Consider the following 135,512-nt stretch of genomic DNA (forward strand, 5'->3'; position numbering starts at 1 on the left):
CTGACAATCGTCTGATGAAGCCATTCTGATTCTGAGGGACACTTAGCAGAGCAACAAAACACTTATCACAGCGTGGAGCTACTTCTGCAGAACTGCCTGACATTCGACCTGCTAACTGGATAACACGCATCACTGAATGGAAATAAAACGTCGAGGCAACGTTAAATTGAAGGAATACTTGCCAGGTCTATTGTTGGAATGTATTTAAAGGAGAAAGGAGAATTGCACCTCTTCAGCTGCCATTGCTTGACTCTGTATGGACATATCATCAATACACTACAAGTAGTCTGCTGGTTTAAATGATTTTTTGCACTGCAGAGTAAACAAACGTACTCAGTAAAGTAGCAGAGCCAGCATAAAACTTTGTCAGACAGGGCTTGATTTCGCAGGATTTAAAGTAGTCACTTGTTAGAACTCTGCATCAATTTTTTGCCTTTACGGAGGAAAGTAGACATGAAGAGATACTTCAGTTGTTTTTTTGTTTTTCATATGATAAATTGTGAGTTGAGTAGGTCTACTATTTAAAGCTCTAATATTTTCCATCAAACAATGCATTTTCTTCTGCTTTTTCAGAGCTGGGTTGCAGGGGCAACAGCCTAAACAGTGAAGTCCAGACCTTGCTATCTCCAGCCACCTCCTCCAGTTTATCTCGGGGAACTGCAAGGCATGCCCTGGCCAGCCCAGAGATCTCTCCAGCGTTTTCTGTGTCTCCTCCGGCACCTCCTCCAAGCTAGACATGCCCAGAACAGCTCACACAGGAGGTGCCAAAGAGGCATTCTAGTCAGATGTCCAAATGACCTCCACTGGTTCCTTTCGATGGGGAGTAGCAGCGACTAATGACTAAACTCCTGACCCTATCTCTAAGGGAGAGGCCAGCTACCCTCTAGAGAAAGCTAAGTTCTGCCACTTGTATCCGCAACCTTGTTCTTTTGGTCACTACCCATCACTCATGCCCATAGTTCACAGCAGGGAAGTAGCTTAATTGGTAAGATAAGATAAGATAAGATAAGATAAGATAAGATAAGATAAGATAAGATATGATAAGATAAGATAAGATAAGATAAGATATGATAAGATAAGATGAACTTTATTTATCCCGGGGGAAATTCTTTTGTCATACACATGCTCAATGCAGCAAGAGAGACAGAGGAGCAGAGGAATAAGATATACAATATGTACAATAGAATACAAGTATACAGTAATATACAGTAGGATAGTGCAAAATATAATATCAAATAACTGTAACAAGTAACAATATAACTATAGATCGACAGCTCTGTTCTCCCCTAGGTTTTGTAGATTTGGAGGTGCTGATTCTCATTAATCCTGCGTCACACTCGACTCCAAACCACTTCAGTGTGAGCTGGAAGCCACCCCCTGATGAAACCAACAGAACCACATCATCTGCAAAAAGCAGAGATGAGATTGTGAGGATACCAGTGTAGAAGCCTTCCACCACCTGGCTATGCCTGGAAATACTGTCCAAAAAAGTTTACGAACAGAATCAGTGACAAAGGCCGGCCTTTGTCACTTGCGGAGTCCAACACTCACCAGGCACACAGTCCAACTTATTGGTTTTCATCTTGGTGGTTGAAGGGAGGATGCCCAACCAGTCTACATGTGTTTTGTGGACTGGAGAAGGCATTTGACTGTGTCCCTCAGGGTGTCCTGTGGAGGGTGTTTCAGGAGGATGGAGTCTCTGAGCCATTCTGTCCATGTACAACCATTGCAAGAGTTTTGCCTGCATTGCCAGGAATAAGTAGAACTCTATTGTAAAAATGCATTAAAAAAAAAGCTCCAGTGTGTACAAAAAAAGAGGAAAAAATAGTTAATACTACTACTACTACCTCTTCAAATGGCTTCCTAAATTTCAAAAACCTGCTAGAATAAATTTCATTAAACTAATAACTGTTGAGTTAACAATTTGCAATGCGCCCTTTACCGCCTGCTTTATCCCAGGTCAGCCTTAGACAAGTGTAAAGCAAAAAGTATGCCCAAATGAGCAACTGCTTTGCAGTCCGCCAGTTTTATTTCCCCTTTAGAACAACTAAAAGTGTCATTAATTCTAAGATGGCTCAGCTATGAGCAAAGCAAATGTCTTGCACTCCTGAGGAACATCTGGGGAACTTTTATTTATGATTTTTCCACCCATATTCATTCTAATAAACAAGGCTACTGCAGTCCAGTAACAGTCCAACCTTAATCTGCTCTTTAATTACAGTTCCCTGTTCCTTTTATACATTTTTCTTTCATTAGAATAATTACTTAAAGAAGTGATACTTAGATGTTTAAACAGAATCCATTTTGCAAATAGTTTGTTATAACTCAATTTGCTTATAATACTTAAACAATCCAGTTCAATTCGATTCAGTTTAATTAAGTTCAGGTTTATTCATGTAGCACTAAATCACAACAGCAGTTGCCTAAAGTTGCTGTATACTGTAAAGACAGAGACTAAGTTGTTCAGGTGAAAACTGACAGTGGGAGGAAGAACCTCCCTTTTAACAGGAAGAAATCTCAGTTAGAACCAGGCTTAGGCCTTTTACCTTTAACCAAACATTTTTAGTTGTGAAAATGCTTTTTTCCCTCTGACCAACTCTCAGTATGAGGTCCAAATAGATGTCTTGATGCATGCTCAATCATCCAGGTAAGTAAATCCCCAAAAGTTGATTCTGTTCATCTGGACGTAGCGTTTTCAGTGGGAGAAACGTTTCATCACTCATCCAAGTGACTTCTTCAGTCTCAGCTGACTGCAGGTTTCCCTAATCTTATAAATGCTGGTGCAAGTAGAGGAAGCTATCACTAGGAGTGCCTAAATCATTAGTATGGTACAGTCATTAAAAGAATAATGCACCAGCTTAATAACACAAAAGGCCTAAAAAGCTTGAAAAGGGACTTAAATGAATTGTGAGAATTCTTATCTTAGTTAAGAAAGATGCTTTCACAACACCTGACCAAGTCAGAAACACTCTTGAGGAGATAGCTGTGTCGTTATCAAGCATGGCTGCCAGTGGAACCAGGTCAGTACTGCTTATTGATAATGTGACTGTTGATAGAAGCAGCAGGATGAATTCTGTAGTATACAGGGCTATACTCTCTGCTGAGATTTAGCCAAATGCTGATCTGAGAGTGCTTCACAGTGCAAATGGATAATGACCCAAAGCATACAACAAAAGCAGCCCAAGATATTCTTTGCTTTGAGTTTCTCAAAGCAAAGAAGCTCATTCAAAGGATTTTTAAAACAATCCTCATATCTAAAGTCATCTTTGATTGTCCAGTTTCAAAATTGGGCACTATGTAGAAAAATGTCTGAAATTCCTGAAAGGTTATTGCAATAATTCTGTCAAACCTCCTGAATTAAATCTGAAAGTTTGCAGCTTCAATCATATCTTTGATGTGATTGAAGTGCAGATTTTGTTTGATTTAAAATCCACTGAGCTGGTGCACAGAGGCAAAATGACAAATAATGTGTGTGTTAAAAAACTTCAGTTGCTCAGTAAAGCAAAACACAATAAGACAAAGGTATAAGCTAATCTATAATAAATACCATAAAGTAAAAATGAAGATATATTTAAATAAACATCAACAAAGCAAAACAGAATTTAAAACTGTTAGCTGACAACATTAAGTGGTTTATTATATATGTAAAGCATAATGGACGGTGCAGTAAAATAAAGTGACTTACAGTCTGTTGTTGTGAGAGTGCAAAGTTGAAATAAAACTGCAGACAGATAAACCTCTGCTAGACAGGTGTGTTGTAATTCAGAGAGTTATTGCCTGAGGTATGAAAGATGTCCTGTCCTTGTTGCAGTGGAGATCAATAAGTCTGTTAGAGAAAGTGTCTCCCTGCATCACCAGTGTTTTTATATATTAATAAAGGTGTTCTTCATCAGGGACAAACTTCTGCAATCATGCACCAGAGTTGTCTTCTGTGATAAAAAAAAGAAATATGAACCTTATATTGTGAGTTCCCAATTATAAAATCCAAATGCAGAGATTCAAAACTTAAATTGGACATTAAATAAGGAACAATCAGGGCACAACTAACCACAGAACTAGTTATCAGTCAGCTGTCCAGTTACTTTTGTTGCAGTATTTTTTCACAAAGCTCTTTCAGTTGCTTCTTGATTGCTTCATTTGAAATCTATTGCATTGTTGTTCAGTCTGGTAACTGTCATTCTACACAGACTCCCATCTTAAAATGTCCAGCTTTATAGGAAATCTTTATAATTTCCATTTGGATTGTACAAAGACTTGCACCCGTAATTATGTGGGTGCAGTTGCTTTGAGTCTATTCAAAGTACTTGTTTGGTCTACAGTGATGTGACATGGAAATAAATACATATATTTTTAAGTGAGCTTTAGTATTTGAGACAACTGATCCACCACTGATCATTTCAATATATTTTTTATACATAGATATCATTATAAAGTAATATATATAATTTAGAACTTATATTTGTAATTATATAATAATTATATGTGAAAAGTCAAAGTTCAGTGAGACTAGTATCATACACTAATATTAACAAGCTTCTTAGCTCACTAAAGTTCAAATTACTCTTGGCTACAGGGACTGAGCTCATGGCCTTGGTGTTCTCTCAGCCTCTGATACATCAAACACAATTTTTTCAGCAAAAGTAAAACAAATAAAAAGTAAGAAATAAAGTTTTGTCCTCTATTTCTGTCAAACAATGCTATTCACCATTTCTGTAGCTGCTACTGTCATGATTACTCTGTGACAGGAGCGGCGCGTTGTAGCCTAGACTGTCTAGTTTAACAGCCGCTCACTTAAAGCCTTCTTGGTCTTCGCAGGCTTCGACTGACGCAGCCTACGTAGGCCGTGTCCCCTGACTTTGGACACACCTACTGTAATGAATTTTAATGATGTTTTGTTGTTGTTGTTGTTTTTAAGTGAGCTTTCTCTTTGATGTTACAGTACATTACCAATGGGTCCAACCAAACTAACAACACAGCACTCTGGAAACTTCGCTGCTGTACCCTCTCATCTAAATCTGGTGAAAACAAAAACCAACCAAAGAAAAATGACAAAACATGATGCTTCATAGTGGTAATCCACAAACCACTAAGTGGTTGACATCACAGTGGACATCTGCCTTTTATGTAGAGTCTGTGGGATGCACAGAAGCAAAGAATACAAGCATGATTGGCACATGACTATAAAAAATTCAGTATATTAAAAAACGAAAGAAAGGAAGAAAAAGAGGGAGTTCTCTGCAGGTGTACTTTAACCTGAAGGAGCTGAAGTGGTGTACTAATAATGGATTATCAAGTGATGTTTGTACTCTCACCGATGGTTGAATGAACTAAATTAAGTATTGATTTCCCCGGAGCCTGGAGCCCAACAAATGTACACGTGTGAACAAGAAGAAGTTGATAGCAGTAGCTTCTTTTAAGGTTAGCCTTCCTTTCCATTTCCCCTCATTTAGCTGATACTTTACTGCTAAACTGAGTTGAAGCTGTGGAGGCTAGCTATTTGAAAGCCAACAAAAACATTTGTGTTGGTATGTCCCTATAATCACTTTACTGACCTGAAAAAAAATCATCAATCTCCTTGTGATTTGAGAAGCTGGAGAGTAAAAATAATCTGGCCCAACGACCAAGTCTGGTTTAATTTGGCCTTGATCTCATGTGACAAACACATGAAATTTGATCAGGAGCTCAAGGCAAACCCCGACTAGTGTGGTTCTAAATCTACAGTATGGCATCAAAGGGTACAGAGCACACAATCGGTGGGTCAATTGCAGCACTTACTCAAGATCCAATCATCTTCTGCCTCAGAAGCTGGATCCTGCAGCTTCATGTGTGCATTTGATAGAAGCCCCAATAACAGCAAATGGGAATTGGGAACCATAATAGATGCTTTCAATATGTCGACAGCAGGATCCACCCTTACAATTTTTGTGTAATATAGGACCGGCCGCACTGACATACAAACTGAGAACAACCTCATAAAATCTATGGTTAAGTCCCACGATTGTACAACGCTGAAATAACGAGCACGTTAAACAGCGTCTTCGTATCCGCTCCAGGGGAGACTTAGAGCTCATGAGATAATCCATCCACAATACGAGGTTAGTCATTCATATACTGCTGCATGGGCTGGGCTGTAGTTACATCGTAAGGTTTTAAAAACTGAGCTTCAGAACGTGTTGCCGATGGTGGTAATAGAAACTGAGAGCCGGACAGTGATTACAGAATTTTTTTAGGGGCTTGTTCAGATTAAATAGAACAAGATACAAAGCATTAAAACATGTTAAAAACACAACAGCCTTGATAAAGGCAGAGTAGTTTGGAAGCATTCATGACTTAAAGACCGGATAGACCGAAGTCTGTTGATTTTGACCCACTAATGCTCACGGAAAGAAAATTTAAAGTGTAAATTTTATGCAACACATTAAATGTTGCAATGCTTTTTGTGTGGTAATATATATTGAATACTATATAATAATATAATTACTAACTGCTCAATGCTTGTCTTGAGCAAAATCTTTGATTTTACTCTCCTTTTAAATTTTATCTGATTATTCTATTGTACAGTATTTTGGTCAACAGATGTTGTTTTTAAAAGTGCTATATAAATAAAATGGATTTGATTTGATTTGATAAAACAGACCTAATGGGAAGGCACACAGGACATCGTCCGGGGTCGCATCAAACCCAGGCCCCTGCAGCCTTTAACATATGGGTTTCCCGACTTACTTACAGAAAACCTGACTAAGTGGTTGTGTAAAGGCTAATCTATTTAAAGTATACCACAGATTAAGATAGTCCAAGGGACTAAGATGGTTTCACAACCTCAAAAAATAGGATGAGCTCTAACTTTCCAATAAGAACAGATAAGTTAACAGACCTATAAAAATGATCAAAAAGTCTCCAAAAAAATTACATGAGGTGATTCAGAGGCAAAGATGTATTTTGGACCAGGCAGTGAGGGGCTACAGAGGTGGATGTTTTTGACTGATAGTACAGGTTTAAGGTTTAGTGATGACTGAGATTGGTAGCGCTGATCTTTATCTTGACAGAATGGTGGCCAAATGTAGTTTGTAATTTTCTTAGTAAAAAATTCTGGAGCAATCCCAAGGACCGAGATTTTATCTGGTTTGAGATTATTACACTTTTGAAACATCAACTTAGTGAGAGAAGCTAAACAGCCATAAAAGATGCTAAAAGCATTGAGGCTAATGGTAATCAGAGGAGGACGTAGTAAAAGTTCCCCTTCTGTCAACACACACGTCATTTATCAAAGTAAGATAGATGGGGATCTGTCCAAAATCGAAGTGATCATTATTCATTAATTTGTAATAATTTCTACTGTCTATATAGCTTCAACAAACATATATAGTAAATCAAACACAGTGACGATTATGTTAGATTTACAGTGAAAAAACAGAAATCTTACTAGCCCTGCCAGACTAGCCTTGCCAGGTCTTTGATACAGTTTGGGCATTTTGGCAGACGTCTTCAGGAAAATCTTCAATCCTTTCCTACCAAAAAAAAAGAAATACCCCATCGTTTCCCTTATTTCAGGTGCAGCTCTGCTCTTCAACCAGAAAAAAGTCAGTCTTAGGTGACGTATCATTGGCTCTTATCTGTCTGCGTCTGAATAACAGTTGCCACATCACATTTCTATTCCAGACTGTTTTTAGATGTAACAACACAAACATGTTTTTATTCACTGACACTGCGGATGGTAAAAGCCGTCACACTCTATAAGATCATTGGCTGTGTATACTAGCATGTACTGTATGTAAAGCTCTGAGTCAGAAAAATGAAGCCAACATGAAAGCGATTTAAAATCACACCCTTTTAATGGCAGAGTCTCCCCTGCTGGTTTCAAAGTCAGACTGCATAGAATTTTATAAAAAAATGGCACTATTTCTCACTTGATTTTGACCTCATTAAACGCCTTCCTGATGAGTTCATTAATATCGCTCTCTAGTCTCACTTCTTATTAACTAACTAGATGCTCATCAAGTAAGTTATGGTTCCAATTAGAGTAAAAAAACAGTCTAGAGTATGCTTGAGTTTAAGTTGTGACTTGGAAGTTATTTTTGCCACTGCATGATTAGGAGCTCACTGAGAAACCAAAGGAGGAATGGATTGACTCACTTTGCCTCCCTTACACCCCTCACTTGTCAGGTTGAGTTTCAACACCAAGACGGTGATGCTCGAGGCTTCACAGTGGGGCTTCAGTGCCTAATGGTTGACATCATGATGGTGGCTACATCTGTTTTTAACATACAGTCTCTGTGTGGCACTCACAGCCTTTAAACAGGTCTAAGAGATGCATAACATGCTGCACGCATCTGCACAGATGCACACATACTTATTTTCAATTTCACGACACAATTTATAGGATTTATATCTGTAGGTTCCAGTGAGATTCATTTTGCTTCATGCTTAATCAAGTTAACTGCACTGCCGCGAAAACACACTCTGAGCTCTGATTTAAGTTTACATTGTAGATATGTGTGTGTATGGTTGTGCGTGCTTCGTGCATATAAATGTGAGCAAGACGGTGTCAGCATATCAGTTTTTAGTTTTTGTCATTTTGCTTAGTTGGGTTCGTTTTAGTCAGCACTGTTACAGCTGAAAGACAGACAAGAATATGTCAAACCACTGTGTCGGTCTCAAGCATGATAACCTACCTGATTTGCTGAAGTTAATTAATGGAAACCGAATGGATATAAAGCTAAAAAAAAAAGGCATCATGCAGGTTTTTTCCCCCACTCCCTTTTTCTGGGTGACGCAGGGATCACTGCTCACACTGCTGAGAAGAAAAAGAAGCGCATCTTCCACCTCATTTAATGATTGGTGTAATTACACAGTGTCACCTTTGACCCATATTTATTCCCTTTTTTTAATGTATTGCCTCGAATCACAACAGCTAATAAAAGCAATACATCTTCATTCTTTATAAGCTACCTTTTTCCCTCCGAAAGCAAAATAAATAGGGAAGCTTTGCTGAGTGAGCTTACAGGCCAAAATCTCTGTTGTTGCAAACAGACAAATAGAGGGAAGGGTTGATTTATTGACCCTGACAAATTTAACCCACCACTTAACTAGTTATGTTGGAGATTTAATTACACATGCACACATGGCTGGCTCAACAATCAATTGTTTCTCCTGGTAGATGCAGTCAAACAATCTGTGAAAAGGAGCTGCAAACTGTGCTTTTTGACCAGAATGAAGCACAAACCACGGCAATGATACCCCTGCAACTTTACACAATCGTCCGCTAAAATAGTCTTATGCTTGCGTTCTTTTCAGGGTGAGTGTTGGTGTGGACGGATGGTTTCTAACTAATGCTTTGTGGCTTACAACCTGGCAGTGATAAATGGTGCTGGAGGCACCAGCAGTTCCAGGATTATCATAGTACAGTTAGAAAATCGCAGGGATAAAGTGAACTGAGCTGTATTCAAGCACGTGCTCGGCCATTAAACCCCATGCAGTCCTTGAGGCTTGTACTAAGTCCTGTGTGATGTTACGGGCAAACATGGCAGGAAGCCAGGTTATCTTCACATGACTGATTGGTAGTAGGATTCCTGCTCTGTCAGCCAAAGGCAGTTTTATTATCATCAGAGCTCAGAGTGTGTTATGATGCCAGAAGTGACTGACCCAAGTGTCACTAACAGAGTTTTAAGTGTCTTTTAGTGGATAAGACAAAAGGAGCACTTTACAGTTAAGATTTAGTTTAACACAGAGTAAGTCAAAGGTGACTGTGTATCCCTGCCAAGATCCCTCTCAATGTGTGTTGCCAAAGAGTCAGGATGCAAATAACCTTGCACTGTCTCTTCTTTTTATTTTGGCTCATTATCCCGACTTGCCCACTTGTCTTAGGATTTGCAACCATAAGTAGTCCAATTAGAGAATGATCCTTTTTGTTGCAATTCCCATAAACTTCTATATTTGATAGCTGTGCCCCAGAGAAATAGAAAAGGATATCAGCAAAGAAGTAAATGCAATGCAAGGGATATCCTTAGAGGAATCAGTGGTGTAGTATGTGAAGACTTGATGACCTTTCCCAGGAACATTTCCAGGACAGAATCTTGCACCCCCCCACAAACGGAGATAGTGTGTATTTACCCACATTTTGAGCCTGTGAACTCCCTTTTCTTTGACTGTAACTCCTATCCCACTAAGCTTCTTCACTTTGCTAGTATTACCACTTTGTATCTCTGTCATTGGACAGAAGTGAGCTTCACTGACTTGACGATTTGACCCCTTTTTGTTTTAGACAAGGTTGCACACCTTGAATTGATCTGCTGTCAATCTGAGGAATTTTAAAAGAGCAAGTAGAGCAAAACTAGTGAGAACAGGACTTACAAGAAATAACCTAACCATAGCATGAATTCATAGCTAGTCCTACAGTGCTAAACCTCGTATGCTTTTTATGTGTGTAGCTGCTCAACGTTTTCATAACTCCGAATAAATAATGGCGAGGGGATGAGAGTATCTTTACCTGCCTGGCTACTTTCACAGTATTTCACAACCTGTATAGTGCATATATGATAATGATCCAATCATAAATTGGCATTTAAATGCAGGACTGAATAGTTCATCTACCACTGTATCCAGCATACAGCATGCCCACAAGATAAGCCACACTGCATATATTCATTCATCTGACCTTATCTTGTGACAGCCAAAGGTTTCTGTACTGCTACATACAGTATTTGCAGTGTCACTTTGCTGGTAAAACATGTGCATACTTTATAATGATCCCTGAGACTGAGCACAAAGGGCAAGAAAATTTCTTTTCTTTTCTTTTTTTTCTAAAGGAAATAAGGGAGACAGATTCTTACAAATTGACATACATTACAAAACATCAAAGTGGGCACAGATGGAACTACTGTGGTCATCAGAGAAAATGGACTGTCCAGAAACAATGGCGAAATTTACAATAAGGGCGAAACAATGTGAGTCTCTGAAAACAATGGAGTCATTCTCACTGGATTTGGCTCCGAACGCTGTTACACAGGAGGCTGCTTTGTCGATTATCACAATTTCTTTGGGTTAATTATACTCTGAACAGTACAGACATATGTGCAGTTTTATATTTTAAACACCTGTATTTTCTGAACACAACATATTCAAATTTGCTGCCACACAGCATGTCTGCACATTGTGCAAATTGAGCCAAACTGTGGTCTGCATTAAAATACTTCATTTTGTAGGTGCTTTTAATTCAGAGCCAGATGTAATTTGTTCCTAAGAACTGTTGACAGTCCTCTGCAGATTAAGCTATTTTTTATTTAGTCTGAAAATAGCAGCCGACTGCAGCAACAGCAGAAAATGTGCTACACTTTACTCGCACTAACACTTAATTTAATCAGGAAGTCAAATTCATCTCAGTCCCCAATGGTGCATACAGTATGTGCTGATCTTGTACATTCAAATTAGCAGAATCATTTATTAGTGGTGTCTTGGAGTCTTTAGCAATCTCTAACAATCGCATGCAAGTAGACACATACAAGTAGTCACCTTTATGTATATATATTTTTTCGATGTCCGATGAGTACTCTTGTGACAGTATGAATCATGTGGTTGCTTTGTCCACTGCAATGGATGATTTATAACCAGGTAAAAGGTGAGATTAAGCTGTGGATCAGGCTTCATTCATATTGCATTTATAAGGATGCCGATGTACATTAGCAACGAGGGCAAAACTGTATAAGCACTGCCTTATCTATAGCAAATGGACTGACAAGAACTGATGTGGTCATAACAAACGTAACAAACTCTGACTTTCGATATGTCAGGGGAAACCTGTAAGAAGAAGGATGGTGCAGATTCCAGAGGCTTAGATATCAAGCCTGATATGAAGACTTTCTCCTTCTCCTCTGCCATCGCTCTGAAACGTGCTACATTACCTAACAGAAAAGTGTTTAAAGAAAAGCCAACAAATATCACATTTAGGACTTTTTTGGTCACTGTTTCCATTCTTGTGCTCTGGCATCTCTGATGTGGTGATCCGGTTCAGTGTCCTAAATTAAAGTGAGCCAGACAGTGTGCTGAGAACCCTGGAGTTCCTCTGACATGTTGTGTAAGTAGCCAACCCCTTTGATGGATGACTCTTATTTTCTTGTCAGGCTCACACCACTTTTATGTTTATCTTGATATCTTGTTGATGGGCTTTCATTCATAAAGTCCAGACTGGACAGGACATGACAGGACAGGACAGGAAGGGAGGGAGAGCAGGAAAAAAGAGAGAGTCACTCAACAAGAGAGAAATCGTGCTGAGAGACAAACATGAAGCAGGTGGACACTGGAGAATCTGAAATACTTACAGTATACACTTAAAGTGCGATCTTTTGCAGCACCAGTGTGGATTACTTGGCAGAGACACGTGAGTGGTCCCATTGTCTTCAAAAGACTCAACAACTATACCTCACAATTTACCCAATTTGCCTACTGACCTTCATTTGACTCACAAAGTATTCTTTTCACCATTGGTGGAATAGCCACAGGCGAGAAATGTAACTGCCTTTCCCACTATGTAGTCATTACTGGTTCACGTTTGGCCAGTGTACACAGTTGGAGGAGCTCTCATTTTCTCCAAATAATTCCGGGGTATTGCTTTGGCCCAGTCTGGTGGTTAGTTACTCGATGAGCAGCACTCCACCACATCACCCAGGGGAAATTTAACCACATCACACCGATTTTCAAGGCCTAACATCAGCTGACCCTGGAGATATCTTGAGCATCCTCACGAGCACTTTTAAACACTTGGTGTGCACATATGAAATCGCTGGCTAAAGGGGAAGAGCGTTTCTGAAATTTCAATAAAAATGAGCCTTGAATGGACCATCCATCCATCCATCCATTCGCTTCCGCTTATCCTTTTCAGGGTTGCGGGGGGCGCTGGAGCCTATCCCAGCTGTCATAGGGCGAGAGGCGGGGTACGCCCTGGACAGGTCGCCAGTCTGTCGCAGGGCACAGACTGGACCATTTAACATTATTATTATACATCAATCTAACATCCTAACACTTACAGGTTTTCTTCTCAACTTCGCTTCGTTTAGTAAAGATGCAATGGCGTTAAAACGTGATGTTAAACCAAATAAATGTGAGGTAGACTGAGTCCTTGGAGATGGAGATGACTGTCAGACCTTGACAGTTGAAATTGTTTTGTTGTCTGTCATTTGGGATCTTCATTCGGTTGTTTCGTTGTCACTCCAACATCACAGCGTCCTGCACAAATCTCATTACTGCTATCAGAACATTGAAACTGCCAAATTAGGAGGGAGTTTTTTAAATTGAAAAAAAAAAAAACATTACTTTTTCACCACAGTGCTCGTAATCACACAGTTTACAAAAGTCTGAACATGTTAAAAATTCACTCCTGCTGGCCTGTATAGCTGGGAGACTCACATGGGGCACACTGAAAGGAAAAAATTAAAATCCAATTAAAATTCCAGAGTTTTTACTCTTGGTTCAAGCTCAAAATATGCACGATCCTATTATTTCTGTAACAACTCTAGAACCTGCCTCCTAAAGGAGCTCATATTTTAAAACAGAACACTGATGTCTTTTCAGTGTTTAAGGTCTGATTTGCTCTGTTGTAATAAGGCTTTAGTACTCTTGGATAACAGCACATTTCTACTACCCTATGCAGTCCTGTGAAAAGGCATCCACACCTCATGGTAACTTGAGTAGCTTGTAAAACATTTTGTTTCATTCAGAGAGAAGAGGCTTTATTCTGGCAACCCTTCCAAACAAGCCATCTTCTGTCTGTCTTTTTCTAATTGTACTGCCATGATCTTTAACATTTAACATCCTCACTGAGGCCTGTAGAGTCTGACATGCAGCTCTTGGGTTTTCTGCAACTGCTCGGAGCGTTGCACAGCCCGAGCTTGTCTCTGTTTCTGTGTTACTTTATGACAAATTAGGCAGATGTAATATCTAAGTTGATTCAAAGTGTTGAATTTGTATTTTAGAATTTTTAACTGTAGGCCACAACTATAGTGCATGATAGAAATACAGCAGTATGAAAAGTGTTTGCTGTTTCTAAGTGAAGGTGTTTATTATTAAGGGAAAAAAATTGAGTGCCCCCTAAACCTAATAACTGGTTGGGCCACCCTTAGCAGCAACAACTGCAATCAAGCATTTGTGATAACTGGCAATGAGTCTTTTCTATTTAAAGAGGAAATTTGATTGAGAACATTAAAAAAATTAATAAAGAGCCAAATCTGACCCTCAAGATTTTACAAAACATGTTAATGAGCTAATAAGGGACTACCACTTGTCCCTTATAACAGTTACCCTGAGCATACATCATTGCTAAACTAATTCAACGTGATGCATTTATGTGTATGTGTAGCCCAAGTAAAGAACTGTACAGAAAAGTTGTTTTTCACATCTACTTCAAAGGCTTGGAAAAGTGAACATCCTTCCTTTGCTCTTCATGAAGTGGTGTTGAAAAACTACATGACCGAGTAGGGTATTTTAGTTCCTGACAAAAGGCAGCTTTGGTGTGATGTACAAGGTTGCTACACACAAGAGACTGTTAGGAGCTGTATTGTGAATAAAGCTGACTTTATGACTGATGCTTCTGTCAAAAAAAATGTCAAATGATGAAATCATCAACGTTTCAAACACAAAGACTTGCTCTGAAATCACTATATCACCTAAAGTCACACTTTACAGGATTAGTGGTTTTATACTGAGCTCACAGTCTGCTGCTCAAATCTGGCATCACATCAGTTTCAGTCCCACAAGATTTTTTCTTTTCTTTTCCAAAATAGTGATAAATTTGGTTTCTAATATAAGTGCACTTAAATTTATCACAGTGCAAGGTGAATATTGTATAAACGGAAGTATAACGCCATTGATGTGTGTTATCTACTGAATTAATGTGATGTGATTATATACACATGCTGAATATTGTGTTATCGAAGCACGTTGAGACAATTGTTGTTGATGTTACTTAAAAAATCTAATAAGCTGAATTGAATAATTTTGGTAAATTAGTTGAATGTGCTTAAATGGGAATGGGATCAGTTGAAGATACACTAAATGGACAAACACTGAGCCTTCTTCACATTACACCTACTCGAGCTGCTCGGCCATGCCATGAAGCTCCCAGTGCACAGTTTTTGTGCTGATGTTAATGCCAGAGGATGTTTGGCAGTTATTGAGTTTGGTGAATGTTAGTGATGTTTACACATTATATGCCTCCACACGCAGTAACTTTATGTGGTCTGCCACTTTGCATCTGAGTTGCTGTGGTTCCTAAAACTGACTAATTGCAAATGCAGCATCGCATTGCAGCACTATGCTTGAATTCAGTGAACTCTTTAGAAGGAGCCATTCTTGCACAAATGTTAGTAAATCCATACTGCAAGGCCAGGTGCCTGATTTTACTACACCTACAACAACTGCACTCAAAACACCTGAATTTAAAGATTGAGAGGTATGGCCCAATATTTTGTCCAGATAGTGTAAGATAAACTGAATTTTCAAAGACTTTTATCTCATTTATTCACATTCTGTCTGTACTGCCACCACTTTCACCAGCTTCAAGTTCTAAACACTAGTTGTGCATTACCTGCATTGTGTATTATGTATGACATTGGCAAGAGACCATATAAAAGAGACCATGGCACTAGAAAAAAATCCTCAATCTGCAACTCCATCCATCCATCCATCCGTCCATCCATCCATCCATCCATCCATCCATCCATCCATCCATCCATCCATCCATCCATCCAGTTTAAAGTTGCAAAGGAGTTGGAGCCTATTCCAGCTGGCAAAAGGCAGGCCAGTCTATTGCAGGACTATCACAGAGAGACAGACAACCATTCACACTCACATTAACGCCTAGAATTGTCATTTAATCTAACTCTTGCTTGTGTTTGAACTGTGGGAGGAAGTTGGAGCACCCAGAGAAAACCAACACAAACACAGGGAGAACATGCAAACTGCACACAGAAATCCAACTGGATTTGAATCTACGGATGCTGCGACAGTCCGAACCTCCGCACCACCTCACTGCCCCTAATTGGTTTTGTACTGGACCAGCTGAGTTGGGCCAGAGTTGCTGATCAAGTTAGCATGCTGGGTTTTTACACTATGATGGTAAAAGTATAAGTTCGGGGGGATTTTATTCTTTTTAGATTTGAGATTTTATTTACACTGATGCACACTATTGTTATGCCCTGGTGACCATTGAAATAAATGAAGAGTCTTTCCTCACTCATTTAGATATAGGGTTTCAGAAAAACCCAGCCCAGGGGCATTACCAAAATAACTGCTGAGTGACAAGACTTTGTTCTAGAATGACTGACTTCTGGTAAATTCTCTGAATTATGTTATCATGTTGCAACTGTCCAAACATCTTTGGGTAGCTATAATTTGAAATATAATGTGAAAAGCTGTGTTTGATGTACCTCATTTGTTATCAGAGGTCGTTTGTGTAGAGAAACTAATCAGAATTTTTAGGCGTTAGACAAAGAAAAGCAACAGGGCTTCTTTTTCTTGTGTTAGTTATCAGAGATTGTTTTACTATCTACAGAGATAGAGAAGGGTGTTTGTTCATTATCAAATGAAATGTCAGTGGTTATTTGTTGATGATTTCATGAGGTAAAGATGAAATCACAGAAAAATAATTTGCACTTTAGTATAACCTTTTAATAAATTTGGGTGGCTTCACAGCTCATTCTATCAACCATGAAGTGATTGTAAAAACAGCCCAAGCAGCAAAGAGAGACAAGAAAGTTTAAAAAATGTGTTTGGCATGTCATTGAAATACTGACGTGGTAAAACATGTCACGAAAGCGTATTTTACTGCAGCTGTGTAGCACATGCAAAGTCTCCAAAAAGATAGGAGGTGTATGCATGTGAGAGAATTCGTAGTCTATCAATCTCTGTTTGTGGCAGTCAGCAGAAAGACGTGTAATTCATGTCTTGAACCTGTGAGAACAAACAGGTGTGACATCAGAAACAACAGCCCCATCCTCACCCAGGCTCAGCTAGCCCTCAACTGCCAGGCAGCCGGCATATAAATCCCATGAAACTGCCTTCTCCTGACATCTATGTGCTGATCAGCTGCAGGATCTATGAGCTTCACACATCAAGAGGGGCCTTCACTAACAGCCAATTCCACCTGCGAGGGATGCATTTCAAGGGCAGTGGGGCTCTGATGGGAGCTGGCTGTTGAATCAGACTGTCACTCAGGTTCTTTTGTAGTTTTGTAATGGCCTTAATAGTTAACTTGGCAGAGGCATCTTTTGTTTTGCTCACTTCAATATATGTTCCTTTAGCTGTTCAGTTGTTGTTCAGCCAATAGTCAGTTTCTTGGTCTCCACGACCTCCTTCCTTCCTATCCAAGGGGTTTCTTTTTCACAGATCTTTTTTTCTATCAGATAAGAAATACTAGTCAAGTGAGAGTGGAGCAGAGCTACAGCTCCTACACTATTTCCTCTTTTCTTGTAGCACTTAGTAAGTCAGCCCTCGATCGCTTGGAGCGTTTCAGAATGCTGCTGCCAGACTGCACACAAGGTCAAACAAACAGTCTCATATCACCCTCTGTTTATGTCTTCTCTTTGGCTCCCTGTCGTGTTCAGGATCTGCTTTATAATTCTTAACCTTACATGCCGAGGACTGCATGGTCAGACTTCTGAGGCTGATCTTCTTTACCATCACTTTTCAGCTCACCCACTGGGGTCAAATACATTATATTAACCATATATTCCACGTACCTACCTAAGGACCTGGGGGTATTGAGCGTTTGAGGCTGTAAGACTTTGCCGGCACTCCTAAGTTTTGGCAGGTCTATGTATTCTTTCAAAAATTATCTGAAGATGTGTGTTTATCACATTTCACAAGTGGAAATATGCATGAACTAGTTCTACCTATGTACTGCATTCTACATATTTAAGCTTTAACTTCTTTTAAGTTCTGTGTAGAGGTCATTTTAATCAATAGAGCACGAGGTTGTTGGCTAAAAGACAAATGTACTCTATCTATAATATGTATATACAATATACTGCTCAAAAAAAGATACCCTGAAAGTCCATCCATCCATTCGCTTCCGCTTATCCTTTTCAGCCTATCCCAGCTGTCATAGGGCGAGAGGCGGGGTACACCCTGGACAGGTCGCCAGTCTGTCGCAGGGCCAACACACAGGGACAGACAACCATTCACACTCAGTGACAATTTGGATTATCCAATTAACCTATCGCCAGTTAACTGAAATGTCATTGCAGTGACTCCAAATGGTACTCAGTAGTTTGTATGGCCTCTGCATGCTTGTAAGCATGCCTGAGAGCATTAAGTCATTCTCCTAATGAGCTCATGGATGGTGTCATGAGGTATCTACTCCCATATCTGGACCAGGGCATCACTGAGCTCCTGGACAATCTGAGTTACAACCTGCAGCGTCGGATGGACGAAAACATAACGCCCCTAAGGTGTTCCGTTGGATTTAGGTCAGGGGACCTGGGGCTGGTCAATGGTATCAATTCCTTGATCCTCCAGGATCTGCCTGCATAATTTTACCACATAAGGCCGGGCATTGTCATGTTCCTGGAGGAACCCACTGCACCAGCGTAGAGTCTGACAGTGGGTCCAAGGATTTGGATACCTAATCTAGTCACACGTAGTCAGGGAGCCTGTAGAGGTCTGTGTGTCCATCCATGGTTACGTGAAAGACTATGCTGGGAGACACAGTAAACCTTCTGGTACTTATTGATGAGCCATGCTAGAGGAGCTGGACTACCTGTGCAACCTCTGAAGGGTCCAGGTATCATCTCATGCTACCAGTAGTGACACTGACCCTAGCCAAATGCAAAAACAGTAAAAAAAAACAGTCAGCAAAGATGAGAGGGGAAAAAATGTAAGTGGGCTCCATCTGTAAAACCATCCCTGTTTGCTGGCTGTCTCACTGTGCACCTGTTATTAATTTCATTAACTGAGTAACAGAATTCATTTTTGTGCTTTTAATTCCAAACTGTATTGGATCTTTGACATATGAAAACACCCTGTGACCTTGAGTCTCTTGCCAATTGCGGCCTTCAGTGACTTTTTTGAGAGTAAAAGGACTCCATTAATCTCATGTGTCACCTGTCAGACTCACAGAGGGGAGTTTGTGAAGCAGTCTAGATGAGTAACACGCTCTCCTATTCTCTAAAGATGCACATTGACAGTGTAGCTCCAGCTCGTCCTTTCTGTCACAGAACATGAGCTTTCATATTTCGGCTCAATACTGGCAGTTATGTTCATGCTAAGCTGCTGGGTCCAACATTTACCTCTCTGTTGATTTTCTAATTACTCCAAATCCACCTGAACAAAGAGAAGTTTGAGAAGTAATGTAAAACATGTATTGATGACTAAAGCAGTGACTGATGTTAGGTTAGGTGTTCCCGAATCAGAGGATAGAGAAATAAAATAAAGCATTCTTGACTGCATTGTGAAAACATTCACTGACCATTTAAAATAATGATCGAGCTGAATATTTTGGGTATTCTTACACAAAATCTTTACCTCTCTTTGAACAGAAACACCATTACCTGACAGATATACTGGGAAACATTTTCTTCAGATTCCCAGGGCAATTTGGTCACTTCTGCTTTTGTCTATTTTAGTTCAAAGTTGTTAAGGAATTTGCACGACTAAAACAAAAGAAACAAACTTACATTTTCTGGGCCATGAGTTGAAGGGTTTCTAACAGAATTTATACTATGAAACTTAGTCTTAATATTGTATTGATTTTTATTTAAATGTTCTTAATATTTGTGTATAACTGGAATAAAAGCTTTGTCCCCATTTCTGTCCATAACTTAGGTAAATTCTGAATTGGATTATAGTTAGCTGTGTCACCATTTTTTGTACAGTATTGGTCATTTTGTTTTATCTATATGATGCTAGCATTTGTAAACCAGTGAATACTTTCCTTTGGGATAGGTTGGGGTAAAATCACAAGTCTACTCCGGTTTTGTTTGGAGTGTTGGGAAGAAAATATTGCGTTAAAGAAGAAGCTTCGCCTGTTTCATTCTCTATTTCATTGCCTATCAACCTTCCAGACTTTGAAAATGATCAGTATGCTTGGAAAATGGCTAAGTTATGAGAGTGCACATACTGGTAGTTATTTCTTTCTGAAAGGAGCCCTGGGTGAAAATTCTAATCCTTTGCATCAAATGGAGTCGTGGAGCTGAGGTGATCTGGAATATTTCCATGTTGAAAGTGCTCATCCAATAACTTGTAGGCCACAAGATTGACCACGAAAGAATGAGGAATTACACATCACAGCAGTCCTGGAACCACCTTGAGATGCAGCCCTGGCTGCTTGAGCGTACCTGGGGAAAAGGATATGTTTACGACCATGCCACCAACATGGATTATGATCTCAAAATACTGTATCTTCTCATTGACACAGACTACTAACACAGACTAGTAAACACACAGCAAACCTGTAGGCAGGTAGAAGTCTTGGAGGATTGGTTAGTTTCGTAGCCTTAAGGCAAATTATAATTACAACACCATGTGTAGTATAACTGTATTTGATGGGTGGTAAAGACTGCACAGATAACCAACTGAGATTTGGTAAAATTGTGGGTCATCAGGGGAAAACAGCCTTTTACAATCCATGACTGGGTTAATGCACAACACCCAAACATCCTCTCTTTCTTTTACTTGCTTACATTATGTTCACAGCATCAACACAAGGCCCCAAAGTTTCTCTCAAGGCAAAAAAGAAGCAGAGTCTGACAGCATTGTCCTTTAACAAAATCCACCAAAATATTGTGCAGTCTCGCCAAATAATCATCTCCCTGTACAGGTGTGATTGTGGTCTTCTGAGCTAAGCTGCTGCCAATATTCTGTCTATCAAAACCAGCACATGGGATTCCCTGCAGTTATTGCAGCACACGCCCCTGTGGCTTTGAGTCAAATCCGTGATGCACCGAAGTGACTGATACATCATTTAGAGTGGAGTGCAGAGAGATTACTTCAGAGTTTCACCTTGCACCTCTAATTTATTTATTTATTTTTTTTGCTTTTACTTTTTACAACCATTCTCAGTTGCCTGAATCTGGCAGTGTGAACAAGCAACTGGTCACAGAGCTGTAAGAAAGTGGTAGTGTTGAGCCTGCACATACTGATAATTACCTAGTTAAGGTTACACCATAATTCCAAATGTATTCACTCATCTGCCTTCACAAATATATGAATTTGAATGTCATCCCATTCTTAATAAATCCATTCTAAATACATAGGGTTTAATATAGGCTATGTAGTGTAACTGAAAGTCTTCTTTACACTGTGCAAATACAAATAATACAAAAAACCAACCAAACAAAAACAAAACCAGAGAGATACCTGCAACATGAGTGATGTCCAAAAGAACTTTTTCTTACATTCTGGTAAAACAAAGCAAAACAAACATCACACTGGTGAACTTAGCAACATAACATCACCTAGAGTTGTGGATGATCGCAGGATTGTTTCCATGGAAAGAAAACTTCCACCATGTAAAGTTACATTGTGTTTCCAGTGGCACTGGGTTGCTAGTTACAGAGAAACAACTGTATGAATTCTGACTAAATATAGTTTAAAATTCAGCTCATTTGATACTGAAGGTAAAGAAACTCAGTCACAGAGTCTCAACCTGATCCTTTACGTCACATCCCGAAGACTAAACTAAAGGCAGAAACTAAGTATTAAGTATTTTATAAGTATTTTATTACTATGTTAAATTGTTTATTTATACTGGAGGTTCTAAAAACTGGGAACTGTGCATAAAAATGCCAGTGTTTCTGTTCTTGGTCAGTCTTATTCAGCAGGAAGTCTCATTCTATATTATCAATAGACATTCTACGCTGTAACTGGAATGTGTTTCGATACACACCTAAATGTGTTTTCTATCAGCTCAATAAGAAGATTAGCACATTTATATTGACAATAGGCCTTCATCGCCAAATTGCAAATGCAAATTTGATAGCTCCACAAACATTTTGAAGGTCAATTAACTTACAAAAACATATCCTCCATAGCTTAAATATCTTATGAAAGATTTCACCTGAGGAGAGTTGATGATGTAACTATAGTTAAGTAGTGTTTAACGGCTGTTTTTTTTTTTTAATCATGTTTTTCCAGTCTGAGCAATTACAATTCATTTTGCTGAGTGCATTCTGAATGACCACTTTGAGATATTTAAGTGGTTTAAGTGTCTCCCGATCGCTGCAACCTAACCTTATACACTAAAGTTGCCACAATGATGAATGATTTAAATGTAGCAGAGGTGCAGGGGTGAGCCCAGGACGGATATTTTTTCTTTGAGTCCCTGGGTAGATGCATGATCTATTATACTTTAAAGAGAGGTAGAACCACAGAAATTAAAGGTGAATGAGATCGGGGCTGCACAGACTTGTAGGCTATTGAACTGAAGTACTTCTCCCTTGTCACACCAAGTTGTAGCCTAAAATTGGTGAAATGGCTTGAGGGAGCAACTGAAACATGAAGACAAGAAAGCCTTCAGGTGATCGGCAGATTCCCTTTAAAGTTAAAGTGAGAGAGAAATCAGAGTCAGACTAAAATGTCTCTTGCTAGACGTTGTTGAGATGGCTGGCAAAGATATAAAGTGGAAAAACCGACATAGTTTAACTTCCTGAGGGGAAAAAAAACCCTCCTCTGCAACCACACTGGTACTGAGGTTTCTCATAAGGGGATTAGACTGCCAAATACTAGGAGAAGTCTGCGTTCATGGTTTTTGGAAATCAGTTGAAGAGTGCCAAAGGCATTATGGGAAACACATGATGATGTAAGGGTGGGTCAAGCTTATCTTCCAGAATGATTGTCTTTGTTTTCTAGCAGAACAAACCTCTGCCAAACTTCTAACATCTTTTGCCATTTGGTAATTCTGGTGACATCTCAGCCAAACTTTTTGAGCCAACTCATAGAGAAGAATTTACATTTTCTTTCCAAGCACAAATAGAGGACGCTGTGTAGCTTAATCTGAGCTGTTACCACTGAAACATCAAATAAAAACAGAGTAGAGATTCGACTTTTGCCATCGCTCCCAGGGAAGCTCAAATTGGCTGATGGGAATTATTAAGGGATTCAGAGGAGTCTGAATTGAGCATGTACACATGTGTTTTCTGCATTTGGGTATGTGAGGCTCTTTCTCTGGAGGATGTGTAGGAGAGCTGTCAGTGCAATGATGGATGAAATGTATGCTGATCTAGCAGAAACGGCCAGGATGTACTCATTTCAACTGACTGGTCAGTATTCTGAAGGAGAAACTGAGGTCCAGGAGTTGGGGAAGGAGGAACAGGTAGAGAAAGAGACTGTCAGAAAAATGACAATACACACAGTTTTATTTTTTTGAATTTCCACTCACTCAGCAAAAAATCTATATCCCCACACGAAAAGCCTGAAAGGGATGGAGACTGGCCTAATGATCAAGTGTGTTAAATACTGAGAAGGTGAGTAATGGAAATCCCTTCATAATGTGGGTCCATCTAATTAGATGAGGCCAGGGGGTTAAATGAAGACCAGCAAAAGCTAGTATAATTGTGACATCTATCAAAAACTGGAATGATTCCCTTGAATCCATCATTTCTTTAAACTGACCCCTGGCAAACACCACCACCTGCACTGTCAGAGTCGATGCTTTTTACTGATTTCTTTGACAAACCCAAAGGTCACTTCTGCTGAAGAGCAGAGTCACATCTTTGAGACAAATGTGGATTGAATTTTGAGGGGGGAATCATCTCCAAAGCACAGCCAACGCTCTGAGCTCTTGAAAGGTGACATTTTCAAAAATCGGTATCATTTCCTGTCAGTTATACATACATACATAACTTTCCATCAGTTGTATGCCATGCCTTTTGACAGGTAGCAGGAAGTTTTCTTCCATCACTCCTGTTCTTGCTGGCTTGCACTGGCTTCCAATTAAATACCGTATTCAATTTAAAATATTACTTTTCACCTACAAAACCATTAATAATTTGGTACCGAGCTACCTCAATGAGCTTCTCAGGTTACACACTCCTGTCAGAGCACTTAGATCTGCTACCCAAATTCTTCTGGAGCAACCTCGTTCTCGGCTGAAGTCTCGCGGTGACCGCGCGTTTGCTGTAGCTGCCCCGGTCTTATGGAACAACCTTCCTGCGTCTATCCGGGCGTCTGACTCTCTGCCTCTGTTTAAATCACGGCTGAAGACTTATTTCTTTAATCTTGCCTTTCCACCTAGTTAACACTTGGTGTGCGTTGGTACATTTTTATCCGTTATGCTTGTGAACTACTTTTATATCTTATGATTGTCAAGGTTTTATAATTGATACGTGCCAGGTCCTTTCTCTTTTCCCTCCCATCTCCCTTTTCCTATTTTATTTTTGTCAAGCACCTTGGTATACCCTTGGTTTTTTAGTGTGTTTTATAAATAAAGTTGATTATTATGACCTTTTCCCATCTATGTCTTTTTTGCTTTCCCCCCTCACATGGCTGCACGTACTGAGATTAGAATCACAGAAAAAAAAATCTGATTTTTATTTAATTATTTACTTATTTATATATATATATAAATAATATATATATCTATATATATCTATATCTACATATATATATATATACATACATATTCTCAGTGTAGCTGTAAATAACAGCTTTAATAAAAGTGTTGCTTATATATGAAGTGATGAGAAGAGCATCTTTGCTGTGAGCACATTTTAACACTGCACTGCTACAGGCAGGAGGGCCACGAAGAGAGCAAATGTAATGGTTTAAATCAAATTTACTGAATTAAATTCAAATCGGTCAGTTTAGCCTAAGAGGTAGGTAAAATGATTAAAGTGCTAATAGTAAGATTGTGTGATTGTGGTATCATAACATCGCCTGGGTGATGCAGGAGGGATATAAATCCTGGACTTAAACTTACTTTTCAAGAACTTGGTTCCGTTATGTGGTCCTCCTCGAAAACGTGATGGTATAATGATCACATCTTTAATGTAACAATGTTCAGACTGAGTTTGGAAATTGCAGCTCAGTTTAAGAACCTTCTGCCAGTTTCTTGACCTTTTTGTCTCCAAACTCATGCCCTTCTCATACAGCTTTACTGACTCCCAGTGGTGTTTTGTTTTACAAGCACAGGAGAGACAGGTTAGTGTTTCCAGCCTGCTGAGTATGTGTATGTGTGTGTGTGTGTCTCATGATAGCAACATGTGGTCCTTGAAAAACTTAAAAGAAACTACAACAAAGCATTTTGATTACTTTGGTAGGCATTTACAACCCACTGTTAAAACCTAAAAAGCAAGGCTTTGCAATATATTCACTTCTTCTTCTTCTTCTTCTTCTTCTTCTTCTTCTTATTATTATTATTAGTGTTGTTTTTGAGAAAAAAATACAAGGACAACACAGGAAATACAGAGCTATTAGTATACACAGCACGGGTAACAGGCGCATCTGTGAAGGCATCACAGATGCGCCTGTATTGTGCTGAACGATATAGGCATGCTATGGGGCAACATATGCCACCATATACCATATATCAATTTTATTTTGCAGAGATAACACAGAGCAGAATCTTCCTTTGAGTTAGATGATGAAAGCTAGATGTATTGCTTCATCCATATGTCCAAACAGCAGAGACCAAAGATCATCAAATCAGGTCAGTGAATTTGACCTAAGGGTCAGACTTTCAATGCTAACTTGTATGTGACAGTCATGAGGCATCTCAGGTGGAAACGACCTAATCTGGCATGATGGCAATTGTTTTCTCCATCATGACGACACGGCCGCACTGTGACAGTAATAAAAGTACTTCCCACACACTTGGTGCTCCCTTGCAGCTCCCTCTTCCTGCCGTGTGCCGGAGAAGACCTATTTTTAGTAGTTCATTACTGCTGTACCAGCTGGTGGCATCCTCACATGCTTTTTCAATAACCTGGGTTCTTATATTCAGGCACCACCCAATAATGTCAATCCTGATGCATAGAGACATTTTGGATTTTGCATATTCAGCAAGTGTTCTCAGCTAACGAATGTAATAAATGAGATGCTGCCTTTTTGTGCTTTTGCTGAGCTGACATCCCACTGCCTTAAGGGGAGCACTCATCGTGAACGTCTCCTCCACACTATTCTGTACACCTCCATTTATCCCTTTATCTTGGGTCCATCCCTCCACACGGTGCATGAAGAATGGGAAAGAGTGCGCTGGCTACAGAGGAGGCGAAGAGCGTCCTCCCTCACTCTGTCACTAATGCTTCATTAAATACTTGGTGGGGCCATTCATCGCTGTTATCGCATGGCCACAACGTGCCCCTGTGCCTTCTACTCCTTACGTGCACACACACACACACACACACACACACACATACATACCGCCACAAATGCACATATGGGCACACAATCACAAATTCACGTCATTATTGCCTGTTCAGCACTGCTGACACCCCCATCTGCTCAATAAATCTTGCTTCCTTTAATTCCTGTCTCAACATTTCAACATCCTGTGAAATTCAAAAAGAGTCATTATTCAACCTAAAAACAGTCTCAGGCCAGTAGGCGCAGAAACATACGGATCTTTATCAAAGGAGTAGACAGTTTCCACACATACACAAACATGCACACACACACATGCATGCTAATGCTATCATTGATTCATTGGGCCTCAGCGTTGATTAATCCCTGTGCTGGTTGCACTGGATAGGACTGTTCCATTACCTGATTTCAGTTGCTCAATACATTGATTAAAGCATTACTCTGATGAGTAGATGAATTAGACACACTTAAGGTTCTCCTCTCATCATCCATTTAAATCCCTTCCGTGCTGCCTTGGCTCAGTGCATGCTAAAACTGCAAACAGGCTTCATTATGTGTGTAAATCATGCTTTGATGTTCTCATTAGGATAACATGGAGATTTCTATCAAGTTAATTATTGTAATGGCCACTGGTTCTGCATTACCTGTAGTTTTTGCCTTTACACAAGCAGAACCTATACAAAGCATCCTCTGTGTGGACTGTTATTAGCCAAATGAATAAGGATTTTGTATATGATTGATCTACATTCTTCAATATTCATGGTAGTTAATATTTAGTATAACAGTTTGCTGAGATTAGGGCATCTTTTGGGCAGATTTTGGTGTTTGAAATTGTCAGGATTATTATTTTTTTCTGAAGACCACCCATGATCCGTTGATCAGGTAGGGCTACTTCCTCAGTAGCTCAGTGTATTAGTCTATGTGATCAACACAATATCTGGCATCATTAACAACATCCATGGCCTTTTCTTTGTACGATTTTTCTTACTGCAAAATCACCTGAAATTCTGCATTCATTAAAAAGTGTGAGCATGTCAATAAAGGCAGATGTTGTGTCGGTTTACTGGTTTGGAGCATTCAAGTGTGTATTAACATAATGTCATTGTCTTGGATATTCCAGTTCACCTCAAGGTCAAACTGTGCAATGCTCAAAGAAACTGCAAAAACCCCAAGAGCTCCAACTCAGACCCCACAGGCCTTAGTTAAGATGTTAACTGTTAAAGTTTGTGACAATAATCTACTTTTAGCTGCATCCTTGTCACAAGGGATCGCCACAGCAGGCAGCATCAGATGTTTCATTTAGTAGTTTTACACCAGGTGCTCTTCCTGACAAAGCCCCAAGGGTTAGTTGAGTTCCCATCTGGAATTGAACCAGTGACCTCTCACTTGCCAAGTAAAGGGTTAAAGATTACACTTACAGTAGAGGCACATTAAATACCAGTACACTTTGCATTGTTATTTTGCAGCCACGGGGCTTTGGCACCTTGCTGTCACTGAGCCAAGCATGAACTTCTCTGTATAGTATTCTAGATTCAAATGTGAGGCCATCTGTCTGACAGTCTGACAACAGGATGATGCTCCCAAGCACTGCAGCAAATCTACAACAAATCATATGACTTCAAGTCTTTGTAGACAATATATGAAAACAAAGATTTATTCCGTGCTTTTTCTTATGTGATTTGAAGAGGAAAGGTAAAGTGAACAACTCAGCAGATCCTCTTTTGTTATCATTACCTTGAATGATTACCATACACTACATATCTCTTTGTTTTAACCTCGTATGTTTGAATCTTTCTTTGAATTGCAAGAGACTCAAATAAAGATGGAAAGACTTGAGTTCTGTGTAATGAACATCATTTCCTAGTTTTTTTCTATGCACGTAATGAATGCTGAGTAGTCTTATTTCACTAGCTATGCATGATCTGAAGACATTATGATGATAAAAAGACAAAATTTTTTGATGCACTTGTGGGTTTTTGCTAGAACACTAAGACGTTTGGTGAATTTATTTTAAAAAATTCTTTCCTTTTGTTTTGATTTTTGAGAAGAGGACTGGTTTAGAGAACTGTGTCTTAGGAATAGTAATAGAAAGATAAACAGATTTGTTCTGATGACAAGTTGGTGAAGTTTCTCTGATTGATTTGGTTTTTTTCTTTTAGTGTTTGTGGTCTTTTCCTTTTCTTTAGACCCTGCATTACAATGTTGATGATTCAATGATTGTAAAAAACAGTCAAGTTGCCAAATCTCATTTGATTTTCCTAAGACATTTCTAGCTGCTCATCATCTGGTCTGTGTGAGTCCAAGCATACAGTGGCTCTTGGAAAGAGGAGAAAGTCGAATGTGGGGACATACAGTCACAGTGCATTAATGACAAGTTCAGCTTAAGGTTTAGTTACAATAGAAGCACCACTAATCATATTAACTTTGAGAAAGTCATTAGTTATGGGGTGTAGTCAGTGTTTGGACACTGCATTGCCTCAGTTCTCAGAGCGTGGACAGTCATCCTTGGACCTGTCGATGGAGTGCTGTATAGTGTTACTATCTTTGCTTGTTCTGTCGTGGTGGCTCTTTATTACTGAAAGCGATTAAGGTTCTCTTTTATGCAGGCTGGGAGAGTACCAGTGACATATCAGGCATAAGGTACTCCAAACAAGTCCAGGCACATCTCCACCACACTCCCTGGCTGGGTCACAGTGACCTCTCTTTGCTGCTATGTGCCTCTTCCTGACAGCTCCATATTTCAGCTCTGCAGGCATCCACCTTCCACTCTGCAGGGTTACAGAACAGAGGTATGGCAGGCACACAGCTTTTATTTACTTCCAATTTCTCATCCCATTCATAACACTCTCAGTGCCAGTCATTCAGCCTCCTGCAGGAAACAAGGGAGTACTCCATAAAACTAGATAGATAGCCAGGTAACAGGCAAGACAATTAACCTGCTGCATATCCTCTACAACAAAACCTACATGCTTCCATCATGAGAATGATTCATTATAACAAATAACATTTCAAATCTTTTTATTAACATGTGTTTAGATAACATAGGGAATCAGCATGGTTGTGGCAGGACAACTATGGGTCCTTGCGAGGGAGAATGGCTTACAGCTTTGTGGAAGGAAAAAGCTAGTGCTTATCATTATTTATTGATCTGTATGATCTGTATGGCTTATTGATCTCTGGCCATGTTTTATGATCATATTTTCAGCATTTTCTTCAGACCGCCACATACTTAGTTAGCATTCATGCTTCCAATGTCTAATTAGAAAGACAGTGGACAGCAGTTTCAGTGTCATTATGCCATTACTGTGAGTATGAGTCTAATTCATTTGAAGCCTTTGCACTTAAAGACCTTTACCAAGATTTCAGTTGTATGAGCAACGTGTTAGATGAAAGAAATACAGGAAATAGTGTGAATGAGCTTTACAGCTCAGATGTGAGTTTATATTTTACACTTCTGGTTCCCTCACATTGAAGTCAGTGTTTTTTAACTGTTTTTTTGCCAGATGCCTGAAAAAAATCTGCGGTCAGCTTTAGACATTTTCATCTTTCATCATTCTACAGTGTAAAAAAAAACATGTACCAGTTCTCATCATTTCAACATCATCACTCTGCATACAGGGCCTTAATGGTGCTGCCGAACACGGTAGTTAGTAGAATTTAACTTCTAGCAGTTGATTTTATGCTTCAAAATTTATGAAACTGTTTAAAAAACATCTAAGTGTTGCAAGCTTTTATTTCCCACAGAGTTTACTTTTTACATTCAAAAGCCTGTTGTAAAATCCTGTTGGCTTTTTTTGTTGAGGAATCAAGAGCAACACAAAAGGGAAAAAAGTCTTCCCTTTCCCAGCCATCCACTTCTGAGTTACCACCACCTAATGAGATTATGGTTTTGCTTGTCAGATCACTGGACAGAAATGTTCTTGTTTTCTCAAAAATAGTTCTTGCAAAGAATTGTCACAATCGGCAAGATTACATAACACTGCAAACAAAAAGTTTGCAACTTTACTGTGTAGACAGTTTACACCACGAAATGACCTTTATGACATTAGACCTTTATACAACATTAAAATCAACCAAGGTGCACAGATCAGAAAGATGGACAAGTTTTGTCTTAGCAAAAGTCCCAGCTTCCCAAATAAAACACATCTATCTCTTAAAATCCATGTTATTACATAAATGAGCAGTTCTGTATTTTCTCATATTAACTGGTGTGTAACATCTGCTGATTGACTGCATGCTGTAATTAGTCAACATTGGTAAATTATAGCCACGCAACTTACCAGTGGGGGGCAGGCTTAAGGTGTAATAGCTAAACAAGGCTAGTTTTGTTTCATTGTTTAGCCACTTGGCTCAGTTAGCTCGCATATATGTGTTACACCCCTGAAACAGGGAGAAAAGAATCACGAGAGTGATCTCATTTATTGCAATGAGGAGAGCACACGAAAGCCCCCTAGTGGAGAATAGGGACACTACTAATTGATTGAAAAGGCCTACTAGCCGATTAGTGATGCACAGATCGCAGTTCTCTTGAATAAAATGACAACCATTAATGCAACATGAAAAATAATAACTTTTTAACCATTTTCTTATCGTATTTACGTTTCGTCGTTGTGCTTATGTCAACTAAAATGAATTAGTTTTAACTGTATACCTTTTTATTTTCAGTTGTGAACCTTTTTTTTTTACTGTCATCTCTTGTAGTATGGAATCAACTTATGATTAACAGCTGCATGGAGTCTTTTGGTGGGGGTCTTCCAACCTATCACATATGTTCAGTCTTAATAAGCTGTTTGTCTGTTAACTTTCTGAAAAATCACTTGATTGAACCCTTGAGCACGAACTTCGAAATATCCTTTGGTTTGTGTTTGTGTATGATAGCTATACAATTAAGGGCTGTATCAATGTGCTGTAAAGAACCTTCTTGGTGAGAGTGGAAGAGCACTACACATGTCCATTTAACTCTCCAAAAGGCACTTTGGTGGTTTATACAATTACAGTCGTACCTTAGCTTAGCCTTATTTGTTTTCTTCTAATCAGTTGCTACAAGGAATTTAGTTTTTCTCTATATACATGTTACATGCAAAATTTGTAATAGAGCTATCAGATGTAGGGCATTTAATTAGCTGGCTTATTGGAGTTAATGACTGATAGTGATTCACTTATGTTATCATGATTTTATACAAATACAGTACAGCGATGACAGGAAACAAGAGAAAGAGACAGGAGAACAGTTCTAGAATCAAAACTAAGGTCCATCTAGCAATTTTAGTCTGCTGAGCCTAGTTACTTGTGGGTTAACCGTTCAAAACGTACAGCAGGTGATTGTTTTGAGCTAATCTTGGAACCCAATATGCAAACATTGTTTGATGTATTTTAATTTTGCCCCATTGACGACTGTCTATTTTCACTTTCAAATTGATTGCTTTATTATTATTATGTTTTAAGTGAATTAGACACTCTCTGCAGATGTTGTAATGCACCTAATGACCCGCGTGAAGCATCAAATAAATCTCACCTAAGTACTTGTTCACCTTCCTTCACTCCTTCCCTTTTTCAGAGCCGCCCTTACTCTAAATCCCACAGCCTTCAGCTGTGGGTACATGGGAAATTAATTAAATGTCTGAAAATGACAAGCTCTCCTTCTCCCACTTATGACAGCTCAAGACATTTTTTTCTCAGGGCCCTAGAGACGGCAAATTGATTTCCCTGCTGTCTCATTCTCTCAGTCTTCTTTGGATTCTTTTTCTCAGTGAATTGGGAGGATAAAGTGAAGAAATGAATGGGATGGCACAAGAGGCAGTAGAAATACCAGCAGTGACGGTGGTGCACGTGTGCGCAATCATGTGGGTGGTTTGCTGATCTGTCTAGCAGAGGCATGATTGTGCATCCGTGTGTCTATAAACATCCGCTGTCAGTTGTGAAGGCTGTTCATTAACTTTCTGCTCAGTTCCCTTGGCAGTCCCCTCCTCTTCCTGCTCTGCATTTTGTTAGATGTGTACAGTTCAGAGAGGAAGGTCACTCAGTGGAAAAGCATCCTACAGGGACATCATTAGCATACCAACATGCAGTTTTTACTAGTTCTGTCCTTTTCTGATACTATGCCAGCATTAAAGACTATACATTTTATATAAAATATAAAACACTAATACATATGCAATAAATTATATTGAACTAAATAAACGGATTTAACACAGATATTGATTTAGCCAATCATATGGTGGTAACTCAATGAATTTAGACATGCAGGCATGGTCAACACGACCCAATGAGGTTCAAATCGAGCCTCAGAATGGGGAAGAAAGGTGATTTCAGTGACTTTGAAGATAGTATGGTGGTTGGTGCAAGGTGGGCGGATCTAGCAGAAACCGCTGATCTACTGGGATTCACACATAACCAGAATAAGAAAATAGGGCCAGAGGTTAACGGAGACTGGTCAGATTGCTTTGAGCTGATAGTAACACAAATAACCACTGGTATACAGAAGAGCATCTCTGACCGCGAAACACATTCACCCTTGAAGCAAATGAATGCATCAGGTTGGTGGTGGTGGTGTAATACTGTGGAGGATATTTTATTGGCACACTTTGGGCCTCTTAGTACTGACTGAGCATCGTTTCTGACCATGTCCATCTCTTCGTGGCTACAGTGTAGCCGTCTTCTGATGGTTGCTTCCAGCAGGAAAATGCGCCATATAACAAAGCTCAAATCATCTCAAGCTGTCTTTTTGAACATAACACTCAAATGGCCTCCACAGTCACCAGATCTCAGATTCACATCATGGATATGCAGCCAGCAAATCCTGAGTCCGCAAATATGCAAACATCTGTAATTTTGGTAAATCCCAGACGTTCAAAGTTGTTTCACTCATTTGTGTGGCTTTGTGCCACCAAGTCAACATTGCATGGCATATATGTGAGTTGCAAGCAGGTAGGAAGTTGTATCAAATGAAGGACTTCATTGTTTGTGTTTTTGAGGGAACGTGGAAATTCTACCACATCTATTCTTGATTTTTCAACAACAGTCAATTAAACACTCAGAGCAAATGGCAGAAAAATGGTTACGACACACATTGTTAAACATTTATTAATCTCACCACAGCCATATTTTTAAATCGAAAAAAAAATCAATGGTTACTGTGTTTGACACTGGAATCTCAGTAAATCAGTCTGTATTGATCTATAGCTGGAATGAGGGATTCAAACAGTGCTTGTTCTCCACAGCTGTCTTATGTTGGATAAAAAGTGTGTGCTTGAGCTCACTGAATCCCAATAGCCATTGGAAAGCAGCAAGGTACATATAATATATTGATCAGTCTGCAGTGCTGTGTCAGAGTGCAGCACAGTGCAATCATGCAAACATGTCCACCAAATCATGTGCAAACGAACACAGTTGAATATATCAAACTATTAGGTCACGACTCAGGTGCTTATTTGGGACATGTCAGATTAGTATGCTCTACTAAATTTTGAGTTACTGGATCCTTGCCAACTGTTTATTTTTACTGCATTAGGGTGCCATTGCTGCTGAGTCACATTTTATGGCACATGTGGTGTTTAGTAGCCCACTGCTTCTCTTACTCACTTACTTAGACTTAGGTCCACCTATGCCGTTCAGCGCGTTGGGCGGCAAATGTCCGCCAGCATACTCGATCAGCTGCGGCTGCTTCGGCCTTATGCAATGTCTAAGGTGCGTAAATCATCGATGAAAGTCCTCCGCCATGTTGTACGGGGGCGGCCAGGTTTGCGTCTTCCATGGGTATGTTCCACATGATGGTGTACTTGGGCAGTCAGTGTGGGGGTTGGGGTAGAACGTGGCCTCCAAAGCGCACACACGGCTCAGTCACAATGACATGGAGGGGACGTGTGGCAGTCCGACGGTGTTTCTCTTTCAATGAGTTTAAAGGTTAATATGTTTGATTCTGCAGATGGGAAAAAATTACAACTCCAGCGCATCCAGCTGACTAATCTTTTTTTTCCTCTAACTGGGCTAAGTTGAGTGCCTGTGATCACCACATAGAATATTTTGCAGATCTGTTGCAATTAGGGACAGTTTTAACCATCTGTCACTGCAGCCTGATGGCTGCTTTGCACTTATTAAGCAGCAGAAACGACTCAGCACTTTAGAAGCGAGTAATCATCCTTCTTATATCTACTGCAGACAGTGACTTTCTGTCTGCTGGCATGACACTCGCTGTTGACAGTACGACAAATGTCAGATTAAGAGAAACCTTGAGAAATTGGCAGGAGAATTCAAGTACCCTCTCTCTCTCTCACACACACACACACAGACAGAGGGCTGAGCTCAGATGGGTGAAAGGTTAATATTGCTGGAGCGATTATCTAAACAATGTTTAAATAAAGTTAATTTAAATAGCAAACATCGCCCCTCAGTTAATCGGTGAATTTACTGAAAGAAAATACACCAGCCACACTTCTGTAATTTATCAAAATAAATAGTTCCTTCTGTGCTCTAGAGATAATAATCCTTTTCTTCGTTTTCCTTTTGCCAAAACATGAATATGAATATTTTTTAGTCTGGGACTGCTAGTCAAAATACCTTTTTTTCCCTATTAAATGTTTAATCGTTACTTACAGCATGAATAAGCTTTGGGTTTGAATACGCTGCTAGCAACTTAAAAATTTGTGCACACTTCACTTGAAATTCATTTAATTCCTAATAATTTGTCATTTCGATCTTTTCACACTAAAATAAATGATGAACAACTTGCTGCAGCCCCACAGCAACACACACGTCCCGATTCAGGGGTAAAAAGCCCATTAAAATAACCGTTTGTTTTCCTAATTAACTCACAGTGACCTCAAAAGCACCTTGGAATAATTGAACATACACACGTCCGCCCTTCATTCCTCGTCAGGATGGATGGATCTTTGACCCGGTCTCCTGAGAGACTCACTTCCCTTCTGTCTGCTGCGAGGCATTGGGAGATGGAGGCAAACCTTGTCTGTCTTTCTATTGCTCTTTGCTGTCATGTGTAATGTACCGTGACATGACAGTGGAAGAGCCATGAATATAAATGGTAGCTCACAAATGACAGAAAGGAAAAACAATCAGCAGATTCTGAGTGTATGATCTTAATTGAATGATTGTTTCCACCCTCATTTGTTCTCTATATTGGTTAATATTTAATTAAATCCTTATTTGTACGAGAGTTGTTAATGTTTCTGATAGCATATGATGTTTAAGGAAAATTTCCTTAATTTTCTTTAGTTTTATTTGGTTCTGTCACATAATAACAACACTGTCTTTCATGTAATTCATGCATTTTAAACATTAGTACTCTACCCCACATACAGTATTACAGTAGGAGAAATTAGTAGACAATATCCTCCAGTGGGTATGGGTTAGGTTCTACACTGAAAAAAAGGGACTGGCCGTCTCTTGGATTTATGTAAGCATCTTGCATGTATTTAACACAATTGCCTCATGCTTTAACGTTAAGTGTAACTATATAGTGTAGAAACTACATGATATGCAGAGAGGGTAGATTAAATTGTTCATATCATGTTCGAGTGAAGTAAGTCAATAATATAGCAATGTTAAATCTCGCGATACCGCACGGGATTTCAGTCTCGCGCACTTTGGATCGTGGTTTGAGGAAGGCATCCATCTCACACACCATGTGTATGCTATTGTTATTTCTTGTGGTTTAACCTGTCAAGGACAAAAACGTACAGAAAATGGTGGCATGGTGGCTAGTGCTGTTGCCTCACAGCAAGAAGGTCATGGGTTAAAATCCACAATCTGGCTAGTTTGCAGTGGTTTCTCTCTGGGTATTCTGGTTTCCTCCCACAGTTAAAAGTCATGCAGTCATTAGAGTTAGGTTAGGTTAACTGGTGATTCTAAATTACCCATGAATGTGAGTGCAAATGGTTGTTTGTCTCTATGTGATAGACTGCTGAGCTGTGTCAGGGTTATACCCCAGCCCAACCCATCTAAAGATAGGAGGATGGTAGTCGTTGTAGATCCATTGAAATTTTATGTTAGCCAGACTCTAGACTTTGTTGAACATTATGTAATATGAAGACAACATGTAGTATTTAAGTGACCAAGTAGTTATTGGGGTAAAAGTTATTGAATAGTGTTGAAATAAAATGACAACATTGTGAAGGATTAAAATATCCCAAGAGCTCAACTTACTTCATCTAAACATGTTTCAATCACGTTTTATCAACACAAAATGCACAGGTTTATTGAATATGAATAAGAATAAGTGTTGATTTAACTCAGTTATTTAAGTTTCTGCCAAAGCAAAAAAGTTGCGTGCAACCAATGTCCAGCATTGAATTAAGTAAATCCAACATGTTCTTTTTTTCAGTGTATTTTGTACTATTTCAGTGTACAAACCTAACCCTAATGACTGCATGACTTTTAACTGTGGGAGGAAACCAGAACACCCAGAGAGAAACCACTGCAAACTAGCCAGATTGAACCGATGACCTTCTTGCTGTGAGGCAACAGCACTAACCACCATGCCACAATTTTCTGTACACCTTCGTCCTTGACAGGTTAAACCACAATAAATAGCAATAGCATACACATGGTGTATGTGTAGTTGTCTGCCTCTTATAACTCCAGTGATTTTCCTGCAGTTTGACATCTCGTGCGATCTTGTGAATTTCATGAGTCCAGCAACTAACCACTCTTACTTGATTGTATCATGTCATCTCAACAAGAACAAATTAAATTGTAACATGTAACATGATTTAATTACGTTCAAGATGCTCGACTTGACTGAGATGGATGCCTTCCTCAAACCACGATCCAAAGTGCGCGAGACTGAAATCCCGTGCGGTATCGCGAGATTTAACATTGCTATATTATTGACTTACTTCACTCGAACATGATATGAACAATTTAATCTACCCGCTCTGCATATCATGTAGTTTCTACACTATATAGTTACACTTAACGTTAAAGCATGAGGCAATTGTGTTAAATACATGCTAGATGCTTACATAAATCCAAGAGATGGCCAATCCCTTTTTTTCAGTGTAACTGGTCTGAAATGCAGTCTCTCTTTACTGCTATTATTCAGTAATCTAAATGACTTGCTGGTAAACTTTTTAGATTTAATACACAATCCTTGTATTACTTAAGAAACAATGCTGTACCAAAAGAAAGAATACAACTATAATAATCAGCAGAGGCATCACCATTATCATCATCAAAAGACTGACAACACTTGCTGGTAATGAAATTTCTTGGGTCTCTTCATGAGTATTTATCTCTATTAGCGATTTTCCACTAGTATCTAATCAGCTCTGTTCAGCTCGACTCCAGTCGAGGGTTTTCCTTGTGGTAGTTATTTTTCCCATTTCTCAGTACCTAGTACCAAGTGCTTTTTTAGTACCTGGTACCAGGTACTGGTAGAAACCCAATAATGAGGGAAATGGCTACACAAAAAACAACACACTAGTCCCCTAGTCTGACAAAAAGCCATACACTGAGCAGCAGGTATACCATCGGTTCAGCGTCCTCCACGGTTGATGTTACGGGACTTTCTGCAGCATCTCTATAACGAGCCCATGCACGTTAGGTGTAATGGAAAATCACTGAAAATCAGTCGAGCTGAGTCGAGCTGAGGTGGTACTAGTGGAAAAAAGCTGCAGAGGAGCTCAAGTTCAATGGTCCCCCAAATGCCCTGATCTATTCTGTCAAAAGCCAGAACTTTCATGCTGGAGACAAGAATCTGACCAATAAGGGAATTCTGGGGCTGATAATGACACCATATTGACAGAAAAAGATTGACATTGATATATCTGCTGTTGTTCTTGATTTAAAACTACTGTCTCTTCATCTATGATGCATAATCTGGGGCATGTACAGAAGAGCATTTTGAGAAATGGGGTTTGTGGCTCAAACTGTACAACAAACTGTGATAACACTATGGGATCTGATATTAGTGTAATGGGCCAATATTGTCCTCTGCTGGAAATTTGTACACCTATTTTAGTTAAGAAGTAGGGGTGTGTGGATGAGTCCAGATATTGATAGTATCAATGCCATTGATACTAATGTGATGAACTTTATACTTTGGTTTCACTTACTATAATTTATATTCAGTAGAGACCATTACAGGTCTGTGACTCAGATCATGTGACTCAGTGATGCAGAGCAGAGACAGGCTGCAGTGAGTGAGAAAGAGAAGTGTTATGATAGATGTGGCTGTAAATGACAACATTGCAGACAGTGATGTGTGTTGAAAGGTAATCCACTTTTGTAACAACACCGCCAATTTATAAGAAGCCATGAAAAGCTGAGAAAAAGAGAACTTTTCTCTCAGAATGGAAGAAAAAGAAACACAGGTGACCAGTATGGTGTTACTGATTGCCTTTAGACTATATTCAGACATTCAAATAATATAGTCACCCCTGTGAAACGTGTTAAAGGATTTATTTTATTGGAACTGAAAAACATGAACTACATAAAAGTTTCAATATAATAATCCTTTTGTGTTGTCAAGACTATTTTATTTTTATATCGGATTCAAAGAAAGTTCCCAAATACTTTTCAGACAAGTGCATTTGCATTCAAGGCCTCCATAAAAATCACGTCCGAAAAACATAAAAAAATGTGAAAGGTGTGTTTAGTTAACTAAGGAAAGCAAAAATCACAATGATTTAGTGGCCATGAAAATATATTTAGAACAAGCATATGGATGATGCATTCACCTCATGAATCACGACACACTGCTTTGCCCGGCATAATCTGCTTTTGTAACTTAAAAGTATCACTTGATATCACGATACTGGCTCTGTATTTACTTGGTATTGTCGCAATACCAGATTTTGCAGTGTTGAACACCTCTTGTCAGAAGGATAATGAGGGGTGGAGAGAGAATGGTACCTCTGCTGACAGATGCCACAATCACGGAGCAAAAATTTAAAAAAAAATGGCTGGAAAAAAATTCTACTTAATTACATTAGCAAAGTGTTTACTTTATACCTCTGTATATATTTTATTCACTGTGGGTTTGCTCTATAAAACCTTATTTCTTCGTGTTATCATATCATTGCTGCATAACCTGTTGATATATCCGTGTTACTACCCTTACTAACTCTTCTTGTTCTATGTCAAAGTCAGAGAAGCTTTGAGATTGTAGACATGTTCTCAGCTCTAGCATTATTAGTATTTGTACAGTCTGAGTTTGTATGGTTGACTATATATCTTTCTTATCCTCTATTTTTATTCTTCACTTTCACTATTACTGCTGACATTGCATATGAATGTGCTGCCCATTAAGCAGCTAGAGGTTGGATACTCTTCACTCTTGTATTTATTTTAACGAAATATGGCACACACACACACACACACACACACACACACCCACACACAGCCATGTGTGTCTTAGTGGGGACATGTAATTGACATAATGCTTTCCCTAGCCGCTTACCCTACCCCTAACCATCAAAAATGAATGCCGAACTCTAACCCTTAGCCTAAACATAACCATAGCCTAATTGTAACCCTGACACTAAAACCACATTTTGAGTCTCAAAAATGCTTTCAAACCGGCATTTTGTCCCCATAAGGGCTGTGGGTCCCCACAAGTATAGTAACATTCCAATTTTTGGTCCCCACAAAGATATGTAAACATGGTACACACACACACTCACACACACACACACAAGAAAAATGACATGCAAAATGTAATTTGTGAGTTTCCTCTTTCATGTATGCATTATAGGCATATGGTTAGACGTTCTTCATTATTTGGCTCTATCATACCTGCTGCGTGGAAGGAAAGCAACAACAAAGTGTGTGTGGGATGTGACAAATAATGTGGAGAAGTGGGACTGAGATGAGGAAAAATATAAAATATATATAAAAATGACATTTCAAGGTTTACACAAGAAAAGAAGAGATTGGCTCAATATGCCTGCCTTTTCAATTAAGTCTAGCTGTCACCCAAGCTAGTGATTAATGAAATACAGAATGCCATGCCATTTGTTTTCCCTAGGAAATTCACCTCTCTATGTTCAATTCAGTTCAATTCAATTCAATTTTATTTATATAGCGCCAAATCACAACAGAAGTCGCCTCAAGGCGCTTTATATTGTACAGTAGATCGTACAATAATAGATACAGAGAAAAACCCAACAATCATATGACCCCCTATGAGCAAGCACTTTGGCGACAGTGGGAAGGAAAAACTCCCTTTTAACAGGAAGAAACCTCCGGCAGAACCAGGCTCAGGGAGGGGCGGGGCCATCTGCTGCGACCGGTTGGGGTGAGAGAAGGAAAACAGGATAAAGACATGCTGTGGAAGAGAGACGGAGATTAATAACAGATATGATTCAATGCAGAGAGGTCTATTAACACATAGTGAGTGAGAAAGGTGACTCTAAAGGAAAAACTCAAAGCATCATGGGAATCCCCGGCAGCCTACGTCTATTGCAGCATAGCTAAGGGAGGATTCAGGGTCACCTGGTCCAGCCCTAACTATATGCTTTAGCAAAAAGGAAAGTTTTAAGCCTAATCTTAAAAGTAGAGATAGTGTCTGTCTCCCGAATCCAAACTGGAAGCTGGTTCCACAGAGGAGGGGCCTGAAAACTGAAGGCTCTGCCTCCCATTCTACTTTTAAATACTCTAGGAACAACAAGTAGGCCTGCAGTGCGAGAGCGAAGTGCTCTAATAGGGTGATATGGTACTACAAGGTCATTAAGATAAGATGGCGCCTGATTATTTAAGACCTTGTATGTGAGGAGCAGGATTTTGAATTCAATTCTGGATTTAACAGGAAGCCAATGAAGGGAAGCCAATATAGGAGAAATATGCTCTCTCTTTCTAGTCCCTGTCAGTACTCTTGCTGCAGCATTTTGGATTAATTGAAGGCTTTTCGGGGAGTTTTTAGGACTTCCTGATAATAATGAATTACAGTCGTCCAGCCCAGAAGTAATAAATGCATGAACTAGTTTTCCAGCTCATTCAGAGATTACCCTCCCAATACTTCCATAGCATTTGAGCTTCTTGTATTCCACTGTACCTTTCCCAGAGAATTCACTAATTTGGCGTGGCCCAGTTTAATGCTGACTGGGGATACTGGAGTAAAGTTGTGGCAGCTAATGAGAAAGTGATGGAAATTGGCAGAAAGAGTGGGGTGATAAATATGGACTGAAGTATGCACTGAGGAATACATGGATACTTGATGAACTGTAAGTAAACAAGGTTGAGGGCCATGGCTTAAAAAGAGAAGCTGTTAAGAATGAATGCTGCCATTGGCAAACCCGGGGGATTTTTGGAGCAGTGAACTGGGACACTATAATTTCTATTATTATTTCTATTACTTCTTCACTACACTCCAGTTGGGAGTATTTATTTTGTGGTTTGAAAAGGACAGTAAGTTTGATTTTTTTTAATATAAAAAATAACTACGTTTACTGTGTGCACTGCAACTTTAAGGTCCAGAATCAAGTTTCATTTTTTATTTACACACTATCACCTAAAACCTAAATATTGTCCCAGTTGAGTTTGCTGTGAATCTAGCATTTCAATTGTTCTTTAATAACAAATAACTGTTTTTTATCTTGTGTACATTTCCCAATGTTTAAGTACATTTTTCCTCTGCATTATCTCAAGACAAAACAATACTTGCCTGTACTTGTTTGTGGTGCTGTACATTGTGGCTAATGTTTTGCTGGTAACATTTGGCTCAGTGTTGCGATTTTCTTTCAGTTTTGGAAGCAAGTTCTGCTTTTTTGGACGTTTTGAAACTATAACTTAAGGGTGGTCTCAGTCCTCCAAACTAGCTTAATTTACTGGTCCTCTAATCACACAGTTCTCAGCTTTTTGTGGAAAAGTGATTATTCACCGATCCATTAGCTCTTTCACATGGTAAACCTGAATATGTGATTGGAACAGCAAATGCTGTGATGTTTGCTAAAACGGTTCTCTGTGCACCTGCATGAGCATTCATTAAAAAATCTTGAATAATGATGAATGATTTCATTAATCGTTTAACTGCGATCTACAAAATTTCTCATCAATATAATGAGATTTTAATGAAAAACAAATAACAGTTTGAGCAGTGCTGATTACAGCTTGTGTAGTATACAGCAAGTTTACTCTGCAGTCTGATTCACTCGTCCTTTGTCACTCATTTTACTTCAATCCTTGCTTTGGCATAGGAATGTTGTTCCATTCTTGTCCATTACAGGACTTTAGAAGTTCAACAGTCCTGGATCTTCTTTGTTTTTCATTTTATGATGGGACAAATGTTTTCCATTGGTGAAAAGGTCTGCACTGCAGGTACTCCAGTTCTACTGTTCTACTCTGAAGCCATGCTGTAGTAACAGCTGCAGTATGCGATCTGACCACAGAACACTTTTCCACTTGATCTCAGTTCATTTTAAATAAGCCCATGCAGCGATGTCCATGACAGAATCATACCTGTTTTAATGCCTCTTTGTGCAAGAAACTATTATCACACAGTAAGATTCTACAAATCACTGCACATTGCCTCTGCATGAGGCAGAACAGAGTCAGAGGTAAGCAGAGTCAAGGTAAGAAACACCGCAGACCAATCAGCAGAACATATGTGGGACTAACAGCATGGCTACCCACATTCTGACTTTGCAGGAGACCTGATGGAACCACTAACCACAGTTATTATAGCTGAATGATTAGAAGATTACATAAATTAACTATCTTGAGCTGCATTTCCCATTAAAAGTAATTGCTAGTGTAGAATAGTTCCATGTAATATAAATAGCCTAACTGAAAATATTAAATAGGGTACCTGCAGTTGCCCATCTATTTAATTCTGGGCTCAAATACCCCTGTAAGATCCTGTTAGTGGTTCCATCTGATCTTCTGCAAAGTTTACAGAATGTGTGAAGCCATGCAGTTAGTCCCACATACATTCTCTTGATTGGTCTGCAGTGTTTCTTACTTTGACACTTGTTCCGCCTTGTGCAGAGGCAACATGTATTGATTGGTAGAATGTGACTGTGTGTGTCAGTAGTTTCTCACGCAGAGAGGCAGGGGAGTTTGCACTCACACCAGCTTCACTGATTTTATTGTGGAGGAGTGCACTCTGAGAACAATTTGGATTGCAGACACTGAGTCGCTGCCGGAGGTAATCTCCTAGTGGCATCGTCATCGTCATCAGTGTCATCCAAACAAAATACATACTATATTAGCTATTTTTTATTTTTGCCTAATTCTTTTTACAAGATTTATGGATAAAATGCCAAAGACCTGCTTTTTTGTTGTGTTTGGTGCTTATGTATTCATGCAGTATTAGATCTTATGTCAGGGTCAAACTGAACAATATTTTTGTCTGTCAGACATGCTTGCCATCTTTCACAAAGTGAATGTAGTCATTGGGAAGGAGATGCCAGGTAAATGTAAACAGATAACATCAATCAAGGTGGTGCGTACAGCATCAGAGTTATAGACCTGCTCAATAAAGTCACCCTCAGCTGAATTCTACTCATATAATTCAACTATAACTTACATTAATTTACTACAGTTTTGTTATGAAAACTGTAAACACCCATATCACTGACTAGTTACTGCAGTGTCCTAGTGTGTGGTGAGCACATTGTACATCTTTTTTTGTACATCTTTCAATTGTACAACTTGAGAAATTGTCTCTCCTTTTTGTCGCTTGCTTTGCATCTAAGTCTAAGAAAGATATGACTTTTATAAATGTGGTTACATTTCTGAGGCTACTATTTCTGTATTTTTTGTTCATACGCAACGCATGATGTTTTTTGTAAGGTATCCAAGATATAGTTGTTTTTATTCACGATTGCTATTTGATTGACTGTCGTGTGTGATAGGCAGGTGGAAAGGCCCTGCAAGTGTTAAAGAAAGAAAATTCACATATATAACAAAAAATAAAAGCAATTTTAATTGATGGCCTTACTTGAAATGCAAGTGGTCTCCTTCATAATCTTACCTTCCGGCAAGAACTCACAGTTTAAACAGGGTACGGCTAGACTCAGATTTCCTCACAGGTTGATATTGTGACACTGAAGACATCGAGGTCTTCATACCTCTATCAGACTGTTTCATCAACTTCAGTCATGGAAAGTGTAATGATTCTTCAGAAGCACTGCGTTCAATGCTTCTGATCTCACCAGCTGACATGTGAACCGAAGGCACTCTGCTCACCCCGCCTGTATATACTTTGCACAAGCTGATGCTCCTGTTTCGGTGGATCTGAGGTTTTCAAGGTTGCGTTCTATCTTTCATCCTGTTTCCTTTATTTCTGTATAGCTGACTTAAAGCTTATGTCCAGTATGTACACTGGACATGAGGAGAGAGGAGAGTTTGCAATCCCAATAACATGTTTAAGAAAAACCATGATTACTACTTGAGCTTGAGTGAGCATAGGGTTTATGTGTGACCACACAAGCCAATTAAGAAAGACAGAGCAACCTTTTATTAAGTAGCTCACTTTATGCAAAGAGGAAAACTTATCAGTACTGCTCTATGATACTGCAAATTATGGTAATGACTGAGGCTATGTCCACACGTACACGGGTATTTTTGAAAACGGAGATTTTCCGTTTTCGTTTTAAAAAATAATCCCGTCCACACGTAAAGGCAGAAATGAAGGAAAACGCTGCTAGGAACATGCCAAAGCAGCAGGTGGCGCTATATTCCTAACCGTGTAGAAATGTTGGCCAATCAGAAGTCTAGAAGCCTCGGTGGGAAATAGTAAACAAAGCTGGGGCATAGAAGCAGAACCGAGTCGTATGTGTGGAGGGACAGTAACTGTGTGTGTATATGTAAGCATTTAAACACTGCAGAGAGGACAATTAACAGTAACAGTATTGTAGAAATTCATTTCATCGAAACAACAACGTGGCGCACACTGTGACGTCAAAAAAGGCGCACACCTTTGACGCTGCGTTTTCTCCGTTTTTCTCGTCCACACGTAAATGCAAAAACGGAGTTTTAGAAAATATCCACCCTGGCCGGAGTTTTTAGAAATCTCCGTTTTCACTGACCGAAAACGCCGTTTACGTGTGGACGAAAGGTGCAAACGCATAGAAAAATCTGCGTTTTCAAAAATACCCGGGTACGTGTGGACATAGCCTGAATACCAAGTAAATACAGGGCCAGTATTGCTGATACCAGTACTGATCCTGATACGTGTAGGGGAGAGCAGTGACACCTAATTCATGAGATGACTCATCAAAATGTGCAAATTTTAATCACAATTCTAAATCACTGCTATTTTTACTTTCCAAAATAATCAGCTATCACAACAAAACACACCTCTCAGCTTTTCATATATTTTTAAACTGGACCTTTTTTGTGACCTGCAGCGTAAATGTGCCCGTCTCTAAACAAACAGAAACAGGCAATGTGTGTTTAAATGTGAAATAGATGGGACAGTTAACAGTAAAAAGGTTGAAATGGTTTTCATATTGCATGTTTGTGGTATATTTTTTCATTTACCAAAAAAAATCCCAATTAATTTAACACAATTCAGTGGGTCACATACTGAATTTACAACAAAAGACTAAAGTAGTGTGGAGAAGCTGATTAATGCTACTTAAAAATACAAAAAATGTTGGAGCTTAATGACCGACAGTGCATAATATAACTGAAATGTTCAGAAATCACTGCATCCTTTTGGCAAAGAGGAGAGGGACCATTAAGCGTACTATCAAATTGCAGTTGAAGTACAAGCTTTGCAACGGCATGCAGCTGATGTGCATTACATCTGTTTTGCAGAAGGCCTTGTTGTTTCAGCAAGACAATGCCACAACGCACTTTGTATGTATTACATAACAGGTGTTGGGTGTTCCTGTAGTCACATTACATTTTTCAGTAGTGGTAGTAATGCATCTCTTTAATGTACTAGATTCGGTAATTACATTACAATTATGTTGATGGTAAGAAACAAAAAAAACCACACACATGCTTTCTTCTTCTTGTGCAGTTGCGCACAGTCAGCTGATTTCAGTTAGTGTGCGGGAGGTGGGAGATGGTGGAGTTTCTACAACTTTTCGGAAGCCAAGGTATGGAAATAACTTTTTATTGCACAAAAGAACAAAAGAGCAATGATAAAGTGTAGACTATAGGTTTATATTGTTAACTGGTTATTATGTAAGGAGGTGTTTCAGGTCATTTTATAGAGTAACGAGAAGGTAATGTAATGACTAGTGTAACAAATTACTTCCTCTAGTGGGTAATTAAAAAACATACTGCACTACTTTTAAGAAAAGTATGATTACTTTTTTTGAGTAACGACCTGAACAGTGTAACAGGATGGCTTCATAAAGATTGTTTGTAGCTGATCGAGGGTGACTAATGTTTGACAAATCATGAAAAACAAAATGTTTTATTTTTACTTACATGTTTTTAAATGACAACTTTTTTGGAGATGGGATTGCATGTGATTGCTTGAGTCTAACATTTTATTGTTTGTATAATAAAAGCAAAAGAACACAAAAATGGTTGCATTTTAATGAAAGCTCAGATTGGTCGGGTCTGATTTTTGATGTTTAGATGTGTACTCATAAAATTCTAAAAGTCATATCTAAAAATCTGTGGTCAAGGGAAAAAAAACACATTTTCTTACTTTGTGATAAATACATTTTTGTGCTGCTCTAGTCTTTTCTGTCTTCACACTAAGATTTGTGGCTATCTATCTTTCTGGAAATTTTCTCCCCTCATGTTTGGATTTTCTTGTGGATTTCTATAACACAGTATGCATATTTTCAGCAGGGTTATGTGTAATAACCTTACATTGTTGTCACTTTTCCTCAGTTAATTGCTATTAGTCACTGAGTAATTAAATTCAACACCATGCCTGGTCTCCACTTATGGATGATTACAAAGACAGCAACCCTAACATAAATCACTGTGACATGCATAGAAAGACCCCCCCCCCCCCCCCCCCACACACACACACACATTTTTCACTGTTTTCAAGTGCCTGACCAATTGTTTCTCTAGACAAGTTTAGCGTTGTGTGAAAGGAAATGTAAACAATGGCAAGCTCATATGCACAAAAATGTGAAATAAAGCAAATGATCCCTTTAATCAAAGATTTCGAATTCAGACAAACACATGCATTAGTCCAGTCAGTGTGAAACCTCCCCATCTGTTTACATTACAGCAAACAAAACAACAATGTGCATATGCTTCTGTATATACTGAGCAGTTTTTTCACAGCAGAGACCTCAGTGTGGATCTATTTGTAGATGGTCCTCATTGACTTCACTGAAAAGATGACCTGATACTGTCCACTTGGCCTCCTTACTGACTCCCAAGGCTCCAATTAAAACCTTATGATTGGGCTTAAGTGTGTCAAACTAGCAGCATACAGCAGCTCTTTAATGTCAGGTGACTTGTTGAAAGCTATGTGCAGGATGGGAGGCATGCAGTGGGCTCTATGTCATGCTTTTATGCTGAAACAGTAATGTTTCTATCAGTAATTATTATTATTGCAAGCTCATTCTTCTTCTTCTTGTTCTTAGACGCTTCATAAATCTTTCATCCTGTAGGCTCCACCTACTCCCTGCTGCTGTGGCAGAATCCATCCGTCAGTGCAGTTGCTCTAAAAGATTAAACTGCTGAGAGAAAATAAACTTTCCTTTTTGTGTATTTCCTATGCAAAGATAAACTATTTGAAGCCTGTACAACTAGAAAACCTCTGTACATTATTTTTGATTGTATTAAAAGTCTTAAAGATTTGGACTTCAAGCAGGATGAGTGACTGAAATATCATTTTGCATGTTTGGAGTGGAAAATCATCTAATATTGCAGTAAAAGGCATGACTAGCCATCTACATAATTTTCTGTGGTTCTTATACCACCACAGGGGATCAGAGATTTAATATCTAATGTTGTGAGTTCAGCTTTTTCTTGGTTGAGTGCCCATTGTTCAGCAGACGGTTTGTATTTCACCCTTCAGTTAATTACTTTCCCTGGGCAGAAGAGCCAACACAGTGCACCCAAAACATGAATTTTATTCTGACCCCCCCCCCAAAACAAAACATGCATCAAATCAAGGCATCGAATAAATGTAGGCTGTGTTTTTTGACTTAGTCTCATAAAGCAGTTGTCTCTTTTCATAAATATACCCACTATAACTTAGTGAGTGTTTAATAAAGCAGAACTCAACAAAGCGAAAAGAGGATGTTTGCTCATGACCTTGAAGCACAACTGAATGGGAGGCTCCAAAAAGCTTAAATGTTCTCTGAATAAAGCTTTTGGCAAGAAGTGACAGTTTGAAAAGCCATCATGGGAAAATGAATAGGCCCTTATCAATAGCAGCAAGAACCAAAAACTGCTTCGGGTTACACCCACCAGCTATAAAAGGACATGAAAGAAAAATTATTTCTCAAGTTTGCAGGAGATGTAGTGGAAAATGTCTCAGTGATGAATAAGAGAGCAACAGACTCTGTTACTAAGCTTTGCCTTGAGAGCACTTTACAAAGTGGGCGAACAAGATCTGTGGCTAGCAACAGGGTATTAACTATGTGAATAATTATAAAAAATAATCACTGGCTTCCTCAGTTTTTTGTTAGGTGCTTAAAATTTATATAGGCATGTTTGTCATGCCCGCCATTGCAGTGATGCCAACATTTAATAATAATCAGTGTATCTGATGCTCCCAAGATCCCCCAAACAGTCTGTGATCTGCCATGAAGTGTATCAATCCAGCGCCTACCAATGTTTCCTTTAGCACTTTATTGCCAGACGGGCTTCAGTTGTGAGCCACCTTGGCAGAGAAATTCCCCATCGGTTAATATTTTATTGTATTAATAAATCTCATTTCGACCAAACTGTCACACGAGTTTTAAAGCTGAATACACTAATTAACCTTGACAAAGTTGGGTCAAAAATTCTCACCAGGCAGAGTGGTGCATTCAGAGTCCAGCAGACCACCAGATTTTAAAACATGTTTGTAATTTAGCTTATATTGAAATAATTTTCATCTTTAATTAAAAGTGCAGCAAAATGAGATTCCAAAGATTGTCTTTGTGACATGACTGCAAAGGTTTCTATACTACAAAACCCTGTAACTAAATGAACAGGCGCCAGGGAACAAAACCTACATTCACTAAGTATACAGAACCACCAGATGCAATGAATCTTTGCATCCAGAGGTCATGGATCAGCAGGACAAGAACAGCAAACCTATAAGGAACTGTCCTGGGGGCAGTGACGGAAATTAATTGGGAACCTTTTAGAAAGACCAAGGCTGGTTCAGTGAGACTCAGACAGAGGAAGAAGTGGTGCTTATGATTATTTATAGAAACCTGTTGTATTCCTATCATCTTCGAGCCTCAGTCAGTGGCTTGTTGAATACATGACCTGTATAGTCTCCAAATGCAGCATGTACTGAGTATAACCTTGCATTATACAAACTTGCTATTCCAAGGATGATGCACTCGGTAGCACAAGCAATTTGAAGGCAGCAGCCACTGATATATGCAACACATACTGCATTACATTTTTTTGCAAGAGAGCTAAGTCTTTCCTATCGGGGCCACTGCAGCAAGGAAACAATACAGTACAGAACAATGGAATACAATGTAGTACAAACTATTTCATTCATCTCAAGGGCAATTTGTTTGTAGCAGTTTGTTATAGACCAAATGCAGCAGTATATCACAAGATTCAGTAATATGCAAATAACAAAGATAAATGGGAAAAAAATGAAATATGAAATCATCTCTGTAACAATATGTATGTAACTATTGGCAGACTTGGCAGATGCAATGTAACCTATTAACAAATCAAATACAATCAAAGGAGATAAAATCCAAAGCTAAATGGCAATCAAGCTGTAAAAGGAATAAATTATTTAAATAATCATTTACAAGCAGGTAAAACGTAACAAAACCCTCATAGCCACAGCAACAATTTGCAAGGACATTCTTTGATACTGTCTAAATGTTATTGGGTTGAGCTCTAAGCCTGTCCTGTAAGTGGTCAAACATATCATTTGGGAAGCCTGTGAGAAACGTCATGGTGGGTGGTTTCATGTGACAGTGGACTTTATTAATCAATTATCCGTGGAACCCCCTGGGCTGTCTGCACTCATTTACAGTGTGTTTTATCATCAGAGAGCTGGCTGGGCCCACCGGTTACCGGGCAGCCTGCCAGATACTACAACTGCCTTAGTCTGGCTAGTTTGGCAGGACTCAAAGACAAACACTCCATGTGTTTCAGGAACCGTTAGTATCAGCTCTTCCCAAGTACATCCAGACAGTTTACAATATAACAGGCCACTATATGCACATCACACCACAGACATAACTAAGTTTCATACTGAAGCACCATCGGGAATCCCATCGGTGTGCCTGCAGGGAAAATAGGTCATGTGTGCGAAGGAAGAATAAAAAAACTAGCGGCTTCAAGGAAGAGGTACCACACTTTTTTGAGACCTTTTTTCCGACTGGAAAAGCTGGAGTGTGGACTCCAGCTTGTTGGTCTGGTAACTCAAACACTCGTCCACACTGTTCTTATCCATAAAGTGCTTTACAAACCCAAACATTACGGCTAACAGCTGGATTTTCCTGTTTGAGTGCAGCTAGCCAAACAGCGATCAGCTACTTACTGCTAAAGAGACAGACAATAAAAGTGGACAGTATAGCCTCAGTTTCTTAACATAAAACTCATTGTTGCATCCAGGGGCAGAACAAATGTGATCCCTTTAAACTGATTTTTAGTTTTATTGTGGTTATTTTCCTCTGAGTTATCGATTCTGTCATTAGTTAGCTAACATAAACTAATGTAAGTCTATTAGCTGTAATCAACCGACCAACTACATGACATCAGGACATCAGAGCAGGGCTCGATGGCGTATATTAGCCTTTATGTGTGTAGCATTTCATGTCCCCTCTAATAATTTATTTAGCAAGAACAAAGATAAAATGCATCATGGATGTGTAGTCGACAGAGTCCTTTGGTGCAATCTGAACTGTTCGTACAAGGCAGAAAGGATCCATACTTTAACGTTTTGGATGCCAAATTCTGACTGAATCTGTTGCAGCAGAAACTGAGGGGCATTGGACCAGACAGCATTTTTCCAATCTTCTGGTAGTTAGCCAGTGTCCTGTTTTTAGCTGACAGGAAATAGACAAAGACATAGAAAATAGAAAAAAATCCCAAGGCACCTGATGTGGTCTTCTCCATGCCATGTTCAAAGTTACTTAAATCACCTTCCTCCCTCATTCTGATGCTTAATTTGAACTTCACAGCTGTATTTCCTCCTGGTAACTGTAGCACTAACTGGGTCTTTCTTATACTCAAAGCTAAATTGAAAATTGGAGTTTTCTCAGGAAAACATAAGCCTTCTGAATAATGACATGCTCTGTTTTTAATCAGACTGCAATAGTGTTGTTAGCAACAGAGTCACAAAGTCCACTGCAAGTGAGAAAGAGAATAATAACAGACTAAAAGGAAGAACTGCTGTTAGAGCTGCTACTGGCACAGGGTGGACTGGAAATAAGGGGTAACCCATTTTTACTCTCAGTTGCTTGAATAAAAACACAATAAAACATTTTAACTCACAGATTAATACATGTTGACATGTTTATGCTCTATACCAGATGGGGACCCTATTAAGTGAATGCATCAAAATCAACCCGCATCCTATTACTCTCTCATTCATGCTTGCTTTAATAGGCAAATAAGACATACTTTATTTTTGAAGATAAAGCCATATGGTTTTATTACATTAAGGGATAAATCTGTGTTTGAGCAGTGCTAATTATTTTTCCAATCCTGTCTGTTTTCTCTTTGCACTATAACTTAAGGAGCCCTTGGCAAAACACTTGGCTGAGATGCGTGGAGAGGTACTAAAAAAGTAATAAAGAAAAAGATTGAATGCATGGCTTTAGTTGGTGAATGGATACCACCACAGCTCAGTAATAATGTGGTAATTATGGGGTGGTAACAAGAAGATAATATTGTGGAAATAGGAAGGTATTACCACCTAATTACCAAAGTAATATCCAAGTGACTGTCTTTTATGAACAGTTTGTGTAACAAACATGCCCATGAGGCAAAACCAATTAGTAATTGTATAATAATATTTTGGTACTAATATGGTAACCTGCTGGAAGTAAAATGGCAACATTTTGCGTTAGAATTTTACTGATTTGTGGTAGTGACCACAACAGGCATTTTAACAATCATGTAAAATGATTAACACCCATCATCTCATATTTCAAGACTTACCCTAAAATAGGTATATTCATCATACTGTGAATGGGGTACGTGGGATAAAAAGAGGGCACTATTTCCCAGGGAGTGCTCAGTTTTTATTAATAACTTCTTTATTTTTGTCTTACTCAATTTATTAGTGAATTCAGAAATATATTTTAACTTTACAATGTGAAATGCAATCATTTTAATCACTTGTAAGTAACAAACCGTCCTAAAACATCATCTTAGACAGTTATTTTGTCAAATCTGACTTACAATCAGAATAATTAGATGAGACTCCTTGACTCATAGGCAGATATTTGTTTTACATTATTACTCACAGCTTCTAGAACAATGTAATAATACTCAGTTATAATCACTGTTGATATAAGATCAAAGAACAAAGAACAAAGGATACTACTCACCCCATCTTCAGTCTAGCCTTGAGACTATTCAGTTAAATAATCAGACATTATGCCCTGAGACTCAGGTTTAATGAAGTCCATCATCATAATGTCAGAGACAGATTGTGTCCCAACTCTACCCAGATGTGAGATATTAAAGGTCCTTGGAAGTAGTTCCCAGGACCTCAAGTAATGAAAAAACTCTTCTGCTATCTGACACACATAGTCTGAAATTCAGTATTAATAACAGCATGAAAAAAGCAATGCTTTTTAAGATGTACTTTTTGGTCTTTGTGCTTTTGATACTGAGAGCCAAGAAGAGATAAAAAGAGAAGACTCAAACTTGGGCTGTAGTGTAACCACTTGTGTTCATGCACTATGAACATAAGATGCATTGGAAAATACTTTCTACACACTGATCAACATTTTACAGCTTGGAAAGAATAGATAATAATAATTTATTGTAAAAATTGATCTTTCTATGCTTGTCATTTTATAGTTTAAACACTGAAAAACACTTGGAATAGAGATGTTCCAAAAGTGTTGAAGTCTCCATTATAGCTCAGTTTAGAGTTATAATAGAGGTAGATTTGCCAATCAGAAGTCTGAATCACTTTTTAAACACTCAGTAAATGATTCCAGCTGAAAGAGGCCGAAGGTTTTATCAGCTATAATTAACATCTCATGTTAGCTTTTTTCTTTTACAATAAATGTCTATACATTGGTGGCGCTCTAAGAGCTTCACCACAAAATGTATGTAGCATAAATCTCCTCTAGGCTGAGGGTTATGCAGGCAATAAGCTTTTTAGACTGAGAGCTCACAGTCAACATTTTCATTTGAATGTGGGTTTTGAACTAGTAACAAAAAATGACACCAGCCCTAAAACTACATTAAATAGCTCTATATGCACCCATAACATCCCCTGAACAGCTAATGACAAATCATTGCTTAACATATACATACATGAGACATTACTAATGTCCATCTTCTTTAACCCACAAGAGCCCAGACCCATTTTTACTGTCAGGAAAACTATGGGTGAGTCAGTTTTGAAACTTTAACAGAAACTTTCCTCAGTGTGTAAAAGGGCAGTGACACCTGCGTTATTGTTATTTCTTATGGGTTAAACTGCTTATCGTGTTAGGAGCCGGGTTATGGTTGTGTGGTGTTTTGTCTGTGTGTGTTTTTGTGTCTCCTTTTTTGGCATAGGTAGGCGGGGCAGCAATTCACTGAACCTGGCACACCTGTTACTCATCAGACTTTATTTAGGAGCTGCCTGACAGAGGTCTAGTGTCAGAGTATTGTCCTTTCTGGAGTGCCTGTAAACCTGCCCGCCTGCCTACTGGAGCCTGCGGAGACTGTACAGGGTTTTGTTTCCGCCCCAGGATTTCGCCTCTCTGTTTCTTCGGGTCGCCTCGTCTGGTTCGTTTCCTTCTGGAGGTTTTGGCAAACAGTACCAAATCGAGTGCACTACCAGTGTGTGTTTCTTCACCTGCACGTCCTGGCTCCGTGTTTCCATTCACATTCTGTTGTAAATACACACTGTCCCTGAAAATTCGCCCTTCACTGTAAATAAATTTCCTTCATTGCAACTCTGTGCCTCCATGCGTTCTGCTCTCTCACCCGCATTTCCCATAACACATCCAAGTCAAACATCTAGAATTTTTGACCATTCTGCTTCAGAAAGATTTTTTTGCAAAAAAACCAAAAAACCAAAAAACGCACTGCAGGTATATTTAGATGTAAAAAATTTATTGAACAATGCACCTCCAAAATTATTAACATTGTTTTGTTTTGTTTTTACTCAAAACAGCTTTTGTGGTAAAAGTGATTTACAAAAATTGCCAATACAAACTTATACCATTCAGCCACAACAGTGTCTAATTTTGTGCTCCCCTCTTGCTAAAACAGCTCTGAGCAGTCGATGAATGAACGCCACGAGACCTCCTGGGTTGTCAGGCATGAAGACATTAACAGTTGTTTTGGTTTTTTGTTTTACTTTAAACTGGCACATCCCAAATCACAGATCTCATGTGAGTAAAATAAGGGAATTTAATGACCAAATTAAAACCATCAAATTTTTGTTATATTAGTCAACTTTTCTGAACATTGCAGTTGATATTGCAGCATAGTTTGCTGAAAGAGCCCATTGTCATTTCAGAATACCCTGCCATGAAATATACATGGTGTGCAACAATATTTATGTGATACATCTTAATGTGTCACATGACCTCCCAAACCAAAGGTTTCCCAGCAGAACATTTCCCATAGTATTACACTACCTGGGTCTGCCTACTTCCAATAGTGCATCCTGCTGCCATCTCTTCCTCTTGTAAATAATGCACACACACTCAGCTGTCAACATAATGGAAAAGAAAATGTGTTCTTCAGCCTTCAACCCTCTTTCAAGGAATCATCGTGCATCAGTGAGTCTTGGGTGCTCATGACCCTGTTGCTGGTTTACTTGTTTTCGTTCTTTAGCTCGCTTTTGGGAAAAATTCACAACAATCACTATTTTGGAAATGCTAGTAGTCCAGTTGTCCAGCCATTAGAAGCTGACCAAGAAAAATGGGCACACTTACCATTTCTTCTTGTTTGCAAGCTATTTCTAGGTTGGACTTCAAAAAATGTTGATTGTTGCTGCCCAATAATTCCTACACACAGATTGGTAATGAGACAATGTTTTTCACCTCACCTGTCATTGCTGTCATTGTTGTAGCCAACAGGTGTTTGTTGTATGCAGTAGCAAAAATGGCTCCACACCATATACAGCTTAAACAAACTGTAATCTTTGCATTTCAAGAAGGGAGAAATTTTAAATTTCTTAGCAAAAAAAAAAAAATCCAAAAAAGATGCTGACAAATGCATGGAAAACAAAATTCTTTCCATTTAACTTATACGAGTTGCTTGCAGTGGAGTGCTTTGGAGACACTTTGGAGTACTTTCACATTGTCAGATGTGATACTGATTCTTGAACTGCAAAACTCTGCAGAATGACTCTTGAGAAAATAAATATATCAGCTACTGTGAAGATTATGAGCCAAGCTGATTTGTGTCCAAACTTTGCAGACAGCATGCTTATGAACAATAAACTAAACTCGTAGTTATCTGAATCTTCTACTAACATTTTAGGATGTTACCTCTTTCCTCTAAATACACATTTAAAAATCTCTGATAACAAAACACAGCATGAATATATTTTTTTGAGGTATACAAGTGCTAACTATTTAACATTGCCAGATGCTGCATTTCATCAAACTCCTTTATATTAGACTGCACATTCACAGCCATTACTAAATGGGCTGTACAGTGATTTCCAACTTGCAGTTACAGTATTTCTTTCTAAAGTCTATCTCCCTGAAAAAAATCCAAACACCCCCAGCATGCTAGCAATGGTAAATGTACAATTAACTTTTTATTAAACAATTTAATTGTGAATGCTACTCCTCTTTATCCAATTTAACACTTTGACTTCTTCGCATTCGTTTGATTTTTTTCTTGTAACTGTTGTGACCGCTACTATTGCTGGTTTGAAGACTTCAACTCTATAGTTTTCTATAGAGTTTGCCACTCTGTAGTGGTAAAGTTATTACCACTTCCATCTAAGTTTGCACCTCTGTGGTTTCTCAGGTACTTTTATTGCATTACATTTTCTTGTGTTCTTGTGTAATTTTACAACTTTGTTTTATTTGTGCAAGTGCTGCAAAAGCAATCCCCTTGCACAGATTATTAAAGTCATCTCATTCTGAAGGGCTTCAAAAAGCTTGGAGTCATAAGTGGCTGGTGTTCTTCAATTTCACTTCACTTTGTAACTGCTGTCAGTAACAATCAGTACAGACCTATCATAGCCCTTCCCCTGCACTCCTGAACACGCTATTGTTATGACATTTTAAGAGAATGAGATATTGCACAAAATGATCCTTATAATTCCTCTTTTATTACAGTCTGACAGTGCTTTCTCCAGAACTCTGATAAGAGCATCCTTTAAATGTGCTTTCTAAGAAAGGGTCATGAGTGTTTCTTTTCTCCGTAAAAAATACAGACTCCCAGCTTCTGCAGATTTACTGTCATCTCTGATTGTTGCTCACATTTTCCAGAGACAGTCCGAGGCCTTGTCCAGAGACAGACCTTTGTTACTGATCTATCATCTGTACTAGGCAGGCCAGAGTTAATGCTGGAGCCACGTTGAATCCACCTGGACTGGCAGACCGCCGCTTTTTAAGGCTCAGTAACTCACCTGGTTCATTTTCACTGATCTCCTGGATGGGGACCTTAGGGTTTTATGATTATATAACCAATTGTCAGCCATCACGGTGAGCCACTAGTGAGACTACAACAGGTTTATTGTCTGAAGAAGGGGCTTTTGTGATATCGATAGTAGGTTCACATGAGAGCCCCAGTTGGGGGACTGTGGCAGCTGGATGACCCAATGAGGCTACCATAAATAGGAAGTTGTTAGTACGGCGGGGACCAGTTCCTGCTACTCCCCTCATGGCCTTGGTGGGGACCTTGGAGGAACTCTTTAAGCTGGAGCCTCGTCGAGGAGCTTCACACTGCAGCAGGGCTTGGAAGCACCTGTAAAACTGAGGCAAGCATACAGCACAAACGTATGGTCAAGCTTCTTTTAAACTACACAGTTATATGCAAGAGACCACAGAGGACAAAACTTTATGAACTAAACACTTAGTTCTAATGTTTCTAGGCTGCATTTTATACCTTTTTCTAATATTGCTTTAAGGACAATACCAGCTTGATGCATTTTTGAGCAAGGTTACTGCTTCTTCAAGAAGGAAGTTTATAGTGACACATAATCTTTATTTTCTTACTCTCACTCTTCTCTCTGGTAAATTGTGATGGAAAATAGGGTTATTGTTTTCACTTGCCTGCTTATGTAAATGCACCAAATGCAGTTGCTAAGTCAAATAACCAGCTGATGACACTTAATCATCACTGTATTTTCAATGTAATAACTGATTTAGGTTATTTGTGCAAAGGATCATCGGTGTAACTTTGTGCTGAACATTGGGGGGGTCAAGATCTCTGTCTAAATAAATAAATAAATCTGGGTAAATTCCCAGATGATTAAACATGCAACTATTTTGCTGGTAATAACTGAAATGAGTAAAGAAAATCAACAGCCTATTTATGCAAGATAATTCATAATTTTATTGGGGGTGTTATATTGGTTGGGTCTGATTATTGGGGAGGGGGTCATAACCCTCCTAACCCCCCTGGAAATTACGCCCCTGCAAAGGATGGCAAGTGGAGGATGTATCCAGGTTCTACTGTGTTTACTCTGCTGTGCTGTGAAGAATGACTTTGTTGCCGATCAAATGCTCTCCAGATGGCTTTGCATGATGGATCAGAATCTGATGGTATTTTAATTCTGTCAACTTTGACAAGATCCCCAACAAAGCCTCCACTGTGTTTTACAGATGGCTGTAGACGGTCACTGCTGGATCTCTCTCCTGACCTCTGGGTGTTGATTTAAATTAACAATTTCAAATTTGGATTCATCTCTCCATAAGACCTGTTGCCACTGATTCTCACACAAGTTATTGTGTGATTTGGCATACCTCATCCTTCCTTAGGAATGGCTTGACAGCTACCCCTCCACCTGAGACCATTTTCTTTTTTTAGGGCTACCATTTCTTCTTTCACCCCACTTGTTCAATCTCCTCTAATATATAACACTATATTAGATTTATTATATTCTGGCTTTGAAAATTACCTTGTTAGTGCAAGAGCACTATTTTATTCCTGTGAAACTCTATCATCTTTAGCATTTTTCATAGATTAAAAGTTAAATTACTTCTCTAGAAAGCCAGGAGAACTATTACTTGAGCTCTTGGCTTCCAGTCTGGTTGATTGGAAGCAAATTATGAAGAAATAAAAGGGGTGTGTTGTATTTTAAAAGAAAAGTTTCACATTAAATGGGAGTTCAGTGCTTACTGTTCACACACACACAAAAATGCAGGGGTGAGAAAATGGGTTTATTTTGTATATGTATTCTCATACGTGGTTATTCCAAATGTTCCCAATTAGGTTCTCATTGTGTGTTGTGCAGTGCCACAAATAATTTAGCACTTTTAACAACATGAAAGTTGTGCCAGTTAAAACAGAAAGTGCACTCCATGCTGAAGTCAAACCTGCTAAATGGCAAATCCAAAAGGTTTAATCATTTCATTTAAAGTTTGTACAGCAGGGGAAGCAAAAGGTGCTAAAAGACAAAAACAAGAAGAAAAAGAAACCTTTTTTTTCAGCACAAGGCTTCGTTCAAGTAGCCTTTTCAAACCATGGATTTTTTCCTGAAGGCTATGCCCTCTTTTTCAGATTTACACACACACACACACACACACACACACACACACACACACACACACACACACACACACACACACACACACACACACACAAATAATCACATTGTTAAGTTTATTCTGCTTTTACCACTTACATTCATGTTTGTGGTCTAGCCTCCGTTCACCAGCCAGCTTCCCCAGCCTTTGGGGTTTACCCTAAAAACTGTGGCACAGGTCATTGTCTTGCATTTCAGAAGGTGTTGGCTGTTTGATGTTATGAGGAAAATGTGAATGTGAAACAAATAAAATGAATTAGATTTTTTTGTTTGTGTTTTAGGGAAAATAAAATTCTATCATGCTGATCTGAATAATTGACTTTTTGCATTAACCGTATTTGATGTGGGAATAATGTCCCATTAGTTTTGGAGCAGCACTGGCATCCACAATCATTATGTCCATTGTTCTTAATGCTGCAGAGTCAGCTTTGGATAAACATAACAACCCTCTGGAGATGAGAAATTGAGGACCTGTGGTGTCGCTCGGTCTCTGTATAACAAAATAGGCTGTAAAGGAAGAGGACGCTGACTCTGTAACTCTGAACTTGCACTGTATTAAATTAATGAAGCAGGAAACAAAGATAGGGTTCATGCTGCGTTCACTGGGCTATTGGTGAGCTACTGCACTTTAGTCCCAGAAAAAGGCTGACTCGAGGCTGAGACCTGCCCTGCAGATCTACAAACAGAGGTGATCCCCTACTGTGTGCTGCTACAGAAAAACAAGGACTTTAGGCATAGTAGAACATATCCAAGCCCTCCTTGTACCAGGAAAATTACAGTCCCACTGCTGGAGAAATGGTGACTGGTCTTTAGCATTAGGAAGGGGTACAATTATGTACTCATCATGTAGGTGCAAGGCTATTAAAGAAACAAAACAATCATTGGGGAAACGCTGCAAAACCCCCCAACAAACTCTGACATGGTGACGACAGGGTTGTGTCCACCTGGTGGACCCTAAATAACACAAATTTATCACTTTAACTACCAGTTTTTTGGGCCTGCTTTAATCAGCAGTTTCTTCTATTTTGGGACAGAGATGTGTTCGATGTGAACTGTGACAAAATGAAAATGTCTCTGAAGTGGTGGGAGGCAAAGAGCTCAGCACCTTTGCCTCTTAATTTTGCAGCTCCTGCAATACCCTGTTATTACCAGCTCCATTACTGCAACTTCACCGGAAAAGCAGTTTAGATGTTCAGCACCTTGTTTGTGAAGGCTATAAGCATCATTGTTCTTATTACACGAACCTAATATCCTTTGGAATTAAATCCATATTTGGTGATGTATATCATATATTCACTGTCAAACACTCTGCCCCCGAGTAGGAGACAGTAGGAGACAGCGCATTTATATCTTTAGTTTGAGAGGTAATGGAGTGTTACCTTTCTATATGAGTGTGAGAGATCCAGACTTGCACTATTACAAACTGGAATTAACATGCTTATTTTTTTTCACCTGCTGTTATGGTGGATGTTTTAGACATGTACTTCTATTCCTTCTTCTGCATAATGCCAGGAGAAGCCAGTCAGAAGACTTAAAGACTTGATTTAGAGAGGGGAAGACCTTGAAGAAGAACTAAAACAGCTTGATTCAGACTGTGGATGAATTGTAGGACTGCACCAAGGTCTAATATGAGACAAATAAGGTTTATTTTGAACTCTAAATCATTTATATAGTAAAGTCACTTTAAAGGTTGTAACATGGGAAAAATGATACATAAGACATAAGTGAAATATTTTTGCACTGTGTTGTTCAGTCTAATTAATTAACAGATAGTCCTCAATTAGGACATTTTGAAGGACCCCTCAGTTCTTCATTCATTTCCCAGTAACTACTCAGAGTGGGAAATAATACGAAAAGTACTGTTCAACGTAATCATGGATTTTGCACTGTTAGGTTCTGCACTATAGTGTCACTGCTCTTCACAGGTAAATGGGATGATTACAGGGCTTCACCTGAGCTCACGGTTTGGAATTATCACCAGTACGTTCCAGTGCTTCTCAGCATATTAGCTTAATGGACAATGACAGACACGCACTGTGCAAAAAGCTGGATGCATGATTGAAGTTGCAGAAGAGCTTTACAATATAAAAAGCAATCATAACTGCATTTCTTTGTAATCAAAATTAAGACATAAAGCTTTTATTAAATCAGCTGGTCTGTAAACATCACTTGGTGGATCCAATCAAATAAGCAGGAAATAAATCAGCTATAACTTAAATGGATAAAAGCATTTTAATCTTACAGTTGATCATGGCCTCTTCATCAACAGTTACATCATGCAGTAAATTGTATTATTTGCAAGATCAATACAAAAATGAATAAAGATAAATTTAGGTTAAGTACTTTTGGACCGAATTCTGTAAGACTGGCTTTAAACTAACAAACAGCAAACTGCCCTAAACAGAACTCCTCTAACTGATAACATTATCTCTCTGAACCATTACAGGTCTACACTTCCACAAATACTGTATTCTCAGCGGCACCAAGAGTCAGAATACATCACAGTTTGTGAAAAGAAAGGACAGGCTGTCTCCAAGGTACAGAGGGAAAGCATTGAAATGTATACACCTTCTGTCAGGATATAATAAATAGTGAATGGACCCCTGGATACATTTTTAAATCCAAGAAACAGAACTGGAAGTCTCGAGATTGTGATTTCATGCAGATTTAGGTGTTTTATATCAACCTCTTAACAAAAAAATAAATAAATAAAAATAAAGAGTTCCTGTGTTATCCAGCGTAAACCTGGGTATTTCTTGCACATTGACAGATAGAAAGATCCTGAATAATTAAAGGCCTCAGCAGCAAGTTAAAAATGTAACAATGCATTCAAGGTATACGGGTTTATTTTCAGTTCTACGCATTTCTATCCACATCTGTAACATATTCTCAACATGAAGCCTGGCATTAAACTCCAATTTAGTCCTCCTCCTGAGTTCGTGTTAATGACTCTGAAGATGCCACTCTTGAGTAAACGTAGTATACTTAGTATACTTTCTGAGTTTCATGTATACTTATAGTCTACTACATTTTCTCATGGGTGCAAAATACAGTGAAACTTTTTCTCAGCATGTGCTTAGATTTAAGGCATCACAACAGTGAAATCACACATGTGGCATGTGGAATGAGACACACACATAATTAGTTCAAAAGGCATTTATTGATTTAATTAGATTCACGACAGTAGCATGTTATGTGACCCAGACATGTGTTAGTGTAATTGCTGATACAGAATATCACAGATTGTATCTTGACCATTTTTTAACCACTGATTATTAGAGACCGAATACAGGCTTCTAGTAAGTGTTATTTGTGGAGCCAAAGCCCAATGACTTATTCCACTACACCTCTATTGCTCAAACTCAAAATAAGGTCAGTACTTCCACACTTTAAACGCTGCATGCTACACTCTGTCCCGCACTTGGTCACACTCGATGATCTGCAGACAGCTGTTGTCACGAACGTCGCACTCGCTTACGTCACTGTCATGAGACGTTCTCGCAAAAAATCACGGTTTTAGTAACGCAGTAACGCAGCGTTCCTACGTGAAAGTAACGGTAATCTAATTACCGTTTTTGCAATAGTAATCCCTTACATTACTCGTTACTTGAAAAAAGTAATCAGATTACAGTAACGCGTTACAAGTAACGCGTTACTGCCCATCTCTGGTTGTTGGTACTTTCAAATAAGGGCGGGACAATATATTAATATCACGTGACTTTCTCTTGTGAGACAGTCATTCTTATATGGATGCTCTAAGAAGATTCCCCTCACTAATCTGATTACTTTATGTCTCCTTATATATTTGCTTTTTCAAATGAGACGACAGCGAATTAATCTTTACAACTATTTTACAGAATAGAAGAAGAAATTCAGACACAGGGGAAACGGTGAACGAATGAGTGAAAGCTTACTCAAGGGCAGCTAAGATGAACTGCCACAATAGTGTAACTGAATCATACACAGACACAACTACCAATCAAAGTTTGGACACACCTTCTCATTCCTTTATTTTCATGACTATTTTTACATTGTAGATTCTCACTGAAGGCATCAAAATTATGAATGAACACATATGTAGTAAACAAAAAAAGTGTGAAATAAATCCAAATATGTTTTATATTTTACATTCTTCAAAATAGCCACCCTTTGCTTTGATGACTGCATTGCACACTCTTGGCATTCTCTCAACGACCTTCATGAGGTTGTCACTTGAAACGGTTTTCCAACAGTCTTGAAGGAGTTCCCAGAGATGCTGAGCACTTGTTGGCCCTTTTGCCTTCACTCTGTGGTCCAGCTCATCCCAAACCATCTTGATTTGGTTTAGGTCAGGTGACTGTGAGCCAGTTTTGTCGTAGCGCTTGATGGTTTTTGCAACTGCACATTACTATTGACTGACTGACCTTCAGTTCTTAAAGTAATGATGTACTGTTGTTTCTCTTTACTTAGCTGATTGGTTCTTGCCATAATATGAATTCTAACAGTTGTCAAATAGTGCTGTCAGCTGTGTACCAACCTGACTTCTGCACAACACAACTGATGATCCCAAACCCATTAAGAAGGCAAGAAACTCCACAAATGAACCCCGATAAGGCACACCTGTGAATTGAAAACCATCTCAGGTGACTAAATCATGAAGCCCATTGATAGAAGGCCAAGGGTTTGTCAACAAAGCAAAAGGTGGCTACTTTGAAGAATCTAAAATATAAGACATATTTAGAGTTATTTATCATTTTTTCTTAGCTTCATAATTCCACATATCTTGCTTCATCTCTTTGATGCTTTCAGTTTGTATCTACAATGTAGAAAGTAGTAAAAATAAAAAAAAAAACATTAAATATGTAGGTTTGTCCAAATTATAGACTGTATATATGTAAGTGTGTGTGTGTGTGTGTGTGTGTGTGTGTGTGTGTGTGTGGTATATATAAAACCACACATATAAAATTAAAAAGTAGCTATTTTGTGTGGATAATAGAATAATATTAATATAAGAGAATAGAAACTTTATTTCAAATTAAATTCTAATTCTAATGAATGGACTCAACTTGAACATCTGTTTTGTAGAATACAAGCAGAGGAAAACAAAGTAAATGTAAAAAAATATCTGTTTCCTGTTACTTACATTGTAGGTGTAGATGAGTGACTGTCTCCACTCACAGTCATGGGTTAAAGTGGGATTCAGCAGGTGTTGCAACCCTGAGACTGGTTGTAGTGGTGGAGCTTTGGGAGAAGAGTCACTCTGAAAAATGTCACAATAATTTCTGTTGCTCTAGTTTTAGTTAAATTGTGGCCAGGTTAACATCCATGATAACTGTTAAAAACCTCAGTGTTGAAACTGGAGCTGGCCTCTCTTCAGTGATGTTAACATTCACTTGTGTCGATGTATTCAGCTGCTGAGTGCCGGTGTTCTGAGAAACCATCCTACTCTGACAAAATGTCCTACCCGTATTATGATTTGACGGTGACTTGCGACTAAACCTAACCCTACCCCTAACCCTAACCCTAACCATAACCATAACCTTAAGAAGTATTGCGGATGGGTGAGAGAAAAAGAAGTTAATTCGGTGTTGGTTTTGTGCGCAGGCGCCGCGTCTGTGCAGAAACATTGGGTAGGATGTTTTTTCAGGTAGGATGGATTCCCAGAACACCGGCCTGTCAACAGAGGTGCTGTGCAAAGTTATGTGTAAGGCTGCAGTCACACTAGAGAAAAGAGTTGGGGGAGACTGCTGTGCTACCGAAAGTTGGCACTTACATGCCATCTGTTTGCAATAACATCACAATTAACTGTGATTAATCTCAAATCTGTTGCAAATCCGTACCTTAGAGCGGGACTCGCCACCTGTGTGCAGAATTCACACATCAAGCACGATACCCTCAGCCATAAATCTGAATGATTTATAAGCAACCAAAGTAGTTTATTTCATTAATAACCTGCATTCTTTTAAGAGCATTGCAAATTTGCAGCTCAAAAATGACAATGCCAGTAATGCACTAACAAAATAACACAGTGAAAGTGCAGGTTTAATGCTGTGCATCTCTCTGACAAGAGCATGGCAGTTTAGATAAAGATTCTGAAGGATGCTGAAGAAGAATCAATATGTTTATGATACAAGGGTGAACTTTTCTCTTAAGATTTACTGAGGAGTGTGTGTGGTTCTTACAACTGAGCAAAGAATGAAGGAGTGGATTTATCCAGAGTTGCTGTATCAAAAACTATTATTTCATGCAACCCTGAAAGCTTCATTTTGTAGCAGCTGACATGTGTGATGTGCAGAAGAAAACAAAACATTATATACTGTCAGACATTTGCAGCTCAGGTTTGTGTGGTTCAGTATTTGATGGAGCAGATCTTTTGCGCCGATCAGCGCAGACTGACTCTGATTAGAACATGTTGGCAGTCTGTCTGTATTTATAAACTAGATGGTGAATGTACTCCGTCTGTAAACCTTCACCAATCTGACTGAGATTGAGATTGGACCGAGACAAGTTGCTTCCCACCAATCGTATTGTGACAAAAGTGGTCACCGAGGCTGAGGGTGCTGCATGCTCGTTGGTTGCCGTGACTACTTGCAATCTACCCCAGACAGGAAAAATCTGAATGACTCACCAACTACTGGCTTTTCTTCACCAGATGGAAATTGCCATCCTATTTATACTCTAGTGTGGCTGAAGCCTAAGCTGGAGGAGGCACTGTTGACGGCACTGTTATATCAATAGGCTACCACTGCATGTGAATATCTAATCTGACAGTAATTTTTAATATTGATTAATATTGTTACTTTGTGGAACTATCATGATAGCATTACACTGTGTGTTACTCAATGATTTCCACCACTATTTCCAACCAAATGTCTACTTTAGTTTGGAGAAACATCTCTAACTGCAGCACGTAGATGGCTGTTTTTCTTAAATATCACAGTTTTGAGTTTTGTGGGTTTCTTTTGGTTTGGAGACCAGATTCTATTCCTAAATTTGGTTTATAGTGTTTTGTGTTTCCATGTGTTCGTGATTTTTATTATTATATTTTATTAATATCTGACCCCTGTTATTGGTTTCCAATTTTATTATTTTTGTCTTTTATCTTTGGTTAGTTATTGGTGAACATAGGTTTATAAGTTCTGCTTTGTATTTCCTTCCTTTTCCCTCAGGCTCGTCTTTGTGTTAGTCTCAATGATTGTCTTTCTGTGTCAAGTTCATATGTTTGAGTCCTTGTCTCTGCTTTAGTGTTTCCTGTTTTATTTTGCTAATCCTTGTCCCGTGTGTTTAGTGTTCAGTTTTAATTTTCCCAGTCTTGTTTTCCCCCAGTGAGTTTTCCTGGTTTGTCTAATCTCCCTGATTACTGGGTGTGCGTTTATAGTCCTTGTCTCATTGTAGCCTTGGTTATATCATCCTATTCAGTGGGAGTTCAGAATTCAGGGTCATGTAGCCTTCAAATTGTTCCAGCAAGCGCTTAGTGGGCAGTTGGAATGTGTGCTGAAAACATACAGAGTTGTTAACTTTGAGAACTATTGTGAGGCTCCACCATTCCTGTAAAAAATGGTCCAATGAAGTGAACGGAGATGACACGACTCTTTCATTTAATAGTTCTGGTATCCCTTATATCCCTGTGAGCCTTACTATAATTGCATTCTTTGATGGGTTATGATTTACCTCCAGTGAAAGGTTGTTTTAAGTTTGAAGCCTGCCTACGAGTCTGCACTGGGGCCCTTATGGTGGCCCCTAGAGACAAAGCACGTACAAACTCCAAAATACGTACAAACGCCAAAACATGTACAAACTCCGAAGCATGTACAAACTCCAAAACACAACGGAAGTGCTCCAGGACGCTAGGGGCAGTGTTGAGCTTTTCTCTGAGCAAAGCACACTGACTGTTAGCTAACACCAGATTTGACTCCACCATAAACCAAGCGTTCATAGTAATTAAAAACAAATCAAACAAACAACAGTTTGCACATTACCTTTCTTATAAAGCGTGGTTGTTCTATCCTTGCAGGTGTTTTCCGCCGGTATCCAACTCCATGTGTTTGCAACAAACTTGCCGTTTATTTTGCAAATCGAGCTCAACACTGCCCCTAGCGTCCTGGAGCACTTCCGTTGTGTTTTGGAGTTTGCGTGTGTTTTGGAGTTTGTATGTGCTTTGTCTCTAGGGGCCACCGTAGGCCCTCGCTCTTCCTTAAATACAACATTAAATAAGTAGTTTGTGTACTCAACCTGCTTCAGTTTAATCAACAATCTCCTGATTTAGAGCCCCTTACAGGTTGGCAAAGTTGCAAAGTGTTGTCTTTTTAAGACTTTCTATTCTTCGACTTAAAAACATATCTCAAACTTTTTTACCACACTGTGACCTCATCTCATGAGAGCCTGTAATCATTTGACTCCTCATTGAACTTCTCACGCACACTATGTCTCAAAACCTTGCTGGGCACGAACAGATGCCGAGGAGAAGAAGAGCAAAATGCCCCAGGACATAACCAAAAAGATCTTTCACGCACTGTGTCTATAAGCAACACGTTTGTCCCTATTGTCAGTATTTCCATAACCTTTAGGTCATCGAAGAGTGAAAGCTAGCGAGGAGATGAAAAAGAAACAAGATGATCAGCACCTCTCTGTAGTGTTGATGCACACTCCCCACTTCCCTCACTTCCCTCAGCTGTCCAAACACCACACTGATGAGGGCTAGAAAGATGGGAGAGAGAAAGATGGAGACAACAAACAAATGCTAGAATATGAAGTAAATTAGGACACAGAGGCATCAAGGTTGAGGTCAGGAGAAAGGTGAAGATAATGACAGATAAATAGATCAAGCATGACAGGGAGATTGAAGGAACAAGATGCACTGACAGAATATTTCAGAGAGAAAGGGCTGTAGAGAACTCAGGAAGGGTCATCTCAGACTGGTTAGAGCAGGTGTGGATGATGAACCCTGTGAACTGAGCGGATACTATATGGGAAGAGGAGGGTCAAAGTTCCAATAAGGAGCTCAACTTTCTCTTAAAAACATCAGACTTTGTCTTGGATTTAATGTTATTCAGTTTTGCTATGACTGAACATGAAAGTAGTTTTTTTCTAAAGGATGGATCTTTATTGTCTGTGTTTGTAAAGGTCCAGCACATTCCAAAAATATGTGGCATTTGTATTGAATAACATCCTTATTGGAAGACTAGATGGAAAATGGATAGACCCAAATAGATAGATTTTAACTGAATTCTCTGTATGACATACATCAAAACATTTGCAGTGCTCTCTCCACAGTTTGAGAAGAGTTAAACTGCAGTCAGTCATTCTTCTATATTACAGAAGAGAGTCTTGTAGTTTAAGGGATTTGTATGAGGTGAGTGAATGGCAGGAAGCTTCTTCGATAGCCATCAGCAGATACCTTCTGCTTCATTTGACATTTGCTTGACTTAATCCAGGAAACTCCCCAGTGTTATGAATTATAATCCAGACCATAGATTGTATTAAAAAAAATCAGAGGGTTGGAGCTGGAAAAACAATGATTCATTCACATAAGAACTTGTGAATAGAATGATATTTTGGGGATTTTATTTTTTTGGCACATCATCAATTCAGCAGAGGCTGATCTTGGTTTATATTGTAAACCAGTCATATCCTCACTCCGAGGTGAAAAGGTGGGAACATTTTGGATGTCCTGCAAATTCAAATTTTTGTGATGTAGAGCGTCACTGACTGAATTCTTCCCAGGAGATCAGCAAAATATTCATAACCAGGAAACAAACCTCTACAGTTGTTTTGAATTTCGAGCCTAGTTGGTCCTTGTTGTCTTTGTTCTTGATTGTTTTAAAATTAACATCAAGAAGTGTGACTTGGTACTTATGGGGCTGGACTGAGGCAATAACACCATTACACATATAATTTACCTTGGCATCATGCATGTTCTCCCTGTGTTTGCGTGGGTTCTCTCCGGGTACTCCAGCTTCCTCCCACAGTCCAAAAACACGCAGTTAGTGGGGTTAGGCTAACTGGAAACTCTAAATTGCCAATAGTGAGTGATTGTGAGTGCGAATGGTTGTCTGTGTCTATGATTAGCCCTGCGACAGACTGCTGACCTGGCCAGGGTGTACCCTGCCTCTCACCCTCAGACAGCTGGGATAGGCTCCAGCGCCCCCTGTGACCCTGAAAAGGATAAGCGGAAGCGAATGGGTGGATGGATGCATGCAATCCCTGTCTTCAATGACAAGGTTAGGTCTTTACGACAACTTATTGTTGGACTAAGATGATGAGGTAAGGACTTCAAACACTGCAATGATCTATTACTTGTTTCAGTCACCATCTTTTCAGTTTTTCAAGTTTAACATTTAAAATGTATGTATTTTGTCTTTGCATTAAAGCGCTGTAACATGTACGAGATGCTACACTAGAGACAGTTCCTGTATATCTTTATTTCGTTTTAGCATATTTTTCCAGGTACACAGCCTGGTGTCATTAGTTCACTTTTTAAAAATGTCTAGTTTTTATTTTTATGTCAGTCAAATAAAATCATACTCAGGTTTTAGTTTTGAAAACGTGACAATTGTGACAATATACAGATATTTTTGGATTGATCTATATATAAAGCAGCGTATTCACGTGTATTCACAAGTTTATTTTCAAGTAGTGATTCAAAAATAAACAGATGATTAAACTTACCCATAATTCCTGTTTTTTAAACCACCCCGGGGGTCTCGGCTGTGAGTGGGGCTGATCGTTGACGGGACAAACCAGCTGATCCTTGTATCTGTACAGCATTTTTAGTCTTCAACTCGCCTCAACTCACAGTTTCCATAGTAATGGGCTGGGAGGAATTGAAGACTGAAAATGACATACAGGACATTTGGTTTCATTCTCTCCCACTTGCTCCCTCCCAGGGGAAGTTGAAGTTGATGACGTGTCGGCTAAAATGTCCCTGTAAGGTCAGTTAGCTGTGGCGGTGGCCTCAGCGTCTGATGTAAAATATAAGGAGAAGAATGCAGTATCTCCAGATGTCAGCAGCATATTGAGTTTGTATGTAGATGTCCAACTCCACAGTAAAAGAAGTCTTGGCAGTAACACAGCAACTTTCCAGTAAGGAAAAGTTTAAACCTGAGAAAAAGTATTGCACTTTGAATGGCTTAGAAATGGTGATAAGATTTACTCTCCAATATACTCGACTGCATATAATTCTCTGTACAGTACATCTCAGGATCTACTGCACAGAGATATCCTGAGAGGGCTAAAGCCTTACATAACATTATGCTTCTCATGGTGCTTCACTTAATAGACCAGAATGAGATGATAAAGATTAGAAAGAAAAAAGAAGTTTTATCAGTCTGCTTCAGTGAGACAGTCTCGCTTATCTTCTCCTATTGTGCTCACTATGATGAACTATGTTTCAGAAACGAACAAAACATCTTAAATCTTGAGTTTAAACGTATTGTTTGCACAGAGAGCTTGAGTTGAGAGAGTACCCTGATAAGAAAGGGTGGAGAATAAAGTAAACTTGAAATCTAGAGTTAACTTTATAACTAATGTGAGCTTAATAAAAAAACTAGGCATTCTGGCGTATCCATTCGTGTGGATGTTACTTTAACATGACCGCTTACCGAATGGGGGAAATCAGAGAGAGGCAACAAATGCAAAACTGCACCAGTGATTGTGGAAAATATTGTTCCATAGCGGGTAGTTTGTTGTGGTTTGCCTCTGTACACCACCACAGTGGATCGTCAAACAATCCAAATGTTCTTGATATGAAGACTGCCAGGTTTAACTCTAAAACTACAAAAATGTAAGTCTTTTTTAAATATAGTTAGTAATTACAAAAGTCAAGTTTTGAAAAAGCCCTGAATTAAAGCTGGAAGTTCAGTCAATCTTAATTATTTGATTCAAACCCCCCTGTACTGGTGTGCAGAGGCAAAACTACAAAAAGTGTATCTTTGTCCAACTACTTATGGAACTGACTCTAAGTGCATCATTAAAACAGCTCTGTCAGAATCTGCTCATTTCAGTAATGACTCACGTAATCTACCAAGAGCAACACAAATTAATCTGTCAGTGCCCAACACTATGAACAAGTGAGCCATCGTGATGCTTTGGAACGTCTCTATAAGTCTATGCCTCAACCATTTATACAACCAATGAATTAAACATTTAAAACTTGAATGTGACTTTAGCACAAACAATAGAAAACACCAGCAAACAAGGCCAAGCCAAGAACCCAGAAATGATCAGCTGACAAAAACATCCTCACCAGTCACATTCGTTGGGGAGTAAACTGTGTCACTGACACGGCTGACACTGCTCAATAAAAAAAGTACTACTGCATCACTGCATCACTCAACAATAACATAGCTGTTTACTGTTAGTCTGTGGGTTTAATAAAATAACACAAAACAACAACAGCTGCATGACAAATGCTGAACTGCTTTTAAGGTTTACTTTGATTATTTATTTGGATGCGAACTTCTTTGTGTGCCATAGTATTTAATAATTTAATATGTACAGCAGAGGTTCTCTGAATGTTGGGCCACTGACACACGGAAAACAAACATTTCTGATCTTTGGTTCTCTTCCCAGTCCTCAGTGTCTTCCGTCTTTCATCCTTTCCCCCTATGTCTTTGGCCCTCCAGTCAAAAGAGTCCGAGCGGAGCCCACGCTGACGCCGGCAAAAGTTTCTCTTTTCCTGTCAGTTCCCAACAGATGAATAGTTATGAGTTTTGTTCTCCTGATTTCACTTAAATTTGGCAAATGTGCTGAATGTGACCACAACTGTAACGGTCCTGAATGCTTCTCAGCCAGTTTTCATACTCTCAGTAATTGGATCCTAAATAAAACAAAATAAAATAAAAACAAACACATTTAGGTTAGAATATATTTCACAGTTTTCTTTTGTTCTTTGGGGTGATGCCATTAGAACTAAGTGATTTTCTATAATTTCATACACCACTGATTGCTGACAGCTTATTTATTGTTTTGGTCACAACAAAACTTTTCATATTGCATCAAAAAGTTGACAAAATCACTGAAGCAGACCAGCTCAGGTATTGACTGTTTAAAAATGGTATTTTGTTAAGCTTTGATGGGTAGTCTCCATGCATTATGTACTTGTTGCTTTGCAAAAAGTAAGCCGGGATAGAAGAGGTTACAGCCGATTGGAACCTCAGCGCAGCACAAATAGAAAACACAGTAAAATGAAATGAGCTATGAGGGTCATATGACATACTGTGGGCTCCGAAGGTGAGCTTTATTAATTCTTCTCACGGGCAACTTAACAGTAATTAAAGTAGAAAAGCAAATAAGACCAAGACAGCAAGCTCCAAATAAGTGCTCCCAGTTAAGATAATAACACCCAAAGGGTCTCATCATATTGTCTAACCTGAGCGTGGGCCAAGATTAAATGAGATCTTTTACAATTTTAATGACGAACACCTGAGGAAACGTGTACTTGCACGACACTGCAAATACCCCCCTGTGATGTGACAAACAGACACGTAAGCACTCGGTTTTCATTAGCTGATCACAACGTCTATTATTTATTTTACTGTTGACACCAAGAGTTGGCAGAGTTCGTCAAATATGTTAAAAAAAAAGGTAGATTCAAAGACCTTCTTATTCAACATGCACACACAAGTACATAATTTAGTTTATTCAGTGTCAAGAAGCCACTGACTCACCTGACAGGAATAGAGAACAAGGAGTAATTTCTATTATTTTAATCCACCTTGAAATAATCACTCGCCTCAGTGGGCAGGAAGACCTCCGGCTGCCACTTTCTGACAGCGAAATAGAAAAAGGTACTGACCCCAGCCTCAGCCCTCCCCCCTCTTACCTGTTTATTCATGAAGACGTAGATGACTGGGTTGATGACCGTGCTCGTTTTGGCGAGGACTGAGGGGATGATGCTCGCCTCCGGTGTGACCAAGCCCGGTGGGCCGAAGGTGGCCAGTAGGGCCATGATGCCATAAGGCAGCCAGCATATTAGGTAGCACATCACCATAATCACCACCATGAATAGCACGCGCTGCTCACGTTTCCTGCTCATCGACGCATTGATCCCGCTCACCTGGAGACAATCGGAGAAAAGACGAGGAAAAGAAACCTTAATAAGCCGGCGATCTCCTGTGATGAGACGTTGTGGTCAGACATTTTCCCTCCTTTTGCTGTTGGAAGAGGAGGATAAAATGCTCACTATATAGTCAATACATCTACTTCTGGGTTTCATTTTGGTAACATAGGCCTACATTCCCATCTGTAATAAGATTACGCTCAGCGAGTTAAAGCAATTGATTGACATTTTGGGAAAATTAACTTACCAGTGTCTTTACATAGAGTTAAATTAGAAGGTCAGTACTCTTCTTAGGCCTCTTTGTTAATATAATTATAGCCAGCAGTCACTGAGATAAGTTTAACTGAACTTACGTAGCAGAGAGTCTCTTTGCTGGGAGCTGCACAGTTGTCTGCCTAATAATAAACCAAGTGCATCATTCTTATAAGTGAGCATAAGAAGTTCTGGGAGGCATATTCTTTTTTTCCTTTGCACAACCTTGGTTTGTATCCTGTGCTAGTTTGAATTTCTGCAAAAGGTCAATCAGCATATGTCCCAAAAATGTCAAATTGTAATATGTAAACACTACTAAAACTGACAGATAACTTTGAGTTAATTAGTAATTTCTGTGCAAAGATAAATGACAGTGTCGACTACATTTACGACTACATTTTTATGACCTGATGAAAGTCTTTGATAGAAATCTTGCATATTTCTCAGATTTCAGAAAGTTTGTTGGTTTTTTTTACTGAAAATTGTAAAAATAAATAAATGAAATACAAAGAAGAATCAAGTTTGAATAAACTGAAGTTTTTTGTTTGTTAAAATATCAAAGTATCGTGTTGAATCTAGCAAGTATAATGCATCCTCCCGCACGTACACGCACGCACTTGACAAGCATCTTCGCGCTCGCCAAACCCAAACTGTCCAGATTTGTTTTGCTACCCGATGGCCACATGTCTGCTGCTGTCACTCAGTTTCATGGCCGCGGAGACGCACTCTGGCAGGGAGCCTCTTTTAAGAAAGACTCCAGCAGTGTTGGGATTTTTTTTTTGTTTTTTGTTTTGACACACATACACACACTAGTAAAAAAAAGATGATGTAAACATTCAAAAATCTGATCACACTCTAATATCCTTTAACCCTCACTCCAGATTTGCAGCTATATTATTTTACTATGAATTTCATTGCTGCTGATACTCTGTGTTTTATTCTCGGTGTACGGCCTGAACATGTTTATGTATGCTGTGAGGGTTTAAACAATATGGCGAAGCATGATTAGCATTATTCAGGCAGGCTGTAAACTCACATTCTCGTGGACTCCCTGGGCCGTCGCTCATTCGCCATTTGTATTCACATATACACATCAGTATAGAAGTACAGTATGCTTTCACCAGACAGGTGTGCTTACACATCTGCAACAATATACATCTAAACAAGACGGCTGCGAATGTGCCTGTTTGGACCGTCTTCATCGAAAACACAATTTGCCTGAAAGAAAGGCTTTGTAATTCGTGAAACAATGGGTCGATATTTTTAAGAAGGGAAAACAAGCTTTGCATTTTTATTGCAGCAGACAGACGTCAATGCTGCTGTTCAATATAGCACCATCGCCAGCTGATTTGAATAGTTGTGGTCTGCAAGATGATGGAAAACACTGTGTGGCTGATTTTCTTTTAAACAAACAGGACGCTATATATTAAAAATAGAGTTAAAGATTAGCTTTTATTTGGGGTATTTCAAATTATTTTGTTACTTACAAAACTGCCATACTGACATACCTGTACTTTCCATTACTTTTATCAGTGTTTAGTATAGTATTTTCAAAGCCCGATCAAGTGAAAACTAACAAAAACATGGCATATAGAGAAAAAGAGCAATACTATTTTGTGCTATTAGATTTTCAATACTGCATCTTCAATGCAATTTTGATCCCTTAATGATTTCGCGTCCAAATCAAACTTTTGAGTGTTTTCTTTTCTTCTCGCTGTGAAGTGGTTTCACATCAGATTTGGTATGCTTGTCTATCTTCTCCTTTTACTAACAAGCCATGGATCGCTGCTTTGGTATTTTGACTCAAGTGTTGAAAGGAGATAAAAAACATTCTCACAGGACTCCAAACTTTCCCACTTAGCTCTAAAACCCCGTCCGCTTGCTTACACACCTACACTGCTTCGTTCCCACCTCTGACGGTCTGTGGCTGCTCATTTCTGTCTCCCTTTGTTCTTGCATACGAGCACACTCAGACATGTACGCCTGAAGCCTGTATACGCTCACAGACTGGTTGGGATTTGGAGCTGATGCTTTGCAGTTGATATCATTAAATAGCATTGTCTGCATTTGTGTTGCTTTTTGAGTGTAATAACGCCCATTATACTTAAGCCATAAGAAGCCATCATGGTTTTGTTCACAAGTCTTCCTTTGCAAACAAAGTATTCTCTATTTACTTTATATTGATAATTTATTAATGCCTTAAACCTGCTTGTTATATGGTAAACTTGTTCATTTTATTAGGTACACCTATTCACACCTGTTTTACACCGCTGTGTAAAACTAGCTCACATTAGAGTCAAACTGTTGCCTGTGTAGTTTTGATTTGGAAAGGTTATAGGTCATATTTTGCCACATTGCTTACTTGAATACACACATTTTTGCATTTTTACTGTCTTGTCTTGTGTATTTGGACATTTTTTCGGCTTGACTTGTAGTTTCACTCTGTTTCCACTTTTTCACTTTGTCAGCGCTGCAAAATAGGTGGCTAATAGCTTCAATCTTGGCTCTGATTAAATAAATGAAGTGCCAGAGATCACAGGAAAATTGAGGAAATGAAGAGTAAGTGTAGAATGATTGCAATCAAAGACTGAGTGGCTTTTGAAAGAAGCTGACTGACAAATTGACTGCCCTTACAGAGAACTGGTTCATATGCTAAACAGCGATCCCCAAAGCCGTGGAATTAATCTTTATATTTTGAGTCCATGTGACGGCCCAGATTGTTACAGCCTTTTGTCAAAATGTTGATGAGTACAAGCTTTATAATGAGCCTCAAAATAATAGATGGCTTCTGATGAAGGGCAACATGATGTTGATATAAGGAGGCAGTCAGTGAAACAAGAACATTTGCTTCTTTTCTTTTCGCTCGGCATCATGACAGTTGGAAATAGAGCTGTAGATTAATGGCAACGGTCCAGTGTGGTATTGATATTTAACAGCATATAGCTAGACAGGTGGGAAAGAAAGGAGAGATATTCTTGTCCAGGAAGAATATCTTTACAGCCTTTGTCAACCTAATTAAATATCTCATGGCTAATTTTCCTCTGTGATGGCAGAAGGAGCGCTGTCTCCTTATGCGTCCCTGGTGGCTGTCGCTTATTCACACAAATCATCTGGCCAGCGAGCCGTGATGTTAACGCTAGATTTCTAAGCAAACTAAAAGGAACTGCAGGGCACATGAAACAACTTTTTGCTTTCATCATCTGTAAATCATCTTTGTAAATGAAAGGAAAAAAAACTTGAGCACAAATGATTTCCCTAATGCCTTTTTTTAAACTTATCAACTTAAAACGCAAATATAGCAAACACAGGACATCTCAGTTTGAAGAGGATACAATTATGAAACCAGAGTGTAACATTTGAGTGGATACTATGTAAAGCATCTTATACAGTCAATGAGTACTGTTATTTGCATTCAGTGTGAACAGTGAATCAGATGTGACTGACCAATACCTATAACCAATGAGAGCAGTAGTTAATCAGTTAATCAGACCTCACACAGAGGTTGCAGATCAAAAAACACTCATGAATTATCATTTAAATTTTTATCTACAGTCACAGTAAAAAGAAGGAAAAAACACTCTTTCAATACTCAGTTTTCACATATCAGGATATAATAAACAATTCTCATCTGATCCTCAGCAGGATTTAAAATTAGACAGATATAACCCCTGATGATCATCAACACGTGATATTTGTATTTATTTAACAAAAACTAACAAAATGTCGACGCAATGTCTGAAATGTTTCTACAAGAATTAAGATGGTAGGTAGCAGCCAGGTGCTGAAAATCAAATGCACTTGATGAACTGATCATCAGCAAGTGTGAGCTCCTCCGTGAAAGCAGAGGTTTTGTCAGTTTACTGGTCTGGAGGATTCAGCTGTGTGTTAACACAATGCCAAGAAGGAAATACATCAACAATGATCTCTGAGAAGAGATTGGTCTTGTCAGTAAATCCAGGAAAGGCCATTTCCAAACAATTTGAAGAAACTCTGCAGTGGGAAAGATTATTCACAAGTGGACAATATTCAGGACAGCTGCCGGTCTTCCAAGGAGATCAGAACTGTGAAACTGCAAGAGCTACGTTTCAGAATCTACAGGCCTCATTTTGGATGTTAAATGGTAAATTTCATGACAGTACAATTAGAAAAAGACTGTTTAAGTATGAAGTATGACTTGTTTGGAAAGGTTGCGAGGAGGAAGTCTTTTCTATCTTAAAAAGTTCAGAAGCGAATTTGTGTCTGAACAAGGACTTCTGGGACAATAGACCTCTTCTTTACAAAGCTGCACATAAACTGTGCATATGAACATTCCCTGCACAAATGAGTGATTCATCAATATTTTCATATTTGAATTTGTTCATACTTTGTGAACAAATTTTGAACATCTCAAACTATGTGTGTGGACAAATTGTGAAGGTCTGTCTGCCTTAAGAAATTGAACTCTTCTCTCTTAGGAGATTGGGTCATACAACAGGACAATGATCCCAAGCACAGCAGCAAATTCACAACAAAATTTTAAAAAAAGAAAAGAAAAGACTCAAGATGTTATAATTTTTCTAATATAATGACAAGAAAAACTGGCCATCAGATTAGACAACACTCATACTGGCTATGCTGGTAAGCAACACATGGTAATTTGTTGGGTCAGTTGAGGAACCTTCTTAAGCTCATCAATATAAATGATAATATGATAATACAGAAATATTAACACTATATGCAAAAAATAAGATGTGGCCTTTTGTGTAGTCATCCCAATCTGCAGCCCTTTGTTTGGTCAACAATGCTGTTTACACAGTCATTTCATTCTAATCAGAGCTTTTCACTCATCTGCCAAATTTTGATTCACTTCTTGCATTTGCTCTCTATTGATGCTGTATGACTGAATATCTTCTAAAGTAAATCTGTGTTATGATTAGCATTGAAGCTTTGAAGCCCGGTGTATTGTGTGCCAAAAATCAGGGATGTCCTTGTTGAATTCTTTCTGTTGAATTCTCAGAGAGTGAAAGTTTTTTGATCAGAGAAGACAAACATGCTAAATTATTAGAAGTGCTGGCATCGCTGTAGCTGGGCTCAGCAGCAGAAGAAGCTGTTGTGTGCATGCAAACTGCTGAGTAGAAAAAGGCCAAAACCAACAAACTCAGGAATTCACGCCTAGAAGATGGATTCAGACAGACTGTTAAGAGTAAGAAAACAACAGTGTGATACACCGCCAGTGAAGCTGCCGACAATGAAAAAGCAGTGCGATATGTAGTATGTTAGGAAATGAAAAGAAAAAGTGTCTGTATTGTACCATGTCTGGATAGCATTTACAAACAAACACACATCCCATATCTAACAGTGGTATTATACACAAAATCTTTACTTTTAACCAAGACGTTACTGTGCTTTCATGCAAAATTTAAAAAAAAGAAGAAGCTATTTTTTATCTTCCATGGCTTACTACTTGGTTTACTATGTGCAGTTACTTATATTATGTAAATATGGCAGTATGCACAATAGAGAATACCTGTTTTGTGGAGTTAACTTTATTATACCTGCCTCTACATATGTATCCATATGTGTGCATCCCGCTGAACAGACAAAACAGACTTTGTCAATTAAGTAACTAAGTTGACATTAGAGCCTGTTTTCAGTACATCTCAGCTATGTTCTGTTTTTCTGTGGGGGAACATATTCGCTCTTTTGGGTCACACTGACATCAGTAGGCAGAGAGATATATTCTAATATCAATGTGCCACATGCAAAAAGATGAAGACGGTGTGCGAAGTGAGGAAGACACGCAAAATAGATTGTTACTTGTGATATATGATAGTTAATGCTTTACTGTCATTTAGCCATTCACACATCATGTTCACAAAAAGATCTTCAAATGAGTGAATGGTAGAACCTGTTCCTTCTCATGTCATTATAAACCACTGGGCAAAAACACAAAAACAAGTGAACACATAATGAGGTGGAACACGATGTACTTTCATAGAAAAATAACCTTCTTTCTTCTGCTCAGTGTAGAGCGATCATTCCAAAACAAGAGGAGTGATGACCAGGTCACAGCAGCACGAATCATTAGCCTTTTGTAAGATTCAGGCATATTTCTATTGTTTAGCGGCAGTGATCGTCATAACGACAATCAGTTCAAAGGGAGAACAACAATAAATCACCAAACTAATGAAGGAAAATGGAAATCAATACCAAGTACAAATATGCCAATGTGTCAGCATAGTGAAAGTTAACCAGGTAGCCAGGATGTGAACTGCTTTTAAGAGTGTAACTCAAGATCACGAGACATAGAAAATGTTAGTCCTCCTTACGAGCACCTTAAATGGGTGACCTGAGGTCAAAAGCTCGAGCTTCCTGTAGTGTAGATTAGGGTTAGCTCAAATAAGAAATGATCAAGTGTTTGCCTGACTCCTCACTGAGATCTTACAGGCCTTTTTAATGTCCAGGTATGACACAAATTTAGGTTTCCTAACCAAATGATTAAAACTTCTGCAAGAGGGAGTCAAAAATGAATCTTCCACAGAAAGAAATGTGACAATTTAGAGGTATCATCAATACGGGATTCAAAACTCAAAACAAAAATTGTAGATCTAAAATATAAGAGGTAAAAAAAATTTTTTAAACCCCATTAAAAGTGATTTAGTGGCGACTTTCTGAAATTATTGATCAGATCTTTTGTTTCTGACGCAACAACCAAATCAAATCTTCTGCAAACTCTCTAATGGCTCTGTCATCGTGGTTGCTGCAACACTGATTTGTGCTGATGTAATAACCAGGGGAGACACAGCAACCTTGAGGGCAACCAGTGGGTAAGTAAAGCAGTTTTGAGAGAACATCATTAAGTCGCACACTCTCTAACCTGCTGGTTAAAAAGTGGTTAAAAAGTCAGTTATCCACCCAGTTAAGGCGAAATCAAAACCAAGTTCAAAGCAATAATTGAGGCTCTCTGTGAGCAGGAATGACTGGGGTGGTATTGAGCGCTGAAGAAAAATCAATAAGTAAGAATCTGGAATAAGGTTTGTGGCCCTCAAGATGCAAATTGTAAGGGCTCTAGCTGTTCCAGCAACGGCATTAAAGTAATGGTTTTATAGCCAAAGAAATCAAAGCTGGAGTTGGTGCAGTGGTTAGCAAGATGTTTCTGGGTTTGAATCTGCTTGTCAGCAGCGAGTTGTTTGTGTGGACTTTCCATGTTCTCCTTGTGCTTGTGTGGGTTTTCTCAGCGCTCCAGTTAGTCTTCCAGTCCAAAGACGTGAATGTCATGTTAGCATGTGATTCTAGGTCTGCTGTAGGTATGCATGTGAGTGTGAATGGTTGTCTGTCTCTGTGTGAGCCCTGCGATGGTATGTATTGACACTATACCCAGCTCTCACCCAAAAATGCCAGCTGGGATAGGCTCCAGCCCTCAGCAACCCCAGCTGGATAAGTGGATGAGATGAATGGATGAATTGATGGATGGATGTCAAAGCTAAAGGCCTGAAACTTAGGAGATTACTTTTGACATTGGGGACAATAATGGAATGTTTCCAGAGCTCGGGGACCTTCTGCAGCTTAAGGGATTGTGCAAAAATATACTTTAAGATATCACACAGCTGCTCTCCATAGTTTTTCAGTTCCTGGCCACAGATGCTGGTATGACCTAGACTCTTGTGTGTGTTGGGGGGGGAGCTTTTATATAATTCACGACTACAATAGAATAATGGTTACCAAATCTGTCCATCCATTTTCTACCACTTATGCAATTCAGGGTAAGGGGCAAGTTGAATCCTATCCCAGCTGCCATACAGTACAAGGTACCCTGTGGTGAGGTATAACCTGACAGGCTGCTAGTCTATCATAAGGCTAACACAGAGAGGCAGAAAAGCAGACAGAAAGAAATCCAGAGTACCCAGAGAGAGAGAGTCTACACAGGTACAGGGAGAATATGCAAAATGACTGAAAGGCCTCAGTCAGCTGATGGTTTTGAACCCAGTGAGGTTACAGTGTTAACCACGATGCCATCATGCCAACCTTGATTTTTTCAATAATATATATTTTTTCATTGTCATTCAGGCACTTTTATATTAACATAGCTTTAATGTGTTTGGTAAGTTATTGTTTACTTCTTTAAAAAAGGTGTGCTGTCACAACTTTCAATTCAGTTTTATTTATACGGCACCAAATCACAACAACAGTCGCCTCAAAGCGCTTCATATTGTACGGTAGACCCCACAATAATACATACAGAGAAAAATCCAACAATCACATGACCCCCTATGAGCAAGCACTTTTGCATCAGCGGGAAGGAAAAACTCCCTTTTAACATACAAAGACTCATGTGGAAGATGTTGTATCATTCATTATCAGCAGAGTTCTGCTGAAACACTGACAAGAAGAGCACTTGAAACATTGCTGAAGGGCAGAAGACATGTCCTCACTTCAAGACGTCGACCTTCTTTTTCCATCTTCGTCTCCCTCCTCTCAGCTGAGATCCATACACAGGAAAAAGGTGTCACGCATGTGTATGTATCTATGATTGGAGAATCGCAACCATCGCCTAGACCTTGTACTTTTTACAGTGCAATTAAAATCAGCCAATTTTAAATTTGGAGCATTATAAGCGATAGACCAGAGTTTCTGTGTCACTTTAAAAATAATATCAGAGGCAGATTAAGCCCTGAGGTGAATGTCGTCAAAGGTATCAAATATTTGGGACAACTCTGAAATCAAGCTGTCCTGATAAAGCTGGAGGGGATGAACATCTACTGGTCTAATATTCTACTATTTCAAGGTGAAAGTAGTAGAACATACAGAGCTTGGAAAACTTGGGGATGATTTTCACTTCAAACCAATATTTCAGCAGCATGGCTGCAGAAGGTGTTGCAGTGGTCAAGGTGGGGGATGATTAAAGTTTCAGTAAAGAGCAGGGCAGAGCTGGGATGAGGAGAGATGGATTGGAGATGGAGGAGATTTGATGGATTTGGGGGAGAGACATCCCCATGCTCCAGTTGCCGCTGCTATGTGGGCTTTGTATGACAGTTCCTTGTCTAGAAGCAAGTCAGGACTCCTGCAGGGCTCAGACAGGAGTCATTATAGTACTGTCAGTGGTGATGGAAGAGTCTGGAGGGGAAAAGCTCGGTACACTCCATCCTATCCATTTTTTAGTGCTAGCTTTCAAGGAGAATATTTCACAACCTGTTGTTTGCTTATTTTGGTAGTCTATACACCGCACGCATTGAATTACACATTGGCAAACTTGATGTGGAGATATTAAAAGCTTTGGATGCTTTACAAGCAGAAGATTATCCTCTGTTCTTGCTTCATTCAGCAGTGCCCGAGTGGCACACATTTATCTTCATTCCTAAATAATTTTATGTTTTTTTTCAATCAAGGCAAATTAGTTTGTTTTCCAGGACATGTTGACTCAATTGGATCGGTCTGTTTCCGTTGCCGTGCAGACTGGGCCACAAATGAGCACTTGACACGAGGAAAGATTAGGTCACCAGATTAAATATTTCAATTTAAAAGAAAAACATCTTATCTAAAACTCAAATATTGTCTTCTATGGATAAAATAAAAAGTCTGCACAATATCGTTTTTTCATGACTCTGTTTCCGAGTCAGACTTTATACTCGTCTTTGATACTTGATGGTTTTAGCTCAGCTTTGACTGCTTTGACTTTTTAATCTTCAACCATTAGTTAAACTCCTTTCACTGATTATATATCAGCTGCTTTCACTGATTCCACCTCATACACCATCTCATCTTATTTGACACTTCAAACATTTAAACACTGGAGCTTCATTCTGTGCTGTAAACACATCTGAAGCGTTCAGAACTCCCACTTTGACTTCACCTTTCGACTTCCTTCACTTTTTATTTTCTGACTGTCAGCTCTGCTATATTACACACATTTTCTTCAGAGTAAAATAAAGCAAAAGGCTGCATTCAAAAGTTTGACAACAAAGTCCCGCATTGTACCAAATTAACTTCCAAATCTGTATTTCTGTCACGATATCCTGTCATGGTTTAGAAATGAATTTTTCAGGTTTCAGTACCAGATAATCCCGATTTGGAGGCATGTGGCAAAAGGAAAACAAACAGCAGGTTATTTCAAAGCATGCATGAAAAACTCTGAAAATTATGGGCTTGCGTGTAATAAGGAGGGTGCAACTTCAAGCACGGTAGCCATTTGTGTATTTCTGTGCCTTATGACACACTGATGGGATTAGCTGCTTTTTTTTACAGCACTGTAATCTAATAGACAAATGAGCCAAGATCACAGTTGCTTTCTTAATTAACCAGTTGCGTGTCAGGATATAGATTATCATGTAGATGTAAGAGTATGTTTTATTGCTAAAAAATTGGGAGCTTGGTGGTCATGTATAGGTTAAGTCTGATGCCAGGTGAGATGGTATGTCTCTTGTGCCCCCGGCATTAGGGTAAGTCACCTCCAGCATGTCCCAAACAAACATAAAACTGGTCTGCAGGTTGATGGAGGAGAGAATTTGATAATCATCTTGGCGCAGTGCTCAAGGAAGGCAGAAATAAATCAACAAGGGAACAGAAGAGTCATTGCACTTAACATTTCTTATCAGCTCTCCGCTCTAATTTTGTTTCTCACAACTTCTTGTGTTCAGATATTCCTCGTCTCTCTCTTGCAGTATTAAATGATAGGCTCCCTTTCTGTCCATTCACTGATATTTACAATTGTGTCCTAACTAACAGAGTTACAAATAGAAAATAAAATCTTGTTCATAATGACTTCTGGTGACCGAGAATTTCCCCACGCTTATACCAGATGCTTCCAACTCCTCTGTCGCCCTACACATGCAACAGTACTTGCATACCCTAAATGTTCTTAATTAATCCACATAATCAGTTAATTTGGAGTCTTCTGGCTGGCTAACTTGATCACACGGATGGAGGTGGTTGGCAGACTGGCTTCTGAAGCCCTGGGAGGCCCTAGACAGCCAGTATACCTCCTGTGCCTTCCCCAGCTGCTGCTGCTTTCCTTCACACCCGCCAGCACAGCAGCAGCAGCAGCAGACACTAGCTATTAGCTTGGGAGATTGGAAGCGGTGCAGCAATGGAAAGCAAGCAGTGTGAGCAAGACATCGGGGTGAAAACAGGCAGAGGAAGATGGAGGCGAAGAGGATAGAGTGAGATAACGTGGAGAGAGGTTGTTTGAGAGGTAAACGTATGGTGGTGGTGGAGGTGGTGGCCAGGGGTGGATGGGTTCAGCAGGGAGAAATGAGAAAGGAGTGAATTTCTCAGAGGGGTTGAAATGAAGGGATAGAAGGAGGAGCTGCATGCAGGTAGATTTATAGCTGAGTTCTCCTCCTGTGAGTGCAATTTTAAAGCCAAATTAGCAGAGACTAAAGTGCTGCCGTTGATGAGGCTTCCCCCTCCGCTGCCCTCGTCTTTCTGTCCTCATTATGGGCTGGCATTGTGGGAGCTATAAACAGCAGGTGATGTTGGTAGAGCTTTGCCAGCTCTACCAAGCCAGAGAAAAATTTGTGGCCGCTCCATGTTTGACTCGCTGATTGCGCAAACATGTGCTCATCCTTTAGAGACGAGGCTGTCACGCAGGTGCAAATAACCCTCCCTGACCCTTCTTTGAGTGCACACACCCTCAGAGACCCTCTGGGAAACCGAGACCTAAGCCAGATCGCTCAAAATAATTAGTGTCTAGCATGCCTGAATGCACCCCAGAACGCACTGTCAACACCTGGAAGAAAACTCAGGAGAGAGTTGAGCTGCAACAGCTTTGCAAAGCTACACCTCCTCAGCCAGAAAGGAAAGATTAGAAGCAATTTTCTGAAGTGCTTTACTCCACATCTCCCACTGTCTTTCAAAGAAACCATTTTTTTACACTCTCAAGTCTGTAAGATAGCCACTCTAAAAAAGAAAATGAAATAGTGCAAGTCAAAAACTTACGTCGTGACTTTTGAGTGTGAGTCTATGTGGAGACATGCGTGCTTGTTGCAGGGGTTCCTCTTCTAACGTTCATTTAATGAGTTGCAATTTGAACCCCTAATGCCACAGCTCAACTCACCCTCACAAACGCAGCGATTCCTCGTAGCTTTCGATCGTATCATTTATTAAACGCAAGCGTATCACGTGTCACTACCAGAACTCTCAACTTCTGGATGATCAGGGCCAACTGGGATTGTAAATGTAATAAAAGCGGCTCACTGGGTTCAGGCACCATCGTTATATTGAAAATCTACACATTAAACAGTTAAATCTTGTCGGTATTTGTTCGGAAAATTCCCTCATATGACTTGTGTTCAGCCCCCGTTGGCGGGATTCTGACAGTTAAAACTGCACCACGATATCAAAGCAAAGTCAAAATGCTGGCACCAGAACATGAACACTTCAGAAAGATACATCCTCACCAATCTAATCACACTTTTTCGCCCTTCCATCATATCCCCACTGTGCCAGAGGGGGGAGGGAAAGCGCAGTGACTGAAACAAGACGTGAAACTAATGCAGAGAGTCACATGAAAACACATCAGTGATCGTACGAGACATTTCTCTTCTTAAAGCAAATGCTTGATGTTGGCGAGAGAGGGGAAATGGTTCTTGCAGCCAATCAGCTGTGCATAACTCCAGTCTTATGCTGACAATTTTTTTTTCTGTGCATGTGTGTGTGTGTGTGTGTGGCTTCTACACTCACTCAGATGTACATACATAATGTACAAAAATATACACTCAGACTCATCCGTGTATGTACTCTGCAAATATAACCTCAAGAACTTCACAAAGATGTTCCAGCATTTGAAAACAAAAATATAAAGCAGATCTATCTGAAATATAGTTTTATATTTAAACACACACCTGGTTGCAGAAACCAGAGTGTACGCACACACAAACACAGATATACACACATAGACAAAACCCAGGAGGGGAAAAGACATAAGCGCAGCACTTTCGAATGGCTTGTTTTGCCTCAGCATTTCAGCTCCTGAGTCGGCCCGGGTGTTCTGCCAACACAGTTGTTGGCTGCTAAACATGATTGATCGCAGGATTTGTGTCTGCTGCATTAGTCCTGTACACCACCAGTCTCCCGTGGCCTGCCAAACACTACGCCCGCCTGTCGCCCCATCAAAGGGTCTCTCTCAGCAAGAATCCCTAACGCTCCACTGAGTCACTTTACAAACACTCGCTGCTGCCTTTTCTCATCCCTCCACCCGCACCCCCTCAGCCGTCACATCGAGGTGTCTGTACGGTCGCGCAAAAAAGAATGATTGTAACTTGAATTGAATCGGGGGGAGTCGAGTAAATCTGCCGAGCGCAGGGGAACGAGCATCGCCAGCCGCTTTGTCGGACAAACAACTTTTTAAGCGTGGAAATCAGAATCGCATTGAAGATGACGTTCTGTCTGGCTGCTGCAGAAATTCAGGAAATTCAGATGTGGTAAATGGATGGGAGCTGCATGCGTGCGTATGCTGAAGTGGAGGGCATTCATTTTCATTCAGAGTAATAACACTGTGAGAACCAAAAGGAGAGCAGAGCACTGTACCAGAGATGTAGAATTGAGTTGTTGAATTGTATACCTAAAGGGCTTTTTTCACTGTTAGATTGCTTTTGGTAATGTCTGGAGATCCTGCCTCATGTCCTGTTTCCTGCAGCTCTAAATGGACTTTAAATTGGAGGGGGGGGGGTCAAGTGACTGATGCTTCCTTGATGTCAAAAGTCTTTATAGAGCTCACTAGCTACAGAAAATGAAATGATTCATATCTGCTGGGAGTGAGGAAGGTGTCAAAGACACATTTATAGCAGTTCATGCACATGCCTTCCACGCCAAACACAAATGACATTTTTGACATTAAAAATGCCGTAAATCCAGCTCCTGAAATCTTTAGCTTAGATCTCGTTGTAAATTGAAGAAAAGAAAAAAGAAATTGGATTTAAGGTGGAAATCTACAGGGAAATTGTCACTTCAATGAACTAAATTGGACGCTTGAAGGCTTTTATTTGTGACAGGCATTGTGAAAGACCGAGTGTTTTATTGCAATTCATTTGATGGGTCTGTCTGTGTGTCGATAGCTTGCTAGCTCAATCAAATTGACTCACAAGTGTAGCGGCAACAACACGAGAACTGACAAAAAGACAGGTTTAAAACTGCTTCACTCAGAACTTTGCATTCACATTTGGAAGGGTGGCAAACAATCGCTGTTGGCGATGGCTAAACCAAACTGTGGTATGAAATGAATGAATTACAATGAAAGGCAACAATCTAGCATGTGATAGACATGGCTGGCTTCACCAGTGCGGGCCTGAAATTGTTTGTTACATCTATATCCAGACACATTTTCCCAGATGCACATCAGGACCTTGCAATAACAGGAAGTTTGAAGTTTCAAAGAGGCATCTTTAAAGAAGTCCAGTTCCCTTCAGTGGTCGTACCCTTTATTTATGCAATAAACATAATGTGTTTTCTGCATCAAGGCAATAGTATTCAAACAGTAATAGGTTACTTATCCAATTTTTTAAGGACTCTTTCAATGAGATTTTGAACCAATAAGGGATGCTGATGGGGAATTACTGCAATTTTGCTTTGTATTAGAGACAAAATCCAAAAATGAAGCAGATTTTTTTGACCTGTAGTCCATAAAATGAATATTATCATCACAATTTATATAGTTCAATTGCACAGCGTCTTTAATTAAGGATTAGAATTAGCATCATAGGATGAAACCAGATGATCTGGGGTTCAAGAAAATTGTAAGTAATTTGACTAAAAACCTGAATTTCTTTTACATAGTTTGTGATTATCACCATCACAGTAGTTCTAAAGTTAAGTTTTTCACAGCAAATGAAGACTGTACAGTTTTTCTATTATGTGTTACACAGAAAATTGGCAGATTTGGTTTGTTTCACGAGATATATAAAAAGAAAATCTTGTTTCCTACAACCCTGTTGTTGTTCCAACTAGAAATCTTAATTGTGGTCCAGGGAGTAGTTTGATTATCTGAATGAGTATTTAAGGCATTAATAAAAAACTACAATAGTTTCCCGTCAAACCTGAAGCAGTCTGCTATGCTAAAGGGTTTGACTACATACTTAATCACTGCAGTTTGGAACTAGGCCAAGTATGATGCTGTAAAAACTTACGATTTCTTCTTTCTTTTTTTTTCCAGGTCATTTGCCACAAGCCCCTTACAAAATGCTCTGACCTAAGTTTTTAAAAAGACAGGAAAAAGCCTTTAAACGAATAGTGTTCCCCATGGAAAGCAATTTTCTGTGTTACTCCCTCAGACATGCTCACTAACTTGTACACAAATACAGTCATAGTCAAAGAGAAAGGTTGTGTTATGTCCTTGTGTTTCATCAGTTACCAGCAGGGAGCTAACAGCTCATCTCTCAGTGTGTCCTGAAACTGCCTAAAACTAGCACGTGCACACACGTGCACACACACACCAACACCTTGCCAGAAAGATTTCTCTCTGTATGATTTTAAACACATTTAGTATAAAAATTATAGATTGCCCCAGTAAGCCTCCAGTTTAATACATCAGGGGGACATTAAACTGAAAGCAGAAAATTAATGAGCTACATGAATATTCAATTTGTTATAGTGGAGGGAAAAGCAATTAGACAGTGCAACACTACAGAGCTTAGGGCTAGAAAGGTTTTCTGTGTTTTTAGGCTCCGTTGGCATGTTTGATGCCCTCTTTATTGCAAACCTGACCCCACATGTTGCAGCAATCCTTCTTCTGTCACATGTGTCATGGGTCAGAGGCAGCCATGTGGTCAAACTTGCAATGAGCGCAAAAAATGTGGACAGCCTTTCATAAGTTGAGTCATTTATATTGTAAAAGTAGTAATGAGCTGACGAAGGGCTCAGAATAAATGCATCAGGTGCAACTCTGTCACACTCACTTACAGACTGTATGCTCTCACCACAGCATCCATGGGGTCCATAACATGCAGGTGTGCATCCCAAAGACAAACATCAATGCACACATAACAACCTGTCCAACTGTACCTGTCAATAGAAAGTTGGTGAGAGAAGGAACAAATTTTTAAAAAGATGTAGCCAAATGCTAAAGCACAGTACCAGCTGGGTAGCAGGTCGGGAAAAATCACTAAAGAAATGCACTTATTCTCTTTTGCATGGTTGCAGCTTATGATCAGTTTAAGTGTGCATGAAGTTTTCAGTTACTCGATGGTTGAATATAAAGATAATAATTTGGAAGTTTCATCTCACTCTGCATGTCAAAGCTTCTACATTTCTCTTTAAAAGATTAAGACTAACTGTTGATCAGTTGTCTTTAATCAGTGTGTGCTGACATTGTTGTATTCCTGAAAGCTCAGGTTCCTAACTAGATTTGTCTAACAGTCCAAACCTTTACATATACAGTCTGGTTCACTTTTTCTTTCTTTGAAATTCTCCACCTCCCTTCACTCATATTTTGAGTGAAATTTGTTTTCCGAAAAGAGACAAAATACACAGTATAGTTAGTCTTTGTATTATATGAGGTAATTTGAGTTTGGTGCATTATTTCTTTGTTGTAACAATGCTTCTTGGTATTACATTTTATGTTTTTGGAAAGCCTGTTTATTTCCACTTAAATGGTTCACATTTGTAAGGGAAATGCATTTGTGGGTTGAGTAGGAGAGTTGAGTATGTGGGTCTCGTCAGATCTTCTCTGCCTATGCCATACAGCTTGTTCTGCTACTGACTCTTGTTTTGAGCTGCTGGTACTCGGGCATGTGAGCATGGACCCTGCTACAGCGGTTAGTTGGCGTCTGCTCCAAGCATGCTATGTTTAACTGATCTGGACACGGCCTGAGCCATAAGGCAACTTCTAACGTGGTAACAGTAAAACCAAGTTACAGCGTTATTTGTAGAGAGCCTCCACAGTGACTGCTCACAAAATAATTTTCCTTACAAATGTGGCACCATTTACAATATCATTTTCTATTTAGTTATATCAGATCATCCAGTAAAATCATTAAAGTGAATTCTTTTAACCATGTATTGAAAAACTGATATGGTGACAGTCCTAAGAAGTGCTTCTTTAAGCAGATTGTGTTTCAAGATTTTAAGTTTAATATGAGGCAAAAAGAAGACAAACTGCAGGGAGCCAATCAGAAAACACATAAAAGCCAGTAATGATGCAGGTAAACATACTATAATCCCACAATAAGCCTAAAAGGATTGTTGTTAGAGCTTCCTTTCAACAAAGCATGGTTTCTTTCCACTGTTAAGCTCTGAAGTATGAACCTTTAAAAGTAACTAGCTTCACTAAAACTTAATTCTTCTATTGCCAGTGAAGAGCGTTAGGGCATTAAAAAAAAAGAAAAAGAAACACATTACAAATGGAGACTGAAGTGTTGTATAGAAGAAGAGGACATCTACAAAAAGCTGGAAAAGCAGAAGGAGAATTATGGAGCATCCAATTACAGACCTTGATTTTCCCCCAAAAAAGAATAATTGCCAAGTTAGGAATATCAATCTATGACAGAATTCAGCATTCCCTCATGCATACCAACCTTATGAAGGAAGGCCAGGGAATAAGAGAGTACACAGATGTAGGTCAGGAAGGACCCAATCAAAGCAATAATACGTCTGGCCGCTGTTCCATTTTCAGTGCAGAATTCTCAAGAGGTCTGTTAGATTTATATCCTTAGGAAAGAGACAGCAGAGCCAGGCAAGCACACACTGTGACAATAGCAGGCAGGCAGCCATCGTCAATAAACATGCAGCTCGAAAAATATTTCAAAAAAGCACCGCTATAATTCCCAAGAGCCCGTTTGAGTTCGGCTGCATTGTTGAATTAATAAGCGTGAGTGTGGGTGTGTGTTTTAGCCAAAAATGAAATGATGATACATCCTACAGACAGATGGCTGCAGAGGCTGGAAATACCAGAGGCTGCTTCACATTCAAATAGTTCAATTAGGACACAGCTTCCTAGGTCAAGACAGGCAGAGAGCCTGGAACGTGTGTAAAAAGTGAAATGCCATACAGGCACAGTGATTAACAGCCTTATTAGACCACCTGTCACAAAATCAAGGAAACACTAATATGTTAGAAGTCTGTCAAAACTTACTACTGAATTGGAGCCGCTCAAAGTCAGAAATGAATCAAGTCAGAAATTAAACAAGCAAATTTCTGACTTAATTAATTTGAACCTTTTATTATTTTTAATTTTTCTGTTTCAAAATATTAGTAAATAACTGTAATCTGGCATTTCTACCCACAAAAATAAAAATATGTAAAACTGTAAATTTGAAAATTCATAAATATAATAACAATATAATAACAATAATATTTTTGCAACCAAGCTATAATTTTATTTAGATAGCTTGTTAATACTGACTGATTAACAATTTAAAAAAACAAACAGACATGTTTTGGTAGTTACTAATGTTGTTAATTTGGGGCGGCTGTTGTGTAAACCTCATAGTTTTTTAGATTGTACATCACTCACTTTTTTTGTTCTCCAAAAATACACAAAAAGAGATGTTATTGTTTTTTGTTTGTTGATTTTTTCCGCTTTTTGCTTCTCTGCTTTTTTTATTTTGTTTTTTAATAGTCACTCATTGAGGAATTGCAGAGTTGTCTGCATGTCACTGTCAGTCTGCCAAAGACATATCAGGGCGTGACTTTCTGTTCTGACAAAACAAAAAGCTGACTGTGATTTCAGAAAGACCGACAGTGTGGTTCACTTTGGTTTGCCTTGGAAGCTACACAATATATACTAAGTATTAAGTTTTGATCTAATCAAATTAAATCATTTTCAGGAATAAAAGGGCAACAACCCATGCCTCCACATGTTGCCAATAAACATTAATTATATTTCCCACAGAACCATCCAATTACATTTACCAGTAAAGACTGGGAGTCTAGGAAGTAAAGCACTGTAGTTAATTCGATGACGGAAGAGCTTTGAGATTTACAGTGTTTCAGTTTTACTTTGTTGCCTGCGTTCTGGTTTCCTCTTTGGGATGCCAACTTGAAAGCTTTCAGCACAAGGAGAATCGAGGCTGATATTTACAGATTTTCCTGTCCCAGTTTGGTTTGGAGACAAACGTAATGGGAATTAACAGGATGCAAGTTTACACTATTTGGTATTTTAGTGACAGTCATCCAAACCTTGTCTCCTAACAGAGGGCCATGGCGCAAGTGTCAATAATTAATGCAGTAATAATGAATAATTGAATAATTTTCTCCCCATGTGGTGCAAACTGTTTGAGTTATTGGGTCAGTAATACACACAGGAAATCCTTTCAGTTCAAATAATGTGGACATTGGAGATTTGTGGGTCAATGAAGTAACTTTTTCCATGTTGAAACTTTCACCGTGTAGCCGATTTGTCTGCTGATTGCCACTGATGGATCACAGGTGGATGATGCCGGTGTGGAAACGAGCCCACATAGGCGGATACCAGAGAACCAGAGCCAGCATGGAAAAACGCACAAAAACAGCAGACGCTCACTCAGATCATGGCACAGTTTACACTAACAGAATGTACATAATATTAGAATCCAAGTTAAATCTACGTCTCACATTAGTTTCTTAAACAAAGGATGAATTACAGTTTAAAACAATTATATTGCTAAATTAAATAAAAGCCTTAAGGACACTGGGAACGGCATTATGATTACAGTATTCTTAAATATTGCCACTTATTAATATTCTTTCATTATGTAGATTTCACAGAGCGTCATTAAAAAGTAATGAGGGAGGTTGACATGGGATATGAAATAAAGACTTATGGTTTATTACTGATGCAGTTTAAGTTGTAACCTTGCCCACAGCTCTGATACTAACTCCGCCCACTGCACCACATTTTGAAATTGAATTGTCTGAGTGGCTAACAGAGGCAGAGTATAGGCTGGGACAGCGACACAGAATGGCAATGCACCTTTGTTGCCAAGGGTTCATTGGGGTGGAAGGACTAAGACCCTCAATAATCCCCCGACGGTTTAGGACCACTGTCCTGTTCCTGTTTCAACTGTTGGCTCCACCTCCAGTAATGAGTGAAGCCTGAGCTGCTGCAAGTGCACGTGAGGGTGGGAGCAGACTCTAAGCTGTAGTGTAACATTGGTTATAAGGCTGATGTGTTGTTTCTACAGTCGTTAAAACCACAAGCCTGAACCCTTACGATTTTCAGCACTGGGTTGTCAAGTTTCTATGTCTTAAATGTTATGTGTGTTTAACCAACTCTGTTATAAAACTTTATACTTGATCTGTATTTACTCAGATAAATGAACAAACGAGCAAATGAACAGCTTCAGATGTTCTCCAGAGGAAAGGCAGATGAGGTTTGAGGAAGAGTAATGAGACAGATTTTCATTGATAAGGAGGTGCTTTAAAATGTACTTTGTGACCACTATTAATGTGTTTAATAATGGTCAAGAACTGACACCAATTAGCCGACACATGTAAATCAAATAACGGGTAGGTAAATGCTATTGATCATCTGATAATAACACAATATATTACAGGAAAGCTTGTGTCACACCCGAGAGTCATCACATTGCACTCACGGTTACTGCACCAACCACCTAAACGTTCTTTCAGACCAAGTGTAATATTATTGGTGATGATTTTCCATGACGGGCTCCTCCAGCAGTAAAATAAACTCCACCAAACTGCAAAAAGCACCCAGGAAAGGCCCAAGGAAGATAGCACTGACTTGGCTTCCCAATTCCCCAGATCCTATTTGCAGATGTACCACAAGCCGAATCCATAAAGGTCCTAATTCACAGCACCATCACTCACTGAACCGTTGTGCTCAGCTATACCGAGGCTAAAACTGTGGAAGGGTGTAAGGAGAGGAAGTCTTTACACAGCCTTTAAAAAAAACCACTAATTCATTTTAAAGAAAGTGACCACTGTCATCATCATGTGCTGCAAAGACATAGCATCCAGCTGCAGTACATGGGGAAAAAAATTGAGTGGAGACTTTCTGAAATCAATCTCAAAATGTTATCACCTTGGTAACCCACAAAGTTAAGGATAAGCTTGCAGGACAACATACATGGGTGACACTATAGCACTATAGGGTTGAGCGGGTAACCAACCTCCTGTAAGAGTGTTTCCCAGAAGACATTTAGTGTATTTGATTTGTTAAGAAAAGAAAAATCAAACCAAACCTTAAATTCTGAGACACTGAAAAGTTTATTACATTTACCTGGATCATCGCTAGACTTTCAGAGTTTGAGAGTCAATATCTCAGATCTGAAATATTATACAGCATCTTGGTCTGGTAACAATTCCCCCCCCTCACTTCCCATCCCTGCTCTCTCCCAAACCTACATCAAATAAAAACACATGAAATATGCATACTTAGTACAATATGTGGCATTTATACATACTGAAGGAAACAAAAAGGAAAAAAATAAAAAATAAGTAAATAAAAAAAAAAAATAGAAATAGCTAGCACAGACTAAACAATTTTCCCCTCATCCACACTCCTGCAGAGTTGTCCAAGGTTTACTTCTTTTATAAAGTTTTTAAATGGCTTCCAAATATCATCAAAATATGTTAACTTGTCTTTGAGAAAATACGTTATCCTTTCCATTGCCATACACTGTGCCAAAGAATTTATCCAAGCACCAATAGCAGGAGGATCTGATCTTTTCCAGTTTAATGCAATTATACGTTTTGCCTGTAATGTACAATAATCCATAAACTTAATTTGATGGGCTCTTAGTTTAAGATTTTTAGGATACATATGTAGTATCAACATTTCTGCATCTAAAGCAATCTTTGTATTTAAAATTTGGTTTATTTTGTTCATTACCTCCTGCCAAAATGCACGGACACTCCCATATACAGTGGAAAAATGTCCCACGGGCTTCTCCACATTAAAAACATGTATCTGGAATTCTGTTATTATATTTGTTCAATTTCACCGGTGTTACAGATGTTTGCATGATCCAATTGTATTGTAATAGCTTTAGGTTACTATCGATTGTTTTTGTGATTTTAAGCAAATTGACTTCCATGTCTCCTCAGAAATATTAATATTTAGGTCATTTCTTCAAGATTCTAACTTAGAAACTGATGTTTCTGGAGAGGCAGAGACAATCCAGTTATAGAATGTTGAAATTAAACCTTTGTTACCACATTTTTTCACCATTAACTCCTCTAAATTAGTTAAGGGGGGAACGTTGAGAGACTGATTTTGCATGGAAGAAATGAAGCTTCTAATCTGTAAATACTTAAAGAAGTGTTTTGGGGGGATTTGAAAGCATCATTCCATCACAAAAACGATCACTCACTTTCCTAACACCTTTTTCTGCCCAACCCTGGAACCCTACGTCCAAATTTCCTGGTACAAATAAGGCATTTCCCCAAATAGGACTAAATTGAGAGAGATTATAAATTAACAAATTAAAAATAAAAATCTGAAGATCTCACAATTATAGGAATTACTGGAGATAACATTCAGCCATAGTAGGAAAAGTTCTTTCTTCGTGAGTCTCTTTATGCTCTGAGTCCTGTTCATTACACTTTCGTTTAATTAACAGTAGTTTTCACTTTGAAACAGTGCTTAGTGGCTTAATTAAAAGTTGCAATAGAATGGATCCAAATCATCGCCCCATATGCAATGACTCTCTCTACTGTCCCAGGCTCAGGAGTGCTGAAAGTCCTCCACTCGCGTTTTTGGGTGTGTGTTCTGCGTATTTTTAATTGTTGACAGGACAAACTTCACAGCAGCTATTTATTCTTGTATGTTTGCATTCATGTAACTTTTTTGTCAGCAAATTAAATTTTATGCAGTATTTGCATCAGCTGGGAACACAACAAAACAAAATAAAACATCAGGCATATGCACATCATTCAGAACACGGGCTTCCCACCTTCTGTTTTACAAGTTTTGCTTTCAGGCGTTAACATCTGCTCCATTGTTACACAAACAACACTTTTTGGGGTGCTTTATAGAGAGGTGGTGAGGGGTGTGAACTGAATGGAAACAATAATGGCAAGTGAGACAACCAAGGTGAAGAAGATGGATGATGATGGCACAGAATAAGGGAAAGAATATAGGAGCAGGGCACATGGAGACGGAGGAAGAATGTGAAAGAGCTAGCAAGAAAATAGAGACTAAAGTAGGTACTGCAAAAAAATAAAATGAGCCACTCTTATATATGATATGTGTGTGCACAAACATTGGAAATGTAAGTGTCTGAGATGCACAATCAGAGTGTGAATGTGTGGAAAATAAGAATAAGAAAGAAGAGCGCACAAATAAGATAACAGTCCAGACATGCCAGCAGAGCAGACACCGGGTTAGAGTTGGATGCATAGAGAGCAGAGGGGTTGCCGGTAAAGCATGCAATAAAATCAAGGGACCAGCAAGACTATGAGACAAGGCACTTGTAGCACACATATAAACAGCATAAGTTTAATCCATTCGGGCATCCAGAAGTATTGTATGTTTTAATTGCGCATTCTAGTTTCAAGTATTCTGCCAAACAAAGTTCATATCAAGCAGAAGCAAATTTCCTTCTGAGTGTTGCCAAGAATTATTTTCACAGCTGTGTCTCCTCCTTCTGATGTTTGAGTGTATTGTGTTTATACATGTGGTGAATTTTTAGTGTGAAGAACATCAGGAGTCCTAATATGAACCAAAGAAGTAAACACGGATACGAGTTTTGTGCCCAAAGCCCACTTGGACATGAGCGGCATGTTCTTTATGAAACGTGAGCAGAGACGAGGAGCAGGCATTAAACTATCTCTGAAGTTTTGTTATGAATTGTATTTTGTCTGTTCATTCCAACAGATTTCTGTTTTCCTTTGACTTTTTGATGCTGTTACCCTGGGGAGAGTTACCTTCGATGGCACTAAAATGGGGAGGTTGTGTTTGCAAATAACACAACACTCAGCTGTTCACCGTTGATTCTTTCCTGTCAAATACTGTAGAATTAGATTCTCAAGTTAAGCTTTTCACAACATACAGCAACATGCATATAAGATCCTATATTTTCCTGCTTTACACAGAAAAATAGTCATTAGTGGTGTTGATGGGCATGATTTAATGCCTTATCATTTCAACTGTACCTGTAAGTGCATAACCCACAGAGACTGACATAATCACCCACTTTCTCTCATAAGTAAGGTCAGAGTCGCATACCCGGGCCTTATGTTTGCAGACCAAGCACAGAACTCCAACATGATCTCAACAGTAGCTGGCTTTGTGACTCTCAACTCAAACATTGCTGTGTTAAATAACTAATAAATCTCCAGGGAATGTGACAGACTGGCGTTCACCACTTACAAAATGGTCCCAATAATGTCAATCTGTGTCGTCTGTGTCTGTGAGGAACTAAGTACACCCTTACTACTGCTTCCACAGGATTTATTAGGGTAATTAAGTGCTGTTAATCAAACGCACTTAATTAACTGATAATCAGCAAATGTGGCTGCATAGAATAGCAAAGGTTTTAGCAGTTTGCTGGTCTGGAGCATTCAGGTGTTTTAATACGATGCCACAATCTTCCCAGGAGTGGAAGTCTAAGCAAATTCACCCAAGGTGAGAAAATGCAATACTCAGACAAACTACAAAAAAAAGCACAAACACCTAATACCAAGTGTCAGGCATGGTGGTCCAGGGGTAATGATTTGGGCTTGTTTTGCAGCCACAGAGCACCTTGCAGTCATTGAGTTGACAAAGGATTCCTCTGTATACCAAAGTACACCCGAGTCAAATGTGAAGGCGTCTGCCTGGCAGATAAAGATTGGTCCAAACTGGGTCATGCAACAGGACAATGATCCCACAGCAGCAAATTTACAAAAGAATAACTGAAAAAGAAAAAAATCAAGGTGCTGTAATGGGACCTTAAGAGAGCTGTTATTAAATGTCAATAGACTGAAGCAATGTTGTTAAGAGAGTCATATGGAAAGCAAGTTATTGCTGATAAATATGGTTCAAAAAGTTGTTTAACCACAGGGTGTACATAGTTTTTCACAGGACTTTCACAGTCTTATTTTTTCCCCCCAAAACTGTGTTATGTGAGAGAGTGAGCAAAAAAGAGAGAAGAGTTGAGATCCTCCTTTAGGTTTGGTAGAAAGGAAAGTCAGAGAGGTGAGTGATGGAGTAAAAATATTAGGAGCAAAAGAGATAAAGTGAAGCCCAATCAGGCCCAGAAGGTTAAGCCCAGCAGAGCACAGGCCAGCAGGAGAGTGGGGACAAATCATGGCCTCGTAAGATAACTGTGCCTAGTGTGAGTACAAGACAATATAGCCTGTCTGAAACCCTCTGCTTCTTTTTTGCCATTTTCTTCACAACAATAGGGTGCAGCTAGTTTTGTCCGATCAATATATCCAAATATATTTAATGTACAGTAATTTAAAAAAAAAAAATCCTCACATTTGATAAGTTGCGAGCCAAAATATAAGTTCTATATAAAAACATTTCACTCTGTTGATCAACTTTGTTATTTACAATATGAAAAATGCTGTTTGCATTGTAGCTCTTTATGCATTAATTCAATTCAATTCAATTCAATTCAATTTTATTTATATAGCGCCAAATCACAACAAAAGTCGCCTCAAGGCGCTTTATATTGTACAGTAGATAGCACAATAATAAATACAGAGAAAAACCCAACAATCATATGACCCCCTATGAGCAAGCACTTTGGCGACAGTGGGAAGGAAAAACTCCCTTTTAACAGGAAGAAACCTCCGGCAGAACCAGGCTCAGGGAGGGGCGGCCATCTGCTGCGACCGGTTGGGGTGAAAGAAGGAAAACAGGATGAAAGACATGCTGTGGAAGAGAGACAGAGATTAATAACAGATATGATTCGATGCAGAGAGGTCTATTAGCACATAGTGAGTGAGAAAGGTGACTGGAAGGGAAAAACTCAATGCATCATGGGAATCCCCGGCAGCCTACGTCTATTGCAGCATAACTAAGGGAGGATTCAGGGTCACCTGGTCCAGCCCTAACTATATGCTTTAGCAAAAAGGAAAGTTTTAAGCCTAATCTTGAAAGTAGAGATAGTGTCTGTCTCCCGAATCCAAACTGGAAGTTGGTTCCACAGAAGAGGGGCCTGAAAACTGAAGGCTCTGCCTCCCATTCTACTTTTAAATACTCTAGGAACAACAAGTAGGCCTGCAGTGCAAGAGCGAAGTGCTCTAATAGGGTGATATGGTACTACAAGGTCATTAAGATAAGATGGGGCCTGATTATTTAAGACCTTGTATGTGAGGAGCAGGATTTTGAATTCAATTCTGGATTTAACAGGAAGCCAATGAAGGGAAGCCAAAACAGGAGAAATATGCTCTCTCTTTCTAGTCCCTGTCAGTACTCTTGCTGCAGCATTTTGGATTAGCTGAAGGCTTCTCAGCGAGTTTTTAGGACTTCCTGATAATAGTGAATTACAGTAGTCCAGCCTGGAAGTAATAAATGCATGAACTAGTTTTTCAGCATCACTCTGAGACAGGATATTTCTAATTTTAGAGATGTTGCGCAAATGGAAGAAAGCAGTCTTACATATTTGTTTAATATGTGCATTGAAGGACATGTCCTGGTCAAAAATGACTCCAAGGTTTCTCACAGTGTTACTGGAGGCCAAGGTAATGCCATCCAGAGTAAGAATCTGCTTAGATACCATATTTCTAAGATTTTCAGGGCCGAGTACAATAACCTCAGTTTTATCTGAATTAAGAAGCAGAAAGTTAGCGGCCATCCAGGTCTTTATGTCTTTAAGACATTCCTGCAGTTTAACTAATTGGTGTGTGTTACCTGGCTTCATGGATAGATAGAGCTGCGTGTCATCTGCATAGCAGTGAATTATTATACTGGTGCAACATACACATGATCCCTCAATACCAGTGCTGTGTGTGATGTGGAGTGTCATTTCTTAATTGAAGCTTCACCAGCTAATTTGCATAGACGTTCCCCTGTAGCGCACTGTTTTTGTGAAATAGTAGGTCACAAAATTACCAATTGGGTTAAGGTACGGGAAAAACTCTCCCCGTGGCCATTGAATCAACACACGATCAGCACAACGTCACTACGTGATGTAGGCCAGTACAAAATTAGGACCCCAGTAGTCAAAGTCTGAGAGCCGCCCCACCATAATCACCACCAGCCCTGCTTGTTATTCCGTCATCTCTGCCTCCTGCACTTCCTCTTGAAATCTTCATTTCCTTGCCTATCTTTTTCTGCCATGTAGCCCAGAAAAAGCTTGAGAAATATTGTTCCACGGGGACACTTAATGAATTCAGACCAAAGACCGCTTAGTGTGTGTGTGTGTGTGTGTGTGTGTGTGTGTGTGTGTGTGTGTGTGTGTGTTCTATTAAAAACCCAACTATTTGTCATAGATAAAGTTCATTCACGTGTCTCTGTTGAAACTGCTGTTCTTGCTTTCTGGCGTTGTTCATCTGTTGTGGAAGGCAAAAAGTCAGAAAGTCTTTGGATTGGGAAATATAATGACTGATGTGAGCCAAGGGTGGACCGTTTGGTAACACAATAAAAAAGGGAAGCATTGCTTGGTTACAACTCTGTGATATGCAGCCCTTTGCTTAAGAGGATACAAGGGCAAGTGATTACAAGATTATAATCCGTTAATCCAATATAATCAGTTATGCCATGATCCTTGTAACCATGTACAATGAACTTTCAGTCTTGGTGCCTTTGAAACATTGTGGTCAGGGAGCAGGTCTGTGACCACTCGTAGTCAGCTGCTGTGTTCAAAATTACCTCAGTGTGTCTCGATGGAGATGAAACAGCAGTGAAACAGATGCTGTTTTACTGCTATCAGGTTGTGACTGAATGTGCTCAATTAGCCAATTACGTGCAATCTCTTTGCGATAATACAAAATTAACTGTGATAAATCAGCCATTTGTTGCAAATATGTTACTGTTTAAATACACAGAAATTCATGTTAAGTAGAAATTCATATAAACTACTTAGAATCATACTCCAGGCAGAATCTCATAGATCTGAAGCTAAAATTTAAAAATCAATGTTCAATCACTCAAGTACCCGAGAAAGGACAGCCAGCATCTGTTTCCTGCAGTGATAAAGACCGCCGTTTCACATTATAAGAAGAGAGCAGGAGAAATAAAAAAAGATGGCAACACTGACAGCTATGCTCAAACAAGTAGAGACAGGCTGTACCCATTTGGCTGCCTGCCTGTTTTCTTTCTTTTTTTCTTAAAATCTGGAGAGGATTTGATGGAAACCTTGAAGTTTAGTTTCCTTTTTACTGGGGGCCTGTTGTGTTCATTTCCAGCTACATATTTTTTCTTGGACTCCTATAGAGAAGCTTTGCCTGGTTCACAATTCAAACAATCCTTATTTATTTTATAATGAATCTTATGCGTAAATTTGATTAGGACATCTTGTATTAGTCTTCACTGATCCAACCCCTGCATTCCTGGTTGCTCGGGCTGCTGCAGGCTCTTTACATCACTTCCATGTTTCCACGCTGTCAAGCTAAATTCTGTTATCATCACTCTGGTCCAATCGCTCCTTTCTTCTGAGTGACGGCCCCTCAGTGTGGATGCTATGAACATAAATTCTAAACCTTGTAAAAAACAGAAATTCTCATTCTTAATGGGAAATCTCAGATCCGTCTTTACATATTTGAGCCCGTTTACAGTTTAGTTTATAAAAGTGAACACCATTAAAACCTGCAGCCTCAAAGACCGATCTGTGTGATTTATATTGCAATACATAAAATTAGTCTTTCAATCATAAGCTGGAAAAATCTCCCTGTCTACAGGCGGTGATTTACACCAACCTGGACTAAACCCAAAGCTGAATCAATGTTTTCCACGTGGACTGCTCCAGCTCCACATTATCAGATTGAGGAGGTTCAGGTCTTTTAGCTTTTGCAGAACAAGTGGCTTAGCTGCTTTTATCTGTCACAGTTGTCCCAAGTGACCGTGACGGGAGAAGCTTTGTTTTACATTGCACCATCAGTGGGAGAAGAACTCAGAGCAGCCATTAAAACAAGCAAAGATAAAGAAAGCACATGTGATCCTACACAAAGGCGAGGGTGACGAAAAGAAACAAAGAAGCTCCAGCTGGCATATGGATATATGAGCAAGAAAGAAAAGTAGGAGAAATGGGATAAAGACAGACTGAGAAAGAGACCTTTATATTGTTACTTTCTCTTCTTCATTTATACAAAGAACTGTGTGCACTTGAGAAAAGGCAGCAGACAGATAAGGTTTGCAAAAGACAAAGAACAAAAGGAAAAGAAGCACGCTTTTTAACTCTGCAAAGTCATAAAAATAGAGGAAGAAAACTACCACGTTGTTGCCATTAGATTCATTGTTATGCATCTTAGGTGACCACTGTGTCTCTGTCTCACACTGGAATTTATCAGGATACACACACACACACACAATTGCTCAGGGACCTGTTCTTGCTGTTCTGTCTTGCTCTCTCTGTTTCTGTGTGTGTGTGTGTGTGTGTGTGTGTGTGTGTGTGTGTGTGTGTGTGTGTGTGTACAGACACACTTGTTTGGCTTCCCTGGAGTGAGAGGAGGACGCGCTGCCTTCCACACTGTCTCTGCTCATATTGTTTGATTCAGTCAGCGTGGGACAGAATGTGAAAAAGCAAACGTCGGTTGGCTCACGCCACAGTTCTCAGCCGAGGGGGGAAAAAGGAGCAAATCCCAGAAAGTTTGGATCATCTGTTGTCCTTCTCACCCCCACAGCAGGGAACTGCTGTTAAATATTCATTACTGTGATCAAGAACAAATTTTTATACAGTATTTTATATTTACTTGTTGTGTTGAAAGTTGCCCAACAGAGCAGGGCTTGTAGGCTAATTCAGTACGTTGCCATCCCAGGGTGCTGCGGGCTTCTTCAAATTATGCGTGGGATGGACTTTGGAATGTGAGCCTTGATGCGCCAATGATAACAAAATGATTCAAAGAGGAGCAAAGTCCACGTTAAGAGGTTGGTGTCACAAGAAGGTGGTGCCAGAGATCACATTTTACATATATGATTATTATGTTTTGATCTTTGTTTTGTTCAGTTTTCACTCTGATTTGATTCATTTTGTAAAATTTCCTTTTATTTAGTGATTTAACCACCTTGCATTGATCAGTGGATATTGAAAACATATGTGATGGAAATAGCCACTGTGATGTCACCAACTGATGAACAAACTCCTTTTGTGAAGCATTTTCAAATTTCACTCTTGGTGTTATAACCGAATGTGATAAGAAAGAATAAGGAAACAGAAACTTTACAATGAACTTAGTGCAATGGAGCTAAGGGCAAGAGTTGCCCCCTGGTGGCCATTCTTGGCTTCATCGTCATTATCTTCATCCATCCATTCTCTTCTCTCTTCCCCTCTCTTCTCTTCAGCTTATCCTGTCAGGGTCAGGGATGGGGGTGGGGGGGGGTGTCAGTTGGCTGGAGTCTATCCCAGCTACCATAGGGCAAGAGGCAGGGTACACCCTGGACAGGTCACCAGTCTGTTGAAGGGCTAACACATAGAGACAGGCAACCATTCGCACTCACATTCATACGTATTATCATTCTTTTTATTATTATTATTATTAATAGTAGTAGTAGTAGTAGTGGTGGTGGTGGTGGTGGTGGTGGTGTTCCTTTCAAAAAAACACCCTATGGCCGGTTTTTGTCAGACCTGCGGTTCTTGACTTATGTATTAAAAGACAGATATTTATGTTAATTTATCCTATTCTTTTGATTATCATTATATGACTGTACATTCGTAAACACCAGAGAAAATAATTAATAATTATATATAAATACATCTATTTATTAATCATTTGTTTGGTTTAATGCAGAATGAATGATAGGAATAGACATGAGTATATACACTATAACTATTAGAGCAAGATGATGATGATGATGATGATTATTATTATTATTATATTACCATTTCTAATGGCTACCAAGTAACCCAATGCAGAGCATTTAAGCCAAGGCCATCTTTTATATACAGTCTATTCACTTAACAAGTGTGTGTCAGTGTGACACCAGCAGGTCCACTACAAGCATCTTTTTGCGATGTGTCACTGTGTAAATGTGGTGACCAAAGACATGTCCAGTGTAATTCACAGCAAAGTGATATTGACTATCCATAGAACGGAGGGCAGTGTGAAGAAGTGGCCTGTTGCATGGAAGGACATGTTTCTTCCTGAGAAACACTTAGTCCACAATCACCACTTGTGATTTCATTAAGAAACTGTCAGTGTCAGGGAGACTAATCAATACAAGTATGAGTGTATGTAGTCGTAGAAAGAGCAGGATTACCTGTCACGTGTCAGACAACACTTCAATTTGTCTCCATAGAATAACGGAGACTGAGGCCCAGAAATTTTCTTCAGCACGGACAAAACGAAGCAAAAACAAACAGGAACAAGCAGCCATCATTCACACACATTGTTCACCTAAAGTCATTTTATAGTAATAACTAATCTGTTATGCTCGGGCTACCGCAGCATTGTACACTTTACTTTCGGTTGTTAAGCACTTATGTAAATTCACGTTATGTAAATTTGGCTCTTTATTGCTACCAGCAACTGACAACATTACTCAGGATGCTAATTCAAACTAGCTGGAAAGACAAGCAAAATAATGTGATACATAATCCCTGTGTAGAGACCATTACTTTAAAAGTCTTCGTGCTTTTAGGCTGATTCAGATAACGGTGGAAACTAAAAGATGTGTGTGTGTGAGTGTGTATGTTTGGTGTGTGTGCAGCTGTTCTGTGGCCCAAAGACAGACACACACTTACCGATGGTCAGTTTGATGTTCCTAACCATAATTAGCTCTGCTATAGGAAAGAGTATATAAACCAGCTGTAGGTTTTGGTTCACTGGTTCACATCACTGGAGGAAAGTTATTCAAACTGAAAACTATTGCTTTAACTGACAGAAAACAGAAATGGTTGAATCACTGTTCTGTATGGTTTTCAAAGATTTTTTCTTTCTTTTTCATTCACTGTTAAAGTAGTTCTGATGTGCATATATGCAGCTCTGGAAATGATTCTGAATCAGTGACCTGTGACTCACTTTAAAGCAGCATGTTGCTGTTCTAAGTAAAGCTGGGAAGACTCTGAATCTCTATTTTTGCTTTGTGCTTTTTCACATTGCCTGTTTGATTTATTATAATATTGAGTGTCTTGAGGTGTAGACAGGATTTCATTTCACTCTCTACAATGAGAGCATCTGCTGAGTCACATATGAGTAATGTTACCACTCTATAAGCTGCAAGCACAACACTGACATATGTTAGAAAAACATTCGCCTAAATGTCCGGCTAATATACACCCACCAGCCACTTTATTAGGGCCAGCTGTTCAACTGCTTGCTTATTTAAGTCAGCCAATCATATCGTGGTATGTTTGTAGGTGCCAGCGAAGCTAGTCTGAGTATTTCAGCTGATCTGAGGGGATTTTCCCACACAAAAAAGACAGGCTCTCCTGTGCAAGTCCTGCAAGGTGACTGAAAGTCTCCTCCATCCCCATATTGACTCACCTGTCTGATGGCAGACAGTAGCTTTCCGTAGCAGAACACAATCACCAGGAAGGGCACGATGAGGCAGAATATAAACAGACAGATGATGTAAGAGATGTTATTCGCTGTCTTGGCTGTCCAGTCGACAGAGCAGGTGGTCCCAGGTCCCTCTGGGCCGTAGTGGCTCCAGCCGAAGAGCGGCGGCAGGGTCCAGATAAGTGAGTACGCCCAGGACATGATGATGCCAAGGGAGATTTTACGGTAGTTGGAGGAGTCCGCCTCAGTGGGAGCCATCATGGTGCTGTAGCGCTCATAGGAGAGGACAGCCAGGGAGATGAGGGACACAATGCCTAGAGCACAGAAATACAAAGGTAGGTATTATATGCACATACAGACACATATGGTATTTCCCCCTTACTATTCAGATCATTAAACTCATTTTAGTTAGTTTGATGTTAATTAGACAAAGATAACCAGAGTAAATATAAAATGCAGTTTTTAAATTAGGATTTCATTTAGTAAGGGAAAAAGTTTCCAATCCTACCTGACCCTGTGTGAAAAGTAATCTAGTTAATGGTTGTGCCACCCATGGCAGCAAGAACTGCAATCAAGAGTTTGTGTAACTGGGAGTGAGTCTTCCACATCGCTATGTAAGAATTTTGATCCACTGTTCTTCAACATTCATAAATGTTTCAGTTCAGCCACACAGGAGACTTTTTTAACAACGTGTTTAAGGTCATCCTTAAGCATCTGAATCTGACTTGAGTTGGGATTTTGACAAGGCCACTTCACAACCTTCATTTTGCTTTTGTTCTTTTTTTTCTGTTTTTCTTTTTTTGAGACATTCAGAGGTGGACTTGCTGGTGTGTTTCGGATCATTACTCCGCTGTATAACCCAACAGGAAATGAACCGATGGCCAAATATTCTCATTCAGGAATATCTTTGCAGTGAGCAGAATTCATGGTCCCATCATTTAGAGCAAGTCATCCAGGTCCTGAAGCAGCCCCAGACCATCACACTAGCATCACCATGTTTGACTTTTCAGATGGTGGTTTTTTTGTGTGTTACTTTTACACCAGATGTAAGAGGACATCTGGTTAAAGGTTCAACTTTTTTCTCATCAGTCCACAGAATATTTTCCAGAACGTTTTGGGGATCATCAAGACAAATGTGTGCAAATGTGAGACGAGCCTTTGTGTCCTTTTTGGTCAACAGTGGTTTTCTCCTTTAAACTCTCCATGGATGCCATTTTTGCCCAGTGTCTTTCTTTTTGTCGAATCATGAACTCTGACGTTAACTGAGAGAAGTGAGCCCTACAGAAGTTTAGATGTTGTTTTGGATTCTTTTGTGGCCTCGTGGATGAGTCGTCGATGCACTCTTGGAGTAATTTTGGTATGCTCGCAATTCCTGGGAAGGTTCTGTTAGAATTGATATTTTTAATATTGTCATTTGTGCTAATATATATAGATATATAATCATTGCCTTTATGTGTCCTAATATGGCTATCATTATGAAGAAAAAGCCAGACAGTCAGAGGATTTATTTTCAACCTTCTAACATTTCCAGTATCTGTGTCTGTGCTGACAAAACGTGCTATCTTTATTTAGAATGCAGCTTAGTGCAGAGAGCAATGTTATACATTTAGAAAGCACCATGTTCTTTTAAGGTGCAAGATTTTACACCTTTAAATGTTAATTTGAGATATGACCATTGCAAGTTCCTGTTTTTATAGTTTAGCAAGACGCTTACTTCTGCTTTTCTGCATATCTCATACACACAGTTTAAGTTCATTGAAAGGTCGTATGTCTATGTATGGTATAGCTGGAAACACACACACACACACACACACACACACACATGGACAGGCGTATACATTGCTCACACACACATGCGTGCCTTAAAACTGTCACGTGGTTAACTGAATTATGTGTAACCCCTGTTGTCAATAAAAAAGTGAGGCAGACGCAGACGAGTTGGAGTTGCTTGGATAGGCGAGTCGCAGCACTGCTCTCCAACGCTCTGTACACTCTAAAATGCACACTGGTGTCTGTGTGTTTGCTTTCAGTAACAGGTTCTGTTTACCAGCAGGGTTGACTTAAACCCAACAGGTTCACTACTTTTCTGAGTTTTCTCCATTTGTGGACCGTGGTCCACTGGAGTCCCAAACTTTAGAAATGGCTTTGTAACCCTTTCCAGACTGATAGACGGCAATGACTTCTTTCCTTTTCCTTCATTAGCTCTTGTGTATTTAAACCTTCAGTTTGCTTCTGTTTGTTGTGTTGTACTGTGTAGTCTGCTTGTTTGTTTCTTGCTCGTTCCTGCAGGGTATTCCCTGTATTCCGAGTGTACGTACTCAGCTTCTGTTTGTCAAATATTAAATTATATTTCATGATCTGAAACATGTAAGTGTGACACACACGCACAGACATACAGCAAGACTACAGACTGCTTGTTCAGTGTGCTCCTTTTGTAAGCTTGATTATAATATTTCACCTTTAATGGGATCATAAAATACAGACTGAAGTGTACCGCCTGTCCAAATGTTTTTCTTCTCTAGTGAGAAAACCATGCACAGTCACTGTGATATAAAGCCTTCCAAAGACGTCCTGACATCACAAGTGCAGCTAAAGTGAGCTTTAAAGTTTATCATAGCGTAGAAAAACTATAGCAAAAGAAATCATCTTATATTTATAGTCTGGAGCCTGCAGCAAACCCACACTGCACATTATAAACAGCGGCACTACCCACAGCGTCTCAATGCAGCAAAGCACAAGACAGAAATCTCAGAAACCATTTTCATATATACGTATATATGTAACTGTTCAATACACAACATAATTTTAGTCTTGTTATCCTGTTCACTGGGCCATCCTTAATGACCACTTTTAATTATTCTTATTATTTTAGATGTATTTTAAAAATAAACTGTGGATGAGGTTAGGTAGAGAAAACTAAGTCAGCAGAATGGAAACAAAGTTTAGTTCTGTAGTTGCAAACTTTGAGTATTTTTGTCTTGTTTGTCCAAATACATTGAAATCATTATAGTCTATGTACCCTTGACTACACAGTCTCTGTGGTACAGTGTGTTGTGCTTGTCTGTTTACCCCCAGATATTAAAGTCAACGTGGTTTGTCCTGCACAGACTGCTTAGCTCAGGGCTTTTATTAGCTCTGTTACAGCAATATTCTAAAGTCAACACAGTTTTACAACAGTCCACTTATGTTTCTGTTTGATCTTGGCTGGCTCATAAGAACCAACCCTAAAAAAAATATTTTCCAGTTGTTTTTTTAAGATAGCCAAATTTGTTACTCTCTCTCTCTCTCCCTCGTTTTTCTGTGATATGAAAGCCTGGTAACACCGTCCTCCCACAGCAGGTGGACGGGCTACTGTCATTTTTCAGCTGAGATCTAAAGCGGTTGTGTTTATAGCTGGGTATGATCTGTAAATTCTGCTGTAGTCCAGTAGCAACGCTTTCAAAAAATTCCTTTTCTACTCCATTATGTGTTTAAGTCGGTGTTTCCTCAGGCGGATGTTTGACCTTTGCTGTGCAGAATGATTCAGTGACATGAGAAGGAAACATTTTCTGAATTCTCTGCAAAGTTCCCAAATCTTAAGCATTACACATCATAGTGATATCTGATGAGTATTTTTGTAATGATAACGTGCAAAACATTTTTAAAGACAGTGAGAAAAAAATGTGTCTCACTGCTGATAAGAAAATAAACATCTCTCATTATTTAAGGCAATGAAAAAATGATGGAACTTGTTGTTAAGTGACCATGAAATGTGCACATACTGCTGCTCCAGTCCAAAGAAGATACTTCAGTTAAGCAGAATCTGATAATACAAAAGTAAGTTGAACTCATGTGGTTCATTTTATTGTTGTTTTTCCTTTTGCACACCAAATTCTGTTATAGTGTTTGCTGCTGTGGACCACGGACCCCCAAGTCATCAGCTTAGGAGCAACAATATAATAGATGTAATTTTTGTGACCATAGTGATTATAGTGATTGTAAAGGCTTCCATATTTTCAGCAGAGGAGTTTATTTCAAATAAACAAACTCTCACTGAGCAAGATTGCAACTTCTTTTTAATTCTGCCAGCTGGTGGCCAAGCAGCTAAAAATAAAAATTCGTATTCTCAGGTATGTGAGATATACACTGGAGAAAAGCGACAGGTGTAACAGTGAAGCCGCAAGGAGCAAAGGCAGCAAAATACATGGAATCAACCACCCAAGACAACAGACAATGCACAAGAGGGGTGAATAAGAGTGCGCAGGCAGGGTGGAGTGAGTGGGCGTGAGTGTCAGGGGTGATTTTGTGACACAAGGACAGCAGCAAGAGGGAAAGGGAAAGTTTACAAGATGGCAGTGAGACCTGCTGTGATATAAGATTTGAAAATGTTGGCACTGACAAAAGATGGGAGGTGGCAGAGTCGATCATACTAAGATTTTCATTATGAGTGACCAGGATGGACAGGATTGGAAATGAGTACATCAGAGGGACAGCTCAGGTTGATCAGTGTGGAGAAAGGCAACGTTAAGCTGGTTTGGACATGTGCAGAGGAGGGGGAGTGGATAAACTGGCAAAAGGATGTTGAAAATGGAGCTGCCAAGCAGCAGGAAAAGAGAAAGACCTCAGAGAAGGTTCATAGATGGAGTGAAGGAGGACGTGCAGAAGGTTGGTGTGACAGACGAATGCTAGGGAGAGGATGAGATGGAGGCAGATGATCCACTGTGGCAACCCCGCATAAAGGGAACAGATGACAGAAGAACAGCCACAACAAAATTACAGTTTTGGATGGTTAATGGTTGGATAACCATCGCTAGAGTTTCATATAATGAGTGCAGCATATGTGCAGGCTTCAGATGTCTTTAAGCACTCTGCTTTAAATGGTTTTATTCTGTTCTTTTCTCTGTATGATGCCAAAGAGAGGGGGTGTGATGAATACAGTCATCTCAGGAACAGCAGCCCCACCCATCTGCTGTTCAAACTTTCTATTTGTGAAGGATAGCCAATTAGAAAAAATTTGGCTTAAAGGGAGAGAAACGAAAAAATAAACTAGATGAGCTGAAGGGCTTCACAAAGGCCCAGTATGAGATTAATAAAGGTTATTTTAAACTGTGAAGTTTAAAATACAATAGAGTCCGACAGTAATAATAGGAAAATGTAAATCAGCAGAATGGGTCACCTTTAAGAAATGTCTTTAGTTTTGAATGTACCTGAGACTGCGACAGCACTAAAAGCTGAGCTGGCAGCCTGATGTGGCAGTACAGTACTGATGCATCCCTAATAGCACGAGCAAGATAATACACTGCTAGATTAGCTGAAGAGAAGAGCATTTCATCTTAAACAACATACTTTATTAGCTGTGGTCATGAGTCTCGGGTCAGGTTGGTGAGCATGTGCATATTGTATATCTTCCAGACAACAGCTGAATATAAATGTCTCCAATATCCCTTAAACAGTTTTTAAGAACTGCCACAATAAATCAAACTTCATATTTACTAAAAACTAATTAGCAAATCTCTTCCACGGCTCAAAATTAACCCAAAATTGAATACTGGCATCATGTTGCTGAAGTCTTCTGGCCTCAGGCTCATGGAAACTGTTGTAGTTGATTTAATTCATTGCTTTTAATGGGAAAACTAGATTATAGCAGCAGATCCACTACAACTTCCACCTACCTGATGAGTACAACGCTGTCTCTGCTTTGCAAGGTTCTTTATATGAGGAAATCCGTTATTAGAGGCCATGTAATATCATCATGAAAGACACCCGCACATCTTTGGATATAACTTTGATAGCATCTGAAATCAAACATCACCCCGCATCAATCTTTTACTGCTCTGACAGGATCAAATGTATCAGCTGAATGTAATATTCCAAAATGAAACATCTTATGATGTGATAACATCTGAAATATATATATATATATATATTTATATGTATAAAGGAACAGTCTTTGTTCTCCTGCCTGTGTGATATTCACTCGACACTTCTGTCTTGCTTTTCTGTTAGAAAGCATCTGCTTCTGCATCACTCCTTTGATACCACATATCCAGGAAAAGACAGTTTGAATGAAAAACACAGGATTGAGTAAAGCTGTGTTTATTCAGAAGATCCCAATCCCTGTGTCTTCTCCTCAGTCCTCACAGGTGCGCGAAACCAGCGCGAGGCGCACCGAGTCTGCTAAGAGACATCAAACGTGCGGACCTCTCATCCGATTTTCTCCACTTTGGATAAGAAGTCAGAGCGTACGGACATGATCATTCACACTAATGAATGCTGAACACCAGACACACATCACCTCCTGAACATATTTTTGGGTCTCTGCTACACAAGACCTTTAATTCAGTATTTATTACCGTGGCTCATTAGCCGGCTCGCTTGCTTTGACCTTTACGGCAGAGCAGTATTGTTCTGCTTTCTTTCTCCCCACTGAGAATTCTGCATAGCGTCCTGACAAATTAACAACACTCAGGCCAAGAGTTGTGCGCACCAACATGATGCACATATTCGTGCATTTTCCTTTCTCCCCACGTGCACGCTCATCAGTTTGCCCGCCTATTTTGGTGATGCTGCTGTGCACAGGTCAGCGAGTGAGTGTATGCGGGAAAGCAGTCTGACTCCAATATGTGGTGAGTGGCCCCCAGCAGTGCAAGGTTAATCCAGTGACTGTGTGCAGACCCTGCTTGAAGAAGGAGGCATGCAGGAAGACACAGACGGGCTGTCAGAGACAGACAAAAACAGATCCTGTCCTGTTCATCTTCAGTATAATGGAAGATACTAAAAGTTCAGCGAGACAGAGAAGAAAATGCAAAGAGGCGGGTAGAAGAGGTGAATGGATGCCAGGAGGCTGATGGCAGTGGGTGAGGAGGTCCAGATAAAGACACACACACACGCACATGCATGCGTCTCCACAAATTGTCTTCAGTGGGTGCTCTTGGCACAAAAGTCAGTGCAATGCATCTTCAGTTGTTCAGTGATTCAAAAATCTAAGACTGTGAGCAGAAAGAAGAAATCGATGTGAAGAGAGAGCAGGAATACGACGTGCTAACGCCACGCTAACAATGTCTTCTGTCACTGACAGTGATGCCTTCTAATTTGAAAGAACATCGATCACTCAGAAAAGCTTTGTGGAGATTCGACGAATACAGACACTGTCGCTTTGTCAAAGCGGCACCCGGCATTATTCACCCAAACAATCAATTTCACTTTTCCTTTCTCTGACCCTCCCTCACTCTTTCATTCTGGTTTTATGAGGCCATTGAGGAATTACTCATCCATAACCAGTGGAGGCTCTAATGATGTCTGTGAGATATTTCTCTCTCACACACACACACACACACACACACACACACACACACACTCTGTCTCCCTGCAATATTTAAGTTTGCAGAAGCCCAGTTTTTTTTGTCAGATGTTTAATAAATTGGCTCCTTGTGGAGGTCAGTGTTACATATTTTCAGATGGTGCTTAATCTTGGTCTAACACTCGAGTTAGCGAGACGGTGGACGCGATCAAAGCTCGCTCAGATACTGTGAAATGATTGGAAGGTTGCCTTTTTTGCGCCATGATAAGACAGAAATGAAGTTTTGGAAATTGCCAACTTATCCCAGACGAAGCCAGCGTACCAGTCGAGAGCCTGTTTTGAATTTAAAAGGCTGACAGATTCACGAGGCTCTTGTGGAAAGTAAAATGCAATTTAGTTAGTGTGCACTGCGTGTAAATGTTAGCCAAAGATCAAGGTGTGAAAGAGCCGATAAACGCAGGGGATTAAAACCCCTGCTGGACTTGTTTGCTGCGTGTTTACCTTCTTCCTTTGTTGCCTGGATAGGAAGGTTTCAGTGCTCAGAAAATGCACAAAATGACCACAAAGAAGCTTGAAGACCTCAGAGCCACAGAATGACCATAAAGTAATGATGGGAAACTATGTAACACAGATGGTTCTCAAGTAGAAATCAGACTTTTGTCTCGGAGGGATTTTTGCTACTTTTTTTTTTTCTACTGTTGCTTCACAGAAACTGGACTCTCACATAGGTGGCTAACAAGCTGTAATCCTACTCGAGATAAGATCAAATGCCCGAAATCTTTAGTTGCAGCAGGTATCAGAGGGCCTAATGTTGGCTCCAGTGGCCATTTCTCAGCTTAAAGCAGGCCTTTAAACATCAGAAGATTAGATGTGAGTGAGAGAGAAGTTTTAGAAAAGATTTATCAGCCAAACTTCATCACTGAAAGGCTGCGACCGCTGACCGCAGATATCCAGCATGAACACTCAGTCCGTTTGCAGCTGCAGAGAGAATTTGTGGTCTCTATAACTGAAAAGCTCAAAATTTATCAGTTTTTCATCAAATGTTTTATTAAGTCTTCCCAAAAGTCACTTGCGTGTGTTGATTCAACAGAAAAGTGAACTTTAGGAATAATAAGAGGCTTTGGCTAATAACTGTGGGCTTTACTGCTGGAAACCAAAACTGATGAGCTCCACACAATTGTAATGCATATTACTGACATCCAAACTTAGCCATATCCAGTTAAGTATAGTTCAGTATGAATAAGAAGAACTCTGAGGGCTTAATAATCAGACTGCAAACAAGTATTACAGCATTTCGAGGGATAAAATGAACTTTATACCAACTGCATTTTCTTCTACTTTGTGTCGATTTCTTCCAAAATTATACAAAAGTGAGTTTAAGCTTCTTCTTTTTCAACTTTTTAGCTGCCAAGCTACTGAAATATGAATTGATTTAAAAGCAAGAGGGAACTGGTATAATATACAGCAGTGATAAATATTCAAGACTGGACATCCGTGTCTTTCAGTGTCTGTGACTGTCTGGTTTTCAAAGGTTGTTTGGACTGAATGGAAAGTTTGGAAAGCAATGATAGTTCTTTAACAAACGATCAGTCCCTCAGTTCATTAAACACTAAATCAGGCACTCAGCCAAGGACTCCTGGTGACAGAAGAACATTTTCATCTTTTATACAGAAATAAGGCTCGCATTAAAAAGAACTTCATCCAAGTGACTCGGATGTGTCCACTGACGGTTTTAATTAATACAACTCTTAGAGGACAATTAATGTAAGCTTGTGTTTAATGCTAATTTAAACTCCTTGTTTGCTGCTGGTATATAGCACACCTGGTCTGATCGCTCTGCTTTAAACTGCCTTTTGGGAGGATTCCGCAATCCAGTCTGGCCCAGTATCAAGCAAGTGCATATACCAGCATTATTCTCTACTGTGTGCATCATTATACCCAATGTATTTATATCAGCACTACTGAGCAAAGGTATAGCAGCATCCCATTTTCTCATTACACAGCTTTCCCCCTTGGAAATGTTTTATTCTGCAACAAATGCTGCAGATGTACCTGCCATGGAGGCAGACAGCGTCGCCACAGCCCGCTACAGACCTGCAGGAGCAGCTAAATGAACAGTGCACAGTGAGGAGGTTTGATTCGCCTCAGGTACAGCCACTCAACTAAATGGTAATAAGCATTTAGCGGCCATTTAATAGCAGGTTGCACACCATATATACAGCGCGTGAGGCAACAAAAATCACCTGCTGACAGTCCTGTGACATGCATGCAGAGTTCATAATGGAATTTGAACAAACGATTTCTAAATGACTAAATTACTTTCGTGAAACCGTGGAGCTGTCTTATGACAAGGGAAATGTCATAATGATGCACACAGCTGCAGAAGGGACCGGTACGGTACGATCTGTCACGGAGCTCCATCCAGACCACAGCCACAGATATAATGAGCAGTATCGCGCACAGCTCGTTACCTGGACCAAACCTGCGCATCTTTATGTGAAAGCTTCATCGGGATTATGAGTGGAGATGTGCAACTCGAATCACGGTTTGGACTCATGAACCACTTGACTCGTGCTGAATGAGTTTTTTGTTTGTTTGTTTGTTTGTTTTTTGAAAACAATAAAACGTAATAAGATAACCTCCACTTTAAGCGAGACCTTAATGAAAGACCTTAATGGCGTAGGAGACTGCAGGAGACTGCACCCAAAATGCACGAAAAGAACGAGAGAAAGCTTGGAATAAACAAAATGCCTTGTTCCAGCAGCGACGAGTCATGCAAAACGAACAAACAGCCGTAATAACAGGTTCTTATTGTCTCCAGCTTGGCACACGAGCATTGCTCATTATCTCAAGATTTAATTCATTACCAGTCCGAAGATTTTTAGGCTTTTCTGTGAAAGTTTGATATGGCTTCACACATGACCCAGGGCACGAGAGACAGTTGGACATTTTTACGTTTTCTTTTTCAAAATCATCATTTCATCTGCACAAATAAAGCATAACATCATCAAGTCTACAAAGCGCAGTGCTCTGGACAGGATCCACGCATACCGCGCAGCAACACTCACGACCTCGTGTAAAATAAAGAATATAGAGCCTGTACACAGAACAGAAACCTATAGCGCACAAATAGCACCACCTAACTGATCCCGCATTTGTACTCACCACAGAGCGAGTTGGCGAAGCCGTACCACACGCAGCCCCGTTCCCCTATGAGCCACCTTCCTTGCGTGCTGGCCGCGAAGCTGAACGGAGTCCCCAGTACGCACACCAGCAGGTCGCTGATGGAAATGTTCATCAGGAGCAGGTTGATGGGCGACCGCAGCATCTTGTAGCGGCAGAAAAGAACAAGCACCAGCAGGTTGTTAATAAGTCCGAAAGTGCCGATAAAGCCCAGGCACACAGCCACTACCAGGTTCCCAGTCGGGGTGAGAGTGGTCCGGTATGATCCGCCCCCCAGGTGCCCTTCCCCGGCTCCGGCACACAGAGCGCTGTTGAAATCCGCGCAGCCGCTCAGGCTCACGTTGGACACGATCATGGCAGTCCTGGTGTCACTGCGGTGCCACACCGAGTGACCACGGTAGCTAATATATCATTGGTATGTCTTTTTTTCCCTCCTGTGTGGAAAAAAGAATCAGAAGACAAATCTGCTCGTAGCCGACAACACTTGTTGCTTTAAAAAGAAACGTCAAGTAGAGCCAATCGGACATGTGGGGTGATAAATAGTTGTTGTTTTTGCTTTTTTTTTTTTTTTTTTTTTGCTTTTTCTTTTTGGTGGGGATGTCAAAACTTTGTTCAGGGGAAGGGGAGTGTTGGGAATATATTTTAAAAAAGAAATGAAAGAAAGTTGGGTGGGCTTTGCTCCACCCTGTGGATGTCTACAGTGTGCACTCGCACTCTTTCCGGAGACGCTCCTGTCTCTCACAGAAACACCTTCTCTCTCTGTCCGTGTTTAAATCACCCTGGCCCGCTCTCCGGCAGCTGACGTTCAGTGACTGGGAGGGTGGTGTGGGTGGAGGGAGCGGCGTTGGGCATCCAGCAGCATCGACCAATCGGGCGATAATGGCGCTCCTCGAAGAGAAACGCCACCCCGCTCGTGCTCAGAGCGGGACTCGACGAAAAGTCCCGCTCAATAAAGTTTCAGGAGCTGCTCTTCCCCACGACCACCCCCGCCCCACCTCTGCGCTGACGTCCTCAGTGCAGGTATCGATGCTCGGCGCTGTCCGAGGTGCTGAACACGCAGGCAGCACCAATTCCACTAATCAACGGTGCGTCCAAGTCTGCCATGCATGTTAATGAAGTCAATACCGTAGCAGTACAAAGGTAGAAGCCCTCGGCTCTTTAATATATCACCACCAGTTATAGCATTTTTCACTGTCTTTATTTAGAAAGGATCTCTCGCAGTAGAAAATGTCGTGCGGTCTTTCTAAATTAGGCACAAAAGCAATGAGCCGCCCTGAATGAAGTAATCACTCCGGCGTTAATGGGGAGATTTCCAGCCGACTTTTGGGCTGTTTTAGATGATAACGAGGTCACCGTGCAGCACTGGGTTTGAGCGGAAGGTGAAACTCTGCATGTGAAGTCACAAGCATCCAGATGTGCAGATAGCTGGGCGTATACCCCCCACCCCACACAAACACGCACACACAAACAAGGAAATTGGTTTTACGGGTTTTGTTGTCGTTGTGCAGTAGTTTCTTTCTTTTCTGTGAAATGGAACCCCCCACCCCCACCCGCCTCCAATCTGCCAGCACTGTAAAACTCCATGGATTGCATTTTTAGGCAGGAATAACGAGGAGCAGTGAAATGCTAAAACATGATGAGTGTCAGGCATCTTCTCTCCTGGTGTCAGTATATTCCGCTGCAGGCAGAGAGGAGTCGTAGCATTTGTGTGCAGAGAGCACACCCTGCACTGCTGAACCTTGACTCACTTCTGAGTCAAACAAGCGCAACCTTTCCTCCACATGCTAAACTAACCTCTCAGCTCTTATCTCTAAACACGCGCGTGGCGTGTCTGACAGATAATGCAGTTGTTGTTTTTTTCATTTGTGCAAGGAACAGCATGTCGCCTTTCACTTTGATTTAAACTGAGTTTTATGTTGAAGTGACAGTAAGCAGATAAAAAAAAACCCCTGAGTGAACAAATAGATCAGTTTGCATCAGCAATAACATAACTTTGAGTCTCTTCTGGTTGTTGCTGCTTTATCTGTCATGTCAGCAGACACAGACCACCAGTTCAACTATTGTCAGCAATTAGCTGATGATTAAAAGCAAATCCTGGTAGCCAAACAAATATCGGCTGCATGAGAGTGGGAGGGCAACGATTTGGTGCTAAAGCACTGTGATAAAAATATCCCTCTTTTGCATCTCGTGACTTTGCATGCAATGGAAAGTTCCAGAATTAGATGCGGAAACTTAGTCTTCCCTTCCCAGTCTGTTCTAACACTTTCCACCAAATAGGCCCCTTGTCACAGTGGAGCGAGGTAATTACCCGTGAAAACTGTACAGCGACATTTACTCTGACAACATCTTCCCCATATGCAGGCCTAATTGAGTTGAATTAAGACACTTGGGTTTCTGTTGTGAATACCACCCTCATTTAATCATCGCAGTGGGATTGGGCGGTTGGTATTTAGGTGGGTTTCTAGGTCAATTTGGCGACTGTGCTCTGAGGAGATGTCCAGGACGATGAAGTGCAAATGGGGTCAGAAGGTTGTCTCAGAGATTCTGTTTTATGTGTAAATCAGAGGAAAAGTGCCAGCAGAATGGTGCTTTATGGATAATATCACATTTAGTTGATTTGTTATGGACTGTTACCTGTTTGGTCACATTAAATCTGTCTTGCTGTTCCCCCAAAGAGACAAACAGTTCTTTCACTGTAGCCCAATTTCAGATGGGTAAATTGTTACATTTATTAACATCAAGTATTTTATTAGGTGAAAAGGACATGTTCACTTTCTCAGTGGTATGTTCAGACCTAAATTCACAATCTCGCCCTGTTCTGCTCGCCCTGTCCCACATTATCCTTTCAATTGCTAGGGTTTACATTTATTTATGAAAAGCACTCACACATCTGGGCAGCCAGCTGTGTCGTTTCCACTTTAATATAACAGTATATAATAAAATGAGTAATATTTCTGGAGTTATTACCCCGTTTGTTGAGATGATATTCTCTCATGTGCTTTTCAGCAGGCCAAAGCTGCAATTACACCAATATCTGAGCTTTAAATTGAGTTAGAAAACAGTCATGAGTTCAGCAGCCAAGTGAACTTCACCAGCAATGGCAATAAAGCTTTGTACAGCTCTGCTTGGATATATCATAACTTCTCTTCCTCCAAGTTTGCCTTTTCTTGTTGTCTATTTAACTGTGAGGGGCCGAGTTGGTTAGACATGCGGACACAGGAGGTTTTAATTAAATGACAAATCTACATAATGAACTAACAATCCAGGGCTCTTACAAACGTAACAATACAAATCTAAACTGAACTGACCAAGCAGGTTTCCCAGCTTCCTTCATCATCCCCATGCCTCCTCCTTCCTCCTCCTACATCATTTTTACCCTCGCCTCTGACGTTGACCTTGTGAGAGTGGCCACTGCTTCTCTGCAACTTAATGTACCACGGGCTTTAGGGTAAGCTCAGAAGAGGCGTGATGCTGTGGATCATATCAATTTATTGTCCACAAATGTAATACACAGGCCCTCCACAGCCCCTACTTTATCTGGACACATGTGTCACTCGAGACCCATGCTTTAAGTGCTTGACACACAGCTTGTCATGACATGATACAGCAGAGGAGAATATATGATGGTGGTGGTGGGAGGTGGGGGGATTGTCTGAGAATAGACTGTGAGAGGCAGCTCAGGATGCAGCTCAGCATTTTGTGGCAGACTGGCAGGTGTCAAATCAAGTGCATGTCATTGCAGCTGTCCACAACTATGTGCTGAGGTCATTTAAAATTCTACAAACAATGATCATGGTGTCTTTAAAGTGCACTGTTAAACTTACACATACGGTTGCAGTGGTGGATATTTTTATTAATATTATTAATCATCTCATTTTCATGTAATCTCTATGAGCCGAAAGTTCAGTCGTCAGACTTTTCCAAATACCCAGAGTCTTTTTTCCCGCTGTCTGCTCTGAAACATGTCCGTGACAAAAAAGCCTGCTTCTCTCCTAACAAGGAAGGTGTGGAAGGTTTTTTTGTTCCAAATGTCAATCAGTTTGGCTCAGATAATATTCCCAAGCTTCAAAAAGGTTATCAGTTTGATTTTGAATTTCTTTTTTCAAGTCTTTTGCGTGTTACACCCAATCCAAACTGATTATGACTGTCATGTCTCAGCAATTATTTCATGTACTGATATCATATGAAATTAAATATGTTGACTCTTCACTGCTGAACTGCTGGCACCCCTCGTACCTGCTGGCAGCCATAGCTTTGTTTGCAGTTTTGGTTTGGTAATTATGATCAGTTACTTGTGAAACACATTCCTGCACATGGCAGAGTGCTGTAATTCACTGTGGAAATCAATAAGAATGTATTCTTTCACTTTCTGATATAAATAGAAAAAATATCAGACTTTCGGAGCAAAGATACCTTTATTATTTAGACACTGGCTCACTGGGGAGATTAAACGTGACTTTAAACACATTTAAAGCACCAGCAAAATTAACTGGTAAATGGACTGGTTCTTATATAGCACTTTTCTGCTCTATCTGTGCATTCAAAGCGCTTTACATAACTTGCCTCATTCACCCATTCACATAAGCACTTTTTTCTAAGCTCTTTCCACCTAACATTCACACACATTCATACTTGAGCTTCGACTCTTGTCCAAGGATATTTGGCATGCAAACTGGAGCAGACAGGAATTGAACCGCCAACCTTCTGATTAGTAAGGTAAGAATGGGTTCAGATTATAAAAAACACTTTTATTCTGATTTTATTTGGCAGGTTAATCACCCACATAATTACATGGATGCTCATTTATTCATTTCAGTCATAAGAAGCAAAATGTAGTACTGGAGCAATTATGATGGAGCAAATATTTTGAAGTGACACAGTCCTGATGGGTGTCATCTCTCTTCACAAAGAACATGTGGCATAAAGAAACCTTGAAAGTGGCTCAGAGTCACTGTTAAAAGACACTTCAGCATATTTATGGTTGCAGAAGGCGCAGAATATATACAGATGCGCCTCAGGGACAATAACTCTAAGGGAAAAAATAGTAATAATAGTTTCCCCCAGATTATAAGTCCAAACAATCTTAAGTTTCACCTTAAGAGTGAAGGTCTTATGTATGACCAAACGGCTTAAACAAAACTGAAACTGAATAGATAAACAAATAAAGAACTTTTATCCAAACTCACAATTAAACTTCAAGGACACCAAGATTGCAAACCTTCGCCAACTCAGCTCACTTAGTAGTATTGTATTTTGGATATATTTATTTTCTTTACTTTGTTCTTTTAGATATACTTTAAGAAGTTTGTAGTGCAGTAAAAAGTCAGATAAGGGTAGCATGGCTTAGTGCATGTCTTTGCTTTGATCATACAAACATTACACTGGAGTAGATAATGAATAACAGGTTCTGATTTATAAACAACTGTACATGAATAAAATGAGCTTAGTATATATAATTAGGGATGGGACTTGAGTCCTTGAGACAGGCAATCAGAGGACCTTGGTCTTGGTTCTCTACTTGCCTGTCCATCCTGCTTATCGGCTGAACTACAATCAGCTGATTTCTGTTTGAGTGCCAGAGGCGGAAAACAGTGGCACCGTCTGCAGCGAGGACATGTACATTACTTGTATTTTTATTGCACGATAGTACAGTGCAAACAGCATTCAGAACAGAAACAACTGCATTATGCTGTTAACACAACTCTAACACAGTTTGCGAGCATGCTAACACTAAGCTAGCTAAGAGGAGTGATGTTAAAGCTGAGTAATTGTCCAACCCTACCTGTTCATGTTTCTACAGCAGAATCACAGTAGCCATCAGTTTCTTTGTGTCGCTGTGCTGGTTTTCAACTTTGCTTTGTGTCGCCGTCTTTGTGTTCATGCCTAAATACTAAGAGAAAGATCATATGTGTGTCTTCTTTACGATGGGGATATGTGTTGGTGTGTGGGACTGTAGGTTTATATTGTTAAATGGTAATTATGAGACAATGTGTCATTTTATGGAGAGGGTGAAAATAATATAATGAGTAGTACAATGTAGTATACTCCTGGGAGTAATTAATTCATGTACTTCACTTTACTTACTTTTAAGAAAAGTAACAAGTGCAACACTGATCACAGCAAAGAGGGGAAACACCTCCAACATGTGCAAACAACATGTGCATGAATGTAACGTCTTTGATATGCTGCTTAAAGATGGTGTTGATGTCAATAATGGAATCAAAATCGCTTAATTCTTATCAGTTCCCATCCCTATGTATAATATTATACTGCAGCATATTTCTAACTAACTAGGCAGCTCATTTTCTTTCTCCTGGCAATAGTTTCTTTAAAGATGTAACACATTTTCTATATGTTAACAATACACACCACATTTGTGGATGTAAGCCAAATTTTTAATGGATTGTAAACATGACTCTACTCCACATCCCTGCATATTTTTATCGTAATCCATTCAAAACTTTACGAGCTATCATGTATACAAACGGAATAATGACACTCATGCAAGCAAATGCTACCAAAAGGCGGTGAAGACCAGATCAAGAACAAACTGTAAAAATAAAAGAAAACTGAAATAAGGACCAAGAAAACACTCTCTCAGACAACAGTGAGGCAAGGGAGCACAAGAGGGACAGGAAGGAGGCATATGAACCAAACACACAACAAGATTATAACTATAAACCATGAATCAACACAAACACTATAACATACGGGTCTTCAAGGACATTTTAAAAGAAATGTATTGTGCGTAACTCTTTCTGAATTGCTACAAGAACTCCAGGATCAGTACTGATATGCTTCTATGCGTTTCAGGAGACAGCACATCATGCTTTCTGTTGGTCTACTGATTGTTAAAGCCATGTTTTTCACGTTTTATACATCTGTGTCAGCTACACCTTGGTTATTTTAGACCGAGCAGAGCCAGATGAAGATGATGCATTTTCCTGTACAGCCTGACAGCGCGGTGCTAAAAGCACTAAGCATGAAAAGTGCCTGTTTGGCCGATAATTATAGCAAAACCTCTTATAATGCTAAGAAAATATGTTTTCGTGTTTTCAAGATCACAAACTGTATTTACTTGTATAACCACCAGTTAGGGGAGGACAGCATTTTGAGTTTCATTCAGGAGGCGATTACTTCCAAAGCCAGACTTAGACTGCAGAACCACCGTTTTGTAACAACACTTTAACATTAGGGGTTTTCACAGGAACACTGTCAAACTGGTAGATGCATCACTGCATTTATATATAACATGCTAAATAGAGAACTAATAGTTCTAGTCAAAATCCCTCTTATAACATGAAGACCCCTGAATAGTGTATTGTGAGGTAATTGCAGTGCCATTTATAGCCAAAGAACAAAGGCCCCACTATTCATAAAAGCCAGGAACATGCTCTTACTATAATAACAGCCTGCTGTTTTTGAACAAAAGATGGAACTCGAAAGTACTCGTTTTTAGCGTAGACCCTTCGTTCACCACAATCGCTCACCTGTTGTTTGAAGACCGCTTGTCAGCTCTGTGCTTCTGCATTCAAGTAAGACTCTTTTACTTAACAATCGCTGGAGCTACAAGTCAGAGTGCTGACATTTTTGCTTTTTTAAGGTTTATTTGCTGCTCCAGAGAAGGGTTTCCTCCAAGTCAGTGATGATTTGGCTCATCAGCTGAAAAAGAGTCAAACTGTGATTTCCTTTCTCAGTCGGCAGCACAGTCAGGGGCTTGAGCTTAGCCCAGCTGTCAGAATTTTAAACCTGTAAATGAAATCAAAAATAAATAAAAATAGAAATGATCCCATTTCATTTCTTGTAGTGGATACTCTTTGCTATTATTTTAACCATTACTGTCTGAAATATATACTTTATATTAAGCTTTTAGTTGAATCAATTATCAGCATTAAGAAACAAAATGTCTAATTTAAACCATGTCTCATATGGACATGTAAAGTTTGAAAGCTGAGGCTCAAACTTTCTGCTTGAATTTAAGAGACAGAAAATTATTCACTGGTTCAAATGTATTTGGACAGTTGATTTTTAAAAAAAAAACATACAACAAGATATGTCATAAATTAAACCGGTAAAAGGTTGGGAAATGACTCAAAGTGTGCCATTTGCCCGTGAAAGCTGCTGCTGTCTGAATTAAAACATGCAGTAAGAAGGCCGTTCAAAGAAAGGGGAACAAAAGGAGTTTCTAAATTAATACTGTGTTACACTTTGGGAAAATTAAAACACACTCTGGTAACATAAAACGCTCAGGACATCCAAGAAAGACATATGTGGACGATGGCAGGAGGCCTTCATTGATAAAGAAATACTCTTTCACAGCATCCAGCCAAGTAAAGAAGACGCATCAGGAGGTAGCTGTAACGCTATCAAGTCTAATGTAATGGCAAGAATTTACAGGAAAAATACAAAGGAATTACCACACAGTACAAAGCAATGTGGGATCAACAGATCAGATTATACTTTATCAAAAAACCTATTAAAAAATTAGCCGACCTCTTCTAAAATCTTTTTCTGGACAATCTGTAACAGAAAGAGTGGAGAAGGTACAAAAAGCCTCGGGAACGCTCATGATTTAAAGGAAATCACAGAACTTATAAAGCATGGTGTAAGCAGTGAATGCATGAACATGCATGTACTCTAATGAAAGTGGGTCAATTATACAGGGCAAAATCACAACAATAGTGCCTCTAGGGGCTTTATATCATAAGGTAGACCCTACAACAATAAAACAGAGAAAACCCCAACAATAATATGACATCCTATGAGCAAGCACTTTGGAGACAGTGGGAAGGAAAAACTCCCTTTTAACAGGAAGAAACCTCCAGCAGAACCAAGCTCAGGGATGGACAGGTGCTCAAAACACACTGTAACACTGGAGTTACTGAAGTTACACAAATTAAATATTTAGCAAAGACAGAGTGAATCACCTCAAATCAGTCTAGCAAGCATTTCAGTGAAGACAAATAGCTGGAAGAGTACTGACAATAATACATTTTAAATTTCCAAGTGCATGTGAACCCATGAAAAGAGGGAGAGTCTATAAAAATGTCTTTAATACCTTAACAGCTAATGTTCAACAACACCTCATGTTTAAGCCTTGAATATGCACTTGTGTTTGGCACACAGTGATACTTGAGCATACTTGCATCCTCCCAGTTCACTGGCTACAGGTTTTTGTCTGTGGACAAAAGGACTGTTTCCTTGCATCTTCACGTCGAGGATTGACTCCGGGCTGTCTTTTGCACTTAGAAGAAGGATGACAGTTCAAGACACCCGGCCTTCTCGGAGTCACTGGTCAGGGTCCTGAAAGGTGCCCCACCTGGCTACTCCATTTTCCTGCTGTGAGACTTCAACACTTGTGGGCCAATGAGAAGATTCTGCTTTTAACTGCTTCATATGGTAGTTTCTATATAAAAACCAGGGCAGCAGAATGTAAAACTACCTGTTTCTGTTTCATTTATTGTTTATATTAAGAAGAGATTACACAACATTGTGTTTGGGACATATAGTAGATTTAATTATTCCATTATAATATATTAATAGTATTGAATGAGAAAACATCAACCTATATTAGCTTATTATTATAAGGTAATGACCACTAATGTCACTATATTAAAATGCACCACCATCTGCACCTTCATGTAATCAGGTGAATCATTACTTACCCCATTCATCTATCCAGTTTGGTCTCGGTTGGGCTGGAGCTTAACCCAGCTCTCATGGTACATAAGGAAGGATACACCCCCGAACGGTCACCTGTCACAGATGGGGGAAAATGTTATATGCAAAATAGAAACTATCGATATGCTTTAAATTATTTTGCATAAGAAAGCATGTGAATTTTAAAAATGAGCTATAAAAGCAACAGCAATGATCATGTGACCCATGTTCTTCAGAAAATGTAACAAGCCAATAACCCTAAACAGGATACAGACCCATTATTTTTCCAATATCTCTCCTGGCAACTGAATAATGATGGAGGAATGTGATAAATTATATCTGTCATCATGTGTTAGTAGGTCATTACATTATGAGTCCGTCTGATTTAACACCAGCCACTGAAATAATACAGATGTATGAAGTGACAGCTCCTGTTAATGCAATCCAGTGGTTCAGATTGTATTTCATATAGAAACATCAGATGAAAACTGCAATTAATTGTAGAGGAGAAAAAAAGCAGTGAACCACAATAATTCAAATTGTGTGTAAGATGGACAGATGAAGAGAGGAAAAGTTGGAGAACATATAATAATGTGCAAAAATATATTTGTGCACTTTGCAAAGTTAAATAAAGAAGTAAAAGACAAGCTTTCAAAACATGCAGGTAATGGCACCTGTCCCCTGTGGCTCTCTTATAGAAACCAGATGGATAAATGTATGGTTAAGTGAAATGTAGACAGACTTCACAAACATGTCACTTTACTTTTTCACAGTTAAGCTTATGAAGCTTGCTAATTGCAGCAGAAATCCAGGGCATAAAAGTCAGAAAGGTGATTTATCACCCTATATGCTGTATAACCCTGCATGAATATTGCTTTGACATTTGCTTTATTGCTTAAGGACAAAAGGCTTTCCAAGCCTGGTTGTTCCTCAGTCGCTATGTCCATTGTTGTACAGTAAAAGCCCATTTCTGTCTCTGCATATGTAGACTACAAGAATGCATTCCCAAAGGCTAGATATGTGACCTCTGCAAGTGCACTATGAGTGCACATATTTATAAGTCATTCCTTGAGATTCTAATGTGTCAGTTCACAGCCTGTCTTCCAAACTGAAAAGAAATTTGATCAAATATTAATTTCACCTTTAGATTTGAATGTTTGCAACCTGTCGCCTCAAAGCAAGAAGGTTCTGGATGTCTGCCTGGTGAGATCTCACTGTGTATGGTAGCTAAATCAAATGTGAAACAGACAAAGATTTGAGTGCTCAGTAAGAAAAAAGGAAATTATATTTATATTACTGACATAATTTTGAGTACAATTATCTTTTTTTTAATTATTTTTTTATTTATGTGGATGTGGAGTCTCTTTCTCTGGACTAAACTTTGTTTAAAGATATGACTCATTTTGGGATCAACTTGAGAGAAAGGCATATATGAAATACAAAGAGGAGGTCAGAGGTCAAATGTGACACGATATTCGGAAGCAAACTATAATGAGGTATTTATAAACACATTAGCACAATGAAGCTGGAGGATGAATGCTAACCTTTTTCCACTCAATAAAAGTTAACATGAGGGTTTCCGATGGTTAGCAAGAAATGCAATTTCATGGCAGGATGCTGTAAACGGACCAATCTTCAGTCAGGAGAACATCTGAGATAATCCATCCACAATATGAGGTCAGTCATTAATATACTGCTGCATGGGCTGGGCTGTAGTTACATCGTACGGCTTTAAAAACAGAGCTTTAAAATGAATAGTGGTAATACAAAGCATTAAAAAATGTTAAAAACACAACAGCCTTGATAAACACAGAGTAGTTTGAACCCGGAAGCAGGGTTCACACGAAGGAGAGGTCAGAGGTCAAATGTGACATTATACATGTGACGTGATATTTGAAACTATACAGTACTTTCCATACAATACACATCAGTTGTTATGAGACTTTTTGCTTATTTGGTAAATGGTAAATAGCCTGTATTTGTATAGCGCTTTATTTAGTCCCTATGGACCCCAAAGCGCTCTATTCAGTCATCCACACATTCACACACTGGTGATGGCAAGCTACATCGTAGCCACAGCTGCCCTGGGGCGCACCGACAGAGGCGAGGCTGCTGGACACTGGCACCACCGGGCCCTCTGACCACCACCAGTAGGCAACAGGTGAAGTGTCTTGCCCAAGGACACAACGACCGAGACTGTCGGAGCCAGGGCTCAAACTGGCAACCTTCCGATTACAAGACAAACTGCCAACTCTTGGGCCACGATCGCCAAGTTGACCTTGAAGACCTCGGTGGATGTAATCCAAATTTTAATGGATTGTTAACAAGATCCTACTCCACACCCCTGCAAAGTTTTATTAGAATTCCTTCAAACTTTTGAATCTATTGTGTTTACAGACAGAAAGATACACGCTCACGCAAACACTACAAAAAACATGACTTCCTTGGTGGAGGTAACAATGTTATACTTTTACTATATAAAGTTATATCATTACATTAAGGAACAAACTTGTCTCCAGAGATTCCCGACTGGTCTCTATAAGGTAGAAACCACAAAGGATAAAATATGGACATCCTTGTGCCTCTGCAGATACAATAACCTGCTAATTTTCTGAGAATCTAGCCAAATTTAAAATCAGCAGGGAGCTGACACAGATGAGTTAAAGCCAGAGAAATATGATCAGTAATAAGATCTTTTTCCCCCATAGGTAAGCAGGAGGCGAGAAAGCTTCATTCCTCTGCTATGTCAGCACTACGCGCATCCCAACAGCATGAAACAATTGCATTTCCCATTTAAATGAAAAGCTGCTGTTATGGAAGCCATGAATCGATGAAATTGCTACACAACCCTCGATACCTCATCAGAGATGTGTGTTTTTGTGTGTTTTCTGGCACGCAGAGTCACATGTTTCAGTTATGCTCCCTTGGGAGTGATGTCCCTCCTGAAGTATCATCATTTCATTTGACAGCAATTATTCTTTGTCAGCGGCAATACGAGAAGAGGAGCAAGTGAAAAAGAAAATGAGGAGTGAGGCCTGTTTCTCAGCTGGCACTTGTAAACACCAACAGCCATTCGAGCAACAAGCTGAGGAAGCAGAAATTTGTGATTTATACATGTGATGCAATTATTTATCATTTTACCTGAGGGGGCTCGTGACAGTTATTGAGGAGTGTGAAATTATAGATAGTATTCTGTTATTTGGCAGTGAACAAATGAAGTGATTTGTCAGGGATGTTGTGAAACCAACTAAGCGCTGAGATTAATAGCAGATAAAGACGAGGCACACACAGTCTTGGAAAAAGTCTGACAAAAGGGGAGGTTTTTAATGAACTAATGCACAGCAAGAAGCACAGAGCACCAAAGTGGAAACGCCAGAAAACAGCTAATGATTTAGAAATATGACCACAACTGTACTGGTGTGAAAAAGTGTTTGCCCCCTTCATATGTTTGTAACACTTAAATGTTTCGGATCATCACACAAATTTGAATATTAGATAAAGATAACACAAGTAAACACAAAATGCAGTTTGTAAATAACAAACTAAATACAACAAAATATAAAATTAAGAAGCGGGCAAACACTTTTTCACACCACTGTATGTGTGGTTTAGATATTTGTTGTTTTTAGTTAGCGTGAAGGTGAAAACAGGGCTGCCAAGTAATAAAGGTCATCTGAACCAACAGTCTCAGTTATACGATGAGTGAATAGTGCAATGGACCATTGATAACATGAACTAATAGTGATTTTTTCAGTCATGGTTTTACATCTGTAACTGGCCACATGAGTCTGTCACATTCGGAGTATTTCCATATATAGTAGCTGTGTCCAAGAGGTTGTAGATAAAGCAATACTTAGCAAACAAACTAAACTCAAGTTTTTGACTGGCTAAATAGCACTAATGCTTAATTATGCTTACTACACAGAAAATCTGGAAGTCTAAAACAAAGGTGTGTGAAAAACATCAAACATTTGTTAAGTTTAAGCTAAATTAGAGTCCCAGCTTAAAATGAGTGTTTTGCATGAAGAGCATATTGAGACCATTTCTACAATATTCTCGTGTTAATGTTAGCTGTTAACTACCTTTAAAATGAGTTGTTGTGGTGTTACAGTAAAGGTAGAGTGTGTACAATCTCACTTCTATAGAAAGTAGTCAACTGAAAGCTGTTCTCCTACCTATCACAATTCAAGTGCATAATCCGAGCTATGGTGGCGACTGCGAGACAAACATGTCTTGCTGTTTTTTAATCTGTATTGAGTGTAAGCAGTTGTATTGTTGTCAGCTATCAGGAGACCAGAGGCCCGCGTGTCTAATTTGCTGACAAGTAGTCAACAGTATTTGAGACAATATCGGGAATATATAAAGCATGTTTGTACAAGTTTCTGTATTTTAGAGCCCTGACTTCAGTTCAGGAGATGAGTCTTGAGGTTAGGAAGAAGAGGATGAGGTAGAAAGGAGGGAGGATAGAGAGCAGTGGTGGAGGAAGAGAAGGAGATGGTGAAAATATACATGTACAAATGTTAATGGTCATACATAGTTTGAAAGAGGTATTTATGATCTTAATTAAAAGTAAATTGTCTGCATGCTCTCACTACAGGAGGCAGGGCATCGTCTAGGATCCACTGCAGCTGCTTCATGTCTAACAATTAGTTCGAGGACACCTAATGGCTGTCAGGGTGGTGTTGCCTAGCCTGTAGAGGTCTGTCCATCCCTCCGTGGATATGCCACATACCACCAAACCGATCATGCTGAATGCTGTTACAGGCAGAGTAACGCTCTCCACGGCTTCTCCACATCCTTTCATGCCTGTCACATGTGTTTGGGTTGAACCCGCTCTTATCAGTGAAAAGCACAGGGTACCAGTGATGAACCTGCCAATTCTGCTATTTTATGGCAAATATCAATCGGGCACCACGGTTCCCACTAGCATGAGGCCCACTGGAGGACATCGGGCCCTCAGGCCACCCTCATGAAGTCTCTTTCTGATTGTTTGTTCAGGCACATTCACACCAGAGTCCTGCTGGAGGTCATTTTGTAGCTCAGGCAGACTTCATGCTGCCAGAGAACTGTTGGTAGACTGCTCACTATGGTCCTTAAGCCGAGCAGTTACTCACACATTGATACTGTAGAAAGGTTGCATTAAAGGGCAGACATGTTTTCTTTAAGAAACAAACTTAAGCAGTATCATCTATGCAGCCTCTTTCTTCTTTGCGTTATTCTTTACATTCTTGTTTTAGTTATCATCTCATTTTGCCCATCACCTCTTTTCCTTTTCCCTCTTTTTGTCTTTTTTGCTTCTCCTTGCTGTCATCTGTGACTCCACAGCTATGAATTAGAATCTCTTTCCTATTCTCCTTTTGTCACCCCCCTCCCCAACTTGCCTTCGTTGCCATCTCTTTCAGTTTTTCAATTTTCACATTCCACAGGTACTCCTCTTTCCACGCATTAGCTTCCTGTTGCTTCCCCTTTTGCTCCGTCTCCTTTCCTTCTTTCTTCTTCTCCTTGGCTTGGTGCTAGTGATTCCTGTGCCTAATCTGTCACTATAGACATATGAGCAGCAACACGAGTCATTTCCCACCTGGTCTGCGGACAAATCTAAATCACATCCTCAGGGACACAAGGAGACAAAGGGATAGGGTGAAGAATAACAGACAGCTCGTGAAAATGAGGAAGAAGAAGCCCATTGGATAAACAGGTGGGGACATAACCTCTGATAGAGTTAGATATCACTCCAGTGAGTTAATTAGACAGCCCAGGAGGAGTGCGATAACCTCACAAGGGAGACTTCCGTAGTGTTGACATTTTTATTGCTACTTTTTACAGTGTCACACATTACAAGGCTGCATGTGCAGTCATATTTAAAAATTTCGTTCAAACTTTTAAAAAGGACTGGGAGAGTCAGTGAGACCCTAAGCAGTGTGTTCGCCATTTAATGGGTAACCCTTTTCTGTTTCATTGAAGACCACTGCAACGTTAATGAACTCGTCCAATCATCTGTGTCGTGGCAGATGGTTAAATTTGTACATTTACATAAATATTGGCTCTTCTAGAAGACACTGATGCCGGTGAATCCAAATGTGTGCGTGTCCCTCTGTGTGTTGACTTCCTTTGATGGAAGGGAAAGACGACCTACCCTGTCAACCTCCATCCCAGATTTAGAAAAAGACTTATGTCCACATTACACCCCCACAGGTTCCCTCCTGATTAAGAGGTAGCGGATGGAGTAGGTGACGGAGAGGTGACAGAACAGCCCTCTTGTTCATTATGTATCTGGATATAGTGCTGACAGCTCTGATAACTAATGGACAGAGACTCGGAAGAGACGAGAAACTGGCTAAACTTTGCGACCATGGGGTCTTTTTTTATATTGACTGTGTAAATACTGTGTTCATTCAGAAGATGTAAGTGCTTTATTTATTTTTTAAGCTGTCAAACCTGCTTTTGTTTGGCTCTACAAGCATTTAACAAAACATAGCAATTTTTCTTAAACACATAATCTCATTTCGACACGTACCAATTATGATGAAAGTGTTTTCTAAGTCTTACTAAAAACTATAGATGGTTCTAAAAACTCAAATAAAATGAGGTACAAAAAAAAGTGTTTCATCTTATTAACCAGACCCTGCTTATATAATTTCTGAAAAAGGACCACCATAGTTTTTCTTTTAGTGCTCAGTTCAATTGAGTTTTATTTATGTAGTGCCAAATCACAATAACAGTCATCTTGCTTCATATATTTGCTTTTATGCTTTATATATTTAAGGTAAAGATAATACAGTAATAGAGAGGAAACTCAAACTATGAGACGGTCCTCTATGAGAAAGCATTTGGCAAAAAGACTGCAGATCATTTACATTTTTTATTTATTTATTTTTTTTTACATTTTTTTACGTTTACACTTTGAAAACCGTCCAAAAACATCATATCAAATGTTAAAACTAACACATGAAGTTGTTTTTGAAAATTAAGTGCTCATAAAGATACAGTGATATCAAAAGACTGGGAATAATAATATTAACAAAAGAGTATCCCAGAAAGACTGAGTCTTACAGAGACTGTGAAAGACTGTGTGAGGAAATGGTTAGAAAAAAGAAGGGCTGGCCGCACACCAGTCACCCCCACCCACGGAAGTGGTAGAGGTGCTGAGATGGGCTGGGTCCTGGCCAGGACAACAAGGACAGGCATGGGTGCTGGGACCAACCAGATGCCAGCCATCCCCGCCCGAGGAGCAGGCAGTGGTGCAGGGATGTCCTGGGTCTTGGTCCTGACCCAAGAACCCGGGACAGGTGCAGGGACTAGCTAGAAACCAGATTAGTGGATACACCTGGGAAGAACAGCTGAGCTGAATCTGACCAATTGAACGATGAAGAATTAGAGCCACATTAAGGAAAAAAAATTTACTGATCATTTTGAAAATGAAAAAGTTAAAATTTCAAGATTAAAGTTGAAAATCTATTTTGAGAAAAAAGTGGAAATGTGGATAACAAGTGTACAATTGTTTCAAGACAAACTACCACAGTTTCTATACCCTCTGACTTACTGAGTTCAGAATCAGTTTTATAACAAGGAAGTGTGGTGATAAGTATTAGGATGTTGAAAAGATGGTGCAGAAAGCTGCATCTGGTCAGATGGAAAACCACACAAACTTGGAAGTCTGAAATGTCTTGTAATGGACAGATGCACCGTTATCAATGGTTACACTCTCGTGCAATAAAGAGGATGTATGTTGCATCACAAGACAGCTGAGGGTATAGCAAACGCACCAGTTTTGTTTTTGTTTGAGACACACATTTTAACGTTTTTCCAAATAGTATTTCAACTCTTTTTTTCTCTAAATTATTTAATTCATCACTTGCTGGGGGAAACATTTGAGCTGATTCCTGTTTTTGCACAAAGCAAGTGCTCTGTAAGTCTTACATGCCCAGACACTGGTCAGGATCTCCCTGTTAACCACCATTTACTAGTTGGTGATTGAATGATCTCAAAATGATCATTAATATTTTTTTTCTTAATGTGGCCCTAAAGCTCCTTTATACTATTGAGACAGGGGAAGCAGAACTGCACAGGAGATGAGGAAGCATCACAATAAAACAAGAACTAAGTGAACAGGTGACAGATTCACATACAAAGTTGACATGGCAACAGATACATAGATTTAACATAGAAACAGAAAGGTAAACAAGCGCTGGGACAAGACCGACTACCTATATGAGACTGAGGACTAAACAAAGAAGATAAGGGCAGATGCAGGAGGGAGGGAGGCAAAAATACAAGTGTAGCCTAAAAACTGAGATAAAGCAACTCCAATGCCAAATAAGAAATAGGAGTTTAGAACATAAAAATTGGGACAAAAAAACCCAGGAAGATGACAGAATTACTGGAAATATTAAGGTAAACACAAATAGAAATTATAACTGTAAGTAAGGAAGGAAGTATAAGAAACTTAGTGGTCACATGGATAGATCGTTTGAGCTGTTTTGCAGCTGTCTGGTCAGTGGGTAATGTCTAGCTAAGATTTCTGAGTAAAAGCCCTTTGCACATACCTGCATTTTGCATATTTTTAACATATATGTATATATAGAGAGAGATGTATATATTATATATACTCCAAATACCATATATTCTGTTTCTGTACCACTGGGTTTTTTTGCAACATGACACTGCGACAAATTCTTCTTTTGTGTACAAACTTGGCGATAAAAGTGCTTCTGGTTCTGATATACTATAACATGATAACTGATACTTTTTAAGTGACTGATATTATAATGTTTTCCATGTAAAATTTTAGACTGAAATGGGTATTTGGATCTACATACTCTAATCAGCCGTAATATCAAAATTGTCAGCATAATGATATGCTCTGTGTCCTCCCAAATTGGGTCCAGCCTATGGGCATGTCCTGTGGCACTAGGAAATCAGCGGTGGATTCTTCAGGTCCTGTGGGTAGTGGGTGGAGCCTCCATGAACTGCACGTGTTGTGGAGCATTCGGATTAGGATCTAGGGAGTTTAGAGGCCAAGTCAGTGCCTTGGGCCCTTTAGCCTACTCAGACTGTTCCTGAGTAGATTTTGAAGTTTAGCAAGTTGCATTTTCCTGCAGGAGACTACACGGTATCAGGAGTGCCAGTTGCATGAGAGGAGGGTCTATAGCAATGTTTAGGTGGAAGTGGAGTTAGATGTCAAACTGTCAAATTAACATACAAACCAACACCTGAGCTTTTCTAAAAGAGCACTATATTCTAACAAGATCGTGTTATTAATTTAATCTGTCACCTGGTGTTGTTATTGGCTCTTCAGTATACATTATATATGTCCAACAAGGTAAACACACAAATTCAGAAAGCAAAAATACAAACTGGATTTCATTCCCAAATTTAAATTAAAATGCCCACACTGTGAAACGGAGTACTCTACTGGACCTTGTAGCACGTGCAAATCACAATAACAGTAGAGTATTCAGCTGGTG

At 39.4% G+C, this 135,512-nt stretch overlaps 1 protein-coding gene across 5 annotated transcripts; it reads right to left on the bottom strand.

Moving 5' to 3' along the window:
- Window positions 1–1,192: 1,192 nt before the first annotated feature.
- On the bottom strand, window positions 1,193–117,376 carry LOC100702032 (pinopsin). 5 transcript variants are annotated; one of them, XM_025900620.1, is made up of 5 exons: window positions 116,371–117,376; window positions 105,912–106,240; window positions 72,999–73,232; window positions 1,552–1,741; window positions 1,193–1,404 (listed from the first exon to the last, which is right to left on the bottom strand). In XM_025900620.1, the coding sequence occupies exons 1-5, from the start codon at window positions 116,741–116,743 to the stop codon at window positions 1,232–1,234; spliced, it is 1,299 nt and encodes a 432-aa protein (XP_025756405.1). In that variant the 5' UTR covers window positions 116,744–117,376; the 3' UTR covers window positions 1,193–1,231. The 5 variants fall into 5 exon arrangements, 4 of the variants coding, with proteins under 4 accessions (XP_025756405.1, XP_003453327.1, XP_025756406.1 ...); XR_003215041.1 differs by lacking the exons at window positions 1,193–1,404; window positions 1,552–1,741 and adding exons at window positions 57,304–57,422; window positions 59,297–59,405 and having other exon boundaries at window positions 116,371–117,370; XM_003453279.5 differs by lacking the exons at window positions 1,193–1,404; window positions 1,552–1,741 and adding an exon at window positions 54,581–57,422 and having other exon boundaries at window positions 116,371–117,366.
- Between the last annotated feature and the right edge of the window lie 18,136 nt (window positions 117,377–135,512).

The sequence above is a fragment of the Oreochromis niloticus genome, linkage group LG18, assembly GCF_001858045.2.
Source record: "Oreochromis niloticus isolate F11D_XX linkage group LG18, O_niloticus_UMD_NMBU, whole genome shotgun sequence".
Lineage (NCBI taxonomy): Eukaryota > Metazoa > Chordata > Actinopteri > Cichliformes > Cichlidae > Oreochromis > Oreochromis niloticus.

What these genes read in the sequence shown, in the direction of transcription:
- LOC100702032 (XM_025900620.1), bottom strand. Translation starts at nt 116,743, where the DNA reads ATGATCGTGTCCAACGTGAGCCTGAGCGGCTGCGCGGATTTCAACAGC. An exon ending in CTTCGCCAACTCGCTCTGTG is followed by an intron (nt 106,241 to 116,370) that starts GTGAGTACAAAT and finishes TCTGTGCTCTAG; the next exon opens with GCATTGTGTCCCTCATCTCC. An exon ending in ACGTCTTCATGAATAAACAG is followed by an intron (nt 1,742 to 72,998) that starts GTAAGAGGGGGG and finishes CTGGCAATGCAG; the next exon opens with GCAAAACTCTTGCAATGGTT.